General features: G+C 36.4%; 2 protein-coding genes and 1 non-coding gene across 5 annotated transcripts; 1 reads left to right on the top strand and 2 right to left on the bottom strand.

Moving 5' to 3' along the window:
• Positions 1–17374: 17374 nt before the first annotated feature.
• Trnav-cac (transfer RNA valine (anticodon CAC)) lies at positions 17375–17447 on the bottom strand. Its single transcript has one exon. It is a non-coding gene; the product is annotated as a tRNA-Val (tRNA).
• A 22402-nt stretch (positions 17448–39849) lies between these two features.
• Positions 39850–94226, top strand: Metap1 (methionyl aminopeptidase 1). 3 transcript variants are annotated; one of them, XM_058583838.1, is made up of 12 exons: positions 39850–40023; positions 65118–65169; positions 71524–71633; positions 72865–72925; positions 76928–77019; positions 77900–77983; positions 80596–80734; positions 81901–81930; positions 82312–82443; positions 85478–85621; positions 90239–90304; positions 92525–94226. In XM_058583838.1, exons 1-12 carry the CDS (start codon positions 39910–39912, stop codon positions 92686–92688), a joined length of 1188 nt encoding a protein of 395 aa, XP_058439821.1. In that variant the 5' UTR covers positions 39850–39909; the 3' UTR covers positions 92689–94226. The 3 variants fall into 3 exon arrangements, with proteins under 3 accessions (XP_058439821.1, XP_058439820.1, XP_046314898.1); XM_058583837.1 differs by having other exon boundaries at positions 71521–71633; XM_046458942.2 differs by lacking the exon at positions 81901–81930 and having other exon boundaries at positions 39853–40023; positions 71521–71633.
• A 5037-nt stretch (positions 94227–99263) lies between these two features.
• Positions 99264–117858, bottom strand: LOC124102568 (alcohol dehydrogenase class-3). The gene is made up of 9 exons (XM_046458978.1): positions 117760–117858; positions 114718–114819; positions 112884–113025; positions 108903–108990; positions 104366–104585; positions 103966–104226; positions 101884–102019; positions 99686–99824; positions 99264–99550 (listed from the first exon to the last, which is right to left on the bottom strand). The coding sequence occupies exons 1-9, from the start codon at positions 117769–117771 to the stop codon at positions 99526–99528; spliced, it is 1125 nt and encodes a 374-aa protein (XP_046314934.1). The 5' UTR covers positions 117772–117858; the 3' UTR covers positions 99264–99525.
• Between the last annotated feature and the right edge of the window lie 5458 nt (positions 117859–123316).

Genomic DNA, 123316 nt, shown 5'->3' with positions numbered 1-123316 from the left:
GGTTAACACCAGGAAAAGAAGTATAAACAGGCTGCCTGTGTCTGACTCCTTATGGTGCTGCTGATGTCCAGAGCTGTGTCATACCTATTATTGAGTACATAATGGATGCTTGGGATGACTAGCACATAATTGAGGCTATAGAAGAACTCGAAGTCATGTCCAGCTCATATGTTTTAGTTTACCTGGTTGGCATAGGTGATTAATGAAAGCTGTTGTCTAGACATCTTAGCTCCAGTAGGTTCTAAAGGAGATAAGATTATTAAAAAATTAACAGATAAATAAGAAATTATTACTTACACCATCCAAAGTAATCACAGTTAATCTTATTAATATTTTCTGCTGGTCAAAAGTTATTGGTTAACTTTTTTGAAGAGGCAGCATAGATGTATTATTTTCATGTAGCTACTAGATAGCAGAGCAAAAAGTAAACCAGATTGGCAAGGAAATACCCACATAGGACTGAAAGCCATGATGTTCTTAAAACTTTTTTAAAAAAATAGCTTCTTTTTTTTTTTTTGTTTTGTTTTCTTTTGATCAGAAACTCCCTACTCTAGTCAATGAAGACTCATACTTAATGATATTTACATATGCATCCATTATTTACAGATTAATTTGTCTCCATTTTGTATATGCTTTTGTTGCATGTGTCTTGTCGCACATTAATATTTATACCACATGTCTTTGCCTAATACTGATATTGAAACCCAACTGTGTCAAAGATTAGATGATTAGATTTTTATGTAGGTTGTATGTGGTTGATTAGTTTCATTTTTGCTTTTTGTCTTGTTTTGTTTTTGTTTGTGAGTAGGGTCTCACTATGTTTCCCAGGCTGGTCTCACACTCCTGGGCTCAAGTGATCCTCTTGCCTCATTCTGCAAGATAACTGGGACTATAAGTGTGCCACATAGTCCATGTTAATCTATGGATTAATATGCTCCATGTTAATCTTAAATATACATAGATAAACTTTATATTTTATTTCTCTATTAATTCCCAAAAATACATGTATTAGTACCACATTCATGCTTAGGCATTTAAAGAAAAAAAAACATTGAATTAAAATATTAGATTTGTAAAATGAGATATGGTATGTGATTGAGTTATTTTCTTTACACATATGGCCCAACCTAGCCTCACCATGACTACTATTTATAAGCCTGAAATAATTGGATATTGTTAAGTATCTGTAAATAATGATCTTTCCTCATGATCTTTTCTCTGTATAATGTATTCCTCAAGCTGCTATGTTACTGGTCTTTATAGATTTAACTCACGGCAAAAGATTAAATAATTAGAACACATCATTTGCTTTTGTTATATAATTAACTCTTTATTATTGGAATTTTATTCAGTTTTCTAGGTAACCAAAATCATAGTTTTGCTGGGCTTTCAACTGTGGTTGAAACTGATCATTTCTTCCATGATCTATCCAAAGTTACTACTGATTAGGTAATTTTTAAAATCTCTAAATAATGCAAAGCAACCATTTTTCTTAAAATAAGTAATTTTTGAGACAAAAGATGCAAAATTGCATAATAAAATAATCATTTTTATATTGTAATGTTGGGTGCTAACTTTAGATAAAGTCTAAACTAACTCCTGGTTAACATGTTTCAATCTTACTTTTTAAAACTGGGTTATACCTGTACTTTAATTTATACTCTTTTTTAATTGTTAATGTCATTTTCTATAATGATTTTTCTTTAGGAAAAGCTTAAGATAATGACTTCTAAGAGCATGAATAGTCTTATGTAGTTGAAAGAACATGAGCACTGGTGTCAAACTATCTTGATCCCAACTCTACTACTCATTGTGTAACCATAAGCAGATTATTTAGCTTTTTTGTGCCTCATCTTTCTCATTAGTAAGATGGGAAAACTAATAATTTTTATCTTGTATGGTTAGGGCAAGAAATTGAGTTAATTCATGTGGCATGCTTAAAATAGTTCTTAGAATACAGAAAGCACTCAATGTTACCTATCATTAGCATGATGAAATATTGTATTTACTAAATTTCTTATTTCTGTTACCCAAGCCTATTATCTTTAAGGATATTCCAAGCTTCCACATACTCAAAATTCGACTAACATTGATTTTCTATAATATTCCAAGTGTTTTTCATACTGATTACTTCATTTGACTATTTCAACAATTTATGAATTAATACTACTATTTCCATTTCACAGATAGGTAAATAGATTCAGTAATTAATGTTAAGAGACAGACTTCAAGTCCATACAAGAAACTGGTGAGCTGGAATCCAAACCCAATTTTCTTAATTCCAAGATTTGTTCTTTCACCACGCTGCAGCTGCTTTCTTCATATGGTATGCTTTCTTCCAATGCCTATTTCTTTACAAAATACTTCTCATTCCAGGTTCCCTTACATCCAAGAAGTACTCATTGAAGGATATTTAAAGGACACAGGAAGCATAGGCACTTCCTTCCTGGATTGTAAAATCCGGTTGGTATACTAAGTCATAGAAATAAAAATAGTTCTGCAGCCATATAAAGAAGTGTGACTAAGAACCCAAAGGATGCAGCTAATAAGCCCCATGAGGAGCACTCATGCACGTAATGAATGACACAGTCACATAATTCCTTCCCTCATTTCTTTCAGGTCTGTGTGTCATCTCTAGAGGGACATGTCTTCCTTGTCCTTGACCACCCTGTCTAAATTAGCATCCCCTTACTCTGCTTCATTTTTCTTTAATCCATTTCATAACTCTCACTCTAAACTTGATATTATAGTAAACATTATTTAACTGTTGATTGCCTCTACTACTAAAATAGTAGCTCCTTGATGATTTCTAGGTAGATTGGTAACAAATATTTGAGGAAAACAAAAAATATTTTTTCCCCAAAAGTCTAGCTTCAGCACCAATAAAATGACCAATAGGAAAATTACTATGGTATATACTAGGTGCTATGTTAAGTATGGACTTACAGTGCCTTGTTTATCTTAAAACAACATTCTGTAGTAGATATATCTGATTTTTCAGATAAGGAAGAGTTCTAAACCAATCTATAATATTGACTAGATTGTAATTCGACCACTAATAAAAAAGATCATTCTCTGAAAAATGCAAAGGAAATAATCTGCAGAGAGTATGTGAAAATTCATGTTAAATGCTATGTTGGACCAAAATGAACTTAATTTACCTTTATAAGATTAAAATCTGGAAAAAAATTAAAACATATGAAATAAAACCAATAACCTTTGGAAATAAGATTGGAAACACCTGTCAAAGGACAAAATTACAACAATTTAGTTTGAAGTACTTAATTGGCCATATTTTCAATTCTAGAATCAGGCAATACTTGAATTTACGAAGTAGAACAAGGAGATTGGTTTCATAGAGAAGAACTAAAGAAAGCAGAAACAAAAAAAGCAATCAGTCATTTCAAAGTTGCTTTCCTGGGCTGCGTATTTAGCTTAGTTGCTAGAATCCTTGTCTTGCATGCACTAAGGCCCTGGGTCACAATATCACAAATACAGAGTTGCTTTCATTCTGAGACAGGAAAATAACTAGTTGGTATCAGTATATTTTAGGATTCTTTTAGTATAAGAATGAAGGTAGAGGGAATTTAATTATCATACCAATTAAAACTGGTCTTTTGGAAAATTTGGGTGTTATCTCTTTAATCTTGATTTCTCCAAAGGTCAGATAAACTGCTTAATTTTTTCTTAGTAGTGTGGAACTTTAGCATGAGTGACTCCATTTTGATTTTTAGTTGTTGGGGCTCAGTGTAGGAGCCTTATTCAAATCAATAACCTCTGTAATTTTTATTTAAACACCCAAAATTTAATCAGAGATTTGAGTGAAACTCCAGGGAGGCCCATATGGATTTTCACTGTTACATACATGAGTAAGTGTCTGCATCACACTTGTCTAAAGAAAGAAATGTGTTAACAGTTGGAGTCAGAGACCAGAGAAGTACCACATGATTATTATTACAGCTACCTGGGACGCTCAGGCAGGAGGATCACAAGTTCAAGGCTAATTCCTGGCAACTTATGGAAACTGTCTCAAAATAAAAAGGGGTGGAGATGTAGTTCAGTGATAGTGTGCCCCTTGGTTCAATCCCCAGACCAATACTATTACTATTAGTACTACTACTACTAATACTAATATACTTGCATTTGAACTGACCTGGAAAAGTTATTGATTAAATTGTTATATATTAATAAATGGGAAAATATATAATGATATAATATCATAAAACTTTGAGTACATATATTAAGCTGAATTTGCAAATCAAAGTGAAAGATTTTAAGTTGCAATGTGATATATCTGGCAACTTAAACTGTAATTTCCATATTATTTTTCTAAACTATTATATCAAGAATTCATATGTCATAACCTAAAGGCTTGTTTTATAATTTTTATTTTTCATTTTATTATTTTATTTTTGAGACTGGGTTGCCCAGACTGGTCTTTAATTTGGTGGGCTCAAACGATTTTCCTGCCTCAGCCTCCCAGGTAGCTAGAACTACAGACCTGTGGCACCACACACTGCAAAATTTGTTCTTATATAGTTTTTTGTTGTTGTTGTTGTTGTTGTTGTTTTTATGCTTGTTTGTTTTAGTAGTGTTGGAGCTGAAACATATGGCCTTATGCCAAGCAAGTGCTTGCCCACTGAACCATATCCCTAGACCCTCAAAAGGCTTATTTTTTTCTATTTGCAATAATGTAATTTTGTTAAATGTCATTATAGTTAGAGATAGCTTACTAATTTCTATGTTTGGAAATGTTAAAATCTTGACATTATACTTTTATGTGATTTATAATGTTCCTGCTACTTTTGCTTGGTTGAAACAGGTAAAAAAAAATAATCAGAGAAATTGACCCTATTATCTTCTGTCCCCATTCTATCCCCTGCCTACTAAGACAAGAACCTCTCACTAAGTGACACTAGAATATGCATCTAAAAATAATATCTGGGGTTTCACCAGTTTAACATACTTATTCATCCTTCTCTAATGTCAACCAGATGTTTTATTTTCAAAAAAAAAAAGGTGTACAGATATTGTGGCAACTCCTTTTATAGATTATATTTCCCTCTAATTCTTCCCCATAGTCCTAAGGAATCCTTCCTAACAATGAATCTTTAAAAATCATTTTACATTTTATTGGTCAAATATAACTTAGAAGGGTTAGCAATCTTCTCTGATTTAAAATGATTGTTATTTGCCACTTCAGGAATTTTTTTTAAGAAATTAATGTTGAGATACCTTGTCAAAACTTTCCGTAGAATAAATGAAATAAATGACATATAACTCATTCAGATATTATAAACAGAATTGATGAAGATATGCTTTAAACTATGAAATTTTAACAATCGTATAAGATGGAATGTGTTTGTGTGACTCTTACTTAGTGTTGATAATTTCTAGAACAAAGCACATAATATAGTCCTGACTGTGAATCTGTTCCCTACATATTGGCAACTATACACTACGTATTGTCCTTGTTTCCTTGGTAACAAGGAAAAAGTATTGGTAGTCTAATCCAACTGATTCTTCATGGCACTCCCTAAGAAATAACATCCTGTATTTATAATTTTTAAGGATCCAGTTAAACAAAAATAAAGTTCAGAACAATCTGTGTAACTTTAATGACTTATTGCAAAATTGTTTGTCCCACCCAAACAAAGTAATATTTCAGAGATGGGAGGAATGAAATAGAGCCTCCTTAAACTAAAGATGATATGTTATTTAAGAACCTAACATAAGCAAAAAGAGGGGAATTACTCTTGAGTCCCTTAATTAGAACTTGGGAAAGATGAGAGCAACTAGGTCTCAGGAACAAAGAGTGACCCCAAAACTTCTCTCTTAGCTGTGTTCTGCATGTCTGTTTCATTCTCTCACACTGAAAACTGGTTTTCCTCAATGCTTAGGAAACATGGTCACCAAAAACTAACAGGAGTGAGATGAACTCTTAAGAGTAGTTTTGATTTGCATTTCTATAATTGCTGAAGATAGTGAATACTTTTTCATATATTTGTTGATCAATTAATTGTATTTCTTCTTCTTTGAAGTGTCTGTTCAGTTCCTTAGCCCATTTATTGAGATGTTTGTGTTTTTGGTGTTAAGTTTTTTGAGTTCTTTATGTATCCTTAATGCTTTATTGGATGTGCATGTGGTAAAGATTTTCTCCCAATCTGTAGGCTCTCTCCTCATTGTATTGTTTCCTTTGCTGAAAAGAAGCTTTTTAATTTGAATCCATCCCATTTTCAGAATGGCAATCATCAAGAATACAGGCAACAATAAATGTTGGTAAGGATGTGGTGAGAAAGGTCCACTTATACATTGCTGGTGGAACTGCAAAGTGGTGCAACCACTATGGAAAACAGTATGGAGTTTCCTCAGAAAATTAGAAATGGAACCACCATTTGACCCAGCTATCCCACTCCTTGGTTTATACCCAAAGTACTTAAAATTAGCATACTATAGTAATTCAGCCACTTCAATATTTATAGCAGCTTAATTCACAATAGCTAGGCTATGGAACCAACCTAGGTGGCCCTCAATAGATGAATGGATAAAGAATACGTGGTATATATACTCAATGAAATATTACTCAGCTTTAAAGGAGAGGGAAATTATGGCATTTGTCAGTAAATGGTTGGAGTTGAAGAGTATTATGCTAAGCAAAATAAGCCAATCCCACAAAATCAAAGGTCACATGTTTTCTCTACTATGTGGATGCTAATTCAGGGGCACTAGGGAAGAATAGATTAGGTAGAGGGAAGTGATGGGAGGAGAGGGGAGGGAATGTAGGGATAGAAAAGATAGTAGAATGAAACAGACATTTTTACTTTATGTATATATGTGACTACATGACCAATATGATTCTGCAACATGTACACTCAGAAAAATGAGAAATTATATCCTGTCTATGTATGATATATCAAATTGCATAAATGCTTTCTACTGTTATGTATAACCAATTAAAACAAAAATTAAAAAAAAAAAAACCTCTGAACTTCACTGACATCTTAAAGGCTTTGGCACCATAACAGTATTGATTCACATGGACCATGGTTCCATGTCAAAGGAATCCCAGGGAAGAAAAAGTTCTAGCTTAGGTGCTGACATTCCAGTCCAATTAACGAAGTGCATCAGGGATGGGCTGTTATGATTGGGCAAACTTGGATTATATGGTCTTTAATTGTAAGGACCACTCTACTATGCCTGGGGGTGAGAGAAGACATTTGTACAATTTAAAACCTTCTGCATGAGAGTTGGAAGAGAAGGAGGAGCAGGTTATAAGAAAGGGAAGGAGTGATATGCTGCCAAGAAAAGAGTGTTTATTACAGAAGAAAAACTGGGTCAAGAGCTTAAGATCATACACAGATGAGTAATTATCCAGATTGACCAGCCTCAACAGTATAAGATGAATAAGTTCAAACAAGAATAGCATTAAAAATTAAAGCACATTTTCAAAGAGCCATAATATGAAGACATCCAGAAGGATACATACCAATGATGGTGATCTATGGGGTAATGTAAGGGTGGACAAATAAATTTTTGCTTTTTATGCTTCTGTGTGCTTGAAAATTTTACGAATATATGTGTCTACATGTATATATATGTATACAAAATCTAAGATTTTATGCATAGATATATGCTTTGAAGTAATATCAAAGCAAATAAACATAGAAGACCCCAAATCCTTGAAAGTCTCATAAGCAACAGTTATAGAGGAATTTTATATACTGGCAAATGAGCAGATGTGTCATATACAATGAAAAATACACCATAATCTATAGAATGCAATGGCCACTAATTCTATAGATTTGAAATAAAGAATAAGTGGTGTTCTCTCTGGAAGAGGAGCATCTGCAAAAGAAACAACATCCAAGTTGACAAAATTGCTAAGGTACTAATATGAGATCACAAAGTACATTCAAATTCTAGATAAAAAAGAAAAAGTGATTAGAACACTCTGAGGTCAAGGGAAGATTGACTAGAGATATTTCATTTATTTTTAAGGCTCATGTTGTTCAGATAGGTATGTAGCAAATAATTCAAATAATAATCACAAAAATAGGGAGAGTTAAATTTAAGTAGTTCACAGAGCTAAATGCAACACATGATCCAAAATGAGAATGGAATGAATAAGTGTAAATATATTGGCTGGTGAGGTGAAAATTGATATTTGTTTTAAAGTTTTTTAAACTGTCAGATGCAATTCCAAATAGAGACAGAATTTCACTTTAGAGCAGACTCCCTGGGCCCCCACCCCCACCAAGTAGAATCACTGGGGTGACTGCTTTTTATAATGTAAATGTAAGAACTTAGGGACCCTTTGCTTTTTATTTTGTGTCTGGCAAAGTCTACCTTCTTAGGAAGCCTCTTTTTTTTTTTTTTTTCCCCTATCCTAATACCTCTTGATATGTATATTTTCACAAAAAGCAAGGAACCTCTTAGTGGAAAGGAACCAAGCAAGACCTTGACCTTATCTTTTGTGATATTCAAATGTATTAGAATCTGTCAACTCAACTGATGTCCTTGGGTGGAAAAGAACACTAAAGCCATCAGGAATTAATCCTGAGGAAAGGGTGGCATCTGGAGAGGAGTAGCCCAGCCAGAAGTTGCATAGCTGAAGTTGCATGGTTGACAAAAAGCTTTTCACCTCTCTATCTCATGTCTTACTTACCTTGGAGAACATGTCCTCAAATATAAGTTAAAATACTATAGGTTTGGGGTCCAAAATTGGGATGACCTATAATTCTTTTGAATCAGTCAGGCTATCGTGGTTGCAGTAGACAAAAACAATGACCCTAGGCTAGAGCTGCTAGTGGGATGGTCTACTTCTCTACTTCTCTATTCAACAACTAAATAACCTGGAATTAAACAGACTCCTTTGGAACTGCTAAGTTTCTAGGTTTTTTAATAATTCAATGGGAAATGCTAAAATAGAGACGATTCCCTCAATAATAAGTAGAAATCATCAAAATTCAATAAATATAACTTAGTTACAATTTTAGGGAAGCACAATTGAATTGTGATTTTAACTAAGAAAGTTAAAACTAGGTGGATGCAAGTCAAGGTTACTGTAATGGTCATGGTGGACGACTTCCCAAAATGAGTTCCTCACCAAATGATTAGTGTGTGCCAAAAAGCTGCTTTACTATTAACATGTGGGGTCAGATAATTCTTGGTTGTAGGGACTGTTCTGTGCATCATAGGACTTTTATCAGTGTCCCTACTTCCTAGTCATTATACGTCAGTACCACACTTAATTTCTTCCTTCTTTCCTTTCCTTTTGGTACTAGGGATTGATCCTAGGGATCTTTACTACTGAGCTACATTCCAGCTCTTTTGATTTTTTATTTTTGACAGAGTTTCTCTAAGTTTCTTAGGGCCTTACTAGATTGCTGAGACTAGCCTCAAACTTGCAATCCTCCCACCTCTCCTGAGTCACTGGGATTACAGGCATTACTATTATACCACACTTACTCTAGGTTGTGACAACTAAAAATATCTCCCAATATTTCCAAATACCCTCTGAAGGGAAAAATCACTCCAGGTTGAGAATCACTGTTCTAAGTTACCTGTGGTAACCCCTTCATTTTTCCAGTGGTAGGTTTAGGACTGGATGGGTTTCCCAAAATTTGCCAATGTGGCATTAAGGGGATGTCCACTAGAGGGCTTCTGGGAAGATTTCCTCACACTTAAGAAAGTGAACCTGAAGTGAGACTGAAAGACTGACACTGCAGAAGTTTCGTCTGTATGGGACTACTTAAACCGCTACAGCCATTTTGTGACCATTAGGGAGAAAGCTTTAGGATAAAGGCAAATATGGAGGGAGAAATGGAGAAAAGACATTAATATCCCTATGTATCAAGTTGATGATTTCCCTGAATGTACCTACAGCAATTTCATCTCTGCCCTACTGTTTGTTTTATCTATACGTCTAGTCAAATATGTATATATAAATATACATAAATATATACATATATATGTATACTCAAAAAAAAAAACATGTGCCTAAATGTATGATGTATACTCTTAGCTATATTTCGTTTTGTAATCTGCAACTTTTTTATTTTTTTCTCTTCCACATTTTTACTTTTTATTAATGCATTGTAGTTATACATAACGATGGGATTTTGGGGTGCATATTTGTACATGCACACAATGTAACAATATAATTTGGCCGTATCACTCCCTAGCACTTTCCCCTTCCCCCGCCTCCCATCCCTATATTACTTTTTTTTTATATAATGTTTGCAGGAGATGTATATATAAAAAGTATAGAGACCTGCCTTCTCCTTTTCATTAACTATGAATGATTCCATTTTATAGAAGAAGAAATAATTTCTTTAACCACTTTCTTGGATTCTTCTGTGTGTGTGTGTGTGTGCGAGCGCGTGTGTCTTTCTTTCTTTTTAAAATGTATTCATTTTTATTTTGTGGTAATAGGGATTGAACCTAGGCGTGCTCTACCACTTAGCCACATCCCCAGCCCTTTTCTTTTTTTTTTTTGTTTTGAGACGGGGTCTAGTTGCTGAGGCTGGCTTTGAACTTGAGATCCTTGTGCTTCAGTCTCCTGAGACACTGGAATTGCCAGACTGTGCCAAGCTGAACTGAAATAAAACAAAACACATACAGCCCAGCATGGTGTTGGACATGGTGGCTCAGTGGTAGAGCACCCCTAGATTCAATTCCTAGTACTAGGAAGAAAAAAAGAAAAGGAGGGAGAGGGAGGAAGGGGGATGGAGGGAGGAGAAGAAGGGGAGGGGGAGGGGAGAGGGAGAGACAGGATAGAAGGAGAGGGAGACTTCAAAAGAGAAATTATTAGGTGAAAGTGCATGTGTGTATGTGATAATGTAAAATGTCCTGGGCAAAGACTGAACAAATTAACACCATAATTAGCAACATATGGCAGTGCCTACTATCCCATGCTCTGACAATGTGAGTTATCAAAATTTTTATCCTTTAGTAATTTCATGAAATTTAGTATTATAATGTCATTTTAGTTTCATATGTATTTTTTGTTAAATTCTTCTTCCTATGTTTAAGAACCATATGTAATTTCTTGTTTTATGATTTGTTTATTTGTATCTTTGCCCATTTTTCTTTTCTTTTTCTCTCCATGTTTTGATTTCTTTATTTGTGGGGATGTTTTATTTTCTTTGCCCATTTTTCTATTGAGTTATTACATCATTTTATTAACTTTAGAAGCTCTTCATCAATTAAGAAAGTTATCTCTTTGTGCCATGAATTGCAAATTTTTTTTACAATTATTGCTTGTTATTTTTCTTAACTTTTAATGGTTTTCTCATGCAAAAAAAAATTTAAACATTACATGTGATTCATTTTGTTAGTCTTTTATAACTTCTAGTTTTATTTCATACCTAGAAATCAAACTAGAAGTCTGACTCCTTGTGTTTTTTTTTGAACTCTCTTCTGTGTGGTTTCATATTGCTATATCAAGTTTTAAACCATTGGATTATTTAAAAATAGTTTTGGTATAATATGTTTTTTTCTGTTATATGATTGCAACTTCTAGTTTGTATATTTATTTATTAAGGTAGATTTTTTTCTATGATTGCATCTATGATCAAATCTAGAAAAATTTGTTTTTTGCCCACAAAATACTGTTGATAAATTCTACTTGATTGCCCATTCTCTTTGACTAGAAGCTATAAACTGTTCCATAAGATACGAATGGGTACCTTTCGTTGTCATGATAACCACTACACCATACAGTGATCTGCAGAGTGTCTGAACCCAGCTTCTTGAAACCAGAATGTCTGGTTGCATCTGTTGCTTAGTTGTGTGCCCTTGGGCTTCTTAACTCCTCTGTGGCTCAGTTTTCTTATCTGTAAAATGAAATTATTGTTAGGATTAAATAAGTTAATGCTTATAATGGGCATAAAATTGTGCTTGGCACATAGTCAACCCCTGCAAGAGGGGCTATTATTATGATTACCCTCCCAAGTTTGGGAGAGAGAAAAAGAGGGCTGAGGCTCTGGGAGCTTGAAAGTTTTGTGGGTCTTGGCATTTGATTTAGAAATGATCTCGGAGAATCTTGCTTGGAGACTGTGTTTTGTTTTGTTTTGTTTTTAACATGGCAGTGATCCAAAAAAATGTTAGAAATAGTTATCTGTCCTTAGTGCTCTATATAGATTTGCTCCTTCAGTCCTGAAAACAACCCCTAGAGATTGTGTTCTTAACCCCTTATGTTTTTGCCTATTTTTTCTTCAATTAGTCCAAATTATACTCTATTTGGGAAATACTTTATAAAGTTAAAATACTAATTTTTTTAATGTGGAAAATTCCAAAAATCATACAAAAGTCATAAAAATAATAGTAGTCCTCATTTACTCATAACCCAGCTGTACCTGTTGTATCCTTATGGGCTTTGAAATTCTTGGTATGAGTGAGGTTGAACAGTTTCCCCTGGTATCCACATAGATAATGGCCATCCCTGGAAGCTCTGTGAGCCTGTATCTATCCTTTCTGCTTTCCTGTATATCTTAAACCCAATCCTTAAGTCATCCTGATTTAGCTACTTTTTTATTGCAACTATAACAGCCTGTTATGTCTATCTCATCCTGTTTATTTCCACTCTAATTGCCATACTTTGGACCTTCATTGCTTTTCATCTAAATTATCTCAACAGCAGCCTAATTGGCCTTCCTGTATTCAGACATCTACATTCAGTCCTTGCTTCACCCTGTTGGAAGTGTATTCTTCTTATATTGCTAGCTTAATTATGGCACTCTATTCAGAAGCCTAACAGTTATTCTCAGTTGCCTATAGAGTAAAACTCAAATTGCCTTTTTCCCACAGAATCTGAGGTGGGCTTTTTCAGCCCTGTATTAGAGTATCTTTTACTACATACTATATTTCTTCAGTTCAAAGATGCCATTGACCATAAGACATAGCACTGATTTAATAACAGCTTTTGGATCAGGGACCAAGGGGGTAGAATAGAACCTATACATCACCAGTAAGATACAAGTATTAAATTAAGATTTCACAAGTATTAAAATGTAAAGGTGAGACTGGGGTTGTGGCTCAGTGGTAGAGCGCTCACCTGGCATGTGTGAGGACCTGGGGTTGATCCTCAGCACCACATATAAATAAACAAATAAAGTAAAAATTCCATTGGCAACTAGAAAATATTTTTTAATGTAAAGGTATGTTAAATGATTCTATAATCACAGATACAGTGTTAGGGTAACAGCAAGAAATTGATGGCATATTAGACTGCGTAAAGAAGATTTTCCTAAGGACACTATTGACAAGAAATGGACAAAGCTTGGGGAGCAAATAGGACACACAGCTGCATCCCAAGGCTAGCTTTAGGATGGATAGAGATATATTACAACTTCTATGTCCAAAGGGGTGAAGAGAGAAACATTATTAGACACTATGAAGAGGAATGTATGAAAGAGACTCTAGATAGGTGCAGTGGCCTTCAATAAAGGGGCTAAGCTATGGAAACTTGGCAGTGAGGGGACCTGGGGAATAGATGACCCTACTCCACTCTCCCCCAACTCTCCTATCTACAACTTAGCTTCAAAAGCCAAAGGATGACCAATACAGGTCAATTCTCAGGGCACAGAGCACAAAGGAACAAGAGTACATCACAATGAAGAGGGGATCCAAAGGGCCACACGAACTTCTCTGGCACATCTTCCATTTCTGTTTATTTTCCATCTTAAATCATAGATTAACTCTCCAAGTATCTATATATTTACTCTTTTGTCATTTATTTAGCCTTCAAGCCTGGCTTAATTCCCATCTTCTCAATGAGGCCTTCTCTGACTTTTTAAAATCTGTTTGTCCTCCAATGTGTCTCCATGAAATTCTACTCAAAATATTTAAATTTTATACTTTCTATAACAAGAACTGTCTATATATTTTCACTGATATAAACCCTTGGGTGGTAAGGAATGTTTTACAATCCTTTGTATCTTCACCCTGAAGACACACAAATCCACCTGTCATAGTACTGAGAATCAAGCCATTTCAGAGCTAGAAAATGTTCCAGAAACATCTAATTCTACTCTCTCACTTTATAGTTGAAGAAACTGGTTCCTAAGTCAATGTTGGTAAATGCTCAACAATTACTAATTGATGTGAAAGTAAAAATTTAGCCAAAAAAGGGCAATGAGTAGCTTCAAGAGGACTTGGAAAATAAGTAGGGGGAAAAATCACTTTCTTGACAGGTGCATTGGTGCACACCTGTAATCCCAGTGACTCAGGAGGCTAAGGCAGGAGGATCATCAGTTCAAAGCCAACCTCAGCAACTTAGCGAGCCCTTGTGTAAAAATAAAATATAAAAAGGGCTGGAAATGTGGCTTAGTGGTTAAGTGCCTCTGGGTTCAATCTGTGGTATAAAATAAAATCACCTTCTTGTGGGAAACCTAGAATGTATTGTCATCTAGAATATGTTTTATGATTTGGTTTTCACTTGGCTTTGCTGCTATTTTTTATAAGAAGAACAAAAATAATGCATGTAAAGTATCTTAGCAGAGGGCCTGGCACACAGTAAACATAAACCATGGGTAGTTGCTTTGGGTGGATTATGTTAAGATATGGAACTGGTTTTGGATTTTCCAGTATTCAGAACTATGAAAAACAAATTAATTTTATTTACACATTACCCAGTCCCAGGTATTTTGTCTCTACAAGATAGGTCATATAAATGCTAATCTCCCCACCTGTGTTGTAGTTAGTCATAAAGAAAGTCTCTGACCTACTTTTCTTTTTCTTTTTTTTAAAAATTTTTTTAGTTATACATGGGCACAATATCTTTAATTTATTTATTTTTATGGGGTGCTGAGGATCGAACCCAGGGCCTCACATGTACTAGGTGAACACTCTACTGCTGAGCCATAACCCCAGCCCCTCTGACTTGCTTTGATAGTGATTGATAAGACCTCCATTTCAGAAGGGGTCCTGCCCCATACCTGCAAGGAAGGACAGACCCTGCTGCATTTTCCCACTAAGTCTAATGTTAATACATTAGATCTTATGCTTTTTGTCCAATCATATAGTTGCCCACAGACCTTTCTAACAACAGTTCATCCCCATGATCCTCTTCTAGAGCATTACTTTGTATATAATTTTCTTCTTGCATAAAGTGACTCAATCATCTTAACTAAAGTTGATATGAACAAGAACAATTATCTGATCCAACCCATTGTTTAATCAGTGACCTACAAAGCTATCATGAAACTCTATGGGGATAATTGAACCTAATTAGATCAAGGTAACTTCTTTGGAAGGTGTTTGCTGGTAGCACAGACGAAAATGGAAAGATGAAGACAGAAAAGAGAGAAGTTAAAATAGCAGATGCCAGTATGTTGAGTGAAAAAAGAGTCAGTTTTTTAGTGGCATCTAGAGCAGAATAATCAGAGAATAGTCAAGTCTCCATTAAGGTAGAGCATACATTAGAGTCAGGGGAAGCTTACTCAACTGCAAGAACTGTTGGACATTATGAAACTTCCAATTCTCTAGTCATGCTCTGTTCCCTTGATTTCTGACAGTATGTGTAATCTCTAGTTTTGTAGCATATAGATTCCCTCCATACTGTTGCAATGAGTTGCTACACCTCCAGCCCTAGTTTATCTTTATTTCTCTCTTTCCTTTCCTCTGATATAAGTAGGTAAGTATTTGCTTTCTTCTTCAAGGTGAAGTCTGTAGTAAGGATGGATATTGAAGTTGCTGGAGAACTTTCTGGCTTTTATTTCAAAAGATATGCCTCAACAAATATGAGAGTATACAGGTAGTGACAAATGCCAAACAGAAAGTTGAAGTGAAAGGAGTTCACTCAGTTTAGGGGGGAAAAAGATTCTATAGGCTCAATGAAGGCCAGAGGAACTTGGGTTTGGACATGGGGAATTGAATCATGCTTTCTCACAGTTAACAAGACTGACCCCAGGGGCTGAGGGTGGTGAAGCTCAGTGGGAGAGTGCTTGCCTAGCATGTATAAGGTCCCTGGTTTGATCCCTGGCACTGGGAAAAAAATAGAAAAGAAAGAAAGAAAGGCTGATCACAGAAATGAATGGCTACAGGTTACATGAGATCCTAAGCACAGAATTCTCAGCCTTGACAATATCTGTGCAGCAAATCTCATAAAGAAACAACTAAAAGCCACTTGAAAGGATAATGCAAACAGAGCATGTTCAAGGCTCTGAAGAGATGACCAAGGACCAGCAGGGCTGCCTCTTCTCTGTATCCTTGATGCTCTGGTAGCCCATAGGATTTCAGAACCATGAAGAACCCTTGTTGAAGCTCCAAGAGTAAACAAGTTCTGATTTCCATATACCTGGTAGAATTGCTGGATGTGTGGTACCAAGAATCAGGATATAGAACATGTTTTTCTGCATCTATATGAGATTCACATCCATTATTATATTTGCATTATCAGAAAAGAGAAAAGAATCAACCTTGCTTCTGAGTTTCAAATGAATCACAGTGGCTGCAATGACAGGCTCTTTTAAGTCACAAACAAAAATGTTATGTTAGGACAATCTTACCTAATGGAGTCTAAAGTAAAGAAAAGAAGACAAATATGTGGATTATAGCCTGTCCCACTCTCCACTAAAATGAATCTGGAAGACCATTCGGGAAATTAACAGTTCTTACCATTGTCATCTCTTGCTGCTGTGGATCCCTATTGCTGTCCTATACCTTTCTGGTGACTCAGCCACTCTCTACTCTCTGCAGCTGTTGTTCCTGCTACTGAGCAATGAACTGACTTCTCTCCATTGTATTCCTTAGCTTTTGCCATTCATAGTTTCTGACTACTCTTGATTTTTATTGTCTCATAGCTTCTGAACATTGCCTATTCTCTGGGTGTTGGATGGCTTTGTTCTTTTCATTTTTAGAATTCTACCCCCACAACAAACTGCTGACTTAATCTGTGTGTGATACACTCAGCTTTGCAAGAGGGAGTATTGGTCTATTCGCTCAATTATGGCCACCTCTATAGTACAGAGCTGTCACCCCAGATCATTCACTTATACCTGGACCAAGCTATATCCAGGGCCAGGGGCTCCCCTACCTTTCTTAGCCTACCTTACAAGAAGATGAGGTTGTGCAGATTCAGAGGGATGATAATGATAATAATAGTAACCATAGCAGCTAACACTTATAGGATGTTAACCCGGACAGACATTTTTCCAGGTGCTTTATCAAATAATATTTCCATTTTATAGATGACGAAGCTAAGGTAGTTAGTGAGGAGCAATATTTCCAGGGTAACACAGCCAGTTGTTAGCAGCACTAGAATTCTAGCCAGGCAGTATGGCTTTTAACCACTGCCTTTCCAATGGGACTGAACTTCAAAAAACTGCTGTTGGAGTTTTTGTAACTGAATATCTTTTTTTTTTTTTTTTTTTGGTGGTACTGGGAATTGAACCCAGGGCCTTGTGCATGTGAGGCAAGCACTCTACCAACTGAGCTATATCCCCAGCCCTTGGAGTTTTTGTGTGTAGCAGAATTCTGTGGGCTAGCTAACTACCAAAGACTTCAATTCTTTGTTCATCATTTGAAGGTGTTACTAGGAAGAATCTACCCAAGCAAGGACTGACTATACATTTTTCAGTCCCTTAGAATGTAAGTAGGAACATATGACTGGGCCTAGACCCCGTGAGCAGAACTGATATGTTCACCTCCAAATCAAGGCTGTGCCTTCCTCATGGTCCATTCCCTTTCCATGGAAAATTTAGAACCCACCTATTTAATGGCAGTTTTTTGAAGTGGAAAGTACTTGGTTTTTTGGTAATAAATTGAAGTCCTAATCTTCAGAGCCTAGGATGGGGATGTATTTGGAGGGCCTTAATGAGGTAAGTAAGGTATAACAAAGTAATTTGAATGGACCTAATCCAATATGATTGATGTCCTTATGAGAACAGATTAAGACTCAGCACGTATGGATGCATGATTGTGAAAGGATACAGCAAGAAAGTGACCATCCACAAGCCAAGGAGAGAGACTCAGGAGAAACCAAACCTGCCAACACCTTGATCTTAGACTTTTAGATTCCAGAACTGTAAGAAAATAAACTTCTATTGTTTAAGCCACCCAGACTCTGGCATTTTGTTATGGCAAACACAGCAAACTAATAAACCTTAAAGGCCCTTTGTCCCTCAGAATATCCTGAATCTTTAAATCTTCTAACTCACCACAGATCTAATCTCGTAGAGTATTAGCAGGATTCTTTATATCTTAGCCAACATCTAAATGTATGAACACAAACTTTTTGTTTTGTTTTGTTTTACTAATTCCATTAGCAAGAGCACTCTGCTTGTATCCTATGAAATACTTTTATATTAGGAGCTGTTCCTTTATTTTCTGAGATAGATAATCCAACTCTTCAATTAAGTCAGGAATATCCCTACTAAGCTGTTGATTGTATTTCAATCTTTGCATATCACTAACAGTGTTAGAAAGGAAGATTCTTGTAATCCCACAAATTCATCAAATGCTTCCTTTCTAAGTAGAATGGAAAACAATGTTTTTAATATGGTAAATATTTTCTTGTAAAAGTGTTCAGTATTCCAAACTATAAAGAGCATAACAAGGTCTGTTTGTCTTTTTTTTTTTTTCAAAGAGAATGGAAGCCTTAGAAGAGCAGTTTCACTAATATCAAACCTTTCAGAATCCTCCAAAAGTATGTTATTATCACATCCTATTCAGCTTTTAGAAATTATAGGATTAAGGGGCGCTCGCCTAGCACGTGTTAGACACTGGGTTCGATCCTCAGCACCACATAAAAATAAATAAAATAAAGGTATTGTGTCCGACTACAACTAAAAAAAAATTTAAAAAAAGAAATTATAGGATTAAGTATTTATAGATACACTGATGCTTCAAATAAGATGAAATGATGTTAGCACTTGGAAGACCACCCTGTTCATCTTTATAAAACCTGCCAGAATACATGGAATAAACAGTAATGCACATGAAATTATTTGAGAATCCCTAGAGATACATTACTAATATTCTTGTAGTATGGAGTATTATTGAAAAAAATTGCCTAAATGTAGCAAGTGCTTCGAGAAGAGATATAATTTCACTATAAAGTAAGAGGCTAAATTGCATTATTCAGTTGCATTTTTCATTTTGATGTTCATGAGACTGGAATAAAGCAAAGTAGATGGCTTATGTAATCCCCTTTGCACATTTCCACATTTTGAGTTACCAAGATGCTAGATTAAAGAGCATCACAGTTGTGGTGGCCATGCTCACAACAGCAGCAGCACTCATAACTGCAGGAAGTAGAATTCTCACAAAGGCATTTTGACCTTAGTAGTGTGTCTGACCTCTCCTTTGAGCCCTCTCTGCCAGCCCCTATTGATCTTACCTTTTGTACCGCCTTCAAACATGCCCAGAGTAGGGCTGAAGTGGAGTCTTGCCATAAATCAATGGCTATGAATGGATACTATAAAATTCCTATTTTATATGCTACATGGTGTGTGTTCCTTTAAGAGACATAAAGCTATGCAAATAGAATAACCAGAAAGCACTGACATAAAAGGCTTTTTTTTTTTTTTTTTTGCTAAGAAAGAAAGCAAGAGAAATCAGTAAGCTCACTTAATGTGAGTGCACCACCATGCAGTGTAAAGAGGATGCTGGAGAGAGGTTCTTAGGAAGGTGATAAATTTATAGAGCCAATGGATGCTTGTTTTTGAACTGATTGGTATAATGTAGTTATCTATTCTGCTATCCACTTGGAAGAACATGAAAAATCAGTTTGTGTAATTTGAGCCCAAACTGGAAGCTATGAAAAAATTAAACTTCCCCTTGCATCTTTCCTGGGCCTCTCTTTGCTGAAAGGGTTGCTGTGAACATAAGCAGAATATAAACTGCTATTTCCTCACATATAAATGTATGTTCTCAGGAAATCAAGTATGCATCTTTTATTTCCTGCTAGCCTGGACATGGTGCATTACTTTCACAGTTCAAATGAGAAAGTTCAAAATTTGTAATAAGGCTGTGGTGTTAAGGCATGTTATTTATGCCTTAACATTTATGAATATCCATAAATTGTCAAGTATTCCACAATTTATGGATATTCATCTAACTCTAATTACTTAAGTTTCCACTTCTTTTAAATTTATCAGAAGCACTCAAGACAAAAATCCTGAACAATGCTTATTTTATACCACATTTTCAAACCCACTTTTTACAAAATTACTTTTAGTCCAATTTGCCTGTGCAAGAACAGTTTTGTAATACATTGTGGGATATGTCAGCACAAATAAATTCAAGCAGCTCTTCAGTATCTCTTGCTAACCGCACAGGGATAGCAGATGATGCTACTTGCCATTTTAATTTGTTAAATGGTAATCAGAAAAACCAGATGTGGAACACATATTTCCAATTAAATTTTGTAGTGCTTGGTTGATATTTATCGGAGACATTGCATTTTAGACGATAGAATGCATTAACACAAAATTTGAGTCAATTAATTTTGAGGCTGAATTGTAGAATGAAACATGTTTTCTATGAAAAAGATGAGAAGATGGTCCCAGGAGTTTTTAGGATTGTGAATCTAGAACTCTTCTTTAGGGAAAAAATATTATACACACACACATACACACACACACACACACACATATATATATATATTTCAATGTAAAATCCCCCATCTTTATAATTGAACTGAAACCTGTAACTTGTAATAAATTGAAAAGAAATAGAAACTTTTGGACAAATAATGTGGGTTTTAGATTGTTATAAATAATGTATTCTCTTTTTGTGAAATAATGTTTCTCCTTCGGTGAAGAGCTTTCTCCCTTCATTTTAAGAAAGCACAGTCTTTAAAAGATACTGGAAAATAGAGAAAAATATAAAGAAAAAAATTTGTCATCATCCCCCAAAGATAGATATTACCTATTAGGGGGGTATATTTCCTCTGTACTTTTTACATGCTTCTATTTTGAGTTATTTTTGTTTTAATAAAAGTTACTTATTCTTGTCTTTTCAGTTAACACTATATAAAAATATTTTCTCTATGCTAATATTTACCTTTACACAAAACTTTAAAGGATAGTAATATTTTTCTTTACACATAGACTAACAGTTCACTTGTTTAGTCCTAGATAATTAGAAATTTAGGCTGATCTAAATTTACTCTCTCATAAAGGATGTTACTGTATCTTTTATGCATGGAAAATATTCTTAATTGCATTTAGGAATGATTTATTTAGGCTTTTTTTCTCAGAAGGAAACCAGGTTTAAAGACCTTTTTTATATTTATTTTTTAGTTTTAGGTGAACATAATATCTTTATTTTACATTTATGTGGTGCTGAGGATCAATCCCAGTGCTCAAGCATGCTAGGCGAGCGCTCTACCATTGAGCCACAACCCCAGCCTCAGATTTAAAGACTTTTAAAGTAAGATACTACTGTCAGGGTTGGGAGCATAGCTCAGGGTAGAGCACTTGCCTGGCAACACAAGGCTCTGAGTTCCATGCCCAGCATGGGGTGGGGGAAGACTATTGTCAGAAAACTGTAACCGTGTTTTGTGGCACTCCTCTTAGTATTGGACAGTATCATATATGTCTATATGTGATTTCCTATTTCTCTTATTCTCAAAGCTTTACCAAAGAGGCAGAAAAAGAATAAAACATATGTGCAGACTCATAAAGTCAAAGAAAATGGGAATGACCCTCATCATTATACAAAATACATGTTTGAAGATGTGAATTTTGTGTCAACATAACTTGTATACAGAGATATGATAAACTGTGGTATAAAGGTGTGTTAAGAATTGTAATGCAAGAAGAAGAAGAAGAAGGAGGAGGAGGAAGAGGAGGAGGAGGAGGAGAGAAGAAAAGAAGGAGGAGGAGGAGGAGGAGGAGGAGGAGGAGAGCTCATGTATAATGGATAATTTGGTATATATACTTTATATACAGAGTTACAAAAATTGTGCTGTGAATGGATAATTATGATTGTAATGCATTCCACTATTGTCATGTATGTAAGAAATAAAAAATAAAAATTTAAAAAAAGAAAAGAAAATGGGAATGAAAACATGATATATGGAGCAGAGAAAGCTGTGAAACTAGGAGTTTATTAAGAGAATTCAGTGAAAAATAGAAAAACTCCTGCCAGGACTCCCAAACCTCCTTTATAAGAATACAGGTCATCAGACATATTCCTCCTTGACAGGAGTCAGCAGAATTATTTTCTTGAATTATAATATTAGAAGAAAAGACCACCACATAATAATATTTCAGCATTCCAACAAAAGAACTGACTTTTTGTCTGAAATATTCAAATGGAAACTTTGAAGAGATGATAAAAAAATATGGAAAAGGACATAGAGAACCATATGGGGCCTAGAGAAAATTGAATATAGGTATAATAGGAATTTATTCATTTAAAGTTTGTATTTTATTGTAAATTGACAATTTACAACTGCAGATGTATGTATGGAGTGCAAAGTGCTATTTATTTTATGAGTACAACATGAAATAATTAAATCAAGCTAATTGACTTACCACCTCAAATACTTATTTTTTTTTTTTGTGGTAAGAACCTTTTGAAATTTTCAATTTTAAAATATACAATACAATATTATTAAAATATACAATACAATATTAAAATATACAATACAATATTATTAACTATATTCACCGTGCTGTGCAATAGATCTAAAAAGAAATTCCTCCTAAGATTTTATACACTTTGACCATTATCTTCCAATTTGCCCCCAATGCCCAGGTCTCTGTAACCATTATTTTCTTCTCTGTGTCTAAGAGTATGATTGATTGTTTAAGATTCAGACGGGTTTCTCTTTCTGTGCCTGATATATTCACTTATATTCTCCAGTTCCATCCATGTTGTTGCAAATTACAATAATTTCTTTTTATAAGGCTGAGTAGTATTCCACTGAGTATATGTACATTTTTTTAATTCGTCTGTTGATGGTCATTTACGTTGATTCTATAATCTGGTTATTGTGAATAGTGCTGCAATGAGCACTGGAGTGCAGACATTTCTTTAATACACTGATTTCAAATCTCTTAGATAAAGATGCACTAATGGACTCTTTGAGCATATGATGATTCAATATTTAGATTTTTTGAAGTTTTCCTTAATGGCTGTACTAATTTACACTACAACCCAACAGTGTAAAGGGTTCCCTTTTCTCTACATCCTTACCAACAATTGTTACTTGTATCTTTTTGATGAAATAACAGCATTCTGACAGGTTTGAGATGATATATCATTGTGATTTTAATTTGCATTTCCTTAAAGATTAGTGATGTTGATCATTTTGTCATATTTCTGTGGGTCATTTGTATGCCTTTTGAGAAATGTGTGTCAGATCCTTTGCCGCCGCCTACTACTACTACTATTACTACTACTATTATTATTATTATTGATACCAATGTATTTCTTTCTCTTTCTTCCTTTCTCTCTCTTTTCTTATCAAAGTAAATTTTTTAAAAATTGAGATATAACTAATCTATTATAAAATCCAGCATTTAAAAATGTACAGTTCAGTGGTTTTTAGTATATTTACAAGGCTGTACAACCATCACTACTGTCTAATTGTAGGACTTCTGGGTTTTATTTTATTTTTTAGCATCCAAAAATTTTTTAATGACAGGAAAGGATCTGGTGTTAGTTTTTGTAGCTGAGGTTGGCCCTGAAACTTCCTGCCTTTGGTGCAGACACAGGGTTTGGTGTGGCTGTGTGGGTCTCCCAAGGGCCTTGCTGAAATGCCTGGTAAACCTCTGTGTCCTTCTGAGGATCATAGGGCAGTACCGTGCCACAGCCCTTGGGGGAGTCCAGAGACAGCTGCTCTAAGGTAACTATCTTGTCCTCTGCATTGATGATGTGGCTGCCGCTGGGTTACTCACTTGCAGAGTACACACTTTTGTTTGGACACTTCCTGAACCCACACATCATTCCTGCATTCCCCACAATCACAGCCATTTTTGTTTGTTTGTTTGTTTTTCCCCAATCAGGAAGCTTCATTTTATGGATCAATGTGGGAAAGGGACAGAGATGCCTTGTTGGTGTATCTCATAAGCAATCTCTTCAGCACAGCTTGGTTAAAAATGAAATTGTTTTGCCTGGTGAGAAACCTGTGCAGTTTATCAGCAACTTAGGTAGATGTCCTGGCTCTTGGGCTCCTTGCACTCCAACATTTGGTCCTTGTTATGGTAGATGTCAACTTCTATGGTGGTAAGATTCAGAAAGAGAGAACCCAATTCTAGGACATTTTATCCTAGAATTTATTACCCAAAAAGAAACCCTTAGCAAGTCCCCACTTTCTCCTGGAAACCACTATTTTACTTTTTGTATCTATGGTTTTGCCTATTCTGGACATTTTATATAAATAGAATCATATCATATGTGGCTTTTTATATTTTACTTCTCTCACTAAGTATAATGTTTTTGAGGACCATCCATATTTTAGCATGTACTTGTTCCTTTTTATAGCTGAATTATGAGCTATTGGGATTTTTAATACTTTTTAAAAATTTTTTAATTTTTTGTGCTGGGGATCAAATCCAGGGCTTTGCTCATGCTAAGCACACATTCTACCACTGAACAATACCCCCAGCTCAATATATTTTCAAATATATGCACTTGATAGTTGATGGACATTTGGGTTGTGTTTTACTCTTTTTGGACTGCTATAACAAAATACTTTAGGCTAGTAGTTTATAAATAGAAATTTATTGCTCACAGCTGGGAAGCCCATGCTGGAAAGTCCATGATCAAGGTGCCAACAGAGTTAATGTCTGGGAAGGGCCTCTTCCTCATACATGGTTCTTTCTATGTGTCCTCAGATGGCAGAAGTTGTGAATAAGCTCCCTCCCACCTCTAAGGGCACCCATGAGATCTAAACCTTTGAGACTTAATCACTTCCTACAGGAATATTAAGAGTATTCTTAATACTCTTGCATTGAAGATTAAGTTTCAACATTTGAATTTTGTGAGGACACAAATATAGATACTCATTTCCATCTTTTTTGGAAAGTAAATGTTTAGGTCTATTTCCCAACTCTGGATTCTATTACATTGATTTATATCTACCTGTCTGTAAGTCAGTACAATGTTTTTCTCCTTTTCTTGTTAATGTTATCTACACCTTTCTATTTGTTAATTGTCAGATCTTCCAGACTACAAAGTCTATTTTGTTTTTTTGTTCACCTGTGTATCCTGAGAACCTAACAGTGCTTTAGAATATGGTAGGTGTTTAAAAATATATATAAGGTTGAATTTTGGACATATAATTGTTTTTAATAATTTTAAAAAATAGAATTTTAGATAAACCTCTAAAGGTTTTCTGAATATCCAATTTTATTTCATTGGATCATACTTTGGCTAGCGTTATGACCTTTAGTTCTTATTTTGCACTTTAGTTTATTATTAAAAAAATTTTCCCCCAAATTGCTACTGAATTTTCCTAAGGATATTTATTTAATCATTCTTCTGTTTTGCATTAATTTGTAATATTTTAAAGATCTTAATTCTCTTTATTTTTCATTCTAGATTGGACAACATTTCATTCCATAAAATAGAATATGTGTTCCCTGAAAATGTTTTTTATATATATATATATATTTTAGTTGTAGGTGGACAGAACCTTTATTTCATTTATTTATTTTTATGTGGTGCTGAGGATTGAACCCAGTGCCTCACATGTGCTAGGCAAGTACTCTACCACTGAGCTATAACCTCAGCCCTGCCTGCAATATTTTTATCGTACATAATTGCCACGGTTTGAATATGGTTTGTCCCCTCAGTTGTATTTAACAACATTGTGAAGTATTGAAAAGGTGGAAACTTAATCCAACTGTAGTCTTTAGAGGTGGGGTCAGGATTAGAAGAGGTCATCAGGCTGGATCACCAACGCTTAATATTGGTGGCTTAATAAGGTGAAAGGGAGAAATAAATGTGGTTTTCCTGTCTCTTGTACATATTGCCTCAGGACTCTGCAGTCAAGAAGACCATCACTAGGGCTGGGGATATGGCTCAGGGGCTATTCTAGCATGCACAAAGCTATGTGTTCAGTCTCCAGCATTGAAAAAAAATTTTTTTTTTAAAGACCATAACCAGATGTAGCCCCTTGACCTTGGACCAAACTGTGAGCCAAATAAACCTCTTTACAACTTCCTTTTTGAGATTTTGTTATTAGCAACAGAAATTGGATTAAGACAAGAGTATATGAGTAAATTCTCATATATGGGAAAGGGATGAGGAGAAACTAGGTACAAAGGAGATGAACCAGAATTTGAACTCAGATATACCCACTTTTTTTCTACTTTATTATTCTGCTTTTTAGACTATGTTGTCCCATGGTATTATATTATTATTATGGTGGCATCTATATTTTTATACATGCCAGAATTAGGCTTCTGATTTGTTTTATTATTTTTCTTCCATAATTTTGTGGTTATCTTTGCCTGAAATTTTTATTTATTTATTTTTGCAGTGCCAGGGATTGAACCCAAAACCTTGCATATACTAGACAAGTGCTCTGCCACTAAGTTATACCACCACCCTTTCATTGCTTGTTTAAAAAATAAATAAAATTTAAAATCAGATACATAATAGTCAACAAAACAATAATAATGGCTGGGCGTCATGGCACATGCCTCTTATCCCAGTGGCTCAGGAGGCTGAGGCAGTAGGATCTAGAGTTCAAAACCAGCCTCAGCAACTTAGCAAGCCCTCAGTAACTTCATAACTTCATAAGACCCCGTCTCTAATAAAATATTTTTAAAGAGGGACGGGGATGTGATTCAGTGGTTAAGCACCTCTGGGTTCAATCCCCAGTACCAAGAAAAAAAAAAAAAGAAAGAAAAAAGAACCCCCCCCAAAACAATAATAATGTATCTCACTAACATTGTAATTATAACTAACTATATATTAACTTGGAACAAACTAACATTTTTTTTAAAAATTCTCCTTTTATATATAAATAAGTGTCTTTCTCCTTATTTAAGTCTCAAATTTTTCTAAATTTCTTCATTCAGTTCTTGTTGCTTTTTTAAAAATTGTTATTACAAATATTTTTGTTATATTTTTTAGGTTATTATATGTAGTAGATATTGTTGGTAAAATAACCCTCTTAAAAACACTAAAAGGTGTTGCTATGGTTTGGATATGAGATGTCCCCTGCAAAGCTCATGTTAGGCAATGCAGAAATGTTCATAGGTAAAATAGATTATGAGAACTATAACCTCATCGTTTGTGGGCACCTTGATCTGGAACTTCCTAGTCTCCAGAACTGTAAGAAATAAATATTTATTATTCAAGCTGCCTCGTCTGAACTAAGACAAGACTGGAGGAGACTAAAGAGATATGCCAACTAAAATAACCCATGATTCTGAAATGAATTCTTTTGCTACAAAAAGGGCATTATTCAAACATTTGGCCAAACTTGAGTGGGGTCAGTATATTGGAATTATACTAAATGGCAGTACAATAAAAGAAATACTCTAAGAGTATTTTAGCAAAACATGCTAATTCTACTGCATTGCATGGGTGAAAACCATTATTGAGAATATGATTTACCATATCCATTGTCTTATGAACCCATGGATATTGAATCTAGATACACAGGGGTATTTTTCACATAGTTCATGGTTAAAGTATGCATTTACATGATCCCATTGTTGTGTTTTCTGTTAATCAGTACACATATAATATTAATTATAATTAATAATTTTGAATGGATACCTGGGTAGTAACTCTAAGCAGGTCGGACAGGACTGGAGGAAGTAGGTCACTGGGATGTGCTCTTGGGGATTACATCTTGTCCCTGGCTCCTTGTGCTCTGTCTCTCTCTCTTCTTCCTGGTTGCCATGAATTGAGCAGCTTTTCTCCACCACGACCCTCTGCCATGAAGTCTCACTTCAGGCCCAGCGCAATGGAGTTGGCTGACTATGGACTGAAACTTCCAAAATCATGAGCCAAAATAAACTTTTCTTCCTCTAAGTTTTTATTGTCAGGTATTTTGGTCACAGTGATGAAAAGCTGACTAACATAGATGCATATCAGCTAATATTTACTGAGTATCCACTTTGTATATGATTTTAAATAAAAATGCCATTATTTACTTACTTACTCATTTATTTTTGCAGTGCTGGGAATCAAATTCACGGCTTCACATATGCTAGGCAAGTGCTCTACCACTGATCTATACAGCCCCTTGGAATTAGTTTTATTGTTTTCAAATGCCATCTTTTAAATATTTTACAAGCATTTGGGAATTTTTACCCCTGTGATATTTCCTTATAAACAGTGGTAAATTGAGACCAACAGAAATTTTGTTATTCATAGAATTTGATCAAAGTTGCTATTAAAATGGATTCAGCTCTTTACAATGTAATAAAAAGAACAAAATGTCATTGCTCAGAATTGTAAATAGTCTATGATAAACGTTTTTTTTAAAGAAAATTTAAAGTATATTGCAATTGTATTTTATGGCAATACAGTAAAGGAAATAACTGCCTTTTGGTAAGGTTTTAGCAAACATGCTGATTCTTTTGAAATGCATAGGTAAAAATCATTATTGGAGATACAATTGACCATATCCATTGTCTAATAAATCCATGGATATTGGATGTACATACTTACAGGTATGTTTTATGTAGTTCATAGCTAAAATATCCAGTCATGTGATTTCATTTTTGAATTTTTTGTTACTCTGTACACATATAGTATTAATGTTAAAAAAACATATTTGACTGGGAATATGGCTCAGTGATAGAGTATTTACCTACTATGTATGAGGCCCTATGTTTGATCGCCAGCACTGCAAAAGAGCACACCGACAATAAAAAGAATCCCAACAAATTAGTAAACCAACAAACATTTTCTGGTAGAATGAAAATATGTGCAAAATGAAAGGTATTTCAATCAAGCTCAAGAAATCTCTTCAAAGTAGGTCATGCAATTTTCACACTGTGAGTTAAGCACTAGCTTGGCCCATAATTTTAAAAATATTTATTGTACTATGCACTAAAAAAATGCATTAATGATGCTTGGGAGGCTAAGGCAAGAGGGTTGCAAGTTTGAAGCCAGCCTCAGCAACTTAGGGAGACCCTCAGCAACTTAGTGAGAGCCTGTCTCAAAATAAAAAGGGCTGAGGTGGTTAAATATCCTGCAGTACCAAGGGAAAAAAGAAAGAAAGAAAGGAAGAAAATAATACATGAGTACATTAACTAATATACTAATATACATAAAATATTATTTTATAAATTTCTTGTATATTTGTATGGGATGAGGCTGATTCTTGAAACAATCTCAAACTTATAGAAAAGTAGTACGTGTAGTACAAAAATTATTTTCTTAAACTATCTGAGAGTAAATTGTCAACCTTGTCCCATTACCCACTAAAATTTGAGAATGTACTTTCTACAACTGGAACATTCTCCTACATAACCCGTGCACTACCATAAAAGTCTGGAAATTACTATTTGATACATTTCTACCACTGAATCTTCAGATCCCATTCAAATTTGGCCAAATGTTAGTATAATGTCCTTCTGAGCAAAAAGACCCATTTTGGAATCATGAGTTAACTTTTAGTTGCCATGTCTCTTTGTCTCCTTCAGTCTTATCTTAGTTCAGACTAAGCTGCTTGAACAATAAACATTTATTTCTCATAGTTCTAGAGACACGGTGGGAAAAGAGACAGATGGGAAGCAAGTCTTGTCTCTTAGGAAGGCACTAATACCATTCATGAGGGCTTCTATCACATAACTTGATTACTTTGCAAACCCTCCTCCAGTATGATCACATTGAAATTTAGGATTTCTACATACACATTTTGGACACAATATTTGGTTCATAACGAGTCCAAAACTTTCCTTGTCTTTCCATTATTTTCATGACATTAGTTGTTGACAATTACAGGGCAGTTGTTTATATAATGTTCCTCAATTTTAGTTTTTTCTGATGTGTTTTCATAATTTAGGTTATGCATTTGGAAGGGACACTACAGAAGTGATGTCACAGTCATGTCACTGCATCCTGTCAGGTGGAGAGCACAGTTTACATTTGTCCCCTTGCCGATGTTGTTTACTTTGATTACTTGGTGAAGGTGATATCTGCTTTACTTGTTAACTCTGAAGTTAATTTTCCCTTTTATAATCAATAAACATTTTGTGGGGAAATACTTTGAAATCATATAAATAATCTGTTTCTCATTAAATTGTCAATTTATTTACTTATTTTATATCAGTATGACTCACCATTTTCCATCAGTATGAAATCATAGCCTATTTTGATGGGCTAAAATTTATTGTTGTCATTATTTATTTTGATATTAATATTACCTCTGATTTGGCCAGTCGGTTGGAACCTCTTCAAGCAGACTTTTCTGTTTTGTTTTTGTTTGTTTCTTTATTGTACACGTCTCCACCATTCTTTGAGAGCTCCCTTGATTTCTGGCATCAGATATTTTCAGATTTTGTATTTTCCTCATCCCAGCTAGGGGACCAGTCATTTCTCCAATGTATCCTGGATCCTTTAAGCAGAGCCTGATATTAAGAAGGTCAGATTTGGGCCCTAGGATGTTCCTCACTATTGGGATATCAGACTTGCTCAGTGGACAGAGTTAGGGAGTATATATATATATATGTTCATGTACACACTATACTTACACATTCATATCTATATTTATCTCTATCCACTTATATATTGAAAACTATTGCTTGCAATTCCAGTTTAACATTACAGGGGTTGTTTTCATTTTCTTCCTTTCCATATTTGCAACTCCCTTCTCTGAATATAACAAAATAGACTTCAATAATCCTTGACATATTTACTTGTCAATCCTCCTGTACTAAACCATTCTCCATGCTGCTGCTGCCCTCTCTGTGCACATTTTATTTTTACCATCCTTGGGCTCCAACACTGCACTTTGGTATCCCCTTTCTATATGATGACTTCTTCACCTGGCTAGACTCCAACATCTCACAGTATTCAGGTTCTGACTCCCCATGCCGGTTCACCCCTGAGAGACATCCTGCTGACCCCCATTAGGATTTGCCTTTCCATGCTGAGCTGCCTTCCCTTGTAGACACTGTCCTCCTCACATTCAGGGGCTAACTCCTCTCACCAGGCTGCCTCTCTGTGGGAATGCCTTTCTCACCCTGTTCATTGTATGATACCTCAGCCTGGGCCGTCACTCTGCAGAGGTATCCTCATGACTGTGCTGGGGCTCTGACATTGTACTCTAGGCTATTTCCTTTAGGGACATCCTTTTCACACTAAATGTTAAAGCCTGACCATGATGGAAAGGGACTCCCCAAAAGAAGGCAGGGTAGTGTGGGTATCAGAGACTGAGTGGGATGCGTGTGTCAGGCTCTGATGCTTGGCTTCAGAGCTGAACTGCCTCTTTGCATGGACCCCCTCTACAACTTGTGTAGGATTTGATGCTCTATTCTGACCTCATAGATGCCACCCCTGCATGAGCCTTTTCCTCCCCACTCTTGTGCTCTTATATCTTCACCCTGCTTGGCATTAAGGACTGAGACTCTCTTAAAAAAAAAAAAAAAAAAAAAACTAAATGGGAAGACTTGCTCTTTTTTTAAAATATTTTTATTTTTTAGTTGTAGTTGGACACAAAACCTTCATTTTACTTATTTATTTTTATGTGGTGCTGAGAATTGAACCCAGGGCCTCGCCCGTGCTAGGCAAGCGCTCTACTGCTGAGCCACGACCCCAGTCCCAAGACTTGCTCTTTTAGATATCAAAACTTATTATAAAGCTACAGTAAAGGATGTACAGGGGACTGGGCATATACCTTAGTTGATAAAGTGCTCACCTTGCATGCACAAGACCCTGGGTTCAATCCCCAGCAGCACCACCAAAAAAAAAAAATAATAATAATGGATATACAGTATCAAGGCATTTGATATAAGACTAAGATGGCATGCAGAGCAAAGGGATAGAGTAGGTTGCAATAAATGAAAAATTTCTGTTCTCTTTAAGAAGTCATTGTCTTCCACAAAGTCATAAAGGTATTTTACAATGTTACTATCCAGGAGCCACATTTTTCCTTTAATATTTAGAGCTACTAGCCCTCCAAAATCAATTTTTATGTAATTCCCCACATAGAAAAAAAAAAGAAAGAAAGAAAGAAAAGAAATGTGTCTCCTACCAAAGCCTCAAAATAGCTAATTATATGGTAATTGGGGCAAATGGAAGATAATCCAGAATAATGTGGCACCCCCATCCAGTTTAAGAAATGCTATATTGGGCTGGGGATGTGGCTCAAGCGGTAGTGCGCTCGCCTGGCATGCGTGCGACCCGGGTTCGATCCTCAGCACCACATACAAACAAAGATGTTGTGTCCGCCGAAAACTAAAAAATAAATATTAAAAAAAAAAAGAAATGCTATATGGCCAATACAGTTGACATCGCCAGTGTACTCAATTGCACCCCCTTCTTCCTCTCCAGAAAAAGGAGTCATTATCCTAAATGTATTAGTCAGGGTTCTCTAGAGGAACAGAACCAACAGGAAGTATAATTATAAAAAGGGCATTTATTAGTTTGCCTTATGCGACCAGAAGCTCATTAGTCCACAATGGCACAATGGCCATCTGCAGGCTGGAGTGCTGGGAGAACCGGCAGATGGGCAGTCCAAGAGGTTGAAGCTCCAGAACAAGAGGGATCAACTGTGTTGCCCTTGTCTGAAACGGAAGAATCATTGGCAGAGTCCAGGTTTGGAAGAATGAAGAAGTGATAATCTAATAGCCTCAGAAGATCGCAGCAGCAATCAAGAACCTCTTCAAAAAGAATGGAGCTTGCATCTGCTGAGGCTTTTTTTTCCTTCCAAGTTTTATTCCATCCAAGCCATCAGCCTATTGGCTGATGCTGCCCACATTTAGGGAGGGTTCCATTTTAGTTGGCTATCCTACACGTCAATCATTCCTAGATGCACCCTCATAGACACACCCATAAATTTCTTAATCCTTAGCTTCTCTTAATCCAATCAAGTCCACTATTCAATTAGCCATTACACTAAGTTTGGTGTTTATCATTCCTATAAATACCTTAAAACTTTATGGTGCTGAAAGGAGTGTTCAAAAAAAGTTGAAGCTACAGTTCCATCAAGGATTGACTGCAGAAGTGTTGACTTTCACCTGATGCAGGGGCACGCATCTGAGAAGACCAAGATGGAGAAGAAACAAATCTTCAACTATAGCCATGTTTGCTCTGGAATGGAATAGAAACTTAGTTAGTTTCTTGGCTAGCAGGTCCATATTACAAATCATCCAAGTGAGATTTTGGTAACAAGATTTCAGGGAAAAGGGCTTTTGGCTCTGTTTTGTAAAGAAGGCAGATGTTACCACAATGCTATTAAATGTTATTATGGGTCTAATAATGGGACAACAACAGCATTTAGTGGTTAATCTCTCCAAACCTTTCATGAAAATGGAACTCTTGAGAAATTATGAGGTTCTCAAGGGGCCTTTACAGGAAGCACAATGAAATTATTTAGACATTTTAATTGACATTATTAATTAAACATTTTAATTGACATAAATTCAACCTTAAGGCATTATTGAGAAGTTAAAATGATAAGTGGGAATTAAGCTGCATTTGGATATGTACATTTCATTCATTTATTGATGTATTTATACTTTTTTTTTATTGCTATAGCAAAGACTGACTATGTGAGGATCAAACAATTTTTTTTCATTCTTGTTTTTTTGGAGGGGCAGGTACCAGGGATTGAACTCATGGGCATTCAACCACTAAGTCACATCCCCAGTCCTATTTTGTATTTTATTTAGAGATAGGGTCTCACAGACTTGCTTAGCGACTTGCTTTTGCTGAAGCTGCCTTTGAACTCATCATCCTCCCGCCTCAGCCTCACAAGCTTCTGGGATTTAAGTTGTGCACCACTGTGCCTGGCCAATTTTCTTTCATTCTTTACATATATAGTTGTAGATGGACACAATACCTTTATTTTGTTTATTTTTAGGTAGTGTTGAAAATCGAACCCAGTGCCTCACACATGCAAGACAAGTGCTCTACAGCTGAGCCATAGCCCCAGCCCCTTCTTTCATTCTTGAGACCACAGATGAACCATATATATATTTTTTTTTTAGCATCCCTTGGCATAAGATGTGAACAATGAATGAGCTCTGGCCAATGAGATTGAGTGGAATACTCCATTCCCAAATTTGACCTATTAAATCTCTTGTGTGATCTTCCACTCCCATGTGCCAGGCTAATCAAATGGGGATTCCAAGAACTTTGGAGGTGGAGGGGCTTAAGGATGGAGCTCAGATCTTTGATAGACTGATACAGCAGGGCTTTCCTGGCTGGCCTCAGCTTGACTCTGCCATAAGAGAATCAAACTTTCATTTGCTTAAGCTCCTTTTTTGCAATTTATTATTTAATAAAACAAAACAAAACAGCAGTTAGTCTTTCCTAATCAATGCAAATGCAATGCCTGTTCTGTGTCAACTCTCATTTTGAATACTAGGGATACAATGGCAAACAAGAGAGACTTGTATAGGATTTCTATTCCAGGAGGTCATACTTTATACCAGGCGAGGCTGATGATAAGTAGTAAGAACTTACATTTTTATGGTGTTTTACAGTTTATAAAATATTCTCATAGGCACCAATTCATTTGGCTCTTATAACAATATTTCACAGATGAGGAAACAAAAGTTCAAAGAGCCTAAGCATCTTTCATCAAACAGGAAAGAGACATATGACTCCGTTTTCTTCACTCACAACCCATTGTTCATACCCCTGAACCAGGATGCTTCTCAAATATGAAGACAAGACAAGAGCAATGAAAACTCTAGACCTTGTCAGAAGATTTCATTAAAATTTTTTTAATTTTTATGATACTGGGGATTGAACCCAGGAGTGCTCTACCACAGGGCCATATCCCCAGTCCTTTTTCTTTTTTGAGATAGGGACTCACTAAATTTCCCAGGCTCATCTTGAGTTCAATATCTTCCAGGCTCAGCCTCCACAGTTGCTGGGATTACAGGTGTGCATCACTTCAATTATGCCCAGTTCAATTTTATTTTTTAAAATAAGGTATTATGCAGAGGTATGAGGATCCCTGTGGCAACACTAACTGTAAGAGCAAAATATGAAACCCAAAGTAGATGTCTATCAACAGGAGAATGGGAATATATACATTGTGGTATATTCAGAGAATACAATGTTATATGGTAGGGAAAATAAAAACAATTAGAGCTATAAGTGTCAGTAAGGATGAATCCTTTGGGCGAGAGTGAGAGTTGTGACTTAGTGCCTGGCACGAAGCACTGAGTTCGATCCTCAGTACCACATAAAAATAAATAAATAAAATAAAGGTATTTAGTGTCCATGTAAAACTAAAAAAATTAAAAAAAGGGTGAATCTTCTGATCATGATCAAGAATGATGAAGGCAAGACTTCATACAGTTATAATGTCACTTGTGAAGTTTAAGATATTTATGGGAATGTTAAATACAAAATTTAGAAAAATAACTCCCATTTCTGGGGAAGGCAAGGGGGTACAATTGGGGTGAGTATGCTGGGGTGAGTATGAATGGGCTCCTTGTTCTAGTTTTCAGAAGACTGGAAATTGGGGGAAGAATGAGGTCCTAACATTATGGTGGCCTTGGACTGGTAAGGTTTCTTAACCAAAGGTCATAACTCCTGTTAGGAGGCCTCTATCTAGATCTCTGAAGATCTTGGTAATTGCCCAGTTCCCTCATTCTTTCAGATCTAAGAATGGAGATGTTACCTCATTGTAAACATTCATTTATTGGATCATTCCCTATGTTTTGTGTGTGTGTGTGCATGTGTGTTGCTGGGGATTGAACCCAGGGCCTTGTGCATGCAAGGCAAGCACTCTACCAACTGAGCTAATCCCTAGCCCTTCTTATGGGGGATATATATCTTATGCTTTTTTAAAAATATATTTTTAGTTGTCGATGGACATAATATCTTTATTTATTTATGTGGTGTTGAAGATCGAACCCAGTACCTCACATGTGTGAGGCAAGTGCTCTGCCACTGAGCTACAACCCCAGCCCTCCTTATGCTTTTTAAAGACTCTGCCCATGCCTTGATTTATTGTCACTTTATTAAACTCTTTACTCCCTAAGTAATCAAGCTCAATAGTTCATCTCTTTCTTTCTGGGTTCTGATTAATAGAATAAATACTCTCTCCCTTTCTCTTTTTCTCTCTAAAAACAAATCTTTTTTCTCTTCACATTTTGAAATAATTCATAATCTGAAAATCAAGAAGGAAAAAACTTTTATTGAGTATCTATTTAATTTCAAGCACCATGGTTTGGTTAAAGGTTAGGGACAGAGTGGAAAACAAATTAAGTCTGTCATTACATGAAGTTACAGTATTGTAAGATAGAAAGGTTAAAAAAAAAATAAAAAAGGAATGAACTACAGTGGTTAAGAACACGGGGTGTGAGCAGGGCACGGTGATGTGCACCTACAATCTCAGCTACTGGGGAGGTTGAGGGAGGAGGGCCCAGCCTGGGCAACTTAGTGGGACTCCATGTCAAAATAAAAAAGAAACCAAACCCATGGAATTTCTAGCCAGACAGAGCTGAGCTCAAGTTCAGGCTGTCACCTCCTAGTTAATTGACCCTGAGTTACAAAAAGTTAAAAATACTGCTACCTTTCTCATAGTGTGCTAAGAGCCATAGCCAAATAGTAATGATGCATGGCATTTTTGGTTGAAAGGTGACACCAGCAAGCCATTGAGATGATATGATTATGTTAAGATCTGCATTCAAATGGATATTAGACCCCTGCTGTCCACCTCAGCCTGCTACTTTGGAGCTCTAGCAGGACTCCCAAAGAGTTCCCATTGGTTGGGAAAGTGCAGTAGGAGGGAATTCCGGAGGAGGGATTTGCTGTTGGGGTAGTGTGGCCCGGGAGAAGGCCGTGTGTGTGGGTCGGCATATTTTCCCGGGAGCATACAGGGCATTGGCGGGAGTTTCAAAAATAAAGTTTGTTCCTGTTTGAGTGGCTCGTGATTTTGTGCCCAGCCAGACTGCGGCAATAATGTAGTTGTAAGGGTTAAAAATAAAACCACTGCCAGGTGTGGTGGCTATGCCTGTAATACTTGTAATCCTAGCAGCTGGGGAGGCTGAGGCAGGAGGATTGTGAGTCCAAAGTCAACCTCACAACTTAGTGAGACCCTGTCCCGGTCTCAAAATAAAAGAAACATAGTTTTTCATCTTACTATATCCTGGGATATCTTTTTTTTTGAGGAGAGAGAGAGACAGAATTTTTTAAATATTTATTTTCTAGTTTCCGGTGGACACAACATCTTTATTTTATTTTTTATGTGGTGCTGAGGATTGAACCCAGCACCCCGCGCATGACAGGCGAGCGCGCTACCACTTGAGCCACATCCCCAGCCCAATCCTGGGATATCTTAAATCCTTAATAAATTAACAAATGTTAGCAAAAATTGTTGTTAATTAGCACTTTGTACTGAGTTTAGAGGTAGCACAGAGGTGACACTGATTAACTAGAGTTGAGGTCAGCAAAAGTTTAATGGGTAAAGTGGTGTTGGAGCTGGATTGTAAAGGAACAGTAATTTTATCCAAAGATCAAATGGGAAAAGGCAGTCCAGGTAAAGGGAATAGCATGTGCAAGTACATGAAAGAATGAAACAGCACTATGAGTTCAGGAAACCAGGAACAGTTAGCTGTTGCTAGGGGGTTAGACATAAGGCCTAGACATAAAGAATAGCGAGAGTAGAGGCTGAGGTAAGCCAGGGTTAGACCCAATTTGGTTTGGATTTACAGGTGATGAACATCTATGAAGTACCTCACCTCTATCACATTCATTTTATTCATTTTCTCTCTCCCATTATAAGCACACACAATGTATACTTAACTACACCATAATGTACAAGTCAGAAGATGATAAGGATACACTACAAACTAATTTTCTTTCTAGCAGAAACAGTTATTTTTTCCTCCTGGTATAAATTCCAACCCATGATCACAGGTTGCATCTAGTCATGTCTCTTTAGTCTCCTTGGATCTGGAACAGCTTTTAGAATACTAGCATTTTGAAGAGCCCAGGTCAATTATACTGTAGACTCTTCAGTTTGGTCTTTCAGATATATCCTCATGATTAGAATCCATTATGCATTTTTGGTAGAAATGCCACAAAAGACATACTGCATTCTTCTGTGATTTATATAAGGAGGGGGTATGAAATAAATTTGCTCTTCATTGGTGATTTTTCACTTTGATAACATTGTTACAAGAGTATCTGGTAGGTTTCTCCACTGTAAACTTATCTTTCCTTATTAATTGATAAATGTTCTTTAGGGAATTACAATGAGTTATGGAAAAAAAAGGCAAACCATATAAAGAACAATAGACAGTAAAAATCCTTTGATGTGGCAATTCCACTTTTTTAAGTATATATCTTAAGTAAGGATGTATGCAGAGATCTAGCTAAAATGATATTCATTGAAGCCTTATGGTAAATAATTATTAAAAATAATGCCAAGTTTCTATTATTAGTGGATTTGGTTCAGTAATATCCAATATTATGCAGCCATTAAAATTATGTGATAAAAGAGTATTTAGGGGGCTGGGATTGTGGCTCAGTGGTAAAGTGCTTGCCTCACATGAGTGAGGCCCTGAGTTCGATCCTCAGCACCACATAAAAATAAAATATATTGTGTACACCTATAACTAAAATTTAAATATTAAAAAGAGTATTTGGGAATAATACTCATTCATGGCATGGTTCAATTTTTAAGAAAAAATATTTTATATATACATATAAATGTTATTTACCTACATGTATATACACAGTTATTGAGTTTTTGCTTATGTGTATATGAATATTTTTATTGTTTGATTTCATTCTTATATATAACGCTTACAGAGCAAAACAAAGTTATTAAAAAGTAATATAAGCTTTTCTGGCGTATTAAACATGAAAGTTAAAAAAATAACAAAGTTCACGGCATTAGCTGGTGATCAATAAATACCAGTTTATCTTCCCGAGTGACAGATATTCAAGCACAACTTAGAAAATGGCAGATCTGGAATGTAGTTGACGTTTTAAGGCAACAGGTTTGCAGCTTATAACCCTTAAAACTTTTTTCATAATTAACACAATTTTCCCCTCTTACTTCTTAGATAGTCAACTAGGATAATATAAGAATTGAGTGTATTAATATGTGGTATTTGTGTTACTAGCATCATACATTTTGAACGGCGTGCGGTGGTGTGTGTAAAAGCAAAAAAAAAAAAGGGAGGACAGATGCAAACCCCAGCTCGCCGCCCCATTGACAGCTCAGTGATCCTCCTTTCAGTGGCAAGCGGTGGTCCTTAGGCCTCAGAACAAACACTACCGGTGAGAAAAAGAAAAGGAAATTACTTTCTACGGAGCGGCCGGTGGAACCAAAGCAGAAGAGCGGAGCGCCCTTTTCATCTGCCTCTGGGTTTGGAGACGTGCAGGGCTCTAGAGCCTTGGTGCGTAAGGACGTCCGAGTATGGGTCTCCAGGGCACCGAGAAAGGGCGCGGCGTGACCACCTCTCTTCGCGGACCCCACCTGGCCGACACCCCCCCGAGCCGCGAGGTTGGGATAGCTGCGTGCAAACGCAGAACTGTACAGACCCGGCGAAAATCGAGGCTGGACTCCCCAGCCTCCCCCACGTGCGCACAGCCCCGGAGGCGGGGGAAGGCGCGGGGAGGGGTGGGGAGGAGAGGGCGGGGCGCCAGCTGCGCGCGCGGAGCGAGGGCGGGGCGCGCAGCGTGATCCGGACCCGGCCTGCGCTCCTCCCCCTTCCGCGCCCAGGCCCGCAGCGGGCCGAGCTCCTCCCCCTACTCGGTCGCTCTCTCCTCCCCTTTGCCCTGCCGTTCCTCCTTCCCTCCCTCCTCTTCCTCGGTGAGGCGCTCCTCCGGCAGGCAGGCAGCATGGCGGCCATGGAGACGCGGGTGTGCGAGACGGACGGCTGCAGCAGCGAGGCCAAGCTCCAGTGTCCCACCTGCATCAAGCTGGGCATCCAGGGCTCGTACTTCTGCTCGCAGGTAGACCCCGCTCCCCCAGAGCGCTGCCTGCTCTGCGGACCCCTTTCCTCCTTTGCCTTCGTCTCCCCTCGCGCCCTCGCGGTGGTTCGGGTCGCGCTCCTCCTCTTCCCGCGGCTGCGTTTCCTCTTACCCCACCCCGCCGCCCGCCGCCGCCCCCTCTGGGTTCTCAGGGTCCGGGGCCCTGGGGACTCCGGACGCAGGCGGGGGCGGGGACGCGGTCAGCCGCGGCCATGCGAGCTGAGGGCGGAAGCCGACTTGCCCCGGGTGGCCCGGCAGCCGCCGGGCGACGCGTTTAGGGGCCGGTTCCGGCCGCGCATCCTCCGCGGGGGCGGTGACGCCAGGTGTGGGCAGCTCGGCAGCCCCGCGCAGGTAGGGGGAAAAGGGACAGCCCGAAGTGGTTAAGCCGCATTCCCGCAGGGCTCCGGTCAGGGGCGTGGGGGCTTCGGGCCGGCTGTGTCTGGTGTCGTCCGGGTTAAGGGGCGGGAGCGACCCGCTGGGCTTGGGGGAGTGGGTTGCCTCAGGACAGCTGGAGCGGTGGAGAGGGGCAGAGCTAGACCCAGCCCCACTTCTTTGTGTAGTAACCTACCGCGTTTTGACACTCAAGCAACTTCGCGGTGAGGGTAGAAAGGGGTTTGTGTAATTCATTCTTTAATTAATAATTCAAAATTATTAATTTAGAAAACCTTAACGGGATGAGTCACTTCTCTCCATGACAATTTCCCACGGAGTGAGGAGGATAGCTCAGGTGAGGGTTTTGCTTTAAGGCCGTAGTGTATTTTACTAAGTTTTGTGCAGCGGAGCACACCCAGCTTTGCATGGGGGTACCGACTGAAGCGTGTGTTCCAGTGTTTGTGTTTACGGAGGAATGCTAGTGTTTCTGCTGTATTTCGAGACTCAGGGCGGCAATAGTTTTGGTTCTAAGTTAGAGTCTAGGTTTGTTGAAGAGAGGCACATGAATATGCAAATATTAAATTGGTAGTTTCCTGGGTGGAGAAGAGTGGGTCAGAGTTCAGAGGCCTGATGTTGGCGCTGTCCTTACCAATTTCTGTGCGATCTTGAATTAGTGAACTTAATTTTAATTAATCTTTCTGAGTTCCAGCGTTTGTCTATATAGAGTGGATGATAGTTGTTCGGAGACCTAGATTATCCCTTTGAACGTGAAGTGCTGGTACAAAGTAAGGCTTTTCGTTTTTAAAAGGATGATAAGTAGAATTTAACACTGCCATATATAAAGTGTAAATAAGAATGAAAACAATGTATTAATATAAGTGAGTATTTTCAAATATAAAATATATAAAAACCAAAGATATATGTAAAAATAAAAATACAAATAAAATCCTTAAGGTCATAGCACTTGTTAGATAAGCCATTCTGAGAGATCTTAGCTGTTATGTAGGTCTTGTTTTTAGATAGGATATGATCCTTGACCTTGTTGGTATCGTTTGGAAAAACTTGCACAAGGAGAAGTGTTGCTTGAGCTAAAAATAGCATTGGGGCTACTCAACATGCTAAACCTGCCACAGGTCCTCTTGATTCTTTAAGGTTCTCTAATTAGTTGAGGCTTGTGTGGGATCTGGACTTAAAACAAACAAAACAAAACAAAAACAATAGTTTGCTTTGGACAATTTGTGTACTATGTGTGTAGAATAATGTGGTTTACAACATGATTAAATTTGGTGACATGTTTGTGATGATAAATTAATTAATATGTACTGACACTTCTCTGTTAGAAATTTAAAAAGATACTAGGAAGCCATATTTATCAAGTGTAACTAATTGTCAGAAAGAACATTGAATCATTTGTGGAAAAATGCCAGACACATTGGTGAAAGCAGGAAGGACTTATTTGTATTGTAGGATTGGGGGAACTCCATATTGGATTCTGCATGTGTATTTCTGGTACCACTGTTCTATCTCATATCCAGAGTGGCTCTCAGCTTTATTCATTCTTATTACCACCTCCTATAGTCAGTTTTTAAAATTTGTCACAAAGTCAGTTGTTGTAGCCTCTTCATTAATTTCTCTGCTGTAATTCCTCACCTTGCAAACACACTCCAAAAGAAAACAAACAACAAAAACAACCAACCCAAACAAGACTTTTGTATAGAAGTTATTTTCCCCACAGTCTGATTATGTTTATCCTCATAATAGAGTTCCCATTGCTTTCAGGATTTTGTTCCCACCATTAAGGTACCTCCTGTGTCTAGCCTTATTTCCTTGTGCCAGTCAGGGGATATCTTTGTAGTCTTATCTTATCCAAAATATCATTTGTCATCTGATACTATAGTTAATTCAGTCCTAGCTTGAGATCTTGATCAGTCAAGTCACTGTAACTTTTCTTAAGTTTGTTTCCACATCTGTGATGAAACCAAGACTTTCCCTTGCCACTTCTCTGATCATTTTCACTAGAAGTGGCCTATCTTCTCTTTGTCCCTATCCTGCCTGGCCCGTCTTTGGCAGTAAATAGAAAACAACTATAAGATGCCTTTAACACCATAAGATATGTAAACCTTTTCCAGTTACTTTGTCAAATCATCTTTTTATTTCCTTTGTAACATTTTATAGTCTGTAATTATCTTATTAGAAAACAGATATGAATGTCTTTCAATCAAAAGGTGAACTTCATGAATAAGCTATCTTGTTTATTATCCTATGCTCATTTCCTAATGATACTCTGTGTGTAACAAGTGGTCAACATATGTTTGATTGAATCAATGAATAAAAGTGTTAAGCAGAATAGAATAGAGGGTAGACTGCTATTTGAGTTACAGCTCCACCCTTTACTAGCTAGATGACTTTGGGCAAATAAAATTTGTTTTTATATTTTCTTTTTAAAATGGAACCATCAGCAGTACTTAGGGTTTTGGTAAAGACTAAATGCTAAGCATGTAAAGCACTTAACACACAAACTTGATAAATATTAGCATTTTATTGTTATACTGGGTTTTATGTTTAAGAAGATAGAGATATATAAGGGCTTAATTTTAAGAAAAACTTATATGAGTAAAACATGTTTCACTTGAAATTGAACTTTCCAAAAGTTCCTTATGTTTGATTGTGTTTCTTGAAATGTTCATTCTTGTTAAATTAATAGTAGTTATATATTTTTAGTTATATATAAGGTTTTTTGGAGATAAAGTCTGTGCTTTGCTCATTTTTGTATTTTCTGAAGCATTTTGAGCATAGTAGGTTCACAGTTCATTAAGTAAAAAACAAAAACCAAAAAAACAATTGACTTGCTATGAATTCTGCAAAGAATTCTGCATTTACATTATCCATTATACAGACAATAAAATACTGGGTTAAGAATGTACTGTCATTTATTTACTTGTGATTGAATTTAATTTCTTTTAAATTTTTTAGCTGCTGCTTAATTTAGCAACTGTCCTGTGATGATGCTTGCTGTCTTGTCCTGAGTTAAAGGATCAGTTGGAAAGGACCTGAGTGATATGTAACCATTTATGCTTAATAGAAAAGGGATAGTAAAGGTGGGCACACACCTGTAGTACCAGGGGCTTGGGAGGCTTGGGTGGAGGAAGGGGTTGTTTGAGCCCAGGAATTAGAGACCTGAGTAGCATAGTGAGAGACGCACCCCCCCCCTCCAGCCCCCCAAAAAAAGGGAAGAAAGAAAGAAGATAGTAAATGTAATGTAATTTTGGAATCTTTACTCTCATGTCCTTAGTTGAGATATCTCCTGATTTGTAAGAGAGGTTTATTGGAGTGTCCTATTCTTGGAGTTGAGGGGAGGGGTAAGAGGGAGCATGCTAAGTGCCTAGCACAGTGTTCCATAAATGATTTTATTATGCCTACAGCCTCATACATTATTAAATCAGTTAATTTTATACCTAAAGAAGGTATCAAAGATGTTTGAAGGGAAGTATTATTTATTTATGAATATTTGGACAAATTCTTGTTTCAAGTTCTTTGAAAGAAGCGGTGGTAAAGTAATGTGATTAATTAACTCTCCAGGAAGCCAACATGCAGCAGCTTTGAAATGTAGCCCAGCCCTCTGAAACTGTTTCTTTTTCAGCAACAAAGTTCCTGACAATGCAGAGTATTTCTGGAACTTGTCTTTATCATCAATAGAAATATTACATATTGTGCTTTTTAAATTTCTAGGCATTTTCTTTAAATTCCTCACGTTCCTAGATAATGCTGCAAGTTAGGCAAATTTGGGTACAACTGTCAAGAGTTTAAGTAAAAGCACAGGACAAGGTATAGAAGGATTGTTTTATTTTTTAAGCAAATAATTTTACTAATTGTTTATTGCATAAAAATAGAAAATGTAGGTTAACAATTATGCAGAGATAATTTCTGGGAACTTTTTAGTTTTTATCCTTATGAACATGTTTGTATATTGTTACACACATTTGTATGCTTATGTTTATATATGTTTTTACAGAAATGATGCCATGATGTACATAATTGTAGGGGATTTTTTTCATCCTTATATCTTAACCAATATATTGGGAGTATCATGTTGTGGTTAAATTTATGTTATCTTCTGTAAAGGATGAGGTAAATTGTTATTCATAAACTGTCATTTATTCACTGATTATTGACTTTTTTCCACTTTTTTAAAATGCTATTTACTCTTCAATAAGTTCTTGTAAAATTTAAGTAATATTTATTTATTGAGTGTAGAATAATAGAACTGATGCATGAACCCAGATGGAACAACTCCAAACTGAGTCTATGTCCTTATCAAGCACACAGTTCTCACAGAATAGTTGGTTCAAGAGCTTTCTTGTAGTCAGTGGGGTTTTGGCATGACTTATTCTTATCATAGAACTTGTAAATAGTGAACATTATTTTTGTTGGTAGGAATCAGACAAGTCTTAACTTTTTAAAAAATGTTTTGTTAGTTGTTGGTAGACCTTTATTTATTTGTATGTGGTGCTGAGACTCCAACCCAGTGCCTCACACATGCTAGGCAAGTGCTTTACCACTGAGCCACAACCCCAGCCCCATAAGTGTTAACTTTTGAGTTACCTTTTTGGAAATTGGAAGGCTATTAGAAATGGAAACAACCTTCTATTGTTCACTTAGATTGTGGATTGAAAAGGTTTTAGTCACAGGTTTTTTTTAGGTGAGTGTTTTTCGGATTTGGCATGTTTGCAGAATTTTAAGCTTGGTAGAATGACAAATGTAAGTGCATGGCTGAGCTTGAAGTGCTACCCAACTTTAGACATTAAGAAGGAGAAGCACTGGCATGGTGACTGCTTCTGTATTGATGAGGGATTTTCTTTAGTGTTGATAATAAACTTGTAATATAGGTGGGAGTACTTTATAGAACAACCACTGGGCTTCTCTTCAGAATGATCCTTTAATAGGATTTAAGTATGATTGTGACTTTTTCTGCTTGATCCTGAACCACTTCTGTCCTCAAGTTTTAATTTGAAGCATTCTTTTCATGCTTGGGTATGTAGTGCTCACAGTCCAACAGTTATGTCATTTTATTTTGATTGCTTATTTTGATTGATTAGTACCAGTCTTACCTCTGGTTTTGAATAAACAACAATTCAGAATACTCTATGAGTCAGGCATGCTTTCCTATGTTTGGTAGCTGTAGTTAAATCTGTGCAAGAGACTCTGTGAAATATCCACTGCATTATATATTGTAAGTTTTCTCCTAGTTTTGTCTCCAGGAATCTGTTTCATTGCAAGGCTTAGTAGAGACTTTCATCCTGCTATGCCAGAGCTGGTACAAATATCTTGGAAAGCATTCTCCAAAAACTAATCAGCTGGGGTCTGCTGTCAGCTAGTGTGCATTTATCTGGATCATATGCTCAATCCTCTCTAGAGAGGTTCAGTATAAATAGTAAATAAATTTATGACTGTAAGCTGGGTGTGGTGGCATGCCTGTAATTCTAGTGGCTTGAGAGGCTGAAGCAGGGAGGATGACAGGTTCAGAACTAGCCTCAGAACTTATAGAGGCCCTGTCTCAAAATTAAAAATAAAAAGGGCTAGGGATGTGTCTTGGTGGTTAAGTGCCCCTGGGTTCAATCCTGATTCCCCCTCCCCGCCCCCCCCCCCCACCAAAAAAAAAAAAAAAAGAATATAGCAATTTCCCTTGCCATCATAAAATGGTAGGTAACAAAGACGACTTCTCCAAATTGTAGTGCTGTATTATATTATTCTGACGTAAATGCCAAAGGCAGCCCTTTGTATCAGATTATGAAGGTAACCAAGTCTTTTCCATCAAAGTTTCGAACTTAAATCAGTCAGTAAGATAGGTAAATATGTGGGTCATACATTTTAGAAATGACATGACTTTTTTCCTCTGATTTTGTTAACTGGTTTGGCCATTTGAATACTGAAAACTTTGTACTGTTTGTGACTAAACAAATGTAGAAAAAACACATACTAAGTTATTACACAAGTCATTTAGTATTGCTTTTGAATTGAGGTCTTAAGTACTTAAAGTCAGGATCTATGTATATTCTAAAATTTTTGGTGTTGAGAAGAATTTAAAAAATTAGTAATTCATTCTAGCCTGTAAAGAAACATGCTGTAGTAAATGCCTATATTCCTACAATAACTTATTTAAAAAAAAAAAAAAGTCATCAGGAAAACAAGTAAAAATAGAAGGCTCCTGTATGTTCCTTACCTATTGTCCCTTTCTTCTTATGTGTCGGGTACTCCATATCCTGAATTTTGTGTTTATCTTTCATTTGCTTTTCCATGTTTGAGTCCTTAAATAATGTGTTATTACAGTTTTTATGTTTTCAAAATTTTATAAATGAAATCACTGCATTGCCATTTGGTATTCCAATGAATTAATGCGTTATACTTTAGTTGTTCTTCTGTTAATATAGATTTTTGCTGTTCCAAGTTTTGCTGTTATTAACAGTGCTGCCCTAAATATGATTGCAGCTAATTCTTGATAGCCTGTGTGTAAGTTTCTCTTAGGTATACATGTAGGAAAAAAAATTCTTGGGCCACAGGATATATTTTCAGTTTTACTTTGATGATGACAAATTGTTTTCCAAGTGGTTATATATATATTCCCATCATCTGTAAGTTTATATTATATATTCTGTAATGTATAATATTTATATTAATATATTATTATAGTTTCCTATCCTGGGTTTTTTGATTAATACAGAATTTGTGTTACTTAGGAATATCAGCATTTATTGGGCTATTTTCATATTCATTATCTTGGAAACACTTAAGTTTTTGTATCATTAAGGAGCTATACTTGTATGGATAGGAAGTACTTAAATAAATGCCAACAAAGTGCTAGTCAAAGTTATAATTATGGAGTTTTTTCCTGAATTTTAAAAAATGTACTATTGAGTTTCTTGAGTGGCTTGTGAAAAATTTCACACAAATAGGAAAGTTTGAAGAATAATACAAGTTGAGCATCCTTAATTCAAATCTGAAATCTGAAGCTTAGTGTCAGCATGATGCTCAAAAATTTCAGAGTTTAGAGCCTTTCACATTTTGGATTTCTGGATTAGGGATGTTCATCTGGTAAAGTCTGAGCAAATGTTACCACACTGTTCCCAGACTGTTTGAATAAGGGGGTACTACTCAACTTGTGTAACTAATTGCATTATACAATTAGTATGCATTGCCTAAAAGTACCACTTTGCTTTGTTTGTTTAATTTATGTATACTTGTATGTGTGTATTTGTTGAGATACATTGGAGAATTCCACCGATTGCATGGCATTGCATTCATTAAATATTTAGCATGCATCTTCTCAAGCCAAGGGCATTCTTTCCATACTATATTAATATTATTACACCTAAGAAAATTAACAATATTAATTCCCTAATATTGTCTAACAGCCAGTCCTTTTCAAATATCCAAGCATCTTTTATAAAAGCATTATTATTTTAAAAAATCAGAATCTTATCAGTTCTCATAGAACTTGGTTGTCATGTTGCTTATTAGTCTTTTAAAATTGAGAACAATCTTATCTGTATTTCATGATGCTAACTTTCTGAAGACAGTAGTCATTTGTTTGTAGAATGGTGCACCACATTAGCGTTCCCCCCCCCCCCACCTTCCCCCACTACTGGGGATTGAACCCAGCTAGATAAGCACTGAGTTACATTGCCAGTCTGTTTTATTTTGAGACGGGGGGGGGGGGCGGGCTATTGTTTTAAAAATTATTTTTCTTTAGTTGTAGATGAACACAAGGAGTTTATTTGTTTATTTTTATGTGGTTCTGAGGACTGAACCCAGTGCCTCACACATGCTAGGTGAGCATTCTACCATTGAGCCACAGCCACAGCCCGAGACAGGGGCCTTTTTAAATTTTTTTTAAAAATTCTTTTTAGTTATACATGACAGTAGAATGTATTTTGACATATCATAATACATGGAGTATAACTTCCCATTCTTATGGTTGTACATGATATGGAGTTATACTGGTCATGTATTCATATATAAACAAAAGTTGTGTCTGGTTCATTCTATTGTTTCCCATTCCCTTCCTTCCCCCATTCTCCCCTTCCGTCTCCCATTACCCTCTTCCTTCCCCCATTACTCCCTTCCTTCCCCCATTCCCCCCATCCCCCTCCAGTTCCATGAACCTCCACTCCTCCCTCCTCCCTGCCTATTATGAGTCAGCATCCACATATCAGAGAAACCATTTCGCCTTTGGTGTTTTGGGTTTGACTTATTTTACTTAGCATGATAGTCTCAAGTTCCATCTACTTACCAGCAAATGCCATAATTTCATTCTTCTTTATGGCTGAGCAATATTCCATTGTGTATATGTATCACATTTTCCTTACCCATTTTTGTTGAAGGGCACCTAGATTGGTCCCATAGCTTAGCTGTTGTGAATTGAGTTACTATGAACATTGATGTGGCTGCATCACTATAATATGCTGGTTTTAAGTCCTTTGGGTATATGCTGAGGAGTGGGATAACTGGGTCAAATGGTGGTTCCATTCTAGGTTTTCTGAGAAATCTCTATACTGCTTTCCAGAGTGGTTGCACCAATTTGCAGTCCCACCAGCATTACATGACTGTGCCTTTCCCCCCACATCTTCACTAGCATTTATTGTTACTTGTATTCTTGATCATTGCCATTTTGACTGGAATGAGGTGAAATCTCAGTGTAGTTTTAATTTGCATTTCTCTAATTGCTGGTGATGTTGAACATTTTTCATATATTTGTTGATTGATTGTATTTCTTCTGTGAAGTGTTTTTTTATTTCTTTTGTCCATTTATTAATTGGGTTATTTGTTTTTTCGGTGTTAACTTTTTTATATATCCTGGGGAGTAATGCTTTATCTGAGGTTCAGGTGGCAAAGATTTTTCTCCCATCCTGTAGGCTCTCTTTTCACATTTTTGATTGTTTCCTTTGCTGTGAAGGAGCTTTTTAGTTTGATAAAATCCTGTTTATTGATACTTGATTTTATTTCTTTATTCTGGGAGTGTTGTTAAGGAATTTGGTTCCTAAGCCAACATGATGGAGATTTGGGCCTATATTTTTCTTCTAGTAGGCACAGAGAGTCTTCTTTACCAAAGTTACAAGCTTACAAATAGTCTTTACCAAAGATAGCTTTGAATTTGTAATCCTCCTGCCTTAACCTTTAGAGTAGGTGTGGGATTACAGGTGTGTACTGCTGTGTCCAAATGAATGTTACGCATTTTGGGTTATCTGATTATTTTTTCATAATGTTTTGTTCTTTTAGCCTTCCTCGCCTTTTGTGGTACTGAGGATTGAACCGAGGTGGCCTACTACTGAGCTGGATCCCCAGCCCTTTTTATATTTTATTTTCAGATGATCTCACTAAGTTGCCACGGCTGGCCTCAAATTTGCCATCTTCCTGCCTCCTGTATCCGTAGTCCCTGGGTACATGATTGTGCAACGCCATATATGGCTGTCTCTCTTGCATTTTCTGTAAACTAGGAATTAAGTCCAAATGTCCAGTTAGATTCTAGTGAAACACTGATGAGATCCATAGGTGATATTGTGTATTTCATATTGTGTCGTGTCAGCAGTCATAGAATGCCTGGTTTATTCCAGTCCTGATGGTTCTAAATTTGATCACTTGGCTAAAAGGTTGCTGGCAAATCATTGTAAGTTTACATTTTTTACTTTGTACATAATCTATGGAAGGATACTCTGGCACTATGGAAATATGTGTTTCTTCAGTAATCTTTCTTTTTTTTTTAACCTTTATTTTATTTATGTATATGTGGTGCTGAGAATCAAACCCAGTGCCTCACACATGTGAGACAAGAGCTACAACCCCAGCCCTAGTAATCTTTCTTAAAGTGGTGTTAGCATCTTTGATGTTCCTTGCCTGATAATTATTTCATGTGGGCTGCAAGAGGTGATTTCCCTCCAGTTCTGTCATTTAATAACTGAATTTTTTTCCCCATGCAGTAAGGTAGAACTTTCTAATCAATTGATAAAATAAGTGTGCTCCACCTAAAATGGTAGTGTTAATGTTACCACTAGAAACACAGGTAATGGTAGTTTCCTAGTTACTTCAGTGATTACAAATTTTTAAAAAAATCTTTCAGGTTAGTGACTTTTTCTTTTTGATATTCAAATTGTCTCATTTGTTCAGTGATAGTACCTTAAATTGGCTTCTTCTTAGCCTTCTCCATTAGTTTCTGATTGCTTCTTTTTTTGGCACAAGACAAATCTGATTTACCTTATACTTTTCCTACCCCAGATCTGTAATAAATCTATTTCTAAAAAGTCCCTGGTTTCTGGTAGTAATGTTTATTAGAAGTATATATATTTTGTTGTTGTTTTGTGAAAGTGATGGATAAAACTGTTGGTTTCTTAGCATAAATCAAGCAGTAGCTACATACTGTGCCAGTGTTGTATTCTCTATTGCTATGTAGTAATGAAGCCAGTTTCACTTAAGTATGTCCTTTGTGTAGCAATAAAAATTATTAATTTTATTTCAAAAATGAATATATTGCTATTGGAATATCCTTGCCTCTAGGAGAAGGGAAGTGACATTCTAAGGAACTTTTCAGATGTGGAGAACACAAGACAGGCCAAAAGGATAGTTGTTCAAGTATCACAGTAAATAGTCAAAAAATGGGATAGGTAATGATAGACTCTTAAAGACCTCCAGAAGGAGATGAGTTAAGAACTGGATTTTGAGAGTAAAGTAGGTATGTTAATAAAATAAATAGGTAGATAAATAAAAAGGCATGTATTGAGGTGGAGGAGAGAACATTCTCTCCAGGGGATGGATGTGTTTATGGAAGTAGGAAGGAGCAAGTTGAGTCTTGTGTGTGGCAAGTAGAAAATCGTGACTTGAGTGAAGAGCACAAGTAATAGAAATGTAGAAACATAAGGAATTGAAAGGATTGTTAGTGGGAATAGAGGCCTTGTTGTTCCATTGAAAACTTAATTTTTTTCCAAAATGTAAATATTTTATTGTTTTTCATTATAAGATACAGTACATTATCTTTGCAAAATTTAACATAGTAGTATATAAAGTTGAAAACTATCATAATCTCAACATCTTAAAAGCATCTTAGTTTGGTTTATTATTTGTCCAGACTTTCGAATATGTGTTGTATGGAGCTTAAAAACATTGGTACTGTGTCAAGAGGGTCTGCATAGCTTTGTCATTAATTAGCTGTGTGTTTTCTGGACATGATAATTAATCTGTACTGCAGGTTTCTTATCTTTAGAATGGAATATCTGTAATAATAGTACTACCTCTTAGATTTATTGTGAGGATTAACAGTTAATAAATGGTAAATCCTTAAGTTAGTATTTGGTATATGGTAAACACATGTTAGCTTTTGTTTTCATTCTTTCCAAATAAAAATAGAATCACTGCTGTAAATTATATACAGTCATTTTTTGATATCTTCTTCAAAAAGTGTAACTATTATCATCTTAACCATTTTTAAGGATTCAGTACAATAGTGTTTAGGGCATTTCCATTAAAAAACATTTATTTTTATTTTTTTCTAATTAGTTATACATGATAGCAGAATGCATTTCATTGTACACAAGTGGAGCACAGCTTTTCATTTCTCTGGTTTTTCATGGTGCAGAGTCCCACCATTTGTGCAATCATACATGTCCCTAGGGTAATGATATCCATCTCATTCCACCTTCTTATCTACCCCCATGTCCCCTCCCCTTCACCCCCTTTGCCCAACCCAAAGTTCCTTCATTCTTCCCATGCCCTCCCTCCATTGTTGTGAAACAGACTTCCAGAACTTTTTCATCTTGCATAACTGAAATTCTGTATCATTAAATACCTCCTCTTTGCCCCTCTCCCCCCATCCCCTGGTAACCACCATTCTATTTTTTATGTCCGTGAATTTGACTACTGCACCTACCTTAAAATGGAATGATACCATATTTCCTTTTGTTATTTGCTTGACAAGGTTAATTCATTTTTGTGGCATCTGACAGGATAACTTTCCTTTTTAAGGCTACATACTATTTCATTGTTTATATGTATCATGCTTTATTTGTTTATCTCATTCTTTCTTTAATGGGAATTTGGATTGTTTCAACCTCTTGATTATTATGAATGGTGCTTATAAACATGGATATGCAAAAATCTCTGAGCATCTGCTTTCAGTTCTTGTAGATACATACTCAGAAGTGGGATGCTGGATCATATGATAGCTCGATTTTTATTATTTGAGGAACTGCTGCACTGTTTTCTATAGTGACTGAATTATTTTACAGTTCCCATAGCGTACCCGGGTTCTGGTTGCACCACATCCCGGTGAACACTTGCTATTTTCTTTTCTTTTTGTAGTAATCACCCTAATGGCTATGAAGTGATATCTCATTGTAGTTTTGATTTGTATTTCCCTGATGATTCATTATATTAGCACCTTTTCATACAGTTGTTGGCTATTTGTATATCATCTTTGGGAAAATGTCTCAAGTCCTTTACCTAGTTTTTAATAGGATTATTTGTTTTTTTATGTTAATTTGTAAGAGTTTTTTAAAAACAATGTAAATATGAACCCTGTGTCATCTTATGAGATTTGTAAATCCTTGCCTTCCTTTTGTAGGTTGTCTTTTCTTTATATTGCCTATGTCCTTTGATGAACAAGTTAGCATTTGATGAATTCCCACTGGTTCAGTTTTGCTTTTGTTGCCTGTGCTTTTGGTGTTAATTCCAAGAAATCATTGTGAAATCAGTGTCATATCTTTATGTTTATTTGAGGGTTTTATAGTTTTGATTCTGACATTTAGATCTTTAATCCGTTCTAAGTTAATTTTGCATGTGGATATCTAGTTTTCCAGTACCATTTGTTGAAGAGACTGTCTTTTAGTTATCTGGGCATCCTTATCAAGGATCAATCAGCTATTTGCAGAGGTTTGTTTGTGACCACTATTCTGTTCCATGGTCCATGTATGTGTTCTTATGTCAGGACCATATTGTTTTGATGACTGTGGCTGCATAATGTTTGTTTTTTTTTTTTTTAAGAGAGAGAGAGAATTTTAATATTTATTTTTTAGTTTTCGGCGGACACAACATCTTTGTTTGTATGTGGTGCTGAGGATCGAACCCAGGCCGCACGCATGCCAGGCAAGCGCGCTACCGCTTGAACCACATCCCCAGCCCCTGCATAATGGAAATTTGAAATCAGGATATGTGAGTCTTCCAACTTTGCTCTTTTTTTGAAAAATGTTGTTTGAGAATATTTTCAGTTTCTACAAAACATGCCCTTTTTGGGGGGCGGGGTACCAGGGATTAAACTCGGGTGCTTAACCACTGAGCCACATCCCCAGCCCTTTTAAATATTTTATTTAGAGACAGAGACTTGATGAGTTGCTTAGGGCCTTGCTGAGTTGCTTAGGGCCTTGCTAAGTTGCAGAGGTTGGCTCTGAACTTGAGATCCTCCTGCCTCAGCCTTCTGAGCCACTGGGATTTCAGGCGTGTGCCTCTGTGCCTGGCATTATTTTATTCTTCTTACTGCTATTGTGAATTGAATTGTCTTCTTAAAACTTACTTTTCTATTTGTTACTTATTAGTGTGTAAAATGTATGATTTTTGCTCGTTGATTTTGTATCTGCAACTTTGCTGCATTGGTTTTATTAGCTCTAACAGGTGTCTATTTTTTTGTGTGTGTGTATGTGGAATCTTTATAGCTTTTAAAATACAAGATCAAGTTACTTCCTTTTTGGATGCTTTTTATTTCATTTTCATGCCTGACTGTCCTGGCTAGGACTTTGAAAACAATGTTGAATAGAAGTGGTGAGAGCTGGTATGCTTGTTTTATTTAGTCACAGAGGAAAAGCTTTTAGTTTTTTATCATTGAATTTGATGTTAGCTGTGGCTGTTAGAATATGACCTTTATTATGCTGAAGTAGTTTACTTTTTTTTTTTTAAATACTTTCTTTGTTATAGATAAACGTAATACCTTTATTTGTTTTACGTGGTTCTGAGGATCAAATCCAGTGCCTCACATGTGCGAGGCAAGTGCTCCACCACTGAGCCACATCCCCAGCCCAGTTTACTTTTATTCCTATATCAATAATCTTTCTTTTTTTCCCTCAATTGAGATGATTAAGTGATTTTGTTCTTCATTCAGTTAATGACTATGTATTTATATATTTAATACACATAATACGATGTTACATTGAATATATAATCTATAATGTGTGTATATGTGTATATATATGTGTGTATATTACATGTTTGTACATTGAACTATTTACCCCTGAATTCAAGAGTGAATTTCACTTAGTCATGGAATATAATCCTTTTTAATCTGTTTTGTTAGTATTTGTTGGGGGTAGTTTGCTTTCGTGTTCATAAGGAATGTTGGGGTGTGTGTGTGTGTGTGTGTGTGTGTGTTTATTAGTGTCTTCAGTTGGCTTTGGTCACAGGGTAATGTTGACTTCACAGAATGATCTTGGAAGTTTCCCCTCATCTTTGTTGTTGAGTCTTCTCTCTTTTTACTGGTAACGTGTGTGTGTGTGTGTGTGTGTGTGTAATGTACAAAAAAAGATTAATATAGTTAAAAAAATTTTGATACATAATGTACATTTTTGTGGTGTACAGTATAATATTTTGTTTGTGATATATTGTGTAATGATCAGTTAGCATATTCATTACCTCAAACATTTATCATTTCTTTGTTGGTAACATTTAAAATCCTATCTTCTAGATGTTTTGAAACAGGATAAATTATTAACTGTAATCTCCCTACCCTGCTATAGAACTTAAGAACATATTCCTTGTACCAAATTATAATTTTGTAGCTGTTAATGAACCTCTGTCTGTCCTCTCCTCCCCCCGCTTCCCAACTTACAGTAAACATTAGTTCATTCTTAATATCTGTGAGATCAATTTTTAACTTTCACATGAGTAAAAGAACACAGTATTTGCCTTTCTGTGCCTTGCTTAATATCATGTCCTCTAGGCTTATTTGTGTTGTCACAAATGACAGGATTTTATTATATTTATGGCTTAATAATGTTCCACTGTGTGTTTATACTACATTTTCTTTCTTCCTTCATCTGTTGACACTTAGGTTGATTCTATAAATTTGCTATTACAGGGAGTGCTGCTGTAAGCATGAGAGTGCAGCTATCTCTTCCTTTCTTTTGGTAATATATCCAGTAGTAGTATTGCTTGATCATACGTTAATTTTATTTTTATTTTTTGCAGAATCTCCATATTGACTGTACTGATTCACATTTTCACCTACAGCCTTTCTGTGCATCTTCTCCAGTATTAGTTACTTTTTTTGTCTTTCTAGTCTCAGTGGGGTGAGATGATGTAGGGGTTTGTTGTTGTGGTCTTGATTTGCATTTCCCTGATGAGTAGTGATGTTGAGCATTTTTTCATATATTTGTGGATATTTTCATATCTTTTGAGAAGTTTTATTCAGGTCATTTTCTGTTTTAAAATTGGATTACTTGTTTTTTGCTATTGATTTGAGTTTTTTATGTATTCTGGATATTAATCTCTTGTTGGATGAAGTTTACATTGTTTCTCCCATTCTGCGTGCCATCTTTTCACTTTCTTGTTTGCTTTGCTGTTCAAAATTTTTTAAATTTGATATAGTCCTGTTTTTCTATTTCTGCTTTTTGTTTCCTGTGTTTTTGAGAAAGTCTTATTCAAGAAAGTCTGTCATACCAATACTCTGAAGTATTTCTACTGTTTCCTTTTGATAGTTTCATGTCTTTCTTACATTTAAGTCTTTAAGCCATTTTGAGATGACTTTTGTATATGGTGAGTGATGGGGGGGTCTAATCTAAGTTTTGTTGTGCATATGAATGTGCAGGTTTTCCAGCACCATTTTTTGAAGAGACCATCTTTTCTTCAGTGTGAGTTTTTGGTGTCTTTGTCAATAGGCAGTTGCCTGTAGATATGGATTTATTTCTGAGTTCTCCATTCTGTCCATTGGTTTGTGTGTCTTTTTTTTTTTGTTTGTTTGTTTTTAATATTGGGAATTGAACCCAGAGGCACTTTACCACTGAACCAGCCTTTTTATTTTTTATTTTAAGACAGGATTTCACTAAATTGCTTAGGGCATTTTTAAGTTGCTGAGGCTGGACTCAAACTTGTGATCCTCTTGCTTCAGCCTCTTGAGTTGCTGGGATTACAGGTATACACCATGAGGCCCTGCCTGTGTGTCAGAATGCCAGTAACATGCTGTTTTGGTTGCTGTGGCTTATAGTATGTTTTGAAGTCAGGTATTATGACATCTTTGGCTTTTTTCTTTTTACTCACTGTTGCTTTGGTCTATTCTGGTTCTTTTGTGGTACTATATAAATTTTAGGATTATTTATTTCTTTAAAGAATATCATTGGTATTTTGATAGGGATTGCTTTTCTCTTTTTTTCTTAGTTAATGGAAAGTTCGTCACTTATGCTGATCTTAAAAAAAATTAGTTTCATTGAAATTTTTGTTTGTTGTTCTCCAACATGTATTATTATCTTCCTTCTGCTAGCTTTAAAAAAATAATTAATTTTTAGTTATAGATGGATACAATATCTTTATTATTTTTTTATGTGGTGCTGAGGTTTGAACTCAGTGCCTCACGTGTACTAGGCATGTGCTCTACCACTGAGCTCCAGCTCCAGCCCTTGCTAGCTTTTTGTTTTTATTTCTGCTTCTGGTTCCCTGAGGTGTAAAGTTTGGCTGTGAATTTGATTGAGATCTTTGTTTTGTAACGTGTTTATAGTGATCAACTTTCCTCTTAACATTGTTTTTGCTGCATCCCACAAACCTGGATGTTTGGTGGTTTTGTTATTGTCTCAAGGTGTTTTAGCTTTCTGTCATTATAATCAGGAACTAATCACCCTATAAAGAGTAAAGGTTTATTTTGGCTCATCGTTTTAGAGGTTTTAGTACCTTGCTTTGGTCCTGTGATAGCACGTGATGGTGGCATTTAGTGAACCTTCTTTTGCAGTCTGGGGCTTCTTAGATGATGGGTTTACTTGTAGGTATTTCATAAAGCTGTATCATCCTTTCCTGAATTTGTCAAATTTAAGTGCCTACCATATTATATTCCAGGCACTATACTAAGTGCTGGGGATAAAACAGTAAGAGAAAAATGGGCTTTGTCCCAGAGGGTCTGCAGTCTTCAAGGAGAGCTACATTAAATAATCACAGATAGTATGAATGATAAGTACAACAAAGGAAAAGCAGCGTCTGGTACTTGTGAGAAACTGCAGGTAAAAAAGGCACGTAATTTGTTGAAGAGGTGGTTGGATGCTGGTCAGAGAAGGCCTCATAGAGGAAGTGATATCTGAGCTGAGATTTGACAGGTTACTGGGATGAACAGGTGAGGAGCCAGAGAGAAGCATCGGGAATGGACAGAGAAAAGGGGGAGTGTGGGTGGTGCTAAATAGATGGGGAAATAAACCTGTGGCCAGGTTGCCCAGAGCCTTGTTGGCTATAGAAATGTTGCTGCTGTATGCTAGTGAAGGGACTGGGCTGATTCATACAAAGATGTTAAGGATGGATGATTTGAGAGCTGCTCAGTAAGTAAAATTAACAGAAATTGGAAGTCTGTTTGCTTTGTCGGTAAGGAGACACTTTTGGACAGGTCTACTGCATCTTTATTAAAATAGGTCCATGGCATTCTCAAAGACTCCTTTAACCTTTGCTGTAATGAGCTGAGAGAGAGGGAGACTGAGTGATGGTGTAGGTGTATTAATGGGTATATGTAAATGAACAGTCCCTTTGAAAATATTGGCTCTGTTTTCTCTCCTCACAAGAATGGAAAGGAACTTGTGTGTGTTCAGCACCTCTACTGGTGTGCCAGATTCTTCACATCCAGAGTCTTGTTGGTTAAATCCTCTGAGCAACCCTATGAGGGTGGTATTATTAAATACTTATTAGTGCAGCAAAAAAATTTACCCAAGGACAAGTATTGCTCTTAAGTCAAAACCCAAGTCTCTCCTTTTCAAGCTCTTGGATTCTGGTGATGTACTATTACTGACTTCACTGAACGGGGACTGGTTTTATGGAAATCTTGCAAAATTACCGAAGCAGGATTGGCTCCATCTGAGGTTGTGCAAGTCCAAGTTAGAGGAAAAAGATTTTCAATGATTTTGGCTTATATAGTATCTAGGAGCAGAGCTTGCAGGCAAAGTTGTCAAGTGTTAGGCAAAGTTCTGTTTCTGAATGCACCTCTCCTTGCTTTGTGAAGTAATAGCCTCATTTATACAGAATTTGCCTTTCCTTGAAAGTTGCAGCTTAAATACGTCTTCCTTCTGATTCTGTTGTCAGAATCTGATCTTGGTCTTCTGAGCCTTTATAACATTGTGTCCTATTCTTCTAGTGCTTATTACAGTTTGTAAATAGTGATTTTTCTATGAATCTTCTCTTTTTTAGCTGTAGTTGGACACAATACCTTTTTTTAAAAAAATATTTATTTTTTAGTTTGTAGTTGGACACAGTACCTTTATTTCACTTATTTATTTTTTTGTGGTGCTGAGGATTGAACCCACAGTCTCACATGTGTGAGGCGAGTGCTCTACCACTGAGCCACAACCCCAGACCAGCACAATACCTTTATTTTAGGGTGGTGATGAGGATCAAACCTAGGTCCTTGCACTTTAAGAGTGACTATCATTATTTGGTAGGAACTGGCCGCATTTTCAACACTTAATTTTAATAGAGTATATATATTTATTATGGCACTGGTTGGAATATGTAATTCATCAATTATAATTGCCAAACTATTAATTTTGCTAATACGAGGTATGTGTTAGTCGGAACCTCTTTCTGGTATGCATAGGTGTGCTGAGAATGGATGAAAGGTGTATTTGAGATGTACTGAGCTTCTTAGCCCTTGAAGGCAGCTAGGTTCTGCCTGGTATAACTTGTGATACCTCTATATTCCACGGGTTCTACATCCACAGATTCATCCAGCTGATGATATTTGAGGGGAAAATTCCAGAGAGTTCCCAAAAGCCAATCTGGAATTTGTACTATGTGGAATTTATGCTATGTGGAATCTACCTACATGAAGTGACATGTAGGCATACTGTGTTATAGTCTCTCACCATTTCACAAGTCATCTTGCTCCACCACTCATTGCTTAAGCATTGTTTGCCTTGAGTCTTGTTATGTACTATGCAGTTGGACCTATGATTATCTCTGTATTGAACGCATATAGACTTTTTTCTTGTTATTTCCTGAACAATACAGTACAACATCTATTTACATGGCATTTGCTTTAAATTGGGGGTTATAAGTAATCTAGAGACGATTTAAAGTAAAAAGGAGGTTGTGCGTAGGTTATATGCAAATATTGTGCCTTTTTATAAAGGGACGTGGGCATCCACATATTTGGTGTCTGTGGAAGGGTCCTGGAATCATCCCCGGATACTGCAGGACAAGTAACTGTGTTATGAGATCTTGGGTCTTATATAAATTCTTTGAATATTGTTATTTTTGTTTAGCAGGCTACTAATCTGGTTGGATTTAGGTTGCAAGTTCTGTGGACTGTGGTTCACATGTAAGTTCATTTTTCAAGGCTTTTGCAGTACTTCCACATCTGTCCCAGAGCTCAACCTGAAATGGAGATGATAGGCTATTTGTTAGCTCTGTTCTCACAAGCATCAGAACAACTTCATGAGGTATTTCTAGGCTCCTTGGGGATCCTTGTTTTGGTTCTCTGTCCAGAAAACTGGGGTTTTAGTTACCTGTATTGTTGTGCCCTTTCATGACTGTGCCCATGTCTGGGGCTAAGTGGCAGGAGGTGGAGAGTGGAAAAAGCAATTGGTTTTTGCTTCACCTTCCTTGGACCACAGCATCACTGTGGAAAATGCCCATCCCTCAGAATTTTGGTTCATACAAGCTTTTGTGGGCAGCACCTTAGGATTGTGCGGGGGCTGAGATGTGAGAGAATAGAAAGGAAGATAAATTTCTGTACTCTCTGAGCATGGAAATTTCTCTTTCCTTGAGAAAGAATTGTAGGGTTTCTTCTGAGCATTTTGTATTTCAGTGGTCATTTAATGCTGCCCACAGGGTTTCAAAGCCAGGGACATACTAAACTCATTACCAGTTCAGTGGTACTTTGATTTTTGCATTTCCCTAATCTGCCTGCCATTATTTATTTTTCTGAGCTTTCAAAAGTTGATCCTCATATTCTCTTCAGATTTTACAGTTGGACTAAATCTGTGATGTCTGTCTCCTTTGTCGTGTGTGTCCACTGATATCTCTGCTCACTGAGTTTATTTATTTTTAATTTTTAGAACAGTTTTTTAAAGTATATACATCACATCAAGTCATGTGCCAAACTTTTTTTTTTAATCTTTATTTATTTTTTTATGTGATGCTGAGGATTGAACCCATGGCCTCACGCATGCAAGGCAAGTGCTCTACCACTGAGCTATAACCCCGGCCCCATAGAGCAATTTTCTTAAGGATTGCGTTTGTATCTGCAAACCTTGGTTATACGCAGTGCTCAAATACCTCTATCCAGTAGGCTTTTCTTCTCTGACATGGTATAAGTTAGGTAGACATATTTATTTTTGTAACATTTTGTGGTTTGTTTGCTTGCTTGTTTTGGCTGTACTAGGGATTGAACCCAGGGTTTTGTGCGTGGAAGGTAAGTGCTCTGCCCCTGAGCTACATCCCCAGCCTCTGTAACATTTTAAATGTATCTTTTTCCATTTCTCCCTGATGGTTCCTACATTCTCCTTTTAAAATTTAAATTGGTATGTAAAACTCCTGTGTTCTCTAAATGAGTCATCTGGGATAGAATTGAGCTTTATTTAAGGAAAGGTGTATCAGTTCTGTGAGAATAAAACAATGCTGGGTTATGAAAAAATATTATGTTCACATAACCTATTTAGAAAAGTTTCATAAATGAGTTGTGTCAAGTTGCTAACTGTATAAAAACAGATCTCATTTTGTGTAGTTTTGATATGCCTGAACTTAGTTTTCATGATTTACTTAAAACCAGTCCTCTAACAGTAATACAGATGGCAGTTACCATAGCACATTAATGTGAAGTAATTATTACATAAAATAGACTTTGCTGTTAGCTTTTCTGTCTGTAAATCACTATGTAAACTAATAGATGTTCATCTTAGTCATTGATTAGTCCCTTCACTTCTTTGAAAGCCTGTGAGTGACTGGTCATTGTGTATTTACCACTCAGTTCACATGCAGACAGAAAAGCTTGTAGTTGTGTTGCCGCCTTGTTTCCCAATCATAAGCTTACTATTGGATAATCAATCACAAGGAAGAACTGACCAACAAAGATGAAAGTGCAGCAAAGAAATGTTAAGTGACAATGAAATTACACTGTACAAAAGATTATGAATCCCAATGGCATCAGAATTGTTAACACCAGAGACTAAAAGGTTAAGGAGCAATAGCATTAAAATTTGAGGAAATAATTTCCAATCTAGAATTCTATATCTGGCTAAACTTCAAGTGTCAAGACTATCACAAGACATTTTCATTTATGCAGAATCTCAAAAATCTTTCTCAGGAAGCTACTGGAGGAAACATTACACAAAAACAAGAGAATTAACAAAGAGGGAGATCAATTTAAATAAGACATGACAAGAAAAATAAATGGACTCTCAAAGATGATGCTTAAAGAAGACTTTAAGGATGACTTCCAGGAAATCAAGAAATTCTGACTAGAGGAAGTCAGAGAGCTCTCAGAGAAAGTTCTAAGATGAAATTGACAAAATGCACAATGTACATAAAACTATCGGCAGGAGTTTTGTACAACTGTGAGAGTGTTGAAATAAATGAGTAAATAATCAAAGAAAATTGTTAGTATTTGGAAATAAAAAAGGGGAAAAAGGATTTCTAAGCTAGAAGCAATTGACCAGGTATGTGAAATAACTTGATTTAGTGTTAAAGTTACAAAAACATTATTAACTAACAACAGACATTTTGCATCTATGATATTAGAATAGCAAACAAATCAAGAAACATTTAAACTCTTATTGTGAATTAAGATTCAATACAACATAAAATAGATTTAAAAATGTATGTAGATGTCCAACTAGAAATACTTTGAAAGGAAAGTGACCACAACACTCGGAGCAATCAACAGATCTTTATTGCAGCAGTGCAACAAAGAGAAAGGAAAGAAGGAAAGAAAGAGAGAGAAAAGAGAAGAGATGAACAGGGAGAGAGCAAGAGCAAGAGAGAGACAGAGAGCGCGCGTAAGAAAGATAAAGAGCAAGAGAGAGCAAGAGAGAAAGAGCAAGAGAGAGAGAGCAAGAGAGAGGGGGGCCTGGCAGGAGGGAGTTTTTATAGCCCAAATTTAATGGGGCCTCTGGGTCTGCAAGCTGCCTTGTTGGCCCAAGGAGGGGTTAAGTGTTCAGCCTTGAGCAGGGTTGAATGTTCAGACTTGAGGCAATCAGGTGATAAAGGACCAGATAGAGGGGGGTTTGAGTGCGTGGGCTATCTTGCAGCCAACATCTGTTCAGCCTGCCCTGCAGACAACAGAGTTCAGCCTGCTCTGCACCCAACATACTTAAGCTTAAAATATGAATTAGTATCTAATAAAAATCAATACAGAATCTTAAAAGGAAAACAAAGATTTTTAAAACTAGAAGAAATGTACAACTTTATAAGACGAAGTTTGCCAGGCTGCCAGTGTCCCATACCGCAGCAGCTCTACTCTACTACCACACTATATAAATCATATACTAAAACTAAATCACGTAAACACTATATTAATAAAATTTACACACTCATTTGTAACATTAATTTCATGTTCTAGAATGTAACAATTTGTAGTACATGTACATAATAGCAAGTGATAACTTATATGTCCAGATATCCAACTGCAATTTGAAACTAGAAAATAAACATCTTTAATATTGGATAATACCATTCATGTTGAGTATCCACTTCACTCTGTATAAACCTTAGTTAGATGCATAAAGTCCTATAGCATTCTTATTTTTATTTGTTCTTTTAGATATACATGGCAGTAGAGTGTATTTTGACATATCGTACATACATGGAGTATAACTTCCCATTCTTGTGGTTGTACATGATGTGGAGTTATACTGGTTGTGCACACATGAAAGTTATCTACTGCCTTTCCTATTCCCATCTCCCCTCCCTTCCCTTAATTCCCCTTTTAAATTCAATGAACTCATATTCTTCCCCTTCCTACCCTCCTTTGTTGTGAGCATCTGCATATCAGAGAAAACATTTGGCCTTTGGTCTTTGGGATTGGCTTAGCATGATAATCTCTAGTTCCATCCAGTTACCAGCAAATGCCATGATTTCATTCTTATTTATGGCTGAATAATATTCCATTGTGTATTTATGCCACAATTTCTTTGTCCATTCATCTGTTGGAGAGTACCTAGGTTGGTTTCATAATTTTAGCTATTGTGAATTGAGCTGCTGTACATTGATATAGCCGTGTAACCATAGTATGCTAATTTTTATAAAAACCGAGGAGTGGGATAACTGGGTCAAATGGTGGTTCCATTGCAAGTTTTGCAGGAGAGAGAAATTGACCTACAGAGGACCTCCATCAGTGTTTTAGAAAGGACAGCCTTAGTATCACTGCTGTAATGTTTTTTGATTACTACATATTGTAAGGAGTCTTTCTTGGCTTTTCTCTTGTTCATGTTTCAAAGATAAAACGTTTGTTGGGATTTGTGAATTTTCTTAGTGTTTTTAATGACTTAAGTAACTTTACAAAGTTAAAGTTAGAAGAGATGATAAAAATTGAAGAATAAATAAGGTCTATGTCTTGTTGAATTATTTTTTAATTACTTAAGTTCTTTACTTGAATTCAATTTATTACTCCATTTTCACAATGTGTTACTTCTTACTGGTATCTGAAACATGTACCATTTTCCTAAATGAGAAGTTTTGTCTTTCTGTTTCATTCATCCTTTCTGATCAGTTAGTCAACAAGTGCTTACTGAAACCTACAAGTACTGGTGAACTTTAATACAGTCCCTTCCTTTGCAAGGCTTGTTGTCTGAGGGCTGATGTCATATAGTGAACACAACTGCTCAGTTGGGTTACTTAATGTGTATAATGACTGATTTGGCTTCTGCTATAAATAGTGGAAGAATCTGGAAATTATCCTTGTTATTTTTTTCTAGTTTGATTAATTGGCTAGGGGGTCTTTTCACATACTTTAAAATAACTTGGCAAAAGCTAGGTATGGTGGCACATATCTGAAGTTCCAGCTACTCATGAGAATGAGGTAGGAGGAATACTTTCCTAGCATGCCCGATGCCCTGGGTTCAATCCCCAGTACTGCAAACAAAATAAAAATTAAAATAATTTTGTGAGATGAAGTTGAAATACAACTATGTATTTCAGTTTATATATAGGTTAGTTTTGCTTATTTGAAGTAAAGTTTAGATTGCTTTTTGAAGTGAAATTTTGAGTAGGTGTCATTTCTTAAGCTTTTCCCATAATTTTTGTTTCTTACAAGAATTTTTCAGTAACTATTTATTTTTTTTAATATTTATTTTTTAGTTGTTGGTGGACACAATACCTTATTTCACTTATTTATTTTTATGTGGTGCTGAGGATCGAACTCTCAGGGTCTCGCACGTGCGAGGCGAGCGCTCTACCGCTGAGCCCCAGCCCCAGCTCAGTAACTATTTCTTATAAATAACGCTCTGTAAAGATGTTTCTAATTAAGGAAGGCTTGACACTAATTTCCCTGTTTGTTGTTTTAGGAATGTTTTAAAGGAAGTTGGGCTACGCACAAGTTACTACATAAGAAAGCAAGTAAGTAAAATTACTTATTCTTATTTGGCTTAGAAGTGGCTTTTGTGCCAGAAGACAGGGATTCTTCTAGTTATGAACACGTGTATTTAAATGTTCTGAGAGTAATCCTGATAGCTAGAATTATAACATGCTTTTTTATTCTTTGTAATATATGTATTCAAGATAAAAAAAAACATGGCTGAATAATATCTTTGTTAATCTTGTTTCATGTTTTTAACATGAAAACATGAGATCTTAGCTGGGATTGATGGGATCTTGCTTGACTGATACTGGTAGTACCCAAATCTTTTGTTACTCTCTTATATTTGCTAGAAGTGTTTGCATATTGTAGGCAGAGAGGATACATGAGCCAGGCACCTTTTGCTTTTGTTTAATTTTAGTTCATATTGCTTTTCTACTCAAGAGAGTTATAGTACAGTCAGCCTTCATTATCTTTGAGGTTCATGTCTGTGTATGTTCCATATCCACAGATTCAACCAACTGCATATTGAAAATATTAAAAAAATGTATCTATTGAGCATGTACTTTTTTTGGTCATTTTCTAAACGATACAGTATAACTGTTTATACACCATTTACATAGTATTAGATATTGTAAGTAATCTACAAATAATATAAAGTATATGAGAAGAGGTATAGAAGCTATATGCAAATACTACATCATTTCATAGTAGAGAATGGAGCATCTGGGTGAGGGGTGTCCTTGAACCAACCCCCTGGGGATACTGAGGGATGACTATGCTTTTTTTACTTTACTTCTTTTTACTGCTATTATTCATAGCCTGATATTTAATTTTACTTTTGAAGTTACTTCATGTGACACCACAAAATAAAACTATTGCCTGCTTTTCAGCTCTTGCTGTTAGCTATACTGATATACCTGCTATTCACATAGGCTTTCTGCTTCATCTACTCATAGATTTATGTGATTGGTGTGGCTGGTTTAAGATGGCCCCATCATAATTACTTTGGAACAGACAAGGGCTTTTACATCATTGTGTCCTGATGGATGAAGGCTTGGCAGGTGGCACATAATTCTTGGTATAGGTTTTTGTTTTAATTTACTGATCTTGCGTTCGTTTCCATGTGTTTTTTTAGGAGTTAGTTATTTAGTGGAGTTTGATAGATTATTTTTACCAAAATCTGAGGTCAGCCAAATCATCTCTGAAGGAAAAGGAAATAAAAATTTAAAAAAGGTAGATATTTTTTTTGGTTGTATAAAGTGACTATGTTTAATGGAAATCCTAGACTGTTTAGGGAGGAAATGTGGTTAGAGTGAGGGAAAATGATATGAATACATGAAAGTTTGTCAAAGTACAAAAGGCAGGGTTTGTTGATTTGGATGTGTTACCTCAAAGTATAGAGAAAGTTTAAATAAGGTCATTTAATGGTTTTCATTCTTACATACTGAATTATAATGTAATAGAAATTTTGAAGAGTTCTTTGAGCCAGTTATTGAAATTTTATGCTTAGGAAGTTAAAGCATAGGGAAGTATAAAGTGCTGAAGTTAAATAGTAAGTAGTAAAAAAGCTTAGAATGGTTGTCTACCCTGAGGTTTGCTAAATGATTGAAGTATACCCATTTCATCAGTACTGGATTTCTAAGAGTGGAGTTATTTTGCCCTTCACCACAGGGGACTAAACAGCAGGTGTTCCCTACATAAAAAAGAACATAATTATTGCAGCATTGGACATAAGCTGTTGAGAGTTTACTTATACTTCTGGTATTTAATATGGTGCCATCATTTAGGTAACGCCTTTCAGGGTAGTTTTCTTCAGTGGATGTGCCCAGTGTTCTCAATCCGCTTTGGCTGTGTTGGTTGGAGATAGCTCTCAGCTGGCCAGACCTGTATCTTTCACATCTTAACAAATTGACCTCAGGTATGCAGTTGTAGTTGACTCTCCTGGAGGAGGGAACGGTGGGAAACTGTGATCTCTAGAGCTCAGGAGGCATTGAGAAAAGAATCAGTGAAAAAGTGTTGGGATTATAAGCGTGCACAATCATGCTAGGCTGTATGTTGGTTTCTGAATAAAGATACCTGTTTTATATCTAAGTTCATGTTGAATTTTAGTCCACAATTTGCTTTTAATATCTTTAACTGATTTTGGTATTTGAGCAATTCTGGTCTCACAAAATGGGAAATATTTCCTCCTTTTTTCTGAAAGAGATTATGTCGACTTGGCATTATTTCTTCTTAAATGTTTGATGGAATTCACCAGTAAAACATCTGGACCCAGGGTTGTATTAATTGTGGAAGCTCAGTTCTTTTCAGTGGGCTTAGCAAACTTTCAAATGTGAGTTAAGTAAGTGACTCAGGCACAGAATATATTTTTTTGTGTATCAGAGAGGACCAGTCAATATATCTTTGAACTAAGCCAAGCCCTTAGTTCAAAGATATATTGCTGATGTTTGTGTGTGCATTTTCTATGTTATCTTCTACTAGAGTAAACTTTTTAAGAAAATATTTATTTTTTCGTTACAGGTGGACACAATATCTTTATTTTTTATTTTATGTGGTGCTCAGGATCGAACCCAGTGCCTCACACATGCTAGACAAGCGCTCTACCTCTGAGCCACAACCTCAGCCCTACCAGAGTAAACTTAAGAGAAGTTACTTTTAATCTAATCTATAAAAGTTGTAGAACTTCACATCTCTAAACTGTACTTTAGCCAGATACATTGGCACACATGTGTACTCCCAGTGACTTGAGAGGCTGAGGCAGAAAGTTTACAAGTTTGAGGCCAGCCTCAACAACCTTAGCAAAACTATGTCTCAAAATGAAAAGGACTGGCGATTTAGCTCAACTGTAAAACACCTCTGGTTCAATCCTCAGTATTAAAAACAAACAAACAAAAAAACTGTTCAGTATGTTTGCCTCTCATTTTTCTGAATTAAAAGGTGGAAGAATTTGACCACCTAAAATATGATACTAGAAACCCTATTTAAAAAAATAACTCAATAATACTTTTTTCTTCTATCCTAACCTTCCACACTAGCATGCTTGAGTTTTGGGCTTGTAGAGAGAAAGTTATATAATGTTTCAGAACTGGTTTCACCAATCTTTGTGACCATGGATTACTGTGAGCCTCATCTCCAGAATGCTGGAATCAGGTTTGTTGTGAGGCCTAGATACAAGCAAGTCCATGCCATATCTGTGAAGAACCGAGTCAGAATTTTGATCAAAAATCCCATCCTAAAGAAAGCTTATACATGTATGGTTATTTTATGTAAACTAACTGGATGAGGCATCCTGATGGAACCTTTTACAGAACAAAGCCTGGATGTGATATACTTTGGGTCAGACCTTGCATGAATCACATATCTCATTGGCACTACTTTGTGTTCCCTGGGCCTATTGCCTTGAGATGTTTGAAAGAAAGCTTATAGGTTTTGTTAATAGCATCCTGTGCTTTCACAGTCATTAAACAAACAAACAAACAAACAAACAAATTATCATACAGTTTTGCTACCAGTCTCAGCTCAGTTCAGATTTAATGAGTATCTGCGATGTGTCTAGCTAGCATCAGGGCTCAGATCAGATTGACTCCAAAATATAAACTTAACTTTTCAAGTGTAAAAACCTTAAGTAAGTTATGCTTCGAGATTAAAAAAGAAATTGCCATATTTCAGCCTGATTTGTGTAGATGTTGTTCGAAGTCTGCTTTCAGTTCTTTTTTGAAAATAGAATGTGGAAGGGGGAGAAATTCAGATCAGCAGGAAGCTTTGAAAAATTTTACATATTTCCCTTCTTTCTTCTTCCTCCCCAGAAGTATGTTAAAGAAAGCCTGAATCTTGTTTGATATTCTGTCTTAGGATTTAGGAGAAAATTATTCTTGAGGTGCATGTTTCAGACAGAAATCACTTGATAAGACAGCTGATGCAGTCATTAGTTGGCCTGCATTTTGAACAATTATCTATAATGTTTAATCCAAGTGACAATGAATTGAGTCCATTTTTATTCTGGGATGATAAATATTGTTCTGTTATTAATATTTACATTGGTTTCTTGAATTCTGGAGAGGAGAAAGGTATTTAAAATTAGTTGCATAATAAAATCTTCTTTTCTTCTGCTTCTTATGTGATTAGTATAAATGTATTCTCTTTCAAAGTAATGTGGATGGATTGGCTGTGTTTTTTTTAAAAAAAGTTTATTTATTTTTTAAAATGACTATGTTTTTGCATTCTTGTCAGTTGTGCCTCAAAGGGCCTGCATCCCACAGGTGACCCCTTGCTCTCTGGAGAATTATTGGATTGAGCACCTGTATTCTTGCCTCACTGCCCACATGAAATACATCTTAGTTTCCTGGTTTGCAAAAGGAGGAAATTAGATCCTTTAAGATTTTCTTTAGCTTAACATCATGATTCCTTCTATTCTCCTATTTTTTTTTTTTTTTTTTGGCACTGGGGATTGAACCCAGGGCCTCATGCATGCTAGGTGAACACTTTACCACTGATCCACATCCCCAGACCCTGCTCTCCCTCTTTTCATGTTTATTTATTTATTTATCTGTTTATTCAGGGAATTGAACCCAGGGCCTCATGCATCATTTTATATTTTGAATAGATTTTTTAAGGAGGGAAGTTTATTTTTCTCATCTACTACTACTACTATTTCTTCTTTTTATTCTTTTTTTTTTTCACAAAATAGCTACTGTTATTGATATGCACTAAAAACACATTATATACATTTTTTGCTTCATTAAAAAACAAAAATAATTTTGATGATACCATTATACACATGAGTTCTTATAAAAATGCAAGCTATAATTTTTTATTAGGTGAAATGCACACAATGTAAATTACCATTTTATTTATTTATCTATCTATTTATTTATTCTAATCAGTTATGGATGACAGCAGAATGCTCTTCGATTCATTGTACAAGATGGAGCACCATTGTTTTTACTTCTCTGGTTGTACATAAAGTAGGATCACACCATTTGTGCAAGCACACATGTACCTAGGGTAATGATGTCCATCTTTGGCCCATCCAAAGTTCCTCCACTCATCCTATGGTCCTCCCATTATGGATTAGCCTCCACTTGTCAGAGAAAACATTCAGCCTTTGGTTTTTTGGGAGCTTACTTCCCTTAGCATGATATTCTCTAACTCCATCCATTTACCTGCAGATGCCGTAATTTTATTCTCTTTTAATGCCGAGTAATATTTCATTGTGAAACAACACAATCAATAAATATGCTGAGGAGCTGAACAGACACTTCTCAGAAGAAGATATACAGTCGATCAACAAATATATGAAAAAATGTTCAACATCTCTAGTAATTAGAGAAATGCAAATCAGAATTACTCTTAAGATTTCATCTTACTTCAGTCAGAATGGCAGTTATCAAGAATACAAGCAACAGTAAATGTTGGCAAGGATGTGGGGGAAAAGGCACACTCATACATTGCTGGTGGGACTGCAAATTGGTACAGCCAATCTGGAAAGCAGTATGGTGATTCCTTAGAAAACTTGGAATGGAACCACCATTTGATCCAGCTATTCCACTCCTTTATCTATACCCCAAGGACTTAAAAACAGCATGCTACAGTGACACAGCCACATCAATATTTATAACAGCACAATTCACAATAGTCAAACTGGGGAACTAACTTAGATATCCTTCAATTTCTTATATACTTCTAATGAAACCTGAATTTCAAAGCCTGTGATACATGGCAGTAATCAGGGAAAGATCTGTGTGTAACGGGAGGTGTATGGGTCAATTCTTGGTCTAGGAGTGACTTGAATTCCTGGTATTTCAAGTCCTAGGGTTAGCGTCTTCATTTTGCTTAATGGATAAGAGGTGCCTCTAGTCTGCTGAAATGAGATACTATAGAGGATCTCTCTATTCTGTTTGAAAAGGATTCTTAGGTGCATTTCATTATACACAGCATTATATATTAACAAATCACATTATTAGGTGTGTATATGATTCTTAAGTTTTCTACTAAAATTTGGTAACTTCAAACAGATTATTTCCTTCCCTTTGTATCTTTCCTGCCTCCTTTAGAAACCCTTCTAAAAAGAGGCAAATGATGGTCATAATTTTTTTTTTTTTTTGGTATCAGGGATTGAACCCAGAGGTGCTTAACCACTTAGCCACATATCCAGCCCTTTTTTATTTTTTATTTTGAGACAGATTCTCACTGAGTTCCTTAGGCCCTCTCTTGGTTGCTGTTGCTGGCTTTGAACTTGTGATCCTTTGCCTCAGCCTCCTGAGTTGCTCTGGCTTGTTTTGTAAACAAGAGAGAATTGAAATATGTGCTCCTCATGAACTTGGTCTCTAAGCTTTCCTTTCTTTCTCCTTCCTGTACCTTTCATGTCTTTCCATCTGTCTGTCTCCCAGAAGATGAAAAGGCAAAGCGGGAAGTGTCTTCCTGGACTGTAGAAGGTGATATAAACACTGACCCCTGGGCAGGTTATCGATATACTGGTAAACTCAGACCACATTATCCACTGGTGAGTAACTAAGGTAATAAGAATTCAACGTTGTTTTAAACCAATTTCAGTGTCCTAGAAGTAGTAGTTATAATTTTGTATTACAACAGTTAACTATGTAGACAGAATTAAGTTTACAAAGGAACTTGTTTTCTAACTGTTTAGCTCTTATGGTACATTATTTGGGAGCTAGTTGGGATAATTGGAGGAAGTGGAGAAAAATTAGATGAAAAGGACTAAAGATATTAATTTAAAAAAAGAGTAGGGTAAGGTAGACTTAATATTTTCTGGCTGGCACTATAAGTAGTGTATATTTATACTTTTCTAAAATATTTTAAAATATAATATATTCCTACCTTAATAGCTGCAGCTTTTCTGCCATTTGTATCCTGTCTGTAGAGGTTTTTATTTTTTATTTTTTAAATAGTAGATGGACACAATATCTTTATTTTATTTTTATGTGGTGCTGAGGATCAAACCCAGTGCCTTACACTTGATAGATCAAAGGATACATACATTTTTATTTGGAGGGATCTTAAAAATTTCAGAGCTTTTTGCCAATTGGGCCATAACTCCAGCCCCCTTCTGTGGAGTTTTAATATAGGAATTCATTTAAGTTGAAATCTGTTTGCTATCTTCAGATATTTAAATTATTTTTATTGATGATTTTCTATTTTTTTTTTAGAGAGAGAATTTTTTTTAATATTTTTAGTTTTTGGCGGACACAATATCTTTATTTGTATGTGGTGCTGAGGATCGAATCCAGGCCGCACGCATGCCAGGCGAGCGCGCTACCGCTTGAGCCACATCCCCAGCCCTGATGATTTTCTATTATTAAGAGATTTTATTAATTTTTTTTAAATCTGAAAAAATATTAAATATATAAGAAAGTTTTTAATCCTACTTCCCAGAGCTAATAACTAGGAACATATAAGCATATGTTTACTTTGAGACATTATTTTATTGTCACTGTCAGCTTATGAGTTTGTTTGGAACAACATGGCAACTTGTGGTCTGTATCTAATCTTAAATCATTGGTAGCCTTGGCCACTTTCCCCATTCTTAAATATCTGTGAAAGGGGGTAGCGTTAACACTAAGCAAAGTGAACCTTAGTCTTAACAAAGTAGATATGATAATTAAGATGTCACTTAAAGATATTTTCATTTAAAAACTTTTGCTTGAACTTAATAATGTTTTTCCAGTTTTATTTTCTAGGTAATATGCTTTAACTAACTTCTTTGATGTTTTTAGATGCCAACAAGGCCAGTGCCAAGTTATATTCAAAGACCGGATTATGCTGATCATCCCTTAGGTAAGTTCTGTGTTGGTTTTCCATTTTTCAGGTTGTGGGCTTGATGACTACTGCAAAGGAAGGAGTGCTTTTCTTATAGAGAGTTTTTAATGCTGTATTTCTAATAAGTGTTAACATTATTGTTAAACAAAAAAATTTTTTTCCGTGTGTGTGTGTGTGTGTGTGTGTGTGGTGTGTGTGTGCTGGGGATCAAACCCAGGGCCTTTCACAAGCACTCTACCATTGAACTACATCCCCAGGCCCTAAACATTGCTTTTTCAAGCCATAGTAGATCATTTAAGAGAATTAAAAATTCTTTGCCACCACTAGAAATCTATGCAGTTCAGAAAACATTCTTTATGTAACTGCTAAAGACTACACACAGAATAATACTGTATTTTGTGGTGTTATACCAGTTTCTAGATGGAAGAAAAGAATAGTTTAGATTTTATTTAATATGTCCTTCTACCTAAGTTAAGGCAGAAACAGATTGTGGAGACCTCAGGTTGACTAAAGACTGTAACAATAAGAAATAGTAATCGTGGTGATAATGGTGATGGTGTTGTTTCTGATTTTGTAATAGTAACTTATATTTATTTTTGCTCAACTGTATGTCAGGCACTGTGCTAAGTTCTTTGCACGTGTTACTCCATTTAATACTTTCAACATTCCTGAGGTAGGTTCTGTTGTCTTCTCTATTTTATAGATACTGATAGACATCCAGAGTAATTTGCAGCACAGATCAGTGGAGTAGTCTCTGACCTTAAGGCTTGTACAATATAACTAAAATTGGACTATGTGAAATTATTGAAGTTTTTATGTGTGTCAAAAATAGTTCCATATCAGCAATTTCACATGGTTTAATATAAGCCAAGCTGCCTTTGCTTTGTTCTTTAAGATGTAGGGAACTATATTAAGTTCTTCTCTATATAATTCTAAAATTCAGTTAAACCCATTGAAGGAAAAGACAGTCTGAATTATAGAATACTGCTGAGGATGTGTGACTTAATTATTCTCTATTTAATATTATGAATATAATACTAGTTTATATTTTTAAAAATATGTGTAGAAAAGATAAATTCTAACAGAATAAAATGTTATGCAGTAAAAAGTAAGTTCTACTCTTTAAAGGTAGCCACTGTTTACCGTTTTCTTGTAGAATTATCCAAGATAATCTGTATATGTGTACATTAACCTTTTTACCCACTGATAAACAAAAAAGAAATACATCATGTACATCCTTTTACCTTTTTATGCTTTCTAATATGTTAAGGTATCTTGGAAATACTTCATGTGAGTCCATATAAAGCCACTGCTTTCATTTTAGTGTGTAAGGATTTCAGTGTGTGGATATGTTATAATTTATTAAAGCAGGCCCCTACTAATCAATGTTTAGATTATTTCCAAGTTTTTGCTTCTACCCATTTGACTGTAGTAACTATTCTTGTGTTTACATCTTTGTCCACATGTGATAGTATTTCTGTAGGTTAATTGCCTAAAGTAAAATAGTTTTAGATCAAAGGATACATACATTTTTTATTTGGAGGGCTCTTAAAAATTTCAGAGCTTTTTGCCAATTAGTATTCCCATTTAAAAAACACCGGAGTCTCTTTTCTCTTACATTGGGTAATCAAGCGTGATGATCTTTGCTAATCTGAAAGGTGAAATTGATAGTTTGCTATTATTTTAGTTTGCATTTTTAAATTATGAGGAAGATTCTTTTCATATGTTCAGTTATTTGTATTTTTTTCCTTTTGAACTGTGTATTCATATCTTTATCCCTTTTCCCCTGTTTCATTACTTTTATTTTTTTAACCTCATTTATAATTGTTTTGTTAAGGAAAATACTCCTTTGATGTGTTAATTTTTTCACCAATTGACTATCTACATTTGTGATAAAGGAAACATTCTTAAATAGTAAAATAAATGTAACCTGTATTATATTTGAAATGCATCCTTTAATTCTCACATGTTTGGGGGTTTGTTTTTGATTCTGTTATGCTTCATTGACCCATTTGTCTAATTACGTACCATTGACAAACTCTAAGTGTTGTAGCTACATAACGTATTCATGTTTGGTAGGCCTTGTTGCCCCTACCTTTCTTCTTTTTGAGCATTTTTCTGGCCATTCTTGTATGTTTGTTTTTCTATGTAAAATTTATAATCAGCTTGATTTCTAAAAATATCTTGTTGTAATTTTTAACAGGGTAGTATTAAAATTGGTACATTAATTTTAGAAGAATTTATACCTTGACAATATAGAGCCTTCTATCTAAGAACAGGGTATTTTTTTTCCTGTATTACTTGTTACCTCTTATGTTTTTTGATGATATTTTCAGATTTTCTTCCTGTAGGTCTTTTATTGAAAATTCTGGGTACTTTAGTTATTTGTTTATTTTTGTGATACTGGGAATTGAACCCAGGGGTGCTGTATTATTGAGCTATATACTTGGCCCTTTTTATTTTTGATTTTGAGACAAGGTCTTGGTAAATGGCTAAGATTGGACTTGAATTTGTGATCTCATGCCTCAGCCTCCAGAGTTGCTGAGATTACAGGTGTGCACCTGTAAGCAAGCTCAGCATTTCAAAGTGTTTTTAAATTAGTTAATTAATTAATTTTTATTTTTTTTGGGTGAATAGTATGTTTTGTATTTTTTAGCTTTTGTTTGTATATGGGAAAGTTCCTGATTTTGATATATTCGCTATACAGTGTGTCAAATTGCTGAATTTTTATTATTAGTAATTTTTCAGGTGATTCATTTGTTCTAGGGATATGTAATCATGTCTGAAATTGTTAAAAGATTTTGTCCTTTCTTTTTCATTTCATATGTCTTATTTCTTTCTCTCAAATCTGCTAGTATCACCAGAACAGTCTTAAATAATAGTGTTGATAGTGGGCATTCTGTAAGGATGGTTCTTGGCCAGAGATTTATTTGTCATAATAAGATGGTAGCTGGCCATGTTATCAGAATTATTTTCTAGATGGTCATTTATTTTTCTTTCCTTAATCTGTCTTTGATGAATTAGATTAATAGAATTGCTAATACTGAACTATCTTAGCCTTTTTGGTATGAATCTCCCTTAAGTTGGGGCGGGCTGGCTTCCTTCCTTCCTTCCCTCCCTCCTTCCCTCCCTCCCTCCCTCCCTCCCTCCCTCCCTCCCTCCCTTCCTTCCTTCCTTCCTTCCTTCCTTCCTTCCTTCCCTCCCTCCCCCCCCCCCCCTCTTTCTTTCAAATTCTGTTTGCAGTATTTGGAGTTTTTCTCACTAGTGCTTATAAACAAGATTGGCTGGTAATTCATTCATTACATTATTTTTTCATAATTTTGAAATAATTGCTATAATGTCTGTTTCTTTTAAATATATGTGAAACTTGAATTAGACAAATTTTATTAGTGAAGTCTACTAGGGCGATAAATTTTTCAGACCTTTTGATTGTGACCCAGAGTGAGAAATGAATTTTATATCATGATTGGTCCAGGTATGTATACATAAATTAGCAGTCAAACATTTCACAGCAGCACTTACCTTAGTCTGTGTAATAGAACCTAGTAATTTTTATTCCCTTTTTCACTTTCAAAAAAGTACTTATAGCCCACTGAAAGATCAAAAACTACAGTTTAAAAAACATTGACTTGGGTTTTTGTTTCAGAAAAATAGTGTAATTGATTCATCAATTGTTTGTATATAACTGCTTCATGAGACAGTGATCATGAAAGCAATTTGTAAATTGTATGTTATTATCCAAATGTGAATTGTTTACTGAGCTTATTAGCACACTGCCTGGCATATAATAAGTACTCTATAAATATTGACTGATTTCTAATATATCTGAAAATTTATTCTGTAGAATTCATCAATTTGTTTAGCAAATTGCTTTTACATATTAAAAAATGTCTTTTAAATAAATTAACCTGTACCTCTCAAAATGAAATATTGTGTGATTTAGGAAGACTTGACTATTATTATGCCAATGAATTCTACATCTTTCTATTCATTTTAATTTTACTTATTTTTTTGTTACAGGAATGTCTGAATCTGAACAGGCTCTTAAAGGTACTTCTCAAATTAAATTACTCTCATCTGAAGACATAGAAGGGATGCGACTTGTATGTAGGGTAAGAATTATTTTTTCCCTTTAGGGTAAGATATGTTTGAGCATTGCTTGGATAGGAAGTCAGTGATTTGCTGGATTTATAAAGGTCTCCAATATTATTACTTTGTTAAGACTGACTTAGCCACACTTTTCATTAAACTATTGCTACTGTATCATTTAATACAACAGTTAATCTCCATTTAAATAGTATGAAAATTAGTATGGCAAGTAATCTATATTTGCTTGCAAGTTTGTTTTTTTCTTCTATATTCTGTGTGTGTGTGTGTGTGTGTGTTTTAAGAACTAGGTTTTTGTCATTTTATTTTCACTAATGTCCTAAGACAAGATAAACTAAAGGTCCTATTGTGAAATACCTATGATATATGATAGTGGTTGATATTAACAAGGTAAAATCGCATATTTATATTTTTCTAAAGAAAAATAATTGATACATTGATAGTGTTTATTTACGTTTTTATGCAGCACTTTAAAAGTCGTTTGATACTACTTTGTTTTGATAATCTGGAGAAATTCATATTCCTTTTACTTAGTTACTAAGATTGTTAGAGGAAATTCATTTGTCTATTTTATTTCCCTCCACCCTTCTTCATTATAGAAGTGTGAGAAGACCCAACCTCTGTCAGTTGATTATTGTTCAGATAAACCTAGAATGTACATTTTCATGTAGAAATCAGTCAAGCTTACTTAGTAAATAAGCTCAATTTTTATATAAATTTGTTTGCATCTTTATATTAAATATTTTTATATTTTATATAAAATTATATTGAATTCATTTCATCAGTTTTCCCAAAAACATCTAAGATAGTACAAAAGATACAGATTTCTATTTTTTTTTTTTTTTAAATTTCTCTTTCAATATACCAAGTGTTCCTCTTTTACAGCTTGCTAGAGAAGTGCTGGATATTGCTGCCGGGATGATTAAACCAGGTGTAACTACTGAAGAAATAGATCATGCTGTACACTTAGTAAGAACTTTACTTTTTTTTTATTTTGGAAAACTTTTAGAATTTGGGATGTAGCTCAATAGTAAAGCACATGCTAGCATGTGTGAAGCCCAGGATTTGATTCCCAGCACTTGGGGGGCGGGGGGGAATGACATTATTAGATGTTTTTGACTTATGTTCAGAATGTCTGCAATAACCTTATTAAGCTGAGTTGAAAGCTAATTTTTGCTTTGTTTCAAATATAGAAAGCATTCAGCAATCATTATGCCAGTGTTTAAGTCTGCCTTCTGGATCATGGGCATCCATAGTTTCAACTAACTGTGGATTGAAAATATTTGGGGAAAAAATGGCATCTGTATTGAACATGTACGGATCTTTTTCTTTGTCATTATTTCCTGAACAATGCAGTGTAATAACTATTCACGTAACATTTACATTGTATTAGTATCATAAGTAATGTAGAGATGATTTAAAGTGTGTGGGAGGATTTTTGTGAGTTATATGCAAACTCTACACTATTTATATAAACAACTTGAGCATCTACAGATTTCGGTACCCATTAGGTGCGGACTTATCTTAGAATTAGTCCCCCATTGATGCAGATGAATGACTGTATTTATTGTACTGAGGTCTGAGATGAACTTGAAATATGGTATTTTAGAAGCCTCAGCATTTCAGTTGTGCTTTTACAAAATGATACATTTTATCAATGTTTTTAAATGTCTTACACCCAATATTCTGACATGAACAATATGACTTCTGAAGCTAGATTGGTTGAAATCAATATTGTCTTTTATATCTTGCAAAAAAAGGCAACAAACAGATAAGTATTTGTAGTAAATATGATACAGGGATATCTTTTTTTTTCTTTTAAATAAAAATTGCCTGTCAGAGAGACCTTAATCTAGTAGGTATGTGCGTGCATTATATGATTAAATTGTTCATAAAAGAAGTGTTGTCCAGTTAAAACATGGAATGTGTATTAAAATTATTCCGGTAATCAGATTAATGTGAATTATAAAGACATAGTAAATTTATGGTAAGTATTTTAAAGATGTTAATATTTATTATAGTGTGGTGAGGATGAAATTGGTACTCTGGTACTCTTTTTACTTGGTGATGATATTATAAATGGAGACAACCTTTGTGAAAGAATTTGATAATATGTCTTGAACTGTAAAGATGTTTATAAATATTTTTATTCAGATTTTTATATCTTGATTTTGGGCTATTGTTACATATGTTAGCATAAAATGTCTAGTATGCATTAAGCATTTTGAGGGCTTCTTGTGAGCCAGGAACTCCTAAAAAGTATTTTCTTTCAAATAAACTCATTTAATCTCCCCAATAGCCCTTTGAGGTAAATGGTGTTATCATCTCTATTTTATAGAAAAGTAAACTGAGGAGAGAGGTTAATTAAGTTGTCCAAGGTTATACAACTTGTAAATGATGATGGAGTTGGCATTTTCAGTCAGAATGTTCTGAATTCATTATTCTCTAAACCGCTATTTAAAATGCTCTGTGAAATATAGAAGCATATTTTAAATAAGGGAAAAGCCAAAGGGATGTAGTTACTAGTTGTAAGCTTTTTTTTTTATAATTGAGAAAATTTTAAGTTTATTTAGATTTCCAATAATGGTAGAATTTCTGGTAAAATTATGATATGTTCCACAAATGATATTTTATGCAAGTATTAGAAAATTATTAGCTTGAAGACTTGTGTGTCAGTATGGAAACAAATGATGTATGCTGTGATTACGATTGTGTAAAAACATCCATGGTAAAATTTGTTTTGGAAACCAGACCATTTTCTAAGATTTCTTGTTGTTCACTGGTATGAAGTAAACAATGAAAATGAAATGAATGTAGTGAATGGTGAAAATGTCTCAGGGAGTTGTTTATCATTTCTTAATTACACTATTATTCATTTTTTGGTCATAGGGATAGAGGCTTATTTCTATATAAGAAATTGTAATCACATAAAAATACTTATTACTTATTTTAAATATTTTTTTTCACAAGGAGTAAATTCTAAAGTAGAGTCTTCACATAGTAGCAATTGTATATATTTGTAGAATGTGAATTTGGTTTTTCTTTACACAAGTACCAATAAAGCTGGTTTGCATACAGCATATCTGACTGGCATAAAACTTGTTGTATGCTCTTTAAAATTATATCCACCAGCCAGGCATGGTGGGGCATAGTCACAGCTTCTCGAGAGGCTGAGACAGGAAGATCACTTGAGCCTGTGAATTCAGGACAACCTGGGCAACATTGTGTGATCTCATTTAAAAGGAAGACATAATATCCACTACTGTTTTAAAGATAAAATATTAAATAAGTTATTTACATTAGCATTTGTCCAACTTCAGATTTTAAAATCTTTTTTTTTTTTAAAGAGAGAGTGAGAGAGGGAGAGAGAGCGAGAATTTTTTTAATATTTATTTTTTAGTTCTCAGCGGACACAACATCTTTGTTTGTTGTGGTGCTGAGGATTGAACCCGGGCTGCACGCATGCCAGGCAAGCGCGCTACCGCTTGAGCCACATCCCCAGCCCTTTTAAAATCTTATGCATGCAGATTTTTCCTCTTTGCACATTCCAAACTATTTTATTTTATTTTAATGTATTATAGGCATGCATTGCAAGAAATTGCTATCCTTCTCCCCTGAATTACTATAATTTCCCAAAGTCTTGTTGTACTTCAGTGAATGAAGTCATTTGCCATGGAATTCCAGACAGACGACCTTTGCAAGAAGGTGATATTGTTAACGGTAAGAAATATGTTAGTGTGCGTTTTGTTTTCTTGACTTGCTTTCTATGTTTATGCTTTTTCCTGTTTAAAACTTAGTATTATTTGAAAGTCTGTGGAAGCCTCTTTTTCTTTCTTTCTTTCTTTTTTTTTTTTACAATTTTGTGCATGTTCTTTTAAAACACATCATATTAGATGTGTCTTAAATATTTATACTATGCATTTGTTTGGTGCTTAATTAATATGTGACTGGTAAATAAGTGACAGATGTCAGTGTAATATGGAAGCAGTGTTGAGTATAGTGCAGTTTTTAAATTTAAGTCCCTCAGTGGGTTTTAAGAGATCAGAATAGGCTTTCTTAACAGGTAAGAAAAATCCTTAGTAATAAATGAAGACTTTAAAAAAAAAGCTAAAAATTTCACAGAAGTGCCTTACTTGAATGGAGTGCCTTTAAGGACCTCTGTGTTGTGTTATCTTAGGAAGCTGCAGGTGTAGAGAAGAAGCTCCAAAGGCATTTTCCTCTGGGATTAAATAAGTGTTAATGAAGAAGCATCTCCTTGATGGTACTTTTAGTATTAATGAAATTATTCTGTTTAGGATATTAAAGGAATCCAAGGAAACATGAGTCCCAGGGTTGAAGACTGCACAGAATAGACCAACTGTGATGCTGGTCAAGAATGAGAATAGAGATTTAATTGTGATAGTATTTTTATTATGGTTGTTATTGCTTTAGTTAGATGATGTGTTTATAAAGTTCCACAGATTTTGCATATGTTTTTATGTAAAACTTGCTATTTTTATTATGTGTAAAATGTGTGAGATTTTTTTATACATGTGTACTTTGTGCTGGAGTTGAAACACCTGTACTGTGATGTTGGAGATTGGTTGAAATCCACAGTAAAAATGTACATTCAATATGTTCTCTAGATAGTCATTTATGTTACGATAGTGACATTAGTAATCTGTGTTCTTACAGCATGGAAATGAAGAGAAGGATGAGTATTCACAAATAAATGAAAGATTAATTAATTAAAAAGGTTGGGAGTTTAGCTTAGTGGTAGAGCATTTGCGTAGGACACCCAAGGCCCTGGGTTCTATCCTCAGTCCTGTGGCGGGGTGGTGGTCAAGAGAGTATTGGGGTGTAGAGATTATCTTAAGTTTTGCTATTTACATATTTTTTTTTTTTAGGAGAAGGAAGAAACTCATTAAAGATGACAAGTGAAAATAGCATTTTTTATTTAATGGAAAAATTTACCAGAGTCCTCAGTTTAATGTTACTAACCGTGGATGTTTATCTTGCATGATTGTATCCCATATAACTTTTTCCTCTGCCACAAATTATCTAATTACTATAAGAATATAAAAACCCACCATCTGGCTTGTGCTGTAAGCTGTATATCTGTTTTCCACAGTGAGTTTAGTTTAATTACCCTCAAGGAATTTTTGTTAGGGAGTAACTACACATTCACTGGTGTCTAATTTGACAATTCAAAAGTCATCTTTTCCATTAAATTACTTGATGCTGTCACATTGGAAAAACTAAGTTCTATTGTGGAATGAAAATAAATATGTCTTAATATTTACACATTTTTTTTGCAGTGGACATCACTCTTTATCGCAATGGTTATCATGGGGACCTGAATGAGACCTTTTTTGTTGGAGATGTGGATGAGGGAGCACGGAAATTAGTTCAGACCACATACGAGTGTCTTATGCAAGCCATCGATGCAGGTCAGCTTCAGTGCTGGGCCCCATTGGCACTGCTTTGCCAGTGACGCATTTTATCACTGCATTGTTGTGTGTTTCTTGTACCTAACAGCTTTTCCATTGCCCTACCTGAGTTAGCTTAGTGTTTAATGGTTAATGTGTTTAAAGATGATGTGGGAATGTCTTGATGCAAATGGACCAGGTGATTACTTATGATCCTCTGTCTCTTCTGATATTTTTTTCTTTTAAAAGAGGAGTGTGTGGGTGATTCTTTTGTGTAGTTTTTATTTCTACTTTTTTTTCTTTCAACTACATTAGTATTAGTTTCTATTACAGAAAATTGAAACAAGCCTGACGATTTTGTGAGGAGAATGAATGATCCTTCTTTGCATTTGCCTCCCCACTTCACTTTTCATCTCTTTTCTATCTAGAGGTATCCATTGTTAACATTTAGGTTTTTCTCCCCTCTCTTCTATGTCTTGACATATAGATATGTGTATGGGTTTAATTAGATTAAATGGTATCATAATATTTGTAATTTTCTATAATTTGACAGTTGTTCAGTTAAATCTTAGGGATCTTTTAAAGTAGCAGATCTACCCCATTTTTCTTTTTTTTTGGTATTGGGGATTGAACTCGGGGGCCTCAATCGCTGAGTCCCATCCCCAGCCCTGTTTTCTATTTTATTTAGAGACAGGGCCTCAGTGAGTTGCTTAGCATCTCACCATTGCTAAGGCTGGCTTTGAACCCTTGTGATTCTCCTGACTCAATCTCCCGAGCCTCTGGGATTACAGGCGTGTGCCACTGCACCTGCCACCCCGTTCTTTTAATAGATACAGATTATATTTCACAGTATCTAAATTTCTGTAACTATTCTCCTACTGGATTTTGGTGGTCTCTAGATATCTTTCTGTTGTAGTACTGGGTGGAGATATGTGCATATCTGTAGGATCTTTTCCATGGTGTCTTCATGACAGCAGCTTATCCTTTTTTTGGTTTACTCAGTACTTTCTGGGAATGGGAGAAGAAAAGGAAAGTCTTGTTGAAGTTGTTAACACATTGCTAATAAAAGGATAGTTTGAGGACAGATTGTTTTCTGTTAAAATCCATAGTGTTTGAACTGTATTATTCAGTGTATTATTGCTACCACTCCCCCACTTCTTCAGAGTATTGAACAGGACAGAGTTATTTAACACATAGATAGTTATCTGTAATAACATTGGTTTGTTATTTTTATCGTTTTTAGTTACTCTTTAACAGGCATGGAAGATGATGAAGTTTTTACTAATTTATATAATGTTGGATGTGTGAAAATGAAAGACAATATTTTCATGTATCAATATCTGAAGGTTTTAGAAATTTATAATTCACTGTTGATTATTTTAAAACTTTTAATATAGTAGGTGGAATTGTGAAATGAGAATTTCTGTGCTTATCATTTGTAGAAGCTTCAGTTTTAAATAATTTTTAGGATTTCTGTCAGATAATATATTCAGTGTTTATATCCTTTTTCTTCTCTGTGAGGTAATTGAAATAATCAGAAAGCTGCAGTGTTGTTTCAAAAAGACATATGACTAGAACTTAAGAAACTGTGAGAAACTAGTCTTGATAGCAATAGTCAAGAAAGAACAAAAATTTCTTGAACTCTGGAAAGTGCTATTAACAATATTATATATGTTGTTCTTGTTCCCATAGTTTAAAAATACTAATTGTTTTTCACCCTAGTGAAGAGTACTAGCGAGTTTGTGAAGTTGTTAAATTAACTTTTCTAGAGTAGTATGTTTAAATGTATGAATTAAAGACATTTTTGGGTCTGATAATGCTTTGTGACAGGGGGCTTGTCCTGTGCATTGTAAGATGCTTAGCTGCATCTCTGGTGTCTGTCTGCACACTAGATATCAGTTATACCACCATCTCCTGTGTGATGTCCAAATATGTCTCCAGATAACACGCTCTGAACCAAAATTGCTCAAGTTTGACAATTATGGAAGACTCTCTCACCTTCTGTCATTACTGCTGAATGGGGATTTTCTTTATTATGTACTGCACAATTTGTTGCATGAGCCCCCAGCTTTCCAACCCAGGGCTGATTGGAGAACCTGGATAGGAATGAAAGAAAAACATTGTGAAAGTCAGCATGTTTTCTCAAAATCAGAAGTTACCTTCCTTCTGCCGAAAACATCAAGCTGGAATGGTTAAGAGCAAGTAAAATTATTAAATTGTGATTCCTTAAGCTGTTAAATTAATTACATGGGGGCAGGTAGATTGCATCTGAATGTTTCTTTGGAAATCAGGTAGGCTAAGAGTTAGAGGACCCTTGGAATTTGCCTCATTGTTCCAGAAATTTGGCAGTGCCCCACTCCTGGGGTTTTAGTGCCATAATGGCCTTATTAACATGAGAACCACTTATTATTATTTTTTCTTTTCCCCTTAAGGCACTACTAAATTTATAAAAATTAAACAGGGCAGTATGTATATAGTGAAAGGTATACCCTAGGACCTGTACCCTGGGACCTTTTCTAGATTCAATTATGAATAGTTTGAGAAGCACTGTTAGAGAATGAAACAGCCCAGGGGAGAAGTACTTCTTTCAGAAGTTGACCTGAATGAAACTTGGGACAAGTTTGGACACTCTTGGACACTTCTTTTTCTTCTGGTACACTTGCTTTCCTTATTTCCTCTGATTTTTAGAATAGAATAGAGTGGAATAGAATAGTATGGATCTTGACCTTAGGAAAGCCTATAAAGGGAAATGTATTTTCCATTCTGTTGTTCCATATCTGTTATTAGAGAGAATAAATGGTGCTGTCCTTACCCTTTTAGCACCCAAGGTGTTCTGTTTGTCTGGCGTTAGAGGAGGAACTTCAGGTGCTCTTGGTTTGAATCAGAGCTTTGCTATTTACTGTGTGGCCTCTGTGTGGCTTAGTTTCCTCATTTGTAAATTTAGGCATGAAGACATATAAAGTATTTACAAAGGTCCCTGGCACATAGATACGAATCGCTTATAAAATGTTGGTTATTACTACTCTTTGTCCTGAATCTTCTCTTTTTCTTTCAGTGAAACCTGGTGTTCGATATAGAGAATTGGGAAATATTATTCAGAAGCATGCTCAAGCAAATGGATTTTCAGTTGTTCGAAGCTACTGTGGGCATGGAATACACAAGCTTTTTCATACAGCTCCCAATGTACCCCACTATGCCAGTAAGTACTGTCTAAAGATTTGTGCTAACAACTTACTCAAGAAATATTTATTCAAATCTATAATAGGGCCTACTATTTTGTATTCATTAGAGTAATCTATTTGCTGTAACAAATAGACCCCCGGAATGTGTATTTGTTTAAACATAGGTCAGGTTCAGGTCATGCTTACATAACAGTCTAAGACAGTCGCTATGAACAGATAGTGAACAGATAGGGTGGAAGGGACAAAGCTTTGGAGGGGTATATTTGGGAGTTTTAATGAACCAGCCTGGAAGTGACATAAATCATGCACATTTGTTTTTCATTGGCAGGAATTTTTCACATAGTTGTAACTTAACAGCATGGGAAGTTGGGAAACGTAATCTGAGTACTCTGAAAGTAATCTGTTCCGGGAAATGTTCAACAATCTGCCATATGTGTAGTCATCTCTCTTCTGATTCCTTAGGTGAAATCAGTTCATCTTGCTTGGTTTGGTGTGAGTGGTTAGAGTATGTCAGATACTGTAGTATATTGGCATAAATAGAAGGGAATAAACAAAGTACTTTTACTCAAGTGACAACTGTATGGAAGAATAAAAAAAGGAACTGATAGACAATGTCTTTCACAAACCTTTTCTCTGAAAGAGATTAGATATGTGTAGCAACAAGTCTGATATTTAGTGCCAGAATTGAAAGCTATCCACCATAAGTGACCTAGAAAGAAATTCAACAGACAGACACACACGCATGCACTTATTGAGCCATTATTATATAAATACTCTCACAGATTTCCTTGTGCTTAAGTATTCTCATCTGTGTAATAGGGAATGATACCTATCTTAGAATTGTTATGAGGATTAAGTGACATAATACTCGTGGAAAGCAGTCTGTTTGTTCAAAGTCACACAATCCAGTAAACAAATGCCAGAGCGAGCATTGGTACTTGTATTCTGAGCTTTCTGTAGTTGGTCTTTTCTCCTGTACTTCCTGTTCTCTTGAAGCAAGGATTGAAGCAGTTTGGTACTAGGTTCTGGGGGATAAGTAAAGCATGGTTGAGATTTTGGTTTGGTTAAGGAAATGATAACACATTCCAGGTGGAGGGAAGTCTGGAAAGGTGCTTCAAGTTGAGACTGAACAGAGACAAGATAAGCTTTGATGAGTATTATGTTTTGAGGATTGACAGTAGGCATTGCTGGGTAGAGGAATACCAGACTGAGGAAGTCTGACTTCATCTCTAGGACTCTTCAGAAACATTATGGAGCAGAAAATGGCATGATAAATCCTGTATTTGGGGGAAGACTAATTTGGTAGTGGTATCTAATATTCCAGATGAAAGCTACTCAGTGTAGTCAGCATGATGGACAGTTGTTGCTGGAGTCCAGGTATGAAGTGGTAAGTTCTAGGCATGCATATTGTGAAGAGGGAGTGAAATGCATGAAAAACCTCTCTAATAGGAGAAGCTGGAGCAATCCTCTATAGCACAGAATCTGATGTATATCAGCATTCATTAACAGCATCATTCTGTGAATCATGCTTGAAATAAAAGCAACAGAAAACAAGTAACTGACTTTATTTCTCTTAGGCCGTATTATTTCCTGAATGTACATTTCTTTCATGGAAAGGAAGTAGCTATTGTGATTACAGTGGTGGGGGTGTGTGTAAGTAAGAATGTTAAGGGGACATGCAAGGGCAATTAAACTTGGGTTTAGGTTTGGATAGAGACTGAAAACAACATTTATGGGAGAAGGCAATAAGGGTCATTGGTGGCAATATGATAAAAATCGTGTCATTGGCACGAAAGATATGCCACCTGAGTTTTATAAGAAGGATTTAATTAGATGGGAAAAACTATGTTGGATAAAGAAGCAAGGACCAAGTGTACTTCATTGTATAAATTCAATATGTTTATGAAAAGTCCAGCATAAATTGGGCTTATATAAATCAAAATATGTTGTGATAGGGGACATGGTTCAGTGGTAGAGCATTTGCTTGGCATGCATAAGGCCCTGGGTTCTGTCCCCAGCACTACCAAAAATAAAAAAATATTGTGGTAGCTTAGGGAATTGTTAAAGGAAACTGCTGAGGGTGTTTTTTAATTGTATAGCAGAGATACCATTTGAAATGTAAGTAATCTCAGCTTTGATTTGTAACTGATCTTGACCCAAATGAAGGAGGAACCAGAAATTGTTGAATAACTTCTCTCCACCCCTTCTAATGTGAGAAAAGTCCTCATTAGGTGAGTTTTCTTCTTTAAGTCATTAGTGGTTGGAAAGTAACGATGACAATACCCAACATTTACAGTGTACTTTAAATAATTCTGTGATACAGATGATAGAACGGGTTCAGGTTTTTAAAAAAACTACTCTGCAATAGTACAGTTACACAGATAATGTGTATTTGTTTCGTGAGCTATGTTGAGAAATGGAAACTTTAAGATTCTAAGAAATGAGTAAGGGTTGTAACTTCTAGAATAATAATAAATCAGTGGCAGAAATAGGAATGGAATATGGAAGGAAGATAGATTTTCTGTGTTAGCACTGTCCGAGAGAAATATATTATGAAGCACATAAATGATATAAGTTTCTAGTAGTCACATTAAAAAAGTAAAACATTGTAGGTATGTGTTTTAAAATAATTATGCCATTACATCCTACATATCATTTAAAATTTTAGTTGGAACAAAAATTATTGAGATGTTGTTATCTCCTAAAAAAAGGGGAGATCCCCAAAGCAGGGTCTTTTTCATTTGGGTGTTGTGAAAGCTAAAAACGAGGGCCAAATGCTGAGTACCAACAGCACAAGTTTATTCAATGACCAGAGAATGGAGAAGCACATTCGCAAATCAAATTCCTCAACTTGTTGGTGTGGGAAAGTCATAGATACAGGGTAAAATAAATGGGGGAGGGTAAAGTAATAAAGGGGAGGAATATTCATATCCTTCCCTGGAATAGGCAAGAGATTTCCCAGAACTCAGGCATTATCTTATCTGCATTTACTCCTTGTATGGTCTTGTGCTTCCTGGCATTGCAGCTGGTATGGGTATCTCTTAGTATGGAAGCTGCCTGGAGGTCACTTGGGTAGCCTTAGAAATCCAACCTGTTTTTGGCTAGCCTACCTGCAGAGGTTCATCTGGCCTTCAGGAGCCCTGTCATTAAAGATAAGATTAGGTCGGGTAGAAACTTAGCTAGGTGATATAGGCACTACACTGGGTAATAATATATAACTACATGCTGCTTTAGTTTTCAAAATTTGCAATATTTTTACACTATCCCAACTCAGTTCGGATTAGCTACTTTTCAGGTGCCTGGTAGCAGCTACATGTGGCCAGCTCTGCCATTGGACAGCACAGATCCTTATTTTTTTTCTTTTTGTGACACCATACAGACACTCTGACATCTTCTTTGGATTCCCCAAGGGACTATAGACTGACTCTGTATATGTAGTAAATTATATATCATTTTAAAATGAGAGAAAGTTTGTGAGATTAGAAGTGAAATTAATTGCTTTTAAGTTTTTATATGAGTTTAAAAACTAGATTTGGAGCCTTTGGTGAGTGTATTTTGACAGAATCCGAGATAATGGAAAGCAGCACTGCTGGCTGTTCACCAGGAAAGGTGCAGGAATGTAAACCTGTAGATGAGGTTAGATCACACCTAGAAGGAGTTGCATTTAGTTGTTGAGCTTCCGTGCATACCTTCACCATTCATTAAGTAATCATCCTGATGGCGCAGCTTCTTTACAGAGGAAAAGGAACCCCAAAAGCTGGTGTTTGCCACCTGGTGGTCAGGCTAAGTAAGTGCAGTCACTTATTTAACTGACACCTTTCAGGTATTTTAGTTTGAAATTTAGATTAGTTAGGTGTCCGTTGTTAAAGATTGTCTAAAAATGCATGTCTAAACTTTTATTTATTTTTTGGCATTTTTTTGAGGAATATCAGGTCTGGACACATTTTAATTTATAATAATCTTTCTCATGAAGGTCCTGAAAAATACTCTCATATTAGGGAGTTTGGATAAAAAAGGTTAAAAAAAAAGTATTTGGAGGGAGAAATGGAGTTTTTTTTTTTTTAAATAGAAATGAAGGTCTCTTCAGCATTTTAAAAAATAGGCTAATGTGCAAAGGGTTTCTTCCCATTTGAAGATCAGAAAAAAAGACAACTTATAAAAAAACTTTTCAGGAAATTCATGTGATTGTTTTTGTGGGCTGTGCTCCCACACACTTCGCTCTTCCCAGAGAGTTGGGAGACGTTTTGCATGATCTTAAATACTATTGTTCAAATTTTTTACATGGATGAGCATTCTACTTGGTTCTGTGATTGCATTTCTAATCTGTAGTAATATAAGTGGTATCACTTTCCTCTTACAGAAGTGATAATGATACCTGAAATCTAGCCTGTGGACATCTCTATATTTTAATGTAGAAAGCATAAGCAAATGAGCTGTGCGTAGAACAATATCTCTTCCAAAGTAGGTGGTTATTAGTATACTTCCTGTTTGAATGACTTATTTTAAGGAAGAGAACCAGGAGAAAATAATTAAGATACACAATAAGAATATTAACTGTATACTCTTTCTTATGAGATTTTCAATAGTACAATGTTGATTGTTGCTTAACTTTGGATATTTTTCCTTAATTTCAGAAAACAAAGCAGTTGGAGTGATGAAATCGGGCCATGTGTTTACAATTGAGCCAATGATTTGTGAAGGTGAGAAAAAATGATGCTGTGACATTTTTTAATTTAATTTTTATTACTTTTGTTACTTCTTAGATTAGTAGTCTGTTATACTTTCTGTCTTTGAGCTTCATTCCCTTTCCCATCTTGAATTTGATTATCACAAAGAGAATTAACATAGTAAGGTTAGCAAGAAGGTGTACTTCCTACATGGTAATTCTCTAGCCATCAGAAGGCACTGAAGTACATGAATCCTGGTCCCTTTTCATTAAGATCTTGTCACAATGTGTATTGTAATATTAGAAGCCTGCATCAAACCTATGTAAAAGTGTTTGTTTGATGGAGGAAGGGGAAAAGGAGAAACCAAGGAGGAGAGGGTTTGTTGAGCCACTTACTTTGAGGCAGACAGTTATGGATTTATTTTCCCACAATTTACGAGGAAGGTATTTTCCTCTTCACACAGAGAATCAGACTTATCCTTGAAGAGGGTAACTTGCCTCGGTTTCTTAGCTGCTTACATGGCAGAATTTGTCGGAGTCTCATCTCATTAACAGTCCGGCTCTTCAGAGTCTGCACCCTGTCCTGTGGTATCATATAGCATTGTGAAGAAAACATAGGACAACTACACTTTGCTCTGGCAGCTGTTCTGTCACCATGTTACTCTCTGTGATAGGCAAATGGTGGTGATGGTAGGCTCAGTTTTATGAGAGTGTCAGAGCAGTTGTCATTTAATAACAGGAACATGCTTTCTGCTAGCTCCTTGTTGGGCTTAGGGGATGCATAGTGAGGCAGTAACAGTAGGGCTAGTGAGCTCTGAGCCCTGTATTAAAGGATACCTCTTCTCTGGGTCCTTGTAATTGTTTTGAAACCTAATCTTAGGAGTGGCTTCCGTCTTCTCTTCCTTTAAAGTTAGTCACTAAATCTAGCCCACACTCAAGGGATCACCAGGACTCAACCAAGAGGTGGGGGTCACTTTAAATGAACATTGTAACCCTTATCTTACCCCAGGGCTGTTGTAAGAATTAAGTGAGCTGGTTTATGTTAATGAAAGTACTTTATTACATTAAAGACCACACAAATGTAGTGTTTTTTGTCATTCTTGTAGAATAAGAATAAGGTGTTGATCATGAGCAGTCAGTTGTAAAGTATATTTTCTTAGAATAGTAGCCAAGTATATTTTACTTGACTGTACAACAGAACCTGTTTCATCAGATCACAGTATAATCAGAATAATTTGCTTTAAATCCAGTTCTGTAGTGGTCATTATATTGGAAATTCCTGTTTACTCATCTTTTGGTTTTTGATGCAGCATGGGTTAACTTTTTTAAAGCCTTCTCGTATTTTCTTTTTATCCTAGAATTTAATATTGAAAAGGTTACACTTCACTACAGTTTTTGTTCTAAAGTTTTTCTGTTTGAGTCAGTTAGGCCTAGAAATAATATTTTACCTAAATGAAGAATGTGTTGTTTTTTTGACATCTAATTTTGAAATGAGAATGTCTCTATAAATGCATATTTTTATAATAGTGTCTAGAATTGCCTGACTTTCTCATTCCACCTCTGCCTCTGATTCTCTGGGGCTTTACCTTTCTGCCTTTCCTTCATCACATCCTTGAGTTTTCTGTCATTGTTTTTCAGCTTTTTTCTCTGAACCTTCATTCCCCTTTTCATAGTTCCCTCCCCCCTCTAATTCATTTCTAGTATTTTTTATTCTCTTGATAATCCTTATTTCTTTTTCTTTGCCCCTCTTTATGGTTACATTTGTATGGTCTACAAAAATTTTATAGAATGATCAGTTGGCACCATTTGATTTTGTGCCTGCCATTTAAAAGTTATATCAGGAAATAAATACTGTAATGGAAATTTAAATGTTTACATTATTTCCTTCACAGTATACACTGGCCATAGTTTAGTCAGAAGCCAAAGCTGTATCAGGAAAGAACTAAATTTATTAGTTCAAGTCTTCACTCATAGTTATGTGATGAGGATTATCAATGTGTTTTCTAAATTGAAGTCCAGTGTCTTAGTTCAGAAATATTTGATATGGGGAAATATACAAAATGTGACATTGCAGCCCACCTGAAGAAGTTTCAGCATCATCATTACTTCATGGGTTTTAAAGATCAAAATGAAGTTGGAAAGGCTTTAGCTAAAACCATGTATAAATAGGGATCATAGTAGTTTTCTATGTATTTACCTAGAATTTTTATTTAGATGACTGAGCAATCAAATTAAGAAATTGCTTTTGTTTTAGGTGGATGGCAGGATGAAACCTGGCCAGATGGTTGGACTGCAGTGACAAGAGACGGGAAACGGTCTGCTCAGTTTGAGCACACGCTGCTGGTAACGGACACTGGCTGTGAAATCTTAACCCGGCGACTTGATAGTGCGCGGCCTCACTTCATGTCCCAATTTTAATTTCTCCTAAGATGGCACGTCTCAGTAATGCCTTCTTACTGTACTATGCATTTTATTGAGAGTACAGAAAGGATGAGGCAATTTTTTATCACTTGTTTTGTTTTGACTATAGATAAGGAAGGACACAGCATTTGATATGTATCTTCAAGAGCTTGTCTTGGGTCTGAAAAAGCTGAGAAGAATAAAGGAAACCTTGTTCAACTCCTTTCAGTACCCCCTCCCCATCCCAGCCCCCTTCCCATTCTCTGCATACCCGTTTTCTTATTTGCCCCTTGAGCACTTTTTCTTAGACCTGCTTCTATAGTTGCTTTAATCACTGCCACAAACTGGCTATCAGGAGCCAGCTGCTTTCCAGGCGAATGTTGAAGATGAGAATCCTTGAAACTTTAGCAACACATGTTGCTCCAGATTTTTTAAATTATATATATATATATGGAAATATATATGCATACATTTTAAATTCCATGTATGTAATTACCGAACACTATGTGACCTTGGTTTGGGTTGATTCTGCTCTGACAGGGTTTTTTGCTGTCATAAGTGGATCTATAGTTTGTAGAGATTTAATTCCTAGTTGGGAATTGGCCTCCTCCCTTCCTAATGCTAATTATTTATCCTGGTAATTGTGTGTAGGGAAGCACTCACTCAGTGAGACTTTCTCTCCAATGTGGACTCTGTGTCAGTGAATGAATGTGGTAAAATTCACTTTGGAAGAAGGTTATCAGGCTTTTTAAAGTCTAGTTTATGACAAAAATAGCTATGCTCCATGTGGTGGCTGGCTGTTGCGGGGCGCAGGAATTTGTAATACACTATTTTCAGACCTTTATTTGGTCAGAAATGGGAGGTAGAAAACCTCCTTTTTTCCCCTCTCTTTTATTTCAAGGGCATACCTTGAAGATACTCAGAGAAGGGTGGAGGTTGCACTATAGAGGGTGATGGGTAAAGAGTTCTGAGATGTCTCTAGCTGTGAGCACAGTAAGTCAGGTGGGCTGTGAGAGTAATCCTGACAGTGAAGAGAAAGGAACTTCTTTGAGTACTGTAACCTGCAGTAGGGATGCAGCTGTCCTTGGTTTGCTGGGAATTAAAAAATAAAAATAAAAAAACCGCCTCACCTATGCTTAGTTGACTCATTAGCAGTGACCTCAGCTGCCCAGTGTCTGTGTTCCTTTCAGCAACTGTCCAAATAGAAGTTTATCCAGTGAAGAGGAATCAGATCATCAAGTCCTTGTTAGTGTGTACTTGATTACTGGGTATCTGATAACTTTCTGGTAATACAATTTGATGCCACTGACACATATCCTTGTAAGAGAACATCTTTCCCAGAGTGCCTCAGACCTTATTGCTTTAAGAGAATTATGATATGTTTTCATTACTTTTATTATTTTAATGATTTACTAAAGTGACTGAATCTGGTATAGACTTTTTGGGGGTATGTGTGAAGTTTTTATCAATTTGTAATATTTGTGAATGGAATGCCTTGTAATATGGATGTTAATATAATGTGTAAAGGGAGATTAAAAAGTTTGATTATCCCACCATGTAGTCATTAACTTTGCTCCATTTGTTTGGTATGTCACAGGGAATTGGTGTGAATGGGGAGGCTGATTTTATAATCTAAAATAAAACTCACTACCATCTGGTACAAATACTTCTTTCAGGTTTAATGGCTATACCATAATTGTAGTATTGTGCTTAATCCAGGTGAGTGTGCAAGCAGCATTTGAGATGGCAGTCATATTTTTGGGAGCTTTTAAGACTGAGCACATGGAATGTTTAAGGGAGCATTTTACGTTCTGATAGTGGAATTAACAGCGTGGGCTTATTTGTTGTATAGCATTTAAAAATAAGCTTAAGGAAGGAAATTTTTGTGGGATAATTTTGTGGTAAAAAGATAAAATAATGCTTTCCTTGGTTTGGGAGTTTTTTTAGAACAGTGTGTGCTCTAGTCTAATTACATATATCAAATTATGTATTAGATTTAGGTAACCAAAACATCTATTCATCATCTACCAACTTTTTATAAATCAATTTATTTACTTGTTTTAGGTTAACTTTTAGGGTAATCCTTGTTTCTTGCCAGTCTTCAACTCTCTTGAAGTTATAATTTAAAAGGGAAACGTGTTTGCTCTTTATCTTCTTTTTTGTGGCTTATGCTGATAAAATAGGTTGTTGGAATTAGAACCCCTTCAGCAACATTTATACTACTTGCCACCCACGTGTATAAATTAATAGGCAAGAGGAGGTTTAGCAATTTGTTTGCCATCTTAGTTTGATTTGTCAGTCTGTCTTCAAGGTTTTCATTGGATTTTTTTAAAGTTGATAGTTGGGTAGTCTGTCAGGCTTTTTTAAATTGTAAAAGTATATTCTTTTTTATTCTTGGGAGAAAGATTTGGAAAATACTGCATATCCTCTTCACTTGGTGGTTTTAGCTTTCACTGACAGTTTTCACCTGAATCCAATATTTTATTATAGTCATGACTGCAAGTTGGCATTTTCTAAGGCTGGCATCCCATCTACATTTATTAACTAACATTCTACAAAGAAACACTTTCCTCCCTCTAGTCCCTGTCTCCCCTCCCCTTTTTGAGTATTATTGTGGAATCGCAGCATTTTGAAAATTCTGTTTAATTACTATAATTGTCCCAGATTTGACCAGTGGGTCATTTTGAACCATCAGTCTGAGTGTGTTTTTGCTTTGTACCATAGCAAGATATTATAGGCTTACTATGTATTTTTTCCTGACACAGACTAAGAATTGGCTTTCTTCAAGACCCCTGGTTTCTTTTCACAGGGAATGGTGTTTGGGAATCAGGATTTGTGTTTTACTGGGATCTCATTGTGTCTAGGCCCTTTTAGGAACACATACATTTTTAAAAAGTCAAATTCATTTTGATGCTTCTTAAGTATCAAAATGAAAACACTGATCTTCCTCTTCTTTCCCTATTCTACATTTATGATCTTATTTTCCCTTGATGAGAACTTGCTTCCAAACAACACCAATACTTACTTGCTTGATCCTGTAAGATGTAAATTTCAAAATTATCTCATCACCAACAATAAACTACTAAGTACAAAATATGTGCATTTCTTTATTAGAACATAATTTGATTTTATTTGGATTCTAAATTTTATAAATTCTGAACTACTTTTTAAACAAAGCAGTAAATCTTGGGGGCAAAACATAGTAGGAATAGAAAGGATATCTTAGTCATCTGGGAATTAGAAACACTGGGATGATATGAGATGGTGTTAAGTCATCTGGGAATTAGAAACACCGGGATAATATGAGATGATATGAGATGGTCTTCTACCAAGCTCTAACTACAAGAGGAGCAAATTATACCATTTTGTAATGTGGGGATGTGGCCCATTGTCTAACTCATTAAAAAAGAAATGTTTTAGGTTTATTTCAAGATATAGGTTGCATTAGGCTAACTTTTGTCTCATTTTAAAAATGAGTATCTATGGAAAGTTTAGCTTGGTAGCACACCATCTGTTCTTGGAAGTTCTCACTCGGGCCATGCTGTTTGACTCCTTGAGGGTCAAGTTGCCTTCAGTGGCTGCTCTGAAAACTTTTTGGCAGCCTCCATTCTTTCCTTTTTGCCTTTTTGGAGCTAAGTAAGAAAAATGCATTTGAATGTTTTGTAAGAGAAAGCAAAAATGCCCTTGGCTGCATTCTCTCTGCTGCTTTTCATTTTGGGTATTGAGCAACAATAGAACTGCCTCAATATGGCAATATTCTGTGGTTATTTTTAAAATGTGTCAATATTGGTATGGTATTTTTACTAAAATGTGTCAAAAAAAATCAGTATGTGGTGCATTCAAGGATTTCCTATGAAGATTTTCAGTTACCATTGATGTGTTTAATAGTTCAGTGTTTTAGTTAGTAATTTTATGGAAATTCCTATGATGTCTAACCTTTTTTACTGTTGTAAAGCTTTTAGTTACAAAATTGATTTTTAAAAAAATAAATGGACACAATATCTTCATTTATTTTTATGTGGTGCTGAGGATCGAACCCAGTGCCTCACACATTCGAGGCAAGCGCTCTGCCACTGAGCCACAGCCCCAACCCCAAAATTGATTTCTTGAGTAATAAAATCCTCAGCTTTATTATTATTCTGTTTTTGTCATCCCACTCTGAACAAGAAACTCATGACACTTATTTTCCCAAACTTGTAAGCACATTTGCACTGTGGTTTCTTAAGAGGAGCACACAACTAACAACATATTTTTAATTGATTGCATGGTTAGAATAAATCACCACACTTGTCTGTGCAGAGATTCTGTTTGTGTGGTGATAACACAAATTAGCAACAGTTTATATGTAATGTGACTGTATAACAGATTTACTTTATTTCAGTAATTGGGTCAGGTCACCAGATAATTCAGGGTATAATTGTTTAAACTTAGTGTATTTGAGCCCTGGGAAAGTCTGTGAAAACTTTAAAGCCAAGGATGAGAACCTTAGTATTATAACGTAGAACAGGGGAAGGGAATGAAAATATTGTAAAACAACATTTCTACTCTTTTTTAAAAAATATTTCTTTAGCTGTAGATGGATAAAATACCTTATGTGGTGTTGAGGATCAAACCCAGTGCCTTCCACATTTGAGGTGATCACTCTACCACTGAGCTACAACTCCAGTCCTTCAGCTCTTTTTTTGTTGTTATACTTTTATTTTATTTATTTTTATGTGGTGCTAAGGATCGAACCCAGGGCCTTGTAAGAGCTAGACAAGTGCTCTACCGCTGAGCCATAACCCCAGCTCCCTTCTGCTCTTAATATTGATATTTCCACAAGGCAAGAATGTTTCTGTACACATTTAAACCATGCTTTCTTAAAAGGAGCATGCTCATATTTAGCTTATATACATGGAATTCTGCTAGTGACCATTTGGATAAAAATCTGCTTAAGAGCCCATTCTGCTGCTGTTACCATAAAGTTCCACTAAAAGAAATAAGGTAGGAGGATTGTGTCCGGTCCTCCTAGTAAAGGCACAATTTCCTTGGTGTAGTTCTGTGCATATATTATCAAAATAATGTTTTTAAAATGTATTTGTGGGATACTTTCAAGGGTTATAGGTTGACAATCTGATACTGCATGTTAATTAAAACCAGGGCTGGGGTTGTAGTTCAGTGGTTGAGCACTTGTTTTGCATGCGTGAGGCACTGGGTTCAATCCTCAGCACCATGTGAAAAAATAAATAAATTAAAAATATATGTATTGTGTCCATTTACAACTAAAAAAAAAGGTAAAAATAAATAAATAAAAAACAGAACAACAACAAAAAAAAACCTGGTGAATTGACTTTTTCTAGCGGTGTCTCTAGGCCCCCAAAGAATTGTCAGTTATTCAAGACTTTGATCATCAGCCTACTGGGCAGATTGGTAGCTAACAGAAAACTTCTGTAGCATTCTGTGCATGTAAAAATGTTTCTTTTTACCCAAACCAGCAAAACATTTTGAGAATTATCAACTAAGTGTTATCTTGCATTCCAATGAGATAAATGGAAGTAACTATTTTTTGGGATACATTTCTGGTGTTGATTGTACATATTAACTGGCTCCACTGTAGTGTTTTGGATGTAATGTCATTTTTTCCCTTATTTCCATTCCAAATGACCTCCTCATCATCCCATACATTCTACTTTGTTAGTTTCCTGTGCATGTAATAAAGAGCTTGTTTCTTTCTCCAGCAAATATTACTAGGTAGGTTAAAACTGAATACAGAATAGTCTAACATGGCTAAAAATGGAAATGCAGGTAAGATTTGAAAAATGCTAGGCATGTGAAAGTATTCCAGTTAAACCTGATAAACTTGCTTAAAGTTAGTTTCTAGTGTTGCAAGATTTTAGATTCCTAAATTTAAGAGGTATCTATTTTACTGGCTTTCATGAAGTATTCAGAGGCTATTAATATCCATTTGTATTGAAATTATAGACATTCATCTGTCTATTTTCAAAAATTTTCCTCAACCCTTTCACACTGGTAGAATCCTAATTGAGGACAATCAAGATAGATTTATGCCTGTGCTTTATCTGTATTTTGTTCCCAAAACTATTTGGTTCAGAAACATACACAGCATCCAAAATTCAATCCAGGAGAATATGTTAAAAGAATCTTACCAGAAAACAAAAAAACAAAGAACAACAACAAAAAAAAACCCAAAACTTTTTATACATATGGTTGAGTCCCATGATGCAGGAATTCCTATGGTAAGCATCTTACAAAACTGGTTACACTGAATCTGAAAGAGAACTGCTTTCATTCAAGAAGTGTTAATACATATTAAACTTAATGGACTGGCTTAGGACTGTGTACTTAGTTATGACAAATAAAAAGCAAGCTCAATAAATCAGCCAGTTATAAGAACTGGAATAATAATATATTAAAACTGCTCTGTCATTTATTATTGAACATGAAAATGTTTGCCATTAGTATTCACATATATCTTGAATACAAGAAAAAAAAAAACAGCACTGCCCAGTTTCTTTTAACTTTCCTTTACAGAATGAAGATATTATGCAGAGGAACCATGAAGAATGTAGTATAAAAGAAATGACAACTTATAATTGCTAGAAATTACTTTTATTATGTTGTAATATTTGTTAATGAGCTATGATTATTTATGTGAAGGAGAGTCTAAAAATAGATCTATGACTGTATTGGCCTTGTCCTTGATTGCAGACTTATGAATTATTCTTAGTAACACTATTCCCTCGAATAGTTAACTGAAGGCCCAAGAAGCTATGAGCTTGGAAGACGCTGGTCTGGCTGTTTCCATCAGATCACAAGACTCAGGAATGGGTGGATACATTTTTTCTGTTTTGGAATTTAAAACTTAACAACAGTTCGAATGCTGTAAGAGAAGGAAGCAATAAACAGATTGTAAATGGTGACCTTTTAAGACCACTAAAATTGTATCATTTTTGGTTCTCCCCTAGAACCCCCAGATCATTACATTCTGTAATAAAGAGCTAAAGAGGAAGCTTACCTCTTTCCTGAATGCAGAAGTTCAAAAGCTTCATTAATTTGGTCAAAGGACACGTTGCCAGTCACAAATTCATCAACTTTTATCTTTTTGGACATATATTCAGACACCAACTTTGGGACGCTTTCTACACTTTTCCAACCTAAAAGAAATCACATATTTATTCATTAGTTCATGCAACAAGTTTCTACAGTATGCTTATTGGTTACACAAAAGATATTTAAGAGGATAATTCTGTGTGGGAGGGGATAAAGTGGGGGCAGTGCTGGGGCCTTGTACATGCCAGGTTAGCAGTCTACCATAGAGCCAAGAGGATTTTTTTTTTTGGGGGGGGAGGTACTGGAGATTGAATCTCAGGGGTACTTATCACTGAGCTACATCCCCACCCCTTTTTATTTTGAGACAGGGTCTTAATAAGTTACTCAAGGAGGGCCTTGCTAAATTGCTGAGGCTGGCTTTGAACTTGTGATCCTCTTATCTGCTCCTGTAGTTGCCAAGATTACAGGTGTGTGCCACCATGCCCAGCCAAGAGAATGATTTTTTTGATGAGTTCGAGAGGAATGATAAATTCCAAAATTAGCCTGAAGCAGAGAATCTGACACAGCATCTTTTGTTATGAAAGAGTTAAATACTTGTTATTTTTTCCTGCTTTTGCATTAGAATTTACTAAAATCTCTCAAGTTTGGCCAATGAAGACTTTTAAACTATGCGAGACAGCAAGCTCTCTATATTTCTTAATAACAAATTTATTTAGATCCATTCCACAATAGCAAAGATTATGTAATCACAATATTCAAGGTAGAAAAAACTGATGCAATATAGTACTTTTGTTCCCTAAGTTTTGACTTCAACAGTGAAGTAAGAATAGCATCTCAGAAAAGTATTAAGAACAAAGTAGCTAACTAACAAAATTTTAAATTAGTGGCCTTGATGTTTCACTTATATCAAAATAAGTAATAAATCAACAAAAATATCTTCCCCCAAAATTTTAAGGATGCTTTAGAGCATATTTCAGACCTCTTTGTGGAAATCTGTTATTTTTCCTTTCAATCTCCTAGTAACTGAGACAATCATAGCTACCCCTATTGTCTAGACCAAAACTTCTATTTATATCTTTGGGTAGTCATATTTAGCAACACAAAGCTGCATCCCTCTAGTGAATTTCCCAGCTGGCAAGTGCTAGGGGGAGGCTTCAGTTAGAGGTCGATACCAAGACCCCTTGGCCCAGTCAACCAGGCTTAGAATGAATGTCCTTCCAAATTCAGCTGTGAATGATGCCCCCAAGAAGCACGTGTGCCTTACAGAGCCTGTTCTAGGAAGCTCTGTTGAGACACAATACACATCTAGGGCTCTGGAAAGGAGGGCTGATCAGTGACATTTTCTAAGGTGAGTACCATGGTATTTGCTTCTGGCCTTCAAAAAAGATGGCATAATATGAGGTATGAGAATGGCAGGCATTTTGTTAAACACACATCATTCAAAAGGTTTTGCCTAACAAGATGGTAAGATATGTTTTTTAAAAAGCCTATAAAAACATTAGATTTCATCTATTCACAATAGTTAATAGTTGTGATATGTAAACATAAATTAATGCCTGTTCCCTAACTGAGCAATCATGAAAGGATGGAAATTATTTGAGCTTTCCACTGGTAGTTAGGCAACCCAAATAACCAAATAACCATACTTTTTAGGATCACAAAGGGAAAAATGATCAGTCTGGGAGCTTTTCAATTTTGTTATGAGGATTTATCAAATATTTTCAGTTTAAGACTCAGTTACTGATGAAAATCTGTACCATTCAGAAAGAAGTATGATCACAACCAGTGATCACTGCACTCTGGAAAATATAAGTAAAAACGTGAGAACAGCAGGTCTGACAATGTTGCCTGCTTACTCTGCAGTGAACTTCTCACCTATGTTCTACCCCAACTTCTTTCTCATTAACAGAATATTGAATTTTTTTTTTTTTTTTGTAAGTGGGTAATAAGTGGCTAGTGCTTAAGGAGTTGAGCAACTTCCCAGCCCCAGGGGTAAACACTGATTGAATTTGAAATCCTTCTTTGAAAGGAACCTTGTACGCATCAATTTATGATAATGTAGCTCATGACATGAAGATTCTTATTAATACAGGAAAACTAGTCTGGGATTAAAACTCTGTCAATGAAAGTAACGAGAGAAAAGGGACTCATCTACTGAATTACCTCCAAAGGCAGTGCCTTTCCATGTGCGACCTGTCACCAGCTGGAATGGACGGGTGGAGATTTCTTCACCTGAAGCAGCTACTCCAACCACCACGCTGACACCCCAGCCTTTGTGGCATGCCTCAAGTGCTGCTCTCTGCAAGCACAGAGTAAGATCAAATCACACGAGTCAGTACGTTTTGTTCAGAATAACTTCTTTCCCGGAAACTTATGTGGGTGGGCCTGGTGTGTGTGACATGGGGCTTTAAAAAAAAAAAAATGCCGACTACTGTCCAAACTTCATGTAATTTTATTGAACAATTACATTCTAACAGGTATTTTATTAACCTGGATAAATATTAACATAAATTGAACAAATGTAAAGCTTTCATTTGCTTTGTACTCTAAAAGTAAATCGTATGTCCACATGTAGAAGAATGAGGTAGACTCCTTATCTCTTACCAGTTAAAATTTCAAAACAGGTAAGAGTTGAAACTATGAAAATCCTAGGGGGGAAAAAGAACAAATGCTTTGAATTTTGGATCCCCAAAGCACAGGAAACAAAAGCAAAAAGAGACCAATGGGATTACATCAAACTGAAATGCTTCTGCACAGAAAAGGAAACAAATAAGAGTGTGGAGAAAACTTAGAGAATGGGAAAAGTATGTGACAGGGGTTGATATCCAGAATTTATAAAGAACTCCAAAAACAAAAGCAAAAACAAAAATAACCCAATTAAAAAATTGGCAATAGACATAAACACACGTTTCTCAAAAGACACAAATTTTCAACAGGTACATGAAAAAATGCTTAACATTATTAATCATTAGGGTAATGCAAATCAGATATAATCTCACCCTGTAAGAACGTCCATTACCAAAAAGATAAATGATTAAATGTAGTGAGGATGTGCAGAAAAGGGGAACCTTGTCATTCTGGAAAACAGTATGAAGATTCCTCAAAAAATTAAAAATAGAAAAAAAAAATTAAAAATAGAACTACTGTATGACCTAGCAATCCCACTCCTGGGTATATGTCCAAAGGAAAAATGAAATCATTTTATTGAAGAGTCATCTACACTCCTATGTTCACTGTGGCACTATTCACAACAGCCAGAAAATAGACAACTGAAGTGTCCATCAATTGATGAATGGATAAAGAAATTGGTACATATATACCATCGAATATTATTCAGCCATAAAAAAGAATAAAATCTTGTCATTTGTGGCAACATGGACGGAACTGCAGATGATTATGTTAAGTGAAATAAGGCACAGAAAGACGAGTACCACATGATCTTTTTACTCGTGTGGAATCTAAAAAAGATCTCACAGAAGTTGAGAGTAGAATAGTGATTATCTATCTAGAGTAGGGTGGGAGGAGGGATGAGGCGAGGTTGATCAACGGACATTAAGTCAGATTTAGATAGAAGCAAGAGGCTTTGGTATACTGTTGTACAAATAACAGTAATGTACTATACATTTCAAAAAGCTAGAACAATGGATTTTGGAAGTGTTCACCATAAAGAAATGATAAGTGTTTGAGAGATAATGTTTAACCTGATTAACATAGTACTCCATTAATATGTACAATTTTTATGTTTTTATGTATTGGTTTAAACAAAAAGTAAATCCTAGCTCAAAGTTCTAAGGAATTTAGTATAAGAAGTAGGCAGGAGAAGTAACAGTATTTTTCACTCAATATCTACTTGTGTCAAGTAGGTGTTGTTACTATCTGCATTTGACAGATAATGAAACCTAGGTTTAGAGAACTAGTCCATGGCTCAAGGTCACTGAGCTGGTAAGTATATGAATACGTAACTCCAAAGCCCACACTCTCTACAACTTCAATATTCTGCTTTTTCATTTAATGAGACATATATTTAGGTTGCACTGAAAGGCAAAGAAACAACTTTTCATCTTTCCATAAGACATTCTTGTGTCATTTTCTACTTGTAGTCCAGTTATTTTTCCCTTCTTTCATTAGAACTGTTATCAAAAGACTTCCTTTGTAAAAAACAAATCCATCAATTTTAAATCCTAATGGAACTACATTAAAAAGAAAGTTCTACAAACAAAAAAGGAATGAAACAAGCATACTCACCATGACCTTCACATTACCAATACACTCAAAGGAGTAGTCCACTCCTCCATCAGTCATCTCAATGAGCACTTCCTGGATGGGTTTACTGAAGTCTTGGGGATTAATACATTCGGAGGCTCCAAATTCTATGGCCCTTGCAAATTTATCTTTATTGATGTCCACACCAATGATCCGGGATGCACCAGCAACTTTACAGCCCATGATAGTTGCCAATCCAACTCCTCCGAGGCCGAAGACTGCACAAGTAGAGCCAGGTTCTACCTAACAGGAAAGACAGTCTGTAAGGAACTCATTCAGCAAGGGTCAAGGACATCAGTAGGTTTCAGGCCAGTTTCACTTTCTAGCAAAGCTTTGCTGAAGTGAATTAGAAGGCAGAAGCTAAAACCCAGGCTGATCTCACCTTGGCAGTGTTCACCGCAGCACCATACCCAGTTGAAATGCCGCAACCAAGAAGGCAGACTTTATCCAAAGGTGCTGAAGGGTCTATTTTAGCAACTGAGATATCAGCCACAACTGTGTATTCAGAAAATGTGCTGGTTCCCATGTAATGTAAAATTGTCTTTCCTTTGCAAGTAAATCTGCTAGTACCATCTGGCATTAATCCTTTCCCTTGAGTGACTCTAAAAAAAAAAAAAAATAGGAAAAAGCAGAATGGAATGTGGTTTCTTGGTTTTTAAAAATAATGACCAGTAAATATTCAGAAAAGTGTACTAAGATCAAAAGTCTAGTTTTTATTGTATTCATTAATAATCTAGCACATTTCAGAAATGCCTTACTGGTGAACTTGTAAGAAATTTATATTCTTCGGTATCTTTCCAGAACTTATTGTCAAAGCATGAAACTCATTTTTTTTTTTGGGGGGGGGGGGGAGATTGGAACTGGTTTATCCTCAGAGCTCATGGGACGGTCTTGTAGTAAGGTTTACAAGGTAATACAGTATTTCTTAGTAATGCAAAGGGAGACATGGACACAGGGCACAAAAGCCATATATGGGAAGTAGAACTGGTTCTCTCTGCCATTTTGTGATATACCATCCTGAACTCTGGGTCCCTATAAAGCTGTTTTTCTTGTGACCATTCTGAATTTAGAATAGATGTACTTTAACTTCAGACTGTTGGATGGCCTCCCTTGGCCAAATCAAAAATCTTTTATAATCTTTTGGATAATCGACCTTAATCAGTCAGAAAATATAAATACAGAATGTTCTGAAATGACATTAAGGCTGATCAGAGTAATATCAGGGAGTAACTGGTGAAGTAGAGAGGAGATAAGAGAATTGAGGTCTTCTGTAAATCAACTTTCATACTATCTTTGGGCATACAATAATTAAACCAAATTCTTCAAGACAGATAGTTGTGGGGATTAAATATGACATTCTAGATTTTCTAAGTGCCCATCTGATCCTGACTTTCTTTTAAAATTTATTTTGAGAATACATTTATGGGGGCTAGGGTTGTGGCTCAGTGGCAGAGTGCTTGCCTAGCATGTGTGAGGCACTGGCTTCGATCCTCAGCACCATATGAAATAAAGTTACTGTGTCATCTATAATTAAAAAAAATTTTTAAAACAAGAATACATTTGTGTAGACTGCTTATGGAAATAAATTTTAGAAACCAGGGAGGTTTCTAATTGCTATCCCATACTATCTAACTAGACAAATCTTTAGTTTCTCTTTTTCTTTTGGTACTGGGGATTTATGCAGGGCCTCACACATGCTAGGGAAGTGCTCTACCACAGATCTATATCTTTACCCTTTTTTAATAAGATCTTGCTAAATTGCCCAGGCTGGACTTCAATTCTCCTGCCTCAGCTCCTAAGTAGCTGGGATCCTAGGTATTTGCCACTTTGCCCAGCTAATCTTCCACTTTTTTTCACCTTTAAATTATAAAGCATAAATCTGTGCTCAGTGCATATATAAAATTACATCCAGTAATAGGGCAATAGGTATTTCATAAAGTTCGCTGAGGGAAATAACGACAAAAACTATGACAATTTATTCTGTCTTCCTGGTTACAGTCATTATGGGGCAGGGTTGGCAAACAAGGCAAATAAAGCAAGTACCTTTCCTCTCTATCTAAACCAGATGCAGCCTTTTGGCTTTTTTATGGTATGCAGGTTGACTTAATTCATTAATTTGGGTTCAAAGCTGGCTTCTTCCACAGGCTCCAAGTATTGTAATTCCTGCACTTCACTGTGAGCTCTGAAATGGTGTTCATGTCAATGTTCTTGAACCTTCCACATTTTAATTGGACACTTCTCGTTAAGGCAGGGAACCATTAAAAGCTGTCTCAGCACCAGCATCTTAACTATTAGTCACTATGTAATACTAAAACTACTCCCAAGTATTGATTAAAACTGGATTCACATCCCCCTTTTTTTGTGTACAAGGGATTAAATCCAGGGGCGCTTAAACACTGAACCTCTGCCCTTTTTATATTTTATTTTGAGGCAGGGTCTCACTAAGTTGCTTTAGGGTCTCACTAAGTTGAAGTTGGCTTAAAATAGCGATCCTCCTGCCTCAGTCTCCCTCATCAAATGCCATGACTATCCTCACAGCCTTAGTTGACAAAATTCAGAATCCTCAATTTCCTGATAATAAGAAATCCATTTTCAAGGTGACAGTCATTGTTAAGAGAGTTTTCAGGCTTTTTTCTGCTATGTCCACAAACCGCCAAACCAGCGATGGAAGCACTGGTGGGTGCTTGTGCTTGTGCTTGACACTGTGCTTGACTCCTTAAGCTGTTCATGGCTACAGCAGCAGGGACAAAGGAGCACTGTGATGTTCTGAATTCAACATGCACAACTTAAGAATCAGAGAAAATTGTTTTTAAAAATCCATCATAAGGGATGGGGCTATAGCTCAGTAGAGAGTGCTTGCCTACCATGCTTGAGGCCCTGGGGTTGATCCTCAGCACCCACCTCCCCACAAAAAAACATCCATCATAAACTCTGAGAACAAATGATAACTTCATAAATGAGGAAGCCCAAATCGTATTTATATAAGTAGAGCATACAAGCAATTATCCAGATCCACAGATGAAAACCGATGGCCAAACTGACTAATTTAGATCTGTCTGGAGGCTTTTCAAAAGTCTCACTGTCTTCAAGGATTCATGTTATATTTCCTCTTCCCTTTCTGCCTGTGTAGTTGGTTACACTGATAGAGGAAAAAACTCAAAAAACCTCACACAGGCAACCAACACAATAAATGTCAAAAAAAAAAAAAAAAAATCACTGTGTTATTCTAAAACAGAAGAGGTACTACATCTTGATTAGGAGAGCAGACCCTAAAGTCAGATTGCTTGGTTCAAATCTGTGTGATCTTGGGTAGTTTAACCTTTGTGCCTTAAGTTTCCTCACTAGAAAGCATGGAAAACCTTGTAAATTCCTAAAAAAATCTAATGAGACATCATGTAGCTAATATATTAGTGTTATGTCTGGTAGAGTATGATTAGTAAATATTTGTTATTTTTTATAAACACTAATTTGATGTACACTCTTAAGTAAACCCTTTGGAATACATATATGAATAAATATGCAGTTGAGAAAATGGTTTGCTTCTAGATTCAAGAGTATGTTTCTTTTGCGAGAAAAACAAAAAATACACTCAGAAACAAAACAAGTATCAAAGCTCAACATAAAATAATTGTTGTATATCTTCAAAGGAGTGGTTTAAGTTTGTTAAGTCACTCTTACCAGAGGAGTTTCATGAACCAAATGTGACACGGGATACATCATCTTTCATAGAATTTTTTTCTCTGAAAGGCTGGTTAGTCTTAACAAGCCCATCACCTTGATGTGCTATAAACTAATTTTTTCAGTGCCATAAGAAAACAAACGTATGATCAAATGGATCTCCCATTAGATGGCGGAGGGAGCATAAACTCCTCTGTTCACACCTGAAAGCTGCAGATGTGTAGCCCAAAACTTAGCAATACCAATCTCAGGAAAACACCCCAAAGCAGGTTGTGCATGTGTGTGTAAAAATGTCACTGGCCATATTAATCCTATAGCTACAAGCTGGGAGAAACTTAAGTGTCCACCAACAGGAAAATGGATAAATGGTGGTATCTGGAATGGAATAAGACAGAACAAAAAATAGAGATGCACACAGCAACGTGGACGTATCCCACAGGTATTACGAATGGAAAAAACCTGACAAAAGAGCACACTCTACATGATTCTATTTATACAAAGTTCTACAGTTGAAGACACCAGAATAATGATTACTTTTGATGGAGGCAAGTGCTGACTTGTAAGGGACATGAGGGACTTTGTGGGGTGCTATCAGAGATCTTTCCTCTTGATCTGAGTAAAGACTCTAATCATCGGGGGTGTGTGTGTGTGTGTGTGTGTGTGTGTGTGTATAATATTCACTGGGCTAAACTTAAGATTTGTACACTGCAAATATAGTATTATAGGTATGTTCTACTTCCATAAAAAAGAAAAAAAGGAACAAACAAAAGGGGATCTTACATTGCTTCAAAGAAATAGTTTTTTAAGTGCTATTAACATATAATAAAATAACTTACCTTTTCTGTGTCAAGGGGTTATGTTATCTCTTCTAGGCTTCTCAACAATCTTATGAGGTAAGTTTTATTACTTTAATGGACAATAAAATGGCTCATAAAAATGATTTCACTTAATCTCACAAACATGTCCTTCCTTGCAAATCTAGCGTAGGATTATGGAAAGAGAATGGGTTCATAAAATTCTGTTCTATATCGCAATGACCCATGATACTGTGCAAATCCTTAATTTCTTGCATCTTCATTTTTTCATCTTTGAAAATAAGGTTATTAATAACAGTGACAGTGAGACTGCTTTAAAGATGAAATTAGTTCATGTAAAATGCACTGCTTAATTGCCACATAATTAAGTGATTATTACCATTAATATGACCTCTTGTTTTAAGAATACAATAAAAAGCCACTAACCTTATCTTCTGGCAAAGGTTTGTTTTTGGATTTAGACAAAATTTGCATTCTCCACACTGTGGGATGTAAAGCGGGATGACAGTATCACCTGGGAAACAAATACAAAGACATCCTAAACAGGTGGTACCTATTTCTAAATGAATAAAGCAGCCTTTGCAAATCCCATTCCTTTCTGCTGTAGTCTACAAAGTTAACTTCAAGGTTTAAAACTTTACCCATGTAATGTCACCTAGACATTGCCTGACCATGCAAAAAGTATGTTTCAAAGTTTTCATCTAAATGAAACTCTTAAAACAATAACTGCAGAACAAAGTCATGTGCTTCAAAATACTGACTTATTGACATCATTCTAAGAATTCTTGCTGACTTTTCCAAAATTGACTTTGGAACTGTACTTAAACAGTTTCAGATGAAGAGCAGTCTGCAAAATTGAGAGAGAGAAAGAGAGAGAGAGAGAGAGAGAGATCGAGATCCAAACATTTGTGCTTCCCAGATGAATGAAATCAATTTTGACATTTTTTTTTTAGGTGACAACCTATTTATAAACAGTTTATAAACAGTGTGTAGTTTATCAGAAAAGTAACTTCCCTACAGATATAAGCCTGTGGTAAGCCATTCTTATAGACCGTGGCCGCCATTAGAAGATGGCGCCGGCTTCCACTGTGGCCTGTGATAAACAACTCCTTTTTTGGAGAGTTGGCGTGCAATCCCTTACCACCCTATGAGAGAGATCCACGTGGCAGCTTGGGATTGGTATGCGGGAGGCTTTATTAGGCTGTGCTTGGGTGCTCGGCGGGGGTCACTAGAAGATGATACATGAAACAAGGCCTGAATAAACTGCTGAAAGAAGAATCCTGTGTCGTGTTTTCCCTTGCCGGCGAGGGGTCGCGACAATTGGTGGCCCGGACGGGGAATTATATTCCTCGAACCCAGGATCCAGAACTTTCAGCAGTCAGGGTGGTGCACCGGTAAGTTCCCAGGTAAAGTGGGAATCCGCAAGCAAATAGCGGGGCGCTCTCTCTGTAAATAGGAAGAGAGCGGTAAAAAGGGACGCTCCCCTTTAAAAGGAAGAGAGCGGGAAATTCATAAAAAGGGACGCTCCCCTGTAAAAGGAAGAGAGCGGGAAATTCATAGAACGGAACGCTCCCCTGTAAAAGGAAGAGAGCGGGGATTTTTGTACTTTCACTTTCTTTATAGCTCTAAAAACATTATGGGCGTTGCTTCTTCAAGCCCAATTTTGTTGGCCCTAGATGGGTTGTTACATTCAAAAGGACTTAAGATAAAGCAGAGTACTTTGCAGATGTTTTTAAGAGAAGCTGATATAGCGGCTCCTTGGTTTGCTTTTTCAGGGAGTCTTACGATTCCTAGCTGGGACAAATTAGGGAAAGATCTAGATTTCGCTCGTGAGCAAGGCACCTTAGAGGGTGGCGTTATACCACTTTGGAAGTTAGTTAGAGGATGTATAACAGATGGTAAATGCCAGGAAGCTGTGAGTGAGGGTCAAGCTATTCTTGAGCAACTGCATGAGGAAAAATCTGAAGGATCATGTAGTGAAGTGGCAGAGAGTATTAAAAGTAACAGTAGTGAGAAGGCAAAAGAGCCTGAAGATAAAAATAGGAGAAGGCTCTACCCAGACTTGACCGAATTAAAAACGCCTGAGAACACAAGCGACTCAGAGAGTTCTGAGGACCTTGATATATTGTTACAACAACTACATAAGATAAAAATGAAAAAGAAGAAAAAGGAGACACAAGGCACCCAGGCCTACTGTAAGAAGGGGAAGGGAGTTAACATCGGTCAACAAAACTTTGAGGAGGAGGAGGTAGAATATCTAGAAGAAGATATGGTGCCGATTGCCCCACCTCCGTATGTGGGGGGGAGCCAAGGTTCCGGGAGATCTTTTCATGCACAAGTTTGGAGGACAGTTAATACAGATATGGGACTTGCATACCCTGTATTTCAGGACAATAACAGGGGAAGATATCATGAGCCTTTAGACTTTAAGATAATTAAAACCTTGGCAGAATCTGTCCGCACTTATGGCATAGATGCCGCTTTCACTCTCACTCAGGTGGAGGGACTTACTAGATTTTGCATGACTCCCTCAGATTGGGCTAGTCTAGTCCGCGCTTGTGTTTCCCCAGGGAAATATTAGGAGTCCAAAGTTGGCTGTTTAATGTTTCTGGCAGTACCCAAGACTCGGAGCGAGGTAGGAGACTTAAAATTACTTCACACAATTCACAATTGTTTAATGCTACATTACCCTCCGCAGCAGTCTGTCTCCAATCTCCGTTCCTGTTTCTTTTGGCTAATGTTACATCACAGGGGATGCTTAATTGTTCTAATACTACCTGTTACTTGTCTGAGTGTTGGAATGGATCCTGGCCTATGGCAGTGGTTATGAAAATTCCAACTTTTGTCCCGATCCCAGTTACTGCAGATCCAGAGTCATTTCCTATTGTTGAACTGATTAGAGCCCGTAGAGATTTTGGAATTACGGCAGCTATAGTGACAGCTGTGGCGGTATCTGCTGCTGCAGCAGTTACAGCTGGAGTAGCCATGGCCAGCCAGGTACAAACTGCTGCCACTATTAATCAGGTTATTCAACAAACATCCACCATACTTGAATCTCAAAGTAGAATTAATCAACACACTTTATCTGGGATTCTAGCTGCTAATCAAAGGATAGATCTGCTTCAAGCTCAAGTTGAGGAATTGTCTGACCTAGTACATTTGGGTTGTATTGATCAACGTGCACATTTATGTATAACCTCTGTCAGATTTAATGATTCCAGAAATGCCTCCCGCATCATCGGGGAATATCTATCCGGAACCTGGTCCATGGAAGCAGAAAACTTGATCCAGTCTCAACTAACTCAGATTGCTGTTCTGAATAGCACCCGTGTCGAACCAGTGACTTTGGGTCAATTCACCAGTTGGCTATCCTCTGCCTTTTCCTTTTTTAAGGAATGGGTGGGAGTGGGCATTTTTGGTGCTATGTGTTGCTTCGGTGTTGTGCTTTGTTTGTGGCTTCTCTGTCGCCTTAAAACTCGCCATGCGCAAGAGAAGGCTATGATCGTACAGGCTCTTGCGGCCTTAGAAAATGGCATTTCTCCACAAATCTGGCTTGCACATCTTAAACAGTGATTTCTGGGCATGGCCATTGCACCCCAAGTTAGTTTCACATTGCACTGGGATTGGCATGTCCTCTTCCTTATTCTCTCCCAGTGCTGAATAGCCCTTGCACTCTGCAGGTCTTGTTACCATTGCACGCAGATGGGTTTCAGGACTGGTACTTCTTCTCTGCTATACCTTCCTCTAGGGCTTGGGGATGGTGTTGCCAACTTAAATTTTGTCATTACTACCAGGCTACTTGTGTTATCCTACTTCTCACCGTCGTCACGATGCAGGATGCGAGGCAAAGCACTGCACTTGAGTGATCCCTCAACGGACCTCAAGGAAAGCATGTCCTATTGCATGCGGGTTTGACGTCCACGCCCCGCCCTACGAAAAAAGGCGTCGGCTGATATGGGACCAGGTCTAGGGAAGGGCCCTCCTTAGGACTGAACCATACACTGCAGCCACTTCTGCACAGTGGGATAGGACCTCTACTTTCGCCTGCATTGTTTTATAAAATAGAAGGGGGAACTGTGGTAAGCCATTCTTATAGACCGTGGCCGCCATTAGAAGATGGCGCCGGCTTCCACTGTGGCCTGTGATAAACTCCTTTTTTGGAGAGTTGGCGTGCAATCCCTTACCACCCTATGAGAGAGATCCACGTGGCAGCTTGGGATTGGTATGCGGGAGGCTTTATTAGGCTATGCTTGGGCGCTCGGCAGGGGGGTCACTAGAAGATGATACATGAAACAAGGCCTGAATAAACTGCTGAAAGAAGAATCCTGTGTCGTGTTTTCCCTTGCCGGCGAGGGGTCGCGACATAAGCCTAAATCATCAAATAAATAATTTAAATATTCTCCTTACCTGCCTTAAACTTAGTAACTCCTTCACCAACACTTTCCACAATTCCAGCACCTTCATGTCCCAAGATCACTGGAAAACACCCCTCAGGATCAGCTCCACTCAAAGTATAGGCATCAGTGTGGCAAAGTGCAGTGGCAATGATCTGTCAGGGTGTCAGAATAAAAAGCACTGAAGTGTGTGTGTGCATGCAGGTCAGAGTGAGGTACAAGTCAAATAAATGACATTTACTTTAATATTATACTTTGTGGCTTTTAAGATACAAGTCTTTTCTATTTTAACTTGTTTAAATCACCAAGGGTTCATAATCCACAGCATGCTAATGATTAGAATTGGCAGCATTTTTTACATGGTACATAAAAATAACGGTGTATTTATATGCAATGAAATGTGGCATGCCTTTCTTCTTTTTCAATGCATGTTAGCAGAAGGTAAACAAGGTAATTTTATGTGCACTGTGCCTGCAGGTGTGGGGAGGAACATTACATATTGCAAAACAAGTGTACCCCATCTCACTTTTGACTTCCTTGTGGATTCTGGAATGTCTAAAAAAGTACTATTTCTGAAATATGCCAGTCTGCTTGAGTCTGGACCCAAACTATGAGATTTTACTGGAATCAATCATTTGCCACCACACATTATTTCCACTTAAATAAACCTTTTATTCCCGTTTCTCTGTTTTTCAAGTATCTTGTCTTTCCAAAGCACAAAAAAGTACAGAAAGCAAGACTCTTGGAGTATTTTTATTTGTGCTGCTCTGCTTCTGGCCTACATACTCACTTACAATGTAATACTCTTTGCTATCTGTCAGCAGTTTCTCAGGGATGAAATCTGAACTCACTGTGCTTCAAGCAGTTCATCTTTGTTTATTTAGGACAAATACTCTTCTTCAGTGGCAAAAGCACAATCAGTTTAATTTCTGAACTTGAAGAAGAAAAATACTACACTATTATAAGATTTCAGATTTCTGAGTCTCAGTTGAAAAGGGCCTCCAAAAGTTATTTGGTTGTGGGTTCTCCCCACCTGATCTGTATGATCCTTGGGAGCATGAGCCAGTATGTGCAGTATATATTTGGAAGTAGGATGGTGGTGGTGGAAGTATACTTAAAATAATGGCAAAAGAAAGCCGAGTCTTTTCCTAAAATGTAACATTTTTGTAGAAAGGAAAAAAAATTATTTAATGGCCATTACTTTAAAACATTAATTTTATATATAAAAAACAAGTAGAGAGTTAGAGTTTTATAAATGTCAAGATTGCTCCAGCTGGCTGTCTTGTGTAATATACCCCTCTCCAGGTGTAACTTTCCCTCTCTGCTGCAGTGGAGGTTGAGAGGAACTGGATTAATCAACCTGCTGAACCTTGGCCTGGTCCATCAGGGACAGTACATTTTGAAGCTCTCTAAGCAAGCAAGGAGACTTTATTTGCTTATTGCTTTAGTTAATCAGGAACCTCTTTCCAAATCTCATTGGAAGTCCCTTCTAACATAACCTGGTATTATTTATCGTTTCCAATGTTACACCATAGATTATGGGATCAGCAGAAAAGGGAAGATCTTACAAAATCACATTAAACTATAAAAGTTATATTGCAGGAATCTAGTAATCCACAGGAATGGTGCTATGCCAGCCAAAGCTACAATTGAGAGAGAGAGAAACTTAAACTACAAAAGTGAGAGAGGTAAAAGGATGTTGATGCTAAGGTTGAATGACTTTCAGTTTCCTCTCCTTGAACTGTCCTTGGGGTTTATCCTCTATAGACCTCAGAGCTACTCATTTACTCACAGACCTAACTGTAAGTCTTTTTTTCATTCTCCCAATGCTGAAGGTGTATCATTACCTTAATTCGAACTTCATGAGCCTTTGGGGGTGCTACTTCTACCTCCTCAATAGAGAGAGGCTTTCCAGCCTCCCAGGCAACTGCGGCCTTGCACTTGATAACCTAAAATGGGGGGAAAAAGAGAATGAGCGGTTTATCTTCCTAAACTATTTAGTGGCCAATTCTGATACCAAGAATGCTAATCTTAGAAATACTACAGATTCACAGAGAAATATAAATATTCACCCCTAAGTGATATGTAGAATTGTTTTCAGATTTCATAGAATTAGTATACAGTAAAAAAGATTTGAGATGATTACTCAATCCAATACAACAGTCTCTTTTGGCTACGAAGTCTTATTTGTCAAACATTTAATGACCTTCTATGATGCATTAAAAAAGAGCAGAATAAGAATATAGGTCCCAACAGAATCTGATACAGTAGGTCTGTTATGAGGCTATATGGTTAATATATGCCGTATTAAACTTTTGCTCAGAATGGTTAAATTAGCACCAGTTTAGTACAAAACTATAGGATAGGAAGGAGGATAAGAAGTATGAGAATGGGAGAACTTCAACTTTTAACTGTGCTAATACAGGAGCCCCTTTGACACATAATATGTGTAAATGCAATATACAAGCATTTTGCCACATATGGTTACACAGTACTAACAAAACAGGCTGATCTCAGATATGGTATAGGTGTAAAATACACCTGAATTTTGAAGACTTAGTACAAAAAAAAAAGTAAAAATATCTCATATATGTACATATATATTATATATTTATATACACACATATTTTCTGTTTGGTGATACTGGGAATTGAACTCTGTCACTGAGCTACCTCCCCAGACCTTTTTTTTTTTTTTTTTTTAAACATTCTGAGACAAGGTCTCAATAAGTTTCCCAGGCTACCCTTGAATTTGTAATCCTTCCATTTCAGCTTCTGGAGTAGTTGGTATTACAGGCATGTAAAACTGCACCCAGCTGTATAATATCTTTAAAAATATTATGTTGAAATAGTATTTTGAATATGTTGGATCATATAAATATACTATTAAAAAACAATTTCATTTGTTCCTTTTTTTAATGTGGCTACTGGAAAATTTTAAATTACATATGTGACTTGTATTATGTATATATAGGAGGTTAAGAGATTATAGTCAGTACACATGCTTCCCCATTACCATGAAATCAAGCATAATGAGGAAGGTTTTGAACAGTGCACAAAATGCTTATGAAGTGTGTTTACAGCAGACAGATGTGTACATCAATAATTTTTAAATGTGATTTAAAGAAACAGGAACAAAGGGCTATAGAAAGCAAAAAATGAAGGAAGAATGTAACCTTGGTGGTTTTGGGAAAGCATCAATTTTAATGAAGAATGAGAAAGAAGTAATTACAAATAAAACACCTACAGATTGAATGATTATGAGTAAATGGAAGTCAATATGAAGTTCCTAATACTTGGCATAGTGAAGCTTTGCAAAAATAGGTAGTTATTGGTGGCAGCGGAACAGAGTTGAGGAAAAGGAGAGGTGAACTAAAGATATAAGGAATGGCTACTGTAACTAGTGAAGCTGCAAATTATTGCTTTTAAATTTGAAATGTAAGGCCAGGGGTAATGGTGCACACCTGTAGTTCCAGCAGCTTAGGAGTCTGAAGCAGGAGGATCTCGAGTTCAAAACCAGCCTCAGTAAAAGCAAGGTGCTAAGCAACACAGTGAGACTCTCTCTCTAAATAAAATACAAAATAGGGCTGGGGATGTGGTCGAGTGCCCCTGAGTTCAATCCCTAGTATTCACCCCCTCCACCCAAAAAATTGAAATGTAGGTATTAAATATGAGAGTAAAGAATTTAGACACCATTAGCACCTTTTTCCACCTTAATGTACCACAGATCTCAAAACAAAATCCCAAAGGATCAAATTAGAATGCTAACAATTTAGTCACCCAACCCAGAGATCCAAAGCAACAGATAAGTAATTATACAGAACCAAAGTTTGATCCCTCTCCCATTAAAAAATGCTGAAAGCAGCTTAACCTTTTCCTTTCACTGAGAAAGCAAAACAAAGCCCCACTCTAAATCCAGGGGAAATTGCCCTATGTCAACATTTAAACTATGTAGGAGTTACAATATTTCACCGTCTCTGAAGATACTTGGTAATAAGGAAAAACAACTGCATATTAAGCCTGAAAGATTGTTAAGAGTTTATCGTTTTAAACTTCACCATTTACAGTCATATATCTTTCCAGAAAATGTCTAAAGTTTGTAAAGCATTAAAACAATCAAAACAATCAGCGACTTTAAATTGATAATTCATCTTTTTCATGTACTTCTGCCTATATAGTTTAATATGCATTTCAGAATCTTTTCACTCAAGTACAGATCTGAGTTGGACTTCTGACTCACTACCTTTGGTGTAATCACGAAGCACAACCAACTTTTTAAGCTTCATTTTTTGGTCTCCGAGAAGGGAAAAAATGCCTCGCAGTAGTGTTATACAAGGATTATGAGAGGGCATAAATCTCTTGGTGCCTAAGTGCTCAAAAAATGTTAAAAAGAAAGGAACCTAAGAGTCTTCCCAAAATACACTCTCAAGTGGCACAGTAATTGAGCATTTTCCAAGTCGTGAATTGCAACCATAAAGCACTAGCACGTAGGAGTAGGGCTCTGGCTGCAGCTTTGTCTGCCTGCAAGAGTGACACCACGAAAGTTATTTAATTTCGCATAAAGAGCAATGACTTGTAAAGAGCAATGGCTTCTCCAAGGCCATTTGTATTAGGACACGCACTGGACCAGCCCCTGCCCCCACTCTTCGGTCCACCCCACCCCCATCCACCTCTGGCGGTTCCAGAAGCAGAGAGCAAAACTACTGCCCCAGTGAGGAGCCAAAACAAAGCTTCCTTCCTCTCTTTTCGGCTGAGGCGGCCGCAGGCTCTGATTCAGCTTCGGTGGCGGGATCCCGTCCCGGGCCTAGCCGCGCGCCTTTGCTAGCGGCCTGACGCCACCCCGCGTTCTTCCTTCCTCTAGCACAAGGCCCGCGGCAATCACGCAGTTACCTGGTTCGCCATGTTCACGGATCGGTCGGCGCCGGAGATGGGCGGGGCCGGGGCCGGGGCCGGGTGAGGGCGTGGCCAGAACCGGAAGGGCGTGCCTGAGTCTTGGCGCCTGCCTGCTCTCGGGGATGCTGGTGACGTCGTACTAGAGGGTTTGGTTCGTGGGTTTCCTCTTGGTTGCGTGCGCTGCCTTCAGGGGTCCTGCCACAGACTCCTTTGCGAAGCATCTTGGTTGGGGTGGAATGTGGGCAAGTCATGGTAGATAAGGCTTAAAAGAGCGAAGGAGAAACAATGACAGGCCTGCTGCGTGTTTGTGCCCCGTAGGCAAATGCTGCTTTTCCTTCAAGGCACGTTGTGGGCCCTGGGGAACACTGGATGAATAAGATACCACGACTCAGGGGATTCTCCACGAAGAGAGGAAACTAAGTTTGTGAGACTAATGATGAAGGGTGCACAAAAGAGAGAGGGGCCCATTCTAGGAGCTTCTCGAGGTTTTTTTTTTTTTTTTTTTTTTCCAGCAGCACCTGATAGGTTTGTAGGTTTTGGGAATAGTACATAGGGAGAGACTTTGTAAGGAGGGTCGAGGGCAGCAGAAAGTTTCCAGAACCTGTATGCATTTTAAACGTGGGCCACAATGTAGAGAAGGTTGGAGTATTTGCTGGTTTACATATTATTTTAGTTGTAGATGGACGCAATAACTTTATTTATTTTTACGTGGTGCCGAAGATGAAACCGAGTGCCTCACACGTGCTAGGCAAGCTCTCTACCGTTGAGCTACAATCCCAGCCCTGTTGGTTTACTCTACAACAGTCTGATTGTTGTATACGCTGTGTTTTGTTAAAATGGCTCTACCAGATACCCTATCAGACCCTTTTCCTATTTGCTTTTCAGTCTCTTTCAAGGTTCATTTCTTGAATATATACCTTAAAGGTTGATGATCTCAAAGATTCTCTCCAAAGTCCTTTCATCCCTTCACTCCACCCTCCCACCTACACCATGGCTTTTAACTTCTTTATATTTAAGGATAATTATCAGATTATTATCTATAATCAGGATGGCTCCCCTAAACTTCAGGCTCGAGTGGACAGCTATGTACTGGATGTCTGTCTCAATTAGGATTCTTATGTCTTTAAAACACAACTCATCTTGTATTTTTCTCCTTAAAGGGACTTTTCTTTATATATCTGTGTGTCCATACTAACCACAGAAAGCCTGGGAATCACAACTCTCTTTCTCCCTCAGTCCCTGCATATCTCCAAGCCCTAAGTATCTCTCACATCATGTGTCCCCCCACCACCCCCTTGTTGCTGCCTCAGTTCAGTCTCATTATTTCTTACAGGGTTACTGAAAAAGCCTCCCATCTATTTCATTGATACCAGACCTCTGAATCCCTGAATCTAATGAACTTCTAAATTAATGCCTGCTTGGTGATCTTTATAAAATATAAATTGATCAGTGCCATTTCCTTTCTGCCCCTAAACATAAGTTGGGTTTTAAATGAATGTCCTTATTCTATTTAAAAATCTTCAAGGGCTAAGAGATGGATAAAATCTAAATTCTGCTGCTAGACCATTCAGGCTCAGATTAACCTCCTTACCTCCGCATCCTTATTTCCCATGACTCTGCCATGCAAGTCTCACACCAACCTTATGGAACATTTGTAATTCTTTAACCCCTTGAGTCCTAAGTTTTCAGTTCTATGAATATTTGCAACAAAATCGACACATGTTCATTAAAATGCGTTGGAAATCATAATTTAGAACTCAGATAGCCTTTATGTATTTTTTCATATATATGATATATATATATTTTCAAATACTCTAATCATTTATCTATTTTCTCAAAAGAGTAGACCTTTAAAAACATAATAATTATTTCAAAATTACCATAGGTGGTATAGTTATTGCTCAATTTACATTTTTTTAACAGTCAAAGCAGGATCTCATTTATTGAGAAAACACACACAGCTAATATAATGTACAGGAGCCAATCAGGGTAAAGGTCAGCAGGGTGGGAAGAATTTACATCTACACCCATCCTACAGGTATAGATGGGTGTCTGAGCTGTCTGTGAGGGCAGAAGGGTTCTGAGCCTATCCTACAGGTGGTCTGATTCTTCATCACAACCCACAGCAATGCCTTCTGGCTAATCGCTATGTGCTTTCTTAGCCACAGGTGGCCCCAGGACTGGGAAGCAGGTCAATTTACATATTTATAGGTGTTCCACATCTGGGATATTGGGAAAAAAATGGTTCAAAAGTATTTTTTTTTTCTGGTTCTAGGCCTTGTGTGGGTCAGTGCTTCTGCTTGGAATGCAGTAAGCAATTCTAGTGAAAAAAAATGAGCTTGTAGTTTTCTTTTCCCTATGGAAGATATATTTATCTTCTGGGAAGAGACATTTGTATTTTTGTTGTAGCTTGTTTAACAATAATAGGATTTCTGATTTTTTGTCTGACATGTAAAGTGTTTAGAAGTTCAGTGAAAAACTGAACAAATGGAGAAAATAACGTCTTTGTAGATAAATGGAAAGTGAGGTCACAAGGAAAACTGCTTCCTCCAAATCAGAGACAGATAGGAGAACACAGAGAATCAGAATCAGTTTACCAGAGTAGAAACTCATGTCTGCAGGCACAATTACTGGGACAAGAAAACCTGATCTGTAATTGATGAATTGCTAGCGTCTCATAATTTAGTTTGAGAGTTAATGAACTCTAGGGACATCCGGTAATGGGTAAGGGGTACAGTCATACTTCTGAGTTTTCCCTCTACAGTTCTCGTCACAGGAGAAGTTCCCAGAGAGGGGAACCTTGGCTCAGGACAAGTGGGGTCCTTGGCATATGTGATGGAGAAGAATTTTAGCACATGACGGACATGTGGCCAGATTTATTTAGGAAAGCAGTCATACACATAAGGAAGAACATGGAGTATCTCTAGAGAGACATCTTTGGGGATACAGGAAGAAATACGCATGGAATACAGGAATACAGGAAGAGCATGGTCTATAAAGAGAGAGAGAGACCTATCTTTTGAGATAAAACAAGGAATACACATTGAAGGTAGATATTGAGAGTGAGAGATAACAACCCCTTGGTCTAAGATGTTAAATATTTATAGTGGGACAGTATCTAGGGCTGGACTAGAGGTGGCGGCAGGGCAGAGTTATGCAGTTTCATGCCAGTTTTCCTAGTGCTTGTGAATAGCCCTTGTATCATGTTACTTTTTGAGGACAAGGACACAGTCTGGGTTGAGTTGCACTGAGTTGCTTGTTTTGTAATTCAAAGTTTATGGGTATTTCTTGCAGTCCGATGGTTTATAGGCTCTTATCTTTCAGATTCAATATATCTTTCTTTTTTTGTACCCTTAAATTTCTATTTTAATGTCACAGTGAAGAAGGGAGAAAAACTCCCTGCTTTTCCCTGAAAGGCAAGTAGAAAGGTAACCATTTTTAAATATGACAGGACATTCTGTTCCTAACAGGGTTTGCCTTCAAGGCTCAACTTATGGTGATTTTTGCCAGTGATTCATCATTGCTGGGAGAAGTCATCCTGTCCCACCTAAGGGAGATGAAAAAGAATGAAAATCAACTGGGAAGCACTCTGAAGTTCACAACCTAGGGGCACAGGCTCATTAAAACACTGAGAACAAATCTTAAAACTGTATAATGCTTGCTTCCCTTATATACCTTACCGCTATTACTACTGAAGACCTATTTATTGCAGTTCCTTTTACCTAGTACATTATGTCTGCCTTTCATTAAAAAATTGCAGTAACTCTAGAAAGTTAAACACAGTTCAAATGGACAGAGTCAAAACTAGTCCCAGTGTGGAAGTAGGTAACTTTGATAGACTTGAGCAAGGGAGGTGGAGGAAAGGAAACTCAGTCTCTGCCCCTGGGCTGCACCCAACTGGCTATTACACCACCTAAGGATCACCTTCTTGTGGTCAGACAGCTCCCTATCAATCTGGAGAAAATGGATATGATCTATTGTGAAAAAATTCTGGCATTGTGGGAAACCACAATAATTGTCCCAAATATATATAATATATGAGGAAGGAGGTTCCAGGATTTCTTCTTTTGAAGGAGGGCCATTTCCCATTATTTTCATTTCACTAAATAAACCCTTTATGCTTTTTCTAACTCTGTTTCTCAACTGAAATCTTTCAGGAAGACAAGAACTGAGGAAACCATTCACCTGATAACTCCAGAAGATGGAAGGGATGTTGGAATTATCAGACCATGCATTTCTAACAACTGTGATTAATATGCTGAGTGTTTTAATGGGAAAAGTAGACATATTGTGTGGATAGATGAATAATGTAAATTAAAAATTTCTGTTTTGTGAAAGACAATTTCAAGAGAAAAGAAGAAAAGCCACAGACTGGGAGAAAGTACTTGAAAAAGACATCTGATAAAGTACTATTCCTTAAAACACACAAAGAACTCTTAAAAATAAAAAATAAAAACCCTAACTGAAAGAATTCCCCACGCAAAGACACTTCGCCGGGAGAATTCCAATTTTATTGCAAAAAGCAGTGTGCTTATATAGAACTAAGGGGGAGATGGTAGGGTTTAGATAAATGGCAGGCAACACGTTTATTGGCAAGTTCTTTCAGATATCAGCTCTGGAGCCCAGGAATTAGTTCTCATTGGGGCTAAGGTTCCCCGCCAGCGAGATTTGAAATTGGCGCCGGCGGGAGAGTTCACACGGGCCGGAACTTTTCGCGCCACTGCAGAAAAGAAGAAGGTAGGAAGAAGAGGTGCTTAGGCGCCATGTTGGGGTTTTTTCTCTGGGGTATGGCTGCCGTTTATACTTTTCCCAACACTAACAACTTGATTTATTAATGAGCAAAAGACTTGAACATACTCCTTACTAAAGAAGAAATAGAGATGTCAAATAATCATGTGAAAAGATGTTCAACATCATATGCCATTAGCAAATCAAAACAATGAGATATCACTACACACATATTAGAATAGCCCAAATCCAAAACCCTGACAACACTAAATGCCTGTGAGGATGTAGAGCAATAGGAAATCATTCATTGCTGGAGGGAATGCAAAATAATTCAGCCACCTTAGTAGACAGTTTGGCAGTTTCTTAAAAACTGATCATACTTGTGCTATAGGACCCAGCAATTGTGCTTCCTAGTATTTGCCTAAGTGAACTGAAAACGTGTCCACACAATCTACACCAATGTTTGTAGCAACTGTATTCATAATTGCCAAAACTTAGAAGAAACAAAGATGCCCTTCAGTAGATGAGTAGATGGATAAACTATGGTATATCCAGACAACAGAGTGTTATGAAGTGGTAGAGAAATGAACTCTCAATCTGTGAAACAACATGAAGGAAGTATTAAGGAAGTAAATTACTAAGTGAAATAAGCCAATCTGAAAAGGCTACATATTGTATAATTCCAACTATATGAAATTCTGGCAAAGGAAAAGCTAGAAAAACAATAAAAACATTAGTGGTTGCCGGAGTTTGGTAGTGGGATGAAAAGTCAGAGCACAGAAATGTTTAGGATACTGAAACTGTTTTGTGAGATACTATAATGGTA

This window comes from Marmota monax, unplaced genomic scaffold (genome assembly GCF_021218885.2).
Source record: "Marmota monax isolate L192 unplaced genomic scaffold, Marmota_monax_Labrador192_F-V1.1 WCK01_AAM20220418_F8-fsc00002, whole genome shotgun sequence".
Classification (NCBI taxonomy): Eukaryota; Metazoa; Chordata; class Mammalia; order Rodentia; family Sciuridae; genus Marmota; species Marmota monax.
The sequence above is the reverse complement of the archived record's forward strand: the minus strand, read 5'-3'. Positions and strand labels throughout refer to the sequence as shown.

Coding starts and splice junctions, on each gene's coding strand:
- LOC124102568 (XM_046458978.1), bottom strand. Junction 102,020..103,965: donor TTGGTAATGTGAAGGTCATG/GTGAGTATGCTT, acceptor CTGTGCTTGCAG/AGAGCAGCACTTGAGGCATG. Junction 99,825..101,883: donor GAAAGGCACTGCCTTTGGAG/GTAATTCAGTAG, acceptor GATTTCTTTTAG/GTTGGAAAAGTGTAGAAAGC.
- Metap1 (XM_058583837.1), top strand. CDS start 39,910: ATGGCGGCCATGGAGACGCGGGTGTGCGAGACGGACGGCTGCAGCAGC. Junction 71,634..72,864: donor TCAGACCACATTATCCACTG/GTGAGTAACTAA, acceptor TGATGTTTTTAG/ATGCCAACAAGGCCAGTGCC. Junction 72,926..76,927: donor TTATGCTGATCATCCCTTAG/GTAAGTTCTGTG, acceptor TTTTTGTTACAG/GAATGTCTGAATCTGAACAG.